Source organism: Macaca nemestrina, chromosome 4, assembly GCF_043159975.1.
Source record: "Macaca nemestrina isolate mMacNem1 chromosome 4, mMacNem.hap1, whole genome shotgun sequence".
In the NCBI taxonomy this organism is placed as follows: domain Eukaryota; kingdom Metazoa; phylum Chordata; class Mammalia; order Primates; family Cercopithecidae; genus Macaca; species Macaca nemestrina.
In genome coordinates this window covers 125726977-125857193 of record NC_092128.1, presented here as the reverse complement: position 1 = coordinate 125857193, position 130217 = coordinate 125726977, and the positions used below count along the sequence as shown (strand labels likewise).

The 130217-nt window shown below is 43.9% G+C and overlaps 1 protein-coding gene and 1 long non-coding RNA gene across 5 annotated transcripts; both read right to left on the bottom strand.

The window, feature by feature from the left end:
- Window positions 1-11403: 11403 nt before the first annotated feature.
- LOC105493059 (LanC like glutathione S-transferase 2) lies at window positions 11404-81465 on the bottom strand. 3 transcript variants are annotated; one of them, XM_011760491.3, is made up of 9 exons: window positions 80488-81465; window positions 53534-53651; window positions 47309-47516; window positions 45835-45982; window positions 42393-42539; window positions 33637-33819; window positions 19565-19741; window positions 16627-16699; window positions 11404-13889 (listed from the first exon to the last, which is right to left on the bottom strand). In XM_011760491.3, the coding sequence occupies exons 1-9, from the start codon at window positions 80689-80691 to the stop codon at window positions 13795-13797; spliced, it is 1353 nt and encodes a 450-aa protein (XP_011758793.1). In that variant the 5' UTR covers window positions 80692-81465; the 3' UTR covers window positions 11404-13794. The 3 variants fall into 3 exon arrangements, with proteins under 3 accessions (XP_011758793.1, XP_011758795.1, XP_011758794.2); XM_011760493.3 differs by lacking the exon at window positions 80488-81465 and adding an exon at window positions 66190-66331; XM_011760492.3 differs by lacking the exon at window positions 80488-81465 and adding an exon at window positions 55667-55693.
- Window positions 81466-87831: 6366 nt separating this feature from the next.
- Window positions 87832-111682, bottom strand: LOC139362875 (uncharacterized). 2 transcript variants are annotated; one of them, XR_011622390.1, is made up of 3 exons: window positions 111603-111682; window positions 103596-103654; window positions 87832-89970 (listed from the first exon to the last, which is right to left on the bottom strand). It is a non-coding gene; the product is annotated as an uncharacterized lncRNA (long non-coding RNA). The 2 variants fall into 2 exon arrangements; XR_011622389.1 differs by lacking the exon at window positions 87832-89970 and adding an exon at window positions 100035-102599.
- Between the last annotated feature and the right edge of the window lie 18535 nt (window positions 111683-130217).

Below are 130217 nucleotides of genomic sequence, written 5' to 3'. Positions count from 1 at the left end.
GGGCACTGCCCAATACATAGCCACTAGCTACATGTGAACACTGGGCACTCAAAATGAAGCTAGTGAGACTGATGAACTTAATTTTTAAATTTAAGTTAATCCTCATCAAATTTAAATTCATTAATAAATACCCATATGTGGCTAGTGGCTACCATATTGGACAGCACAGCTCTGAAGGGTAAACCTAACTTCCCATTTATGTGAAGTAGGAGATCACAGAACAAGTTAAATGACACCAGAGGGAAAGAAGCAGACAAACCCATAAGGGAGAAGCCCTATACAACAGTCCTGGAGTCCCAAGAAAGCGCCATTAGAAACAAAACAAAAACACAGCTTGAGGGGATTGTCCTAGGTTGACCAAGATGGAAGAAACATAAAATATGTATTTAGACTGGATCCTGATTGAAAAACAATACAGACCTCAAAGTCAATTGGGGGAACACTGAGTATGGCTTGGATGCAACATAATATTATAAAAATCATTGTTAGTTTTCTCAGGTGCAATACTGGTATTATGACTATGTGGCAGGTTATTATTTTGAGAAGAGGCATATGAAATGTGTAGGAGTAAGGGGTCCCAGTGTCTACAGCTTATTTTCACATGATGCAGCAGGTGTGTGTGTGTGTGTGTGTGTGTAGAGAGAGAAAGTGAGAAAGAGAGCAAAAGAAAGAGCACATGTGCTAAAGCAGATATGACAAAATGGTTTTCCCCCACTTCTGTTCTGTTATGCAAGATACATCTTCCAAGAGAGAAAATAGAAAATGTACCTAATAAACCCAGTGACTTATCAGGAAATTTCCAGGCAGAAGGTCAAAGATATTGTCTGGCTCCTCCTCTTTTTATATAAAGAGAAAGGAGAAATGTCAGAGAAAGAAGCCAAAGACAGGGCGATTAAACATAAAGGAGTCAGGCTGGCTTCAAAATTCTCAGACCTTCCAGATGGCAAATAATGCCAAATTTAAGAAATGGCTTCCAGGCAAAACCAAAACCCAGGGTCCTGTCAGAAAAATATGGTATAAAGAGAAAATCAAGGGTATAGCTTGTAAAATCTCTTGTTAAGAGTTTTGTTAAGAGAAAATTCTGGGGTCATGCCTCAGACAACTGTTTAGATTAACAAAAAAGAGCTTCTACAAAGCTGGCAGGCATTGTGCCCCAGCAACTGAGCAGAGCTGACGCCACAATGGGATGGACACATGGGGGTTGGGGAGGGCAGAGTGTATTTTTCAGGTGGAGGGATGTGAGTCCTGTATCCAGTTTCCAGAGTGGCCCTCAATCCTCTCTGCCTCCTGATATTTGTGCCCTTGTGCAGTCAATTCTACATGGAATACAATGCAGTGGAGGTGATGGTGTGTGACTTCTGATAAAGCAAGTTGCAATTTCTGGCTTGGACTCTCTTGGATCCTTGCCATGTCACAGGGACTCAAGCAGCCATGTGAACAGACACACATGAAGAATGTATTGGGTTGGGCAGTGTCTCCTCAAAATTCATGTCCTTCCTGGACTCTTAGAATGTGACCTTATTTGCAAATAGGTCATTGCAGATGTAACTAGTCAAGGTGAGGTCATACTGGAATAAGGTGGGCCCATAATCCAACATGACTCTTGTCTGATGATCTCTAACTTAAGCTGATGACATGGGACAAGCCTCCAAACCATCATCAAAGCTCTAGACTACAGTAGATAAATTATAAAATAAAGAAGTTACGGCTGTGGGGTGATTTATCACACAGCAATAGATAAAGGGCCAGTCTTGTTTGTGGATCTACACTCCTTCTGGCCCTTCCCTGCATTATGTTGAAGCAAATCCCGAACATTTCATCTATAAATATTTCAGCAGGCACATATCAATCTGAATTAAAAATGACAATAGGCCAGGCACAGTGACTCACACATGTAATCCCAGCACTTTGGGAGGTCGAGGTGGGCGATCACCTGAGGTCAGGAGTTTGAGACCAGCCTGGCCAACATGGTGAAACCCTGTCTCTGTGAAAAATACAAAACTTAGCTGAGTGTGGTGATGTGTGCCTATAATCCCAGCTACTCGGGGGGCTGAGGCAGGAGAATCGCTTGAACCTGGGAGGCGGAGGTTGCAGTGAGCCAAGATTGTGTCACTGCACTCCAGCTTGGGTGATAAGAGCAAAACTCCACCTAAAAAAAAAAAAAGTGACAATAATTCCTTCATATCTTTACAGATCCAACCAGAATTTACATTTATGTTTTTAAAAAATTGCTTGTATCTGATCTAAATAAGGTTCACAGCATGAAATTTCTATCTTTTTGAACCTAAATTCTCTGTCTTTGTCCCTTTTTACATCCATTTGCTTTTTATGTTTTAAAGAAACCAGGTCGTTTGTCTTGCGGCTTCACACACTGTCTGGGTCTAGCCTCTTACATCCGTCCTCATGGTATTTTCCAGTGAGTTCCTCTGCCCTCTGCCTTCTGCCACTGTATTTCTTATAAATTGGTAGATAGAGAAGCTTGATCAGATTTAGGGGTGTTTTATTTTTTAGGTCTACTTCAGAAGTAGTGTGTATTTCCATTAGAAGGTACGCATGTCTGCCTGTCTCCAGAGCACCACCAACGATCACTGCCTAGACTCATTAACTGATTGGGTACAAAGCAGTACCAGTTGCATTCTCTTATTCCTTCAGATCCTTGTCAGGTTGAGGCACTGACGAGCCGCTTGTGTGAACAGGCTGTAAGACACGAATGTATAGCTTGTGTACACAATTTAATGCTTTGACTTCAGCATGTCTTCTGGCGTTACTTTGCTGTCTCTGTCCACGGAGCTCTTGATGCTGTGATGTCACTCTCCAGTCCAATCTCATAGCCCGTCTTCCTCCACCCTTCTGAGAATGTAGATTAGTTTCCAGTTTTTATGCTTGACTTTGAAAGGTCTGGATGCTACTCTCATAAATTAAGGTCTGATGGAACCTCTGCCCCACAACTCACTGGCTGTGTGACCCTGGGCAATTCTACCCACCCTCAGCTGCCTCGCATGTCACAAACTGTGCCTGAGAAGCCTATGTACAGGCTTATAACAGGGCCAAACAGGCTAATTGAATGCAATGATGCTTATCAAGGGCTTTGCACAGCTCAATAATGGTCAATATTATTATTATACATTAGAAATGAAATGCACTCAAGCGATTAAACCCATTAAATGTATCAGAGCTTAGAATAAAGAGAATGAAGAATCCCTGTTGCCATATCCCTTGAGTAGGCCACTGGGAACATTACTGATGACTCAAAATGTGGTAATTTTAGATTAAGTTCCACATCTCCCCAGAAGAGCCAGCCATGTGTGAGGTGTGTGTGTGCTGAAGCTGCTTCATCTGAATGGGAAGTGCAGTTCCTGAAGGGAGGGGCTGCTATTCCCAGAAGAACCAAGGAAGTGGGGCAGGTCTGGCAGAAAGAAACAATGACCTGGGGGGTGAGGGTGGGGCTGCGTTACTGCTCCCTGATGGGGCACAGCTGCAGAAGCAACTAGTTCCATGATTAACTTTTTTTCCCTAGAAAACTGTCTGATGTCCATTACTTAATCCTTAATTTAAAAGTGGCAGGTATTGAACATTTCTACCGTGCTAGGTGCGTTACTCAAATTATTTAATCCTCCCAATAACCCTGTAAGGCAGTATTGAAGGTGGCAAAGCCCAGATTGGAACACAGAGAGTCTAACGCCAGAGACCACTCTTGCGAGTGAACCACACCCTCACCAGCCCAGGCACCTGAACTGTGCGCTTGTCTCTGGATGTGGAATACAGGAGTTTCAGGCATCAGCAGATGATGTCTGTGAGGCCTCACACTTTTCAAGTTGGGGGAGGTAAGTCAGGGAGAGGGGCAAGGCTTTTTGGGTTTGTAGTTGTATCACAGGCCATGGCAATTCCCACTTCCTCCCCCTTCCCTCCTCCCTGGCCACCTCCTTCTGATGCGGGCAGCCCTTGAGGGCTGTTCTTCCAGGAGGGCTGCGGAGACACAGCCATCTGCAGAGCGGGCAAGCAGCCTACAGGCCGGCGGTCTTAGAAACAGAAAATGGTCTGTGAACTTTGCCATCTGACAAGATTGAATGTAGGCTTTCCATATAGGATAGAATCACAAAATGAAGCTATTAGCAAAATAATTCCATGTGAGAAAATTTCAGAAATGCAGAGTCATCTGGGTGTGTTCCGTGCCCCTCTCTGGTCCCTGAACATGGTTTTGGCACAGGACATCCGTGTGATGACTGTGCTAGCGGCATGTACTCAGTACTGCCCAGTAAGAGTCCCAGGAAAAGTACTGAGATGCAAACCCTCATGGGCTTAAATACATCTGGCCTGTCTCTGGTCCCCAAACCCAGCAGGCTTCGGGGGCAGCGGGTCTGTGTGTGGGCCCAAGGACAGCCTGCGCTGGGCACATGCTTGGGCTCCCTCCCAGGGTCCATGAGACCAGGCAGGCCTGCCGGCGTACCCCACAGACAGCTCAGGGTGAGAGGGCAGGAGACACCCGCCCAACTGGGGAAGCCGAAAAGCAGAGGAAGCAAGTGGTGACCAACAGCTGAGCAGAGAGGTTGTGGGAGGACAGAGGAGCAGGTGAGCCCTGAGCCCAGCCGCTATCAGTCACTGGACGCGTGGCCCCAGGTCTCAGGCCTCTGGCTGGCAGTGAGGAGGCTGGCTTAAAGGCAGGCTAGACGTCAGCCAGCCCCCAGATGCCCTTTGCTTGAAAAAGTAAAATGGACGGTCTCTTGCCTAGAGTGAAGGTCAGAGTGCCACTGTGAAGGGCAGGTGGCTGGCAGCCTGCTCAGCAGGAGCTGCCAACCCCAAAAACTGATGCCAGGGCCCCTCTAAAAGGTCCAGCCAGATCATGCCTCACAGACATGAGCCACCCCGGCCAGCATTTCCACTCAGCGTTTGTCCCCACTCACGACTGTTCTGCAGCATGTCACTATGTGTATGCTCGAGGACAGCTGATGAGCCCCCATGCAGGAAAAAGCAGGTGGGATACACTAAATGGCAGGCTGAATGCCTGGCAAGGAACGCACAAACGTGCCACCCGCTCTCCCCAGTGGTGACCACAGGAGCCCCTGAGGCTACCATGCAACCCGCCTCCAGACCAGTGTCATCTCAAAGTGTGGGGTCCCCACCCAGCGGCATTAGTGTCATCCTGGAACTTGTTAGAAATACACGTTCTCGAGCCCCACCCAGACCTACTGAATCAGATTCCTGCCCAGCAGTCTGTGTTTGGCAGATCCACTCGGTGCTCTCTGGCAGGCTGCAGCTGGAGAACAGCTCATTCATTCTCCTCCTGGGCGCTTTCACACTTTCTCTTCTGCCTTCAATACCAGCACCTCCGCCTCCTCTATCCTCAGGCAGCAGATGCCGCTGCACTGGCGCCTACTTCACTGAGAACTGAAGCTCGGAGGCAGCGCCCACCACTCCCACCCCGCCCCTGCGCCCACCACTCCCACCCCGCCCCTGCGCCCACCGGTGACTGTTCACCCACAGTGGTGTGGGCGCTGCTGTCGGATCCCTAGTCCTGGGGCACCGGCCGCCAGGCCTTGCCTTCTTGGAGAGTCACTCCAGCACTCCCACTGTGTCCTGTGTTACATCACCTCTTCTTTCCAACTGACCATTATATCGTTCCCATCAAATTACGAACATCCTGTTGTTTTTCTGAACTTAAAGTTTTTCTTGACCCTATTTCACTCACCAGCTGTGACTCTCTTTGTCCTACCTTTTGCAATGAAACTCCTGTCAAGTGCTGCCTGTGCTGCTGAGGAGTTCACCACAGACCTCCACACTGACTCCGATGGCCAGTGCTTGGCCTTCGTCTCATGCATCAGAAGCCTCGGACACAGGTGACCCCTCCCTTCTCCTACGCACGGCTTCCAGGGAAACAGACTCTTGCCTCCCCACCTCAGTGACTGCTCCTTCTCCTCTTCTCTGCAGCTGTGGCCCAGGGCTGCATCCTGGTTCCCTTCCCTCTCTCGTCCCCCTCACTTCCCTGGTAACCTCATCAGGTCTCCTGCCTTTAAATAATATCGATAAGCAAACAACTCCAAAGTGACACCTTCATCAAAGACTTCCCTCCAAACTCCAGACTCGCCGGCCTCTAATAAACCACCTCCAACTCAATGTGCCTACAGCCGGGTTCCATCTCAGCCCGTCCCTCCCAGCCCAGCCTCCAGCGCCTCAGCCTCTGGCGCCCTGCCAGATGTCTGGCCACTGTGCCCAAGCCACAGCTGACAACTCTCTTACTCTGCCCCTGACTGCCAGGAAGTCCTGCTGGCTCCAGCTCAAGATCCTTCTAGATTCCGACTCCGCTCACCACCCGCACCTGCGGAGCCACGGCCATTTCCCTCCTGGACCCCCTGCCTGGGTCCCTGCTCCTGCCCGTGTTCCTACAGTGATCCCTTTACAACATGGGCCAGATAATGCCTTCCTTTGCTCACAGCCCTCCAGAGCTTTCTGTTTCACCCATGGTCAGAGCCCAACTCCTAAGAATGGCCTTCAAGGCCTCTGTGCCTTCTCCAAGGCCTGCGATTCTGCAGCGAGTGAGAAGTACTTCCCTGGGGCCTCTGCCTGGCCTGCTCTGTGTGAGGCTCCCTGTCCACACTTATTCACCTGCCAGCCTCTTCACTTTCTCTGAGTGTTGACTTCAGGGTCACAGTTACCGTTCTGTTTGAAAGAGCCTTCTGTGTACCTCCCACCATCAGTCTCTCTGATCCTGCTTACTTTATCTTTCTTCCGTATCGTTTATTACCTTATAACATATAAGAAAATGTGCACACTTCTGTGTACTGTCTGTCTCCCACTGCTAGACTGCAGACCCATTCAGGTGAGGGCCTTCGCCTGTTTTCTTCACTGATGGATTCCAAGTGCCCCCATAGTGTCTGGTGCTGAGTAAACACTTACTCAGTTGGATACATTAACTAGTTGGATAAATTAACATCCTCAGAGAGGTAAGACACCAAAACCAAGAAATACAAATCAGGGCCAGGTGCGGTGGTTCACACCTGTAATCCCAGCACTTTGGGAGGCCGAGGTGGGCGGATCACCTGAGTTCAAGATCAGCCTGGCCAACATGGTGAAACCCTGTCTCTACTAAAAATACAAAAAATTAGCTGGGTGAGGTTGGGGGCACCTGTAATCCCAGCTACTTGGGCGGCTGAGGCATAAGAATCACTTGAACCTGGGAGGCAGAGGCTACAGTGAGCTGAGATCACGCCATTCCACTGCATTCCAGCCTGGACAACAAGGTAGAAAGCCCATCTCCAAAAAAAAGAAAAAAAAAAAAGAAAAAGAAATACAAACAGGATAATATATAAAAGATACACTGAAATGAAAAATAAATTCCAGAAAAGAAAAAAGAAATGAAACATTCGATAGAAGTACTGGAAGATAAAGTTGAAATCTCTCAGAAAGTAAAGTAAAAAGACAAAACGGTGTAAAACAGAAGAAAGAAAATCAGGAATTATATTAAGAGGTTTAACATCCAAATAACAGATGTTCAAGTAAAAGAGACAAGGACAGAGGATGGGAGCATTAAAGAAATAACTCAAGAAAATTTCCTAGAATTGAAAGACATGAATTTACAGATTGGAAGGGCCCATGAAGAACCAGGACTAGGCCTATTATCAGATGAAGAAAATCCTACAACCTGCAAAGCAAGATCAAATACAAAGAAACAAGAATCCCAATGGCTATGAAATCCCCACAGGCAGCAATGGGAGGTTTAGGACAGCAGAGCAACGCCTTGAGATATCAGTAGGAAAGTGATAACCCGTCAAGAATCCTATAAGCAGTCAGACCATGACTTCAGTGTCAGAGCAGGTGAAAGACGTCTTTCTGGCACACAAGGACTCAAGATAAGTTCCTCAGCTGCCGTGAGGGAGCAGGCACTGCAGATGCTCGTGGCCCTCCTTACAGCTACCAGGCGGCCTCCGTGAGGGCTCCTCGGGAGCCAGGCCACCTCTGGCTTGTCAAGAGGGTGTGTGTAGGTCACCCTCTCTTGTCCTGGGGATCACACCTAGTTTCCAGAAGCCAAGCACAGTGTTTAGTAACTTCCTTGCCACCTTCATTAGGAATGGTCTGAAAGCCTGGCCTTGTCAGTTCTTGGAACTTTAGGAATGCTTATACACTTACAGGTGAATGTGAGATTATGCCGCTTGGGACACATTTTTTTCTCCTATGGGCAATACCCTAAGAATGGGGTAAGATCCTCATCAACATGTGAGCAGCAGCGCATCTGCTGGATGATCCTATGAAAGACACAAGTTTCTCTTGTACAGTAATGAGGAGGGTGGAGAGGGCCACAGAACCAGGGAAAGCTCCCTGGGGCGCCCAAGAAAACACCAGAGCAGCTGAGACCCTGGTCTCTCTGAATTCCTGGATTTTGAATAAGCCTGAAACTGTGGCTTCGGACATCTTTGCTCCTGCAGCATCTTTTCCTCTTGAAGGACCCTGGGGCAGTTACCAGCGCACCTATGCATGCACACACACGCACACGCAAACACATGCACGCGCACACGCACACGCAAACACATGCACGCGCACACGCATGCACAACTGTCTGAAAGCCCGGGGCTGCCAGGCAGAGCACTGACATGGGGTTGTGATGAGGCATGAGACTTTGAAGCAGGACATATCTGTTTCCCTCCACGACGCAGGCAGGCGAGCCTACTTCCTCACATGAAAGCCAGTCGCCAGCACCTTCACCTGCCCCATCAGAGCACTTGCGTGGGCTACAGGCTTTTCCCATTTATCATTTTATTTAAATCCTCCCACCAACCAAGTAAGATAGATATTACCATTGTCCCGATTTTATAAAGAAACGGAGGCTCAAGAAATCACTTGCCCAAGTTCCCACAGGGAGCAGGTAAGCTCAGAGGTGAACACAAGCTCCCAGGCTCCAGAGTCTCTGCTCTTCACACACACCAGGCTTGGCTGTAAAATGTAAATATATATTTATTACTTTCTTTGTAGACCATATACTCCTTGACAACAGGGACTACCACCTTCACCTTCATGCCCACCAGGTGTCACACTGCAAGGCCGAGCTGACCCCCACTTTCCTTTGGTCCGCCTCCTGCTGTTATCTGGAAGAGGCGTACAACATCCTTCACCCAGAAGCTAGCTGTCCTCACCTCACTGCAGAGGAACGCTCCGGGGTTCTTCTGAGGGAGGCACCCTGAGTCTGAGCTCAGCTCGCGGCTTCTACCGTGCCGCAGAGGTTCCTCAGGCCTGATGTGACGCTGACTGAGCGCAGGAGCCAGGGTGGTTTTTCATCGTTCCACTCGCAGCACTCAGCACGATGCCTGGCACAGTGCTGCTGCTCCGTAAGCATTTGCTGAGTGGAAGAAAATCGCGCCTCCCACCTCCAGACGAGAGGGAGCTGGGGACAGTGAGATTTGTGAAGCTGACTGATCTCAGGATAGCCCCAGGCATCTGAGTCCCTACGCCTTGGCCTGCGGGGAGCTGCAGTCTGGGTAAAACAGGATCATACAGGAGCCCAGCCTCTGACAGGAGACAATGGATGGAATAGCCTTCCAGAAGCCCACCGGCCGGTTCACTCAGGGCTGCATGCTGTGCTGCGTGGACCACCACTTCCCATGCCCACAGCCGTGTCCGGGAAGCAGAGAAGAGGCTGACAGGCACCAGGGCCTTGGTCACGATGGACTTGACACTGATGTGGAAAAGTCAGGACCTGCTGGCAGCATCTTCCACTACAGGAGGGGTCTTCCTAAATGCGACGGCACCTCCTGATCCAATCCTGTGGCCATGTCCACCTCCCACAGCACCCCCGGCTCCATGCTTTGAAGCCCGGCTGGCCCACACACATTCTTTACCTCCCAACCTGACACTTCAACTTTTTCAGGTCACACACTGCTTTGAAGCGCTAATGAAAACTGGGAACTGTCTCTCCAGGTCAGTAATCATGTGCACACAGAATTCTGCGTGCAATGTAGTGGGCCTGTGCCTCCTGAGGACCACCAACGGTCCCATCCACATCACACATCCAGCCTCTCACCAAACTATGAGGCTCACGAAAGGTAGGGCCATAGAAGCCGCAGCACAGAGCCTGGGTGGGAGTGGAGATGGTTTGTAAAGATGTCTTAGGGAACCTGGACTTTAAACTTGGACTATTGTGTTTGTAAATTTAGCAAATGAAGCAACAGATGTGAAAACTGCCTAGTAATACTAAGTTAAAAAGCAGTTTCAATTCCGACAAATGGCTGTAGGGTCCCTCCCCACCTAGAAGGCCGCGGGGGAGGAGACATGACAGGGCCAGAGGAAGCAGCCCTACGTGGTCCGCCCTGCTTTTCTGTTCACTAGCCATGTGCTCATGGGCACGTGGCAGAGCCCTCCGGGGTTTCCGTGGCTTTCCTCCTGCATCAAGCACCGAGGGAAGAGGGAGTGGCGCACCATGAGCAGCACCTGGGTCTGACCCGACTGTCCCACGCATGGGCTGTGAGACGCTGGGCAAGTCCGGCACTGTCTCGACTGTGAGAAAGTGGTATTTACAACAGTCCCCTTCCCAGAGCTGCTGTGAAAACAAAGGGCCCATCATAAGGAGGGAGCTCGATAGATGCGGCTCTTCTCACCCAGGGTTCCAAAGGTCTTGTTGGAATCAAAAAGAATGCACGTATAGACACCTGCAACTAGGGCCGGGCACAGTTGCTGACACCTGTAATCCCAGCACTTTGGGAGGCTGAGGCGGGTGGATCGCCTGAGGTCAGGAGTTTGAGGCCAGCCTGACCGATATAGTGAAACCCCATCTCTACTAAACATACAAAATTAGCCAGGCATGGTGGCTTGCGCCTGTAATCCCAGCGACTCGGGAAGCTGAGGCAGGAGAATAGCTTGAACCTGGGAGGTGGAGGTTGCAGCGAGCCGAGATCACACCATTGCACTCCAGCCTGGGCAACAAGAGCGAAACTCAGTCTCGAAAAAAAAAGAAAGAAGAAGAGACCTGCAACTAGAACATTGTAACGCAAGCAACTGCCTTTTTGTTTTGTTTTTTGTGTTTTTGAAACGGAGTCTCATTCTGTCTCCAGGCTGGAGTGCAGTGGTGTGATCTCAGCTCAGTGCAACCTCCAACCTCCACTTCCTGGGTTCATGTGATTCTCCTGCCTCAGCCTCTCCAGTAGCTGAGACTACAGTGGCTGCCACCACGCCCAGCTAATTTTTATGTTTTTAGTAGAGACAGGTTTCACCATGTTGGCCAGGATGGTCTCGATCTCTTGACCTCGTGATCTGCCCACCTCGGCCTCCCAAAGTGCTGACATTACAGACGTGAGCAATCAGGCCCAGCCACAACTGTCACATTTTTAAGTGAAGCATCCAACCTTCGGAACAGATGCCATTGCTCCTAACCCATGCCACTCTCAAACACGGAGAAATGAAAATGAATGATGATTCCATAGGTCAACACCACAGAACTGGCTTTTACTAACAAAACCAAAGAACCTCAAACACTTTTTGTGGACATCAAATTCCTTCCTTCATATTTTAAAATGACATTATGCATGTACATATTTTTAAAATTTAGACACATTTTAGAGAACACAATTGTGAACACAAATCCAAGAAATGAATGAGATGTACTAAAGTCTGATTCAAACACTTCCCTTAAACTGACTTCTGTCAATCCTCTGTCCTGTGAAGTCCCGTTTCTCCTTTGCCTGCAGGGACTGAGCTGGAATTACTGTCACACAGCAGCACATGTGACAGACATGAGGCAGGGGTTAATGCAGAGTCACAGAACAGCACCTCTGTTGACATCTAGTGGGTAAGGAGGAAGGTGTCAACCCACGTGGCTTTTTAAAAAATCTGTAAATCAAATCTCCTCCTTTATTCCACAGATTTTTAAAAATCTTTCCCTCAGTATATTAGAAAGACTAATAGTATTTTTTAAATGTGTGTGTGGATGGACTCACCTGGGAGACACCTGGATCCTAGGCCACCTTCGTGGCTGCTCTGCAGACGCCTGTCTGCACCAGCTGCCTCCTCCTCTGAGAGGGGCCGCCCTGGAGAGCACCGTGCTGGCTGTGTTGCCTACTTGCTTTCCTTGGGAAACGGGGAGGCAGGACCTCTACCGAGTGCTGCGATGTGTTATGTTTTGATGAGGTGGGTGGGGAGGATGGGAACAATGTTATTTGGATGTGATTGGACATTGTGTGAGCTCTTCTGCAAAGCAGCTGCCCTCAGCTCGTTGATGACAGCATCCTGCCTGCAAAGCCCATCAGCGGGTCCAGGAGGTCAGGTAAAATAGGATCAGGATGAGTTCTATTCACAGAAGTCGTCAATCTAACATGAAAGAAAATAATCATGACTCAGGAGCAAGGGTGTCTGCAGCAAAGAGACTCTCCAGGCATCGTTTAGAAGCTGAATGTCACACATTTAGGGTGCCAGCTCCACACATAATCACACAAGTAAAAAGGAGGCTTTTCTCCTAAACTGACATTCTTTTTTCTCCTTTCTGAGAGGTGTGGACACTGGGGCTGGGAAATGCTCAGGCTGCCCCCTGCAGACGAAGACTGGGCTGTTAAGAGAGTCCACTTGTCTTTCATGACACAAGCCTTAGCTCACAAGATGAGAAGTCCTTAGTCCCAGACCACCTGTTCCAGGATGACAGAAACCCTTCTAAAAACTGAAATCTATGTGACAGAATGAATGAAGGTAGGCTAACCCAAATTACTGCTCACATTTTTTTAAATAAAAGTCACACAAATACCATAATGATGCTGGTTAGAACATTATGTTTCTCGTATCTATAAATGAGGGCTAGTACTTATCACCCAAAAGTAGACAAAAAATATGAAATGCATTCATTCCAAATTTAGACTTCGATAACTTTCCAAAAGGTTGAAATAAGTTTAATTGCAGGGACATGAGTCCAGCTGAGTGACTTTCTGTTCATCTGTAATAACCCATCTGGAACTGTATTTACTCTTCTTAGAACAGTAACTTATAACGCTGATAAACTGAGGTGGAGCCTGTTTTAGTAACATACAGCTGGGTAAATGTTCTGGCACTGCCAGTGCTTAGTCACTGCTGCCTACAGTGTGGCCACCAAAGGCTTCTTGGGAAAGCTCCCTTTGGGTCCAGAAGTCTCACCCTCCAAGCTCCGGCTGCCCTGGACCCTACACAAAGCACCTGAAGCCTCTGCTGGGAATGGGGCCCTGACAGGGCCACAGTGCACCCTGAGGCTTCTTTAAAACACGAAGGTGAGTGCAAAATCCAAACAGGAAGCGTTCAGCTGTGCCCTCCCAAACCACCCCAGCACGCCCCTGCGGAACTGCTGCTCCCGTCCATCCTTGGAGTGGTGGTTCCCTCATACTCATCTGGAAGGTGCCACAGAAAAGGCTGACAATGTATTATTACTAGGATAGACCCTAGATAATCTTTCTGATATACCAGATAGATATCACCTGTTCCCTCGTTTGTCAATATGGAAGAAACCCCACTTTATACATTTTATACAGAAAAGTGGACACTGCCATACATTCATGCGTGGTCAGCTCTGAGCCCCCAGGAATAGAAGGGCCTTCCATTTAAAACAACTTACACCTGGATACCACAAACACCAAGAAACATGCAAACACTACAGAGAATCTGTATGTGAAGAAGTCATATTTTATACTGATGAGGGTGCCGTTAATGTTGATGGATGGCTTCGATCACTCATGCTCTAACAGAGGGGCCTGTGACAGTGTCTGCTTCTCTTTCAGGATTCCCAGTTGTTTCTGTGTCAGGCACTAAGCAATCTGGTGGCTTTTATTCCAAACGGGTATTTTAGTTGTCTTTTTGCACCTTTTAATCCCTCTTCGAAGAGTCAAGTTCAAATGCTGGAAACCGTGACGTCTCTGGTCCCAGGACATCGGAGAGAAAGTGAATAGCGCCAGCCATGCCTGCAACGTAAAATGAGGAGCCTCTTACGAATGGCACAAGGGTAGTGTCTAAGACAGTGACTTTTAATCATTTCCCTTACCAGGGGCTGCAAGCATGTGGGAAAGGTGCTGAGGACTCTAAAGATGACTTCATTAAAAAACAAAGATATCCTTATATTTAGCACCCAGCAGGTAATATAATAATACCAGCTTTCCTCACGGTCTTATATTTTAAAAATTGGTTACTGGGCTTTAATCTTATATCTTGAAACTTTAAGGTGACATCATAGAATCGCTATGGAACTTATGGATGCTGCTAATTACGATACTCCTACACATGGAGCTTCCCCTCAAGAACCTGTATATGCTCAAAGTTGCTTTTACATCTTCTTGATATTTGGTCAAAATCCCCACCCCAAATCACTGCAATAATTAAGCAGCGGGTTTTCAACTAGACTCACAGCAGCATAGGAAGGGTATGGGATGGGGAAGGCGCTAGTAGCCCACCAAGGCCTCCAGGTCTCCTGTCCCCACTCAAATCAGAACAATTCCTCCCTTATAGGGTTTTTGTTTACAGTTTTTCTTTTGATATAAAATTCACGTACAATGAAACACACAAATCCAAAGTGTACTTCTCTGAGGGTTTGTCAAATGCATATACACCTGTGCAAAAGAAACGCGATTAAGACCTGGAATATTTCCATCACCCCACAAGTTCCAAGTGCCCCTCTCCAGTCCCTCCAGCCCCTGTGGTCCCCCCAGGGGTAACCGGCAGCCTGGTCTTGGTCCACCAGGGATTACTTCTGCCTGCTTTGGCACTCTTAGGAGCATGGCCACAGTGTACAGCCCTTGCATCTGGTTCCTTTGTCAGGGTTCCTGCAGTTCACTCATGTTCTGTGCGTGTCCATAGTTGGCCCCGTCATACTGCTGAACAGTACACTGCAGACCGTTTCCCCATTTTGCCTACTGAAGGTCATCTGGGGTGTTCCCAGCCTTCTCTGTAAGTTTGTTTAAAGAAAGGGTTCCAGAAACTTATTTAAAAAATCAGAAAACCACTGACCTAGGAGTGCCCATGAGAAGTAAACAGGGACCCATAACGAGCATAGGAGGCCCCACAGCAGGCCCTGCGGGGACGAGCCTGGCTTTCCTGCTCAGGTGTGTGGGCAGCAGATCCACTGGGCGGCGCGCTCCAGCAGGAGTGAACTCCTCCAGAAGAGGCGCCAGGTGCCAGGGAGCCCTCCCAGTGGCTCTTCCAGCCAGCCAGTTTGCCACAATGGCCTGCGTTGCTAGGCACATGGACTAATGATCCCTCCATCCCGACGGGAATTTGGTGAGAGTCCCCCACAGTTCTGTCTGCCAGGCACTGGCGAGGCACAGGGGAAGGAGGTGACCTATGAATTTCCTGCCTTTAGGGTCCAAAGCTTTCGACCCACTGGGGCTCTGGAGGTGCTATTATCAACTAGATAAACTCCATTTAGAGTGCCGGCATTAACTCTGTTATATCTGATGCAAATGCATTGCACTTTTATGACATCGAGGACTAAAACTTTTATTCTAATAAGTACTTTTTCCTTATGAGTTCTTTGAATATTAAAAAGATCATCTTCTGCAAAAGATGTGACACATGCTCTATTTTCTGCTCATATTTCTAAAAAGTGATTTAAAAATATTACCAGTATAAAAACTAAAACAGGACATACCACTACAGATGATGTAGACAGAGGATGATAAGGGGATACTACCAATAGCGTACACATATGAATTTCACCACATGCACACAATTAACCGATTTCCCCAAAATTACAAACTATGACAGCTCACCCAATATGAAACTTGAACAGCCCTATAACTATTTTAAAAATTGAATTTCTTTTAAAAGTCTAGAAAAATAAATCTCCAGACCTAGAAGTTTGTACTAGAGAATTCTACTAAACATTTAAGTTACATTAATACCAATTCTTCCACCAATTAACACACAGTCCGTCCCAGAAAACAGAAGAGAAGAAGACACTTCTCAACACAGTTTGTTAGGTCAGTATGACCCTGATACCAACACCAGAGAGAGAAAGCACAGAACAGGAAAACTACAGGCCAGTACCCTTCATGAATAGAGATGCAAAAACCTTTACCAAAATATTAGCAAACAGAAAGCACGCCCACACCCACATATAAATCTAATGAATATCCGGGCCTGTTTGTGGGGCTTCTCTGTTTGGGCTCCAGTCTTCCCTCCCCTGTGCCCTTGGTGGACTTGGAATCCTTGCTGCTTTCACTGACTGCCTATCGGTGCTCTTCTTTTCAGAACCTTCTTCAATATTCACTTTTGCTATTTTTCTAATTACCAATATTTCTAATTGCCAATATTAATTATTCATACTTCTTTATATAATATTAAATATATATTAAGTAATTAGTAAAGCTTCCCATGAATACACCAATATTAAGTACGCAACATTACAGATGAAACACAGAGGAGTAAACTATTTCTTCCATTGCTAAAAGCAAGCCGCCTACGTTCTGTCTGCAGAGACACCTCACAAAAAACCTAACAGCACTTGGAAGACATTCACAGGAGCAAAAAACATAGGTAAGGTGAGGAGATTCAACATAATTTTCAGCAATAAGCTAATTTGCTGACTTATTTTACAGTTTGGAAGTATTACTTGAGCCAGGTCAAATGTGAACAGTGCCAGTCCACAGGGGCAGGAGAACCAATTTCACCCAAACATTTAAACCATAGCATTTTTCTCACTCTTACCTTCAAAGAGTGAATAGGGTCTGTCAGGAATGCGGCACCCGTGTGCTCCATAATCTAGACACCACTCTGCAAACTGAAAAGAAAGGGATTCCTTTTTAAGACTGGAGTTTCTACTTGGTGAAAAGGTAATAAATGAGAATGCAATGTCTTCACAGGAATTAGGGAAGTGGACCCCCAGCTGTAGGGCATTCAGTGTGGGCTCCACGGGCTCCTGCGCCCCCTCTTCCAGGGGCAAGGCCTAGCAAGTCTTGTCACCTCTGCTTGTGGCTGCCTCAGCTGTAGAGTGGGGTCTGCCTTACGGCTGCTGGGAAGTCTGAGGTGAAAACTGAACAGCTCAATGACACTCTGTTCTCCCTGGCACCTTCCTCCTGCCGCTTCAGCTGACGATTCTAGAAGCAACTCGAAACGCCTGCTCTATCCTGAACAAAAAACCCTGGGTCTAAAACGGCCCTCAGCAGCACCTGCCAGCTCCCCCGGCCCCAGCTGGGAAACAGCTTCAGCCCTGCCCGGGGCGCCGCCTCTCACCGCAGCCCCTCCACAGCTGCTGCTTGGCAGTCTCTCCACCTTCACAGCCCCTGGCTCTCAGCCCTTCCTGTGGTCTCCTCTGAGCTCCTTGACCCTTTTTTCTTAGACCTCTTCAATGGGTATTTCCATATCGTTTTAATAAACTTCCCTTTTGTGCCTAAGCTAACATAATTTGAAGAGTCATTTGTACACTAAGAATCATAAGTAATAAACATGAGGAGTATCAAGTTCAGCACACGTAAAAAGAAACTCACTCTGCTTTTACCCTCCCAATCTGCTCACTCTTAGCTTGTCTGATGGCCCATCTACCCAGTTTTCCGAGTCAGACAACAGAAAGACATTCAGATATTTCCATCTTCTCCACATTTAAAAACATGCATTAAATTCTGTGGGCTTTACATCATACGTGTTTCTAAATGTCTCATTTTTTATCCCAACCTATGCTTTGGTTTATAACTCAACATTTCTTGCATTAATTACTAAACCGCTATTTAGGGAAACCCAAGTTCGCCTCATTCTTCCTACTGGGACCACAGCGATCTTTCTAAAAGAGGAGTCTGAACATGGATTCCAAACCCTTCCATGAGCCCCCATCTTCCAAATCGGTATCCAATGCTAGCTGATTACTAAAATTACTGGGGGAGCTTGAAAAATATTAGTGCTGGGGGTTCCTCATTTAACTGGTCTACAGTGAGGTCCAGTCATTATCTGAAAGCTTCCCAGTGGTACAAGGTTGAGAACTACTGGCTACAGGGAAGGACTAACTTTCTCCGGCCTCCACCCACCTGTCTGACTTCACCTTTCCTTCCTCACACCTTTCCTCACACATTTCCTTCCCTTTGCACCCTAAAGGCTGAAGTGCTTATGGAGTCAGGAACACACTGAGCTGGTTCCTGCTCTGCAGCTCTGCCCAGGCTATTCTCCTTATCAGAACTGCATTCCACCTCTGCAGGCCACCCCTGCCTGGCCCACCTGAAAAACCCCTCATCTTTAAAAAACCGGCGGCATCTCAACCCTCCTGCATTGTCCATATTTGCATAATCATCTACCATCATCACATCATCAAGGCTGGCCCAGGACTGCGGAATCTAGCTGCTCCCCGCTTGCTGGCTCCTGTTCTGCCCCATCCCCCGTGCTCCAGCCATAGTGTCTGGGCGCTCACACCTCCGGGACTTCGGAACAGCAGTTTCTTCTGCTGACCTGCCATGCCAAATTGGGCCCTGCCCTCTTTGCTTCCACAGCCTCCTGCATGCTTCCATCAGTGGGGGAGCCACAGATGTGCGTGCATTTTCCGGCGCACCAACAAGGTGGGGCCCATTCCATTTGGGTTGAGAAAAGGCTTCATAAAGTAACAGATATTCAAAAAGTATAAAGAACACATCAGCCGCAATGCCTCCATCTAACAAGGGTCACTGTACACACTTTAGTGTATTTTCTTCCAATCTTTTTTCTGTGTGCACACAACTACATTCTGTGAAATGTGTACATAATAAGAATACTAGCAAACATTTACTGAGTCTTGCTCTGTGCCATTCATCTTCACATGTCCAGTGCATGTTTACTGAGTTTCTACTAGGAGATATACACTGCTCCAAGTACTAGTGTAGAATAGTGACCCAGACAAACAAGATCAAGAAGCTTATGTTCTACCAGCCTACATACTCAAGAAACACGCAAAAACATACAATGAGCAACTGAGTGATCATCCACTTGGGGGTCTCAAAGGTCCTTCTTAGAATGTCACAGTTCAGATCAGCATGGCAAGGAGCCACCATCCACATGCTGAAGGAAGAGTGCTCCTGAAGGGAAGAGTTAACGACAGGTCCAGCGGAAACAAGAGTGACACACTCCGTTCTTAGGGCGGCATGGCTGTATTACGGCAGGCTAGAGGGCAGGGTACGGTGAGGAGACTAGGCAGAGACACAGAGGGGGCCAAGGTGCACAGGGCTCTGTCAACCTGGCGGAGGAGTGCAGGCTCCATCTACAGTCGATGGGAAGCCGCTGGAGGGTCTGGCAGGATGATTACAGACGATCTGCACATTAGCTCAGTTCTGCTTGCAACATCCTTAGGAGGTGGGTAGTATTTTTTTTCTATCTGTACAAATGAGGAAACTGAGGCTAGAAGAAGAGACACATTCAAACTCATGAAGCCAATAAATGGCACAGGTGGTAATTCTCATCAGGTAGTGACTCCAGGACACATATTCTTCAGAAGCCATTGACATTTGTGCTCCCCATTCTATAGACAGGGACACTGTGGCCCAGAGAAGCCACAGACAAAGCTGTGTCAGAAGAAAAAGAGGAAGCTACAGAGTTGGGAGAAACAGATTAAAAGAAGGAACAGGAGTTGTACTTCTGGACTCTGTGCACACTCAGGGTTGTTCGGAAGCAGTTCCAACAGAGCCACCCTCACCTTGCAAGCTCGGTAGAGGTACTTCTTATCCTGCGTGAGACGGTAAAGGGACAGGAAGGAGTAGCCGTTGCCAGCAGTCCCATGGCAGATCCCGTAGCCCTTCCGCAGCAAACCTCGCTGCCAAATCACATCGCTACACTCCATGGCCTCTTTCAAGTACTTCTCCTCCTTAAAGACCTTGGCAAATTAAAAACAAAGCAGTGTTAAAAAGACAGTTTCAATGACGAGCTGGCAAAATACTTTCCCTTTCTGGTTAGGACATGGCATGATATTAGGAAAACTGAAATGGTACTGGGGGTGAAAAACAGACAAACAAACAAACAAAAAACAGCAGCAACATCGTACATAGAATCTCACAATCTCAATTCATTAGCCCAGTGGTCTCCAACCTTTCTGGCACCAGGAACTGGTTTTGTGGAACCATTTTTCCACAGCCAGGAAGGGGAGGTGGGGATGGTTTTGGGATGAAACTGTTCCACCTCAGATCATCAGGCATTAGTTAGATTCTCATAAGGAGCACGCAACCTAGATCCCTCGCATAAGCAGTTCACGATACGGTTCGCTCTCCCACGAGAATCTAACGTGGCCGCTGATCTGACAGGTGGCAGAGCTCAGACAGTAATGTGAGTGATAGGCAGCGACTACAAACACAGTTGAAGCTTCGCTTGCTCGCTGCCGCTCACCTCCTGCCGGGCAGCCCGGTCCCTAACAGGCCACAGACCAGTACCAATTCACAGCCTGGGGGCTGGGCTGGGGACCCCCGCATCAGCCTATTCCCCTTGTCCTCCTTCTGTTTTACAGTTTTACTAAAATAATTCTAAAATTTAGTCTTTAAAATTAAAATTAAAGCTGCCATATCTTTTTGGTAAGATGTTTTTCTTGTTTCTTGGCACGTACATCCCATAGCTCTAAAATTTCTGCTCTTGTAGAAGGCAATCGAGAGAGTGAGGCCCTGTTAGCAGGGCAAGAATGTCCAACACACTGGTCAGTACACCTCAACAGGACCTGAGGACCCTGCCCCACCAGGCTGGCAAGATCCATCTTCACCCATCCCAAGGAAGCTGGCACACAGCTTTCTGGGGTCCAGGAGCAAGCATCACCTCCCTGAGTTGTTTATATGGTCAGCTGCAGAGACAGGCAGGCTCAGTGAAGGCAAGAGACGGCAAGAAGCAGCTGTGGGTTTTCACCTCCTGAGATTCCCTTGTACATTTTCTTCTTTCTCCTCACATGCCATATACTGTTTTCCTGATCCTTTCCTCAGAATCTGTTCTTAGTTATGTCTACCTGCTAACTCATCCCATTCCAGTGCAAATGGGTTTTGGACAATGGATCAGAGGCACAAAGGTCATCACTACTTGGGTGGCAGGTCAGGTCCCTCTACTTGTGACTGATTAGCTGGGCACTCAGTCGAGAAGGGCTCTGAGGTCGCAGGAAAAAGGCGGAGGTGGGGGGACTGGGCACGAACTGCGACCAGTGTCTACAGAGGGCAGAGTGGGAAACAAAGGCACAGCAAATCACCAGGGAGATTAAATGTTCCCAAAGTTAGGCTGTTAGGGAATCAGAAGCAGGACCCCCTCTATCAGTCACAAAGGCAGCTAAGATGTGGGCTCCGGGGTCAGACAGCCTGACCTGAGTCCCTACTGTCACCCTTTAACTGTGTGACCTTGGCTAAGTCACTGAAAAGTCTATGTCTTAGTTTTCTCAACTATAAAAGGATGACCGTCCTTCACCTCAGTGGCTTGCTATGAAGATTAAGATGTGATCACATCCTTGGAGCTTCTGGAACAGTGCCTGGCACATGGGAAGTGCTAGCTATTTCTTGGCTATGATTAACCATTACTCTTTCTATGGTATCGTGCCAGCACACATACTTCATCCTGTCACTTGCATCTTAAGCCTCTGAAAATGAACTGTAAAGGAAAACATGTTTTCCCATCCTAAGGAAATATTTGGTCAAAGCTAATGGGTGAGAAGATATTGTTTGAGAGGTTGTGTCCTGAAATCACACAGAGTGAGGACAGCCCTAAATTAGTGAGCCAGAGCTGCCCCTGCTGGTGGGAACCCGGGTGACTGAGGGTCCACATGGAAACCGAACAGGGTTCCTTCATGCCGTCCCTGTGCCTGCGAGGCTGAGGCTGCTAGAGTCATGCCCACAATGCAGCCTGCACTGCTGCTTCTCAGCACCAGCAGCCTACCATGTCTGCTCCTGCCACCACATACACTCATGCTCTAAGCAAACAGCTACTTCTAACAGCGAGACATCCGAGAATTCAGAACTACAGAAAAGAGCTCCTGGACTAAATCACAGATTCATCTTCTCCACATTGTATTACAGCAATCATACATGGGCTACAAAATCCATGTACTTATCCACATTACCTCCCCCAAATGGTAAGTTTCCCTGGGCAGTACAGGACAGAAAGTGCAGAAAGACAGCACAATGCGAAGGAAAACCCGAGGGCTCTGGAGTCAGTCAGACACAGGGCTAGAGTCCCTGTTCCACCACGGCAGGCTGTGACTTCAGGTCAGCTGCCGCACCCGACCTGGGCCTGTGCGCCCATGCTACAAAACGGATGGATCCCAAGGTGACTCAAACATCAGAAATAGAGACAAGGGTTTTAGGCAGTTATTAGAAATATCTTCAAAGATGAAAAGGGGACTATAATCATCATTAGTGAACCCTCAGAAGAGAAAGGCAGAATAAGACAGAAACAAAGGGATATTCTGGACCTAGAAAAACATCAATAGCTAAAATTACAAAACTCGCTGGGTGGGTTTACGAGCAGGCTGGACATAACAGAAGAAATCATTAGTGAATACAAAACCAGGGAAATAGCAATCATCTAATCCTAATTACAGAGAAGAACAAGAAATCTAGAAAACAAAAGCCTCAGGAACCTGCAGGAAAAGAGAAGCCAGTCACCCAGTGTACTAAAAGATACACGTTTACAAGTTCAAGTTCAAAGGATCTTAAGCACGATAAATACAAATACATCTAGGCATGTGACAGTTAAACTACTAAAAACCAAAAATTAAGAGGAAACCGTGAAAGCCTCTAGAGAAAAAGCACACGTTCTATACAAGAGAACAGTGCAGAGAATGACTTGGAAACAACAGAGGTGGATGATGACGGAACAATGCCTTTAAAGCACCAAAAAGAAAAAAAGTCAACCTAGAATTCCCCATCCAGCAAAAATGTATTTAAGAATAAAGGTGAAATAAAAACAAATTTAAGACAAATGAAAATCAATTTGTTGTCACCAAACCTATGCTAAGTAAAATTCTACAGGATGAAAGAAATAATACTGGATAGAAATCAGGATCTTCAGGAAGAAACAAAGACCACTAAAAATGGGCACTACATAAATAAATAACAAAACTATCTTTTTTGCTTGTATCAATTAAGATAAAATATGCAGGGCTATTTAAAGCAAAATTTCTGGCCAGCCATGGTAGTTCACACCTGTAATCCCAGCACTTTAGGAGGCTGAAACAGAAGGATCACTTCAGCCCAGGAGTTCGAGACTAGCCTGGGCAACACAGTGAGGACCCTGTCTCTTCAAAAAGAATTTTTTAAATTAAAAATAAAGCAAAAATTCTAACATTATATCAGTGGTTTACAACATTCGTAGATTTTATAAATATGGCAGATAGAGTGCAAAGCTCTGGAGTAAGCAGAACCACCTGCCTATGAGTTTCTTACAGTTTATGTGAAGTGGCTCAGTGTTAACTCTAAGGAGGTTATGAAAAGCTAAGGACATATATTGCAACCCCTGTAGCACTAGTAGAAAAAATATGCAAATAGATACAGTTAAAGAGTTAACAGAGCCCCAGGCACGGTGGCGCTCACACCTGTAATCTCAGCACTTAGGAAGGCCGAGGTGGGCGGATTACCTGAGGTCAGGAGTTTGAGACCAGCCTGGCCAACACGGTAAAATCTCGTCCCTACCAAAAATACAAAAATTAGCCAGCTGGGCATGGTGGCACGTGCCTGTAGTCCCAGCTACTCAGGAGGCTGAGGCAGGAGAATCGCTTGAACCTGGGAGGTGGAGGTTGTGGTGAGCTGAGATCTCACCACTGCACTCCAGCCTGGGTGACAAAGTGAGACTCCATCTCAAAAAAAAAAAAAAAAAAAAGTCAACAGAAAAATTAAAACAGAATCCTAAAAAATTTCCAACTAATCTCTCTACCTCCCTAAAAAAAAAAAAAAAAAAGAAAAAAGAAAAAAAGAAAAAAGCAGGAAAGAAAAAACAGAGGGAGGAAAAACACAAAATGTCATTAAAAAAAATTTTAAATGGCAGAGCTGAATCCAACCGCATCAATAATTATATTAAATATATATGAACTAATACCAATTAAAACACTGAGATTATTAGACTAGCTATAACACAAGTCCCATACAGGCTGAAAGCAAAAAGATGTGTCATGCAAACAGTAATTATAAAATGCTGGAGCAGCTGCATTAATATCAGACAAAGTAGATTTCAAGACAAAGAATATTACCAGAGATAAAAGGAACACTCCATGATGATAAAAGAGTCAATTCATTAGGAAAACATAACCATCATAAACATGTATTAGGACAGAGCCTCAAAATGCATGAAGCAAACAGTAAAAAAATTAAAGAGAAGAAAATAAACAGTTGGGAGACTGTAAAACTCCTCCTCCCATGACTAAGTAAACAAACAGCTGAAACAAATATGTAAGACAAATCCGTGAGGGTCAGCACACTGCAAGCCCACACAGTCTGATCTGTAAATTAAGTTCCCTGGAGTGTGGTCATGATGGTTCATTCACACACTGGCTGTGGCTGCTTTTGTGTTACAATGATAGAACTGAGTGGTTGCAGAGATTGCATGGACCGCAAGCCTAAAATATTTACTGTCCGGGTCATTACAGGAAGTTCGCTGACCTCTGTAAAATTGAAGATCTGAACGATACATCCAACCACTGGCCTAACTGACATTTCTAGCACGCTATGCCTGACAACTAGAGAATACACATTCCATGCAAATGCACGTGGGACATTCATCAAGACAGACTAAATACTGAGCCATAAAATACATCTAAGTAAATTTTAAAACGTTAAATCGTATATAATATGTTTTGTAACAATGGAATTAAATCAGAAATCAATGAAAATATCTATACAATTCTCAAATATCTGAAAAATACACAACCCACTCCTAAATAACCCATGAATCAAAAGAGAAATCATAAGGGTAATTAGGGACTATCTAAAACTAAATGAATATGAAAACAAGACATAAAATATTTGGGAATGGAGCTAAAATAGTGCTTAGAGGAAAATGTAAAGCTTTAAATGCTTGTATTAGAAAAAAAGAAAGGTACAAGACCTAAGATTCCACTTTAAAAAGTTAGAAAACGGCAAAGTAAATCTAAAGTCCATAGAAATAAATTTTATTTATTTTTATTTTTTATGTTTTTTAAGACAGGGTCTTACTCTGTCGCCTAGGCTAGAGTGCAGTGGCACCACCATGGCCAGATAATTTTGGATTTTTTGTAGAGATGAGGTCTATGTTGCCCAGGTTGGTCTTGAACTTGTGGCCTCAAGCTATCCTTCACCTTGGCCTCCAAAATTGCTGGAATTGAGGGGCGGAGCAAGATGGCCGAATAGGAACAGTTCCAGTCTCCAACTCCCGGCGTGAGCGACACAGAAGACAGTATTTCAACTGAGATACTGGGTTTATCTCACTAGGGAGTGCCTGACAATCAGTGCTGGTCAGCTTCTGCAGCCCGACCAGCGAAAGCTGAAGCAGGGGGAGGCATCGCCTCACCTGGGAAGCGCAAGGGGGAAGGGAATTCCTTTTCCTAGCCAGGGAACTGAGACACACAACACCTGGAAAATCGGGTAACTCCCACCCCAATACTGCGCTCTACCAAGGATCTTAGCAAACGGGCACACCAGGAGACCATATCCCACACCTGGCCGGAAGGGTCCCACGCCCAGGGAGCCTCCCACATTGCTAGCACAGCAGTCTGCCATCTGGCGGCAAGGCAGCAGCGAGGCTGGGGGCTTAAGTAGATAAACAAAGCAGCTGGGAAGCTCGAACTGGGTGGAGCTCACAGCAGCTCAAGGAGTCCTGCCTGTCTCTGTAGACTCCACCTCTGGGGACAGGGCACAGCTAAACAACAACAACAACAACAACAAAAAGCAGCTTGCAGACGCAAATGACTCTGTCTGACAGCTTTGAAGTGAGCATTGGATCTCCCAACATGGAGGTTGAGATCTGAGAAGGGACAGACTACCTGCTCAAGTGGGTCCCTGACCCCTGAGCAGCCTAACTGGGAGACATCCCCCACTAGGGGCAGACCGACACCCCACACCTCACACGGTGGAGTACACCCCTGAGAGGAAGCTTCCATAGCAAGAATCAGACAGGTACACTCGCTGTTCAGCAATATTGTATCTTCTGCAGCCTCTGCTGCTGACACCCAGGCAAACAGGGTCTGGAGTGGACCTCAAGCAATCTTCAACAGACCTACAGCTGAGGGTCCTGACTGTTAGAAGGAAAACAAACAAACAGGAAGGACACCCACACCAAAACCCCATCAGTACGTCACCATCATCAAAGACCAGAGGCAGATAAAACCACAAAGATGGGGAAAAAGCAGGGCAGAAAAGCTGGAAATTCAAAAAATAAGAGCGCATCACCCCCTGCAAAGGAACGCAGCTCATCGCCAGCAACAGATCAAAGCTGGACGGAGAATGACTTTGACGAGATGAGAGAAGAAGGCTCCAGTCCATCAAACTTCTCAGAGCTAAAGGAGGAACTACATAACCAGCGCAAAGAAACTAAAAATTTTGAAAAAAAAGTGGAAGAATTGATAACTAGAATAATTAATGCAGAGAAGGCCAAAATTGCTGGAATTACAGGAGTGAGCCACTGGGCCCAGACCCATAGAAGGAAGTTTTAAAAAGAAAAGAAAAAAGCCGGGCGCGGTGGCTCAAGCCTGTAATCCCAGCACTTTGGGAGGCCGAGACGGGCGGATCACTAGGTCAGGAGATCGAGACCATCCTGGTTAACACGGTGAAACCCCGTCTCTACTAAAAAATACAAAAAATTAGCCGGGCGCGGTGGTGGGCGCCTGTAGTCCCAGCTACTCGGGAGGCTGAGGCAGGAGAATGGCGTGAACCCGGGAGGCGGAGCTTGCAGTGAGCTGAGATCCGGCCACTGCACTCCAGCCCGGGCGACAGAGCGAGACTCTGTCTTAAAAAAAAAAAAAAAAAAAAAAGAAAAGAAAAATCAATGAAATAGGAAATAAAGCTAAAATTTATAAGTTTATTTCTTTAAAAGATCAATAAAACTTTGAGAAAGCTGCTATCTAGACTGAGGAAAGAGAGAGAAAACATAAATTACTAATATCAAGAATAAATGGGAGGCCAGCGTGGTGGCTCACGCCTGTAATCCCAGCACTGTGGGAGGCCGAAGCAGGTGGATCACCTCAGGTCAGGAGTTGCAGACCAGCCTGGCCTACATGGTGAAACCCTGTCTCTACCAAAAACACAAAAATTAGTCAGGCGTGGTAGCTCGTGTCTAGAATCACAACTACATGGAAGGCTGCAGCAGGAGAATTGCTTGAACCCAGGAGGCGGAGGTTTCAGGGAGCCAAGATCATGCCACTGCACTCCAGCCTGGCAGGAATGGCGAGATTCTATCTCAAAAAAAAAAAAAAAAAAAAAAAAGGAAAAGAATAAAAGACTTCGGACAGTATTAAACATTAAAAAAATGAGATATGAATAACATGCCAATACATTTGACAACTTAGATAAAATGAGAAAACATATTGAAAAACACAGTTTACAAAGTTGATGCAAAATGATTCTATTAATGAAATTGAATTCATAATAAAAAATTTTCCCACACACATTTAAGCAAGTAATAACACCAATTGTACACAAAATCTTTCTGAAAATAAGAGAAAACACTTTCCCCTCATGTATGTGACCAGCATAATCCTGATACCCTGTTCCTAATAAAAACAAAGATTTTACAGAAAAAGAAAATATGCACTAATAGAGACATAAAAATCTTTAAATATTAGCAAATCAAATCTAGGAATATTAATAAAAAGAAAAGGATAAAAATCATGTCCAAGTGAGGTTTATACTAGGAATGCAAGGTTGACTCAACTTTTAAAAACCAATCAATGTAAAATCACCATATTAATAAAACAAAAGAGGAAAACCATAGGAGCATTTGAATAAATCTAGGGAAAAAAATGACAAAATTCAACACCCCTTCATGATACCCAGTAATAAAAGGAAACTTCTTCAATCTGATAAAAGGCATCTAAGAAAAACAGTTAAAAGTATACTTGATAGGGAAATATTTAATTTTTTTTCTATGACTGTGAATAAAGCAAAGATGTCCACTCTGACCACTTCTATTCAATATTCTACTATAGATCCTAACCAATGTAATAAGAGCGGTAAAGGAAATACAAGGCACAGAGGTTGAAAAGGATGAAAACTCACAGATACAATATGTGTACACAGAAAATCCCAAGTAAGCTATAAAAAAGCTACTAGAACTGATACATGAATTTAGCACAGAATATAAAGTCAATATACAAAAAGCAGCTGTGGCCAGTTACAGTGGCTTAAGCCTATAATCCCAGCACTTTGGGAGACTGAGGTGGGCAGATCCCTTGCTTGAGCTTGGGAGTTTGAGACCAGCCTGGGCAATATGATGAAATCCCATCTCTACAAAAAATACAAAAATTAGCCAGGCATGGTGGTGCATGACTGTAGTCCCAGGTCCAACAGGCTCCATTTTTAGAAGCTGACCAATGGACTCTAAAACTTATATGAAAATACAAAGGACCTGGAACATTCAAAGTGATTCTGAAAAAGAATAAAGTTAGAGGTCTTAAGTTACCTGATCTCAAAACTTACAATAAATGCAGAATAAGAAAAATAACATGGTAATATCATGTAGGTAAACAGGCCAAAGTAACTGAATACAGTCCAGAAACAGACCCAGGCTTATTAGGTCATTTGATTTTTGACAGAGGAACCAAAATCAATCAAACAGGAAAAATAAATGTCTTTTCCACAAAAGGTATGGGAACAATCAGATATCCCTATGATTAAAAGAAAAAACCACCTCGTTTGTTACCTCATGTAATATCCAAAACTTAATTTGAGATAGATGACAGGCCTAAAGGTAAAATCTAAAACAATAAAGATTAAAGGAGAGTATTATCTATATAACCTGAGGGTAGGTAAGGTTCCTTAGACAAAACACAGAAAGTAATTATCATAAAAGAAAACACTGAAAAATAGAATTCATCAAAATTTAAAACTCTATTAATCAAAAGATACCATAAAGAATATGATTAGGCAAACTACAGACAGGGAGAAATTATTTGTAAGATATATATCTGACAGAGGGGACTTTAACCAGAACATATACAGAATTCTTACAAAAATAGCAAAAAGACAAAAATAAAACAAAACAATGTAGGTAAAACACATGAAGAGACAAGCTGGGCACAGTGGCTCACACCTATAATTCCAGCACTTTGGGAGGCCAAGGCAGGAAGATTGCTTGAGTCCAGGAGTTCAAAACCAGCCCGGGCAACAAAGCAAGACTCCTACAAAACATAAAAAGATTTAGCCAGGTGTGGTGGCACGTGCCTGTAGTCCCAGCTACTTGGGAGGCTGAAGTGGGAGGATCACCTGAGCCCCAAAGGTCGAGGCTGCAGTGAGCCAAGATGCACGACTGCACTCCAGCCTGGGTGACAGTGTAAGGCCCTGTCTCAAAAAATAATAATAATAATAAGAAGAAGATATGAAGAGACACTCAACAAAAGAAGATACACAATTGACCCACGAGCACATGCAAAAATTAATCAACCCTGGTCAATCAGGAAGATACAAATAAACCACAATGAAAACCTACCAAAATAATTAAAATTAAAAAGACTTTCAACGCCAAGTGCTGGCAGATGCAGAACAACCAGAACTTGTGGGGAAAGTCTGGCAATTTCTAAAGCTAAACATACACCTACCCTCCGATCCAGTGATTCTACTCCTAGATATTAACCCAGAAGAAATGAAGACATGTGTCTCCAGACAGACCTGTGCAAGAATGTTCATAGTAGCTTGTTCCTAACAGCCAAAACCTGGAAACTAATGAAAAACAATGATAAACTGGCCAGACGCAGTGGCTCATACCTGTAATCCCAGAAGTTTGGGAGGCCAAGGCAGGCAGATCACCTAAGGTCAGGAGTTCAAGACTAGCCTGGGCAACATGGTGAAACCCTGTCTCTACTAAAAGTACAAAAAATTAGCCAGGCATGGTGACGTGTACCTCTAATCCCAGCTACTCGGGAGGCTAATGCACGAGAACCGCTTGAACCCAGAAGGCAAAGGTTGCAGTGAGCCAAGATTGCGCCACTGCACTCCAACCTGGGGAAAGAGTGAGACTGTGTCTCAAATAAAAAAAAAAAGAAAGAAAAACAATGATAAACTATGGTACATTTATTTAAGTGATGCTTAAAATTAGGAAGGTATCAGAATCTTGAGTAAGGGGGAAAAAAGTATAGTTCAGAAAAATATTTTCAAGTAATTCTGATACCCGTTGAAAAACTTTCCATGTTTCAAATAAGCACCTTGCAAACAAGCTTCAAGAACAGAATTTGTATGAAAGCATTTTCTGACATATATACAATAGTTGGTCACCAGGGGGCACTCTCAATGCAGTTCTATCTGGGGCTTCCCAGGGCAGGCGTGTGGGCGTAAACAGTGATGCTGTGGCTGCTGCCAAATTCAGTTCAGCATCTAAGGACTGCACTGGTGTCACTCTGGTGGGGGTGTTACATGCTTTTTTTGGACATCACATTTATCTTTCCAAATACAATCTCATTTAACAAATGTATTTGTTTACAGTGGCTAAACCCACACAAATTGCTAATGCCCTAGGGCTCAAAACGTGAACAGAAGGAAGAATTTGCCACCGTTACCCATGATTTTTTTGGTCAGATAATCAAGAGCTGGCTGTAACTACTCATCAAAATAGCTTCCAGTTGTAACTGGATGTACACAGATGTAATTTGTTAGAAAATCATTCACAATTAATACAATTCCTAATACAATGTAGAATATTGTTAAAATCTTGCCCTTTTCTTTTTTTTTTTTTTGAGGCAGGGTCTTGCTGTGTCACCCAGGCTGGAGTGCAGTGGCATGATCATAGCTCACTGCAACCTCTGCCTCCCAGGCTCAAACCATCCTTCCACCTCAGCCTCCCAGGTACCTGGGACCACAGGTACGTGCCACCGCACACAGGTAAGTTTTGTATTTTTTTTTTTTAAGTAGGGACATGGTTTCGCCATGTTGCCCAGGCTGGTCTCCAACTCCTGGGCTCAAGCAACCCTCCCGCCTTGGCCTCCCAAAGTGCTGGGATGGCAGGTGTGAGTCATGGCGCCTGGCCAAACTTTTACATTTTAAGGCCATCTAAAATACCATATAACTTTAAATTAACAAGTAATACACGTTCCTACATAGAAGAGTATACCCTACTAAATACTAACACATGATGAGCATCTACCGGGAGGGAAAACAAATTTTGTGAGTCTGGACTGAACTTACAGTTTTCTTTGTAAAGGATAATTAATAATATTTTTTCAAGTACTTGAACACTTTACACCTTCATCAGCACACCTGAACAACTCAGGACTTCATATGCCAGGAGAAGAAAATATTAGCACTTGTTATTACAAAAAACTTGAACATTTCCTACCTAATTTTAAGAGACAGCTTTAATAAATGGAGGCTCTCTCAATGTAACTGTAACTTGAGAGAAAACAGTGTGGAGCTGTGCTTCCCTAGCTTTGCCTCCCCCACCGCACCCACCCTGCCTTGGTCAAACACAAACCCCACCCTCCACTCAGGGATGCAAACAGATGTGCGGACTCCGCAGCACATGGTCTGTTTCCCCGCTGGCAGAGACCTTCAGTCTACACTTATTTTCTGTAGTTTATACTATGAAGAGGATATACTTTTACCCCCAATTGTAAGACCATATTACACATGCTTTTTCCTTTTTAAATTTGTCGTTGATATATAATAATTGTACATATTTATGGGTGCATGTGGTATACATGCACATAATGTGTAATGATCAAGTCAGGGTATTCAGGATGTCCATTAGCTTGAGCATTTATCATTTATTTATCCTGGGAACATTTCAAATCTTCTCTTCTAGCTATTTTGAAATATAAAATATATATGCTTTTTCAAATTACCACTGATGCCTTCCTACCCCCAGAAGATTCTGATATTCCTCCTTGTTCCTCATGTTCAAGAATCTTAATGTAGAGGACACAATTACATTTTAAAGACTAAGTATGGGATCTTGACATCTTTGGCTCTATGCTTTCTGGAGGAGAGAAATTTGTTTCGGAACCAACAGGGCAAGGCAAGGTGTTTGAATGGTATTTTGTGCAGAAGCCCTGCCAGGAGGAGCTGGCCGCAGCCACCTGCAGCCTGTCAGTGGCAGAGCCGTGCTGGCTTGCTCCCAAGTGGCCAGCAGTGGTGAAAACAGATGGTGGCCACTGTCAGCAGAACTCATGAAAATGAAACGGCCCAGGAGGAAGGGTCCTCACAGGATAGCCTGGTTCCTGGCACCTGCTTGCTCTCCACAGGGCTCTGTTGAAACAGACTGGAAAGGTACACCCGGCAGCAGAGATCAGCCACCAAGAACAACCAGCTGTGTCGGCTGAGCCTCTTTCACGTGAAGGGAAAAGGAGTTTGACAAAAAGGAGCCTCCACGTTTTAGCAGTTATACATCTGTTTTAAGTATCAGAGGGCCCCTGTCTGTACAGTCAATATTGTGCTCACACCTTATTGTTGGACATATTACAGATGTTTCTCTATGACACTGAAGTTACAACTGCTCCAAAACTCTAAAAAAGGGAGGCAGTGATTTGAACAGAATTATGTTTTAATGTAAAAGTGAGGGTACTGTTAGGAAGATACATGTTATTTTCAAAAAATACATTTCATCGTGTTTCACTCTGACCAAACGTCATAACTTTCTGAGTTGTTGTCTTGAATGCTCATATCTTATATATGATTTGAATATTTTTGGTGTTGTTGTAGGAGGACTAAAAATTTCTGACAAATTAGCCTAAATCATGAGAGATAATTCCCCATAATTTTTCTGAGTAATTTATTATGGTGGCCGTAAAGAAAAAATAAAATTGACTCAGGTATCAGTTCTTATTATTTCCAGGTAGAGATATGAGTTCTGCTCCATTAATTCCATCTATGTATCCTAAACAAAGAGAACTGGCCAAAATACTGTGTTGAACAGAGCAATCATTGTGTTACAGTTGTATACTCTGATGTATGAGCAACAATCTCCAACATCAATTATTACAAATACAGATGTATTAAATAAAAATAAAATTACAAAAGAAGCATCACTGGTTTTTAACTTATATGATAAATCTTAGTCCAGGAAGAAATCAATAGCGTTCTTAATATTATGCCCAAACATATTTAAAGCCTATTAGAATTAATCAGTGAAGGTTCAGCCTATTTTCCTATAGTATCCCAGATGTATACAAATTTGAGTACCACCTATGTCTTGAGAATAATATAACAATTTTAAACTCAAAAGCTCTTAGACAATCATTATTATTATTAATAATCCAGCAATAAAGGCTTATTCAAGCAAGAAAATGAAATGATGTGAAAATGAACAAAAAAGCACTTTGGTTATAATCCTATCCACTACTTTACTGGATACCCATACTCATTAGAACGAAAATCATCTCATCACTGCTCTGTCATCTACGTTTTCTTTTACACATGAATAGAAACCCTGTTAACACACACAATCACATACGTACACACAGACTTGTAGCACTAATGGCAGTGGTGATGAGTGGTAAAATACAAAGACTTTATTTTGTAAAAACATTCATTCTAAAAGGTTTTTAGTGTACAGTCAAATGGCCTTACCAAAGCAAGACCAAAAACCTGACAGGGAAACCTGGCTCCCCACACAGGGGATGGCCGTGACAGTGGAAGCACTGACCTTGTACGCTTGCATAAGCATGTGGATGACCCCTGGGGCACCGTGGCACCAGTGAACCAGCCGGTCTGTTTCATTGCTTAACGATGATGGGTAATTCCCAGACCGGAATTTTTTGTGGCGCACGTAATCAATACTGGGTTTCACCATTTCTGTCAAAGTTTCTTGGTCCACTTTTGCTGCTGGCTTTAAACAAACAAAAATAAAACACAAATTATTTTTTCTGAAGTTATTTCTTTTACATTGTATCACGGCTAACAAAATAAAACATCAATTACATGGAAAATGAAAGAGCACATAAAATTAGAATTAATTCAACTATCTGGTTATTTAAGACTTAGGCAGAACTTGTTTCAAGTTTTTGAAATCTCAGTGTTATAATGTATTTTGTCTCCTCTTTGGTGGATGAGTAGTAAAGGAAATGATTAAATGGCAAGTGAACCTAGGAGTAGGTAGGTTTTGTTTTGTTGCTTTGCTTTGTTAAAATACGAATACTTGATATCCTTCCATGGGGCTCACACCTTCTAGAAAGCCAGGTACCCCCTTCTCCCAAATCTATATACTGGCTTTGTTACTCAGCCAAATTATTTAACCTCAGTCTCTTTATCTCTAAAATAGAATAATCATAGTACTCAACACCTAAGACGTTTGTAAGGAACAAAGGAGAAGAAAATGCATGCCTCACTCCTTCATCCAACAATTTGTGGTGATACTGGCTTTTACTAACTGAAGGCACTCATTAAATGTTACCTACTAGAATTCATTATTGAATTTGTGTTTAAGTTTCACTACAGGGACTAAGTATTTGGAAAACGTATTTGGAAAATATTTGCAAATTTTGAGGCATTGTTTTTTTAAAAGGACTTAAAACATTCAAATAGTCTCAAGTTACTGTACAGATTCCCACGAAGAAACCTGGTGAGAAGAGTCAGATGGCAAGGCTGAGCTAAGTGAGCGTCTTAGGGTGGCATGCCAGCCCACACGGCATCTTAGGGTGACATGTTAGTGTCACACAATGTCTTTAGGGTGACATGTTAATGCCACAAAATGACTTTAGGGTGACATGTTAATGCCACACAATGCCTTCAGACTGACATGTTAATATCACACAACGTCTCAGGGTGACATGTCACCACATGACATCCTTAGAATGACAGCGCCACACAACATCTTAGGGTGACATGTTAACACCTCACGTCTTTAGGGTGACATGTTAGCACCACATGACATCCTTAGAGTGACAAGTTAATGCCACACAATCTCTTTAGGGTGACACATTAGCGACACATGACATCTTTAGAGTGACGGGTTAGCACCACACAAACGTCTTAGGGTGACATATTAGCGCTACAGAACGTCTTAGGATGACATGTTAACACCACACAATATCTTTAAAGTGACATGTTAGCACCACATAAATCCGCATATTGGTGAAGTCTGAGATAGAGAACCTGTCTCTGGCCACTGATTTTTCATTTGGCTTTGGTGGCAAATGTCGGGGTGATGTAAAGTACTCTCAAAACTGAAATAAAATATTGCATTGCTTTAAATTCTCATCATTCCATAAGCACCAAAGTTTACAACATGACATCTTCTCCTACAGAATAAAAAACCTCATTTCTTCAACAAAAAGTTAATTTTATTAAAAATAAAGGAAAGATAATTTAAGGAATATCAATACTTCTAAATTTCATTGAAATAAAACTATATTTAGTAGAAAATCTTTAGGTGTTTTTCCTGATACACACTTAGAGACTGTATTAGCTTTTTAAAAACTATAGGTCATGAAGTTTATTTCCAAAAGGCTACATGATACTTTTAAAATTACTTTCGTACAGGTAATAAATACTGAACCACTTTAAAAAGTCAAAAAATATTGAGGAGCTTAATTCAAAGACCAACAGACCATGTCCTTCCTAGGACACAACTGAGTTCCTTTCTGTTGTGGTGGTTGTTAGCTGCTTATTCACATTACCACGGTATTTCTAAACAATCCATGCACGGCTGTGCCCTGAGTCACTGATTCTAGGCTTCCCCTTGTGGCAGATGAGGGACACTTTCCTTCCTCTAATCTTCCCAAGAGAATTTCACTCTGCTCACCATCCATAATCCTGTGTTCTTTACAGACTATGCTATGCAAATACTATTTGCTCCTGAAACAGTAAATATACTGAATTAGATATTCTTTTACACCTTTTAGTTTTTCTTGGAGTAACTTTCTAACATTTTATTTGCTTAGTTTTCTTTAAACCAGTACCTAAGCTCTTTCATACCCACCAACAGTTCCGTAAAAAGTCTCTCGGTAAGATTTTCCACATGGTCAAATCTACTATGACTTTGTTTTCCCTGGAGGCGACTCTCCATTATCAGCTGCTTTCCAGGTCTTCTGTGCCACTGCTGTCCTGGGACTTGCACCTGTCAACTTCCTGGGGATTCTGCTCCCTCTCTTGTTTGGGTAGCCCCTCTTCCCTGGATCTGATCCTCTTTCTTAGAGCACTCCCTTGTTGTGGTAGACACCACACTCTGGTAGCTTCCTGAGATGGAGTACAGGGGAACGGGATGTTTTAAACAGTCTTTGCTCTACTCCACATTTAATTGGTAACTTTCTGGGCAGAATGCAATGTTGGAAATCATTTTTACTCAAAACTTGGAAGTCACTTCCATTTATCTTTTAGCTTCAGTGAAACTGTTGCAAAGTCCAATGCCATTTTTGGACTTTGTACATAACCTTTTTCTCTCTAAAGTTTTTTTTTCTTTTTTCTTTTTTTGAGACGGAGTCTCACTGTCACCCAGGCTGGAGTGCAGTGGCATGATCTCGGCTCACTGCAACCTCTGCCTCCCAGGTTCAAGCAATTCTCCTGCCTCAGCCTCCCAAGTAGCTGGGACTACAGGTGCACGCCGCTACACGTGGCTATTTCTTGTCTAACGTTTTAAGCACTGTCTCTTTATCCCTTTATCTTAAGCTTTCACAATGACGGGCATGATGTGGATTTGTCTGTCTCCATTCATTGTGTAGGAACCTGGTAGGTCTTTCCAATATGCAACTATGTCCCTCATTTCTTTCTTTTTTTTTTTTTTTTTTTGGAGATGGGGTCTCGCACTGTTGCCCAGGCTGGAGTGCAGTGGTGTGATCTCGGCTCACTGCAACCTCTGCCTCCTGGGTTCGAGCGATTCTTCTGCCTCAGCCTCCCAAGTAGCTGGGATTATGGGTGCCCACTACCATGCCCAGCTAATTTTTTGTATGTTTTTAGTAGAGATGGGGTTTCACTGTGTTGGCCAGGCTGGTCTCAAACTCCTGACCTCAGTGATCTGCCCACCTTGGCCTCCCAAAGTGCTGGGATTATAGGCACGAGCCACAGCACCCAGCCTATGTCCCTCATTTCTAGAGCATATTCTTGTGTTATTTTCCTCCCTCCTATTGTGTGTTCTCCCTCACTAGGTCTCCCACCAGTCACATGCTGAACCTCCTGGATTAATCCTCTTGCTTTCTTACGTTTTCCTCTCCCATTGTCTTATTTCTGCCCGCTTTCTAAGATATGACTTTGATTCCCAAACATTTTCATGAATTTATTAAAAATTCAGCCATTATACTTTTTATTTTCAAGAGCTCTCTTTTTCCATCAAATGTTGCCTGTTTCTTGGATGCAACAGCATCTCTTATTTCCCTGAAGATATTAATTATGAATTATTATTTCTTCAAAGCTTTCTTCCACTTCCTGCTTTCTCTTTGTTTTTATTTCTACTTGTTCAGGTCTCCACCTTTCAAGTTGGGGCTTTTCTGCCGTGTCTGCTCATGGGCTACCGGTCTGTGCTCACACATAAGGCACAGCTCCTCGCTGCCCTCAGTGCACAGGAGGGGCTGCGGAATGGTGGGAATCACTGTGGAGTGGCTGGATGGGGGATTGCCGGGGTCTCCAAAGAAGTAGACCAACAGGATGTATAGAAGTAGAGAAAGAGATTCACTCCAAGGAACTGGCTGCAGAGGCTTCATGAGTCCACAAACTGCCTGGGGTGGCCAGCAAGCTGGAGACTCAGGAAGGACCTGCAGTTGGAGTCTGAAAGCAGAGTGCTGGAGAATCCTCTCTTGCCTAGGGGTCCAGCATTTTGTTCTAGTCAGACCTTCAACTGTCTGGACAAGGCCCACTCACATCCTATGGGGCAGCTGGCTTCACTCAAAGTCCACCAACTTAAATGTAAATCTCATTCAAAAACGCCCTCAAAGAAACATCCAGAATAATGTCTGACCACATGTCTGGGCACCAGGGATCAGCCAAGTTGACACATAAAATTAACCATCATGGATGGCAGACTAACGTTTTAATGGGGGTTTTCAAATACCTGTACTTATGAAACTTTTATCTGAGCTACTTGTTTCTCCAGAAGTGACTTCAAGTCCCGAGTGGGGTGGAGGTGGCGCTGCCCCTTGGGGTGAAGGAGAGGTGATGGTGCCTGAGGCTGGAGGTGTCAGAGAGGCAGTCTCACCCTAGACCATGGACACTCATTCTCTCCCCCCTATTTTTAGTTCTGTGCTTCACTCCAGCTCTCTTCTACATCTGGCTTTCCTGAATCGAAAAGAGCCTAGTCCGTTTTTCCAGACCTAGCTCCTTTTGTCTCCAGCACGAGTTGAAGGATAGGCAGTTCCCTCCCTGTGCTGGGTGTAGGTTCTCACAGAGGTCCAACCACTGCACATGCTCAAAGAAGCCTCTTGTGCCAGAGCGCCACCTAAGCCCATGTGTGGCACTGCCTACTGGGGACATGGCACTTTCCCCTCCTGAGTTCTGGGGTTCTGTGGAACAAACTGACTTGCTTCTTGCGGGCACCCTCCCCCTCGGGCACTGACACCATCTTTCATCCCAGAAGGTCAGCTGTCATTCCTTCATCTGCTTCAGTTTACAGGTTTGCAGCTGGAGCTCCAGATGTCCCCTAGCTTCATCAAAGAACTTTGGTTTCTCTTTTGTTGTTTTTCTGGCTGTTTTGAGATGATTTTCAAGAGAACTGTTTTTATTCTGTCATGAAAGTGGAGTTCCTTTTAAGCGATATTTTAAGAGTTTCTGCATATATTGTTCTGCTAGCCTTTCAACGACACCCTCCAGTTGAAACTACTACTTTTACATGACTAAACTACCAGACAATGAGAAATAAGAACCAAATTCTAAGCCCCCAACTCACTCAGCAGACCCTTTCTTGGCCGAGGAAGCCTGAGGCAACCTTGAAACTAAGCTACCAGTCATGACAGGCTAAGAGGTGGGGCTCACCCTGCTCTGCCCCTCCCGTGCTGACCGCATGAGACTTTCTGCCCTAAGGACTAAGCGGAAACCAGCCCTTTCAGCAGACTGCACTGGCAGTGACAACCACCTGACTGCTCCCCCATCTTCTGCGGCTTCAACAACCAAGCAGCCAGCACTTGCCCCTAAGAAGGCGCCAGGGAGGCTCAGGCCAGCCTATGGAGGACACGCAGGGAGGGGTTTTGTTCCTCTGCTTCACCTTTTGACTCAGAGGGCCGAAAACGCTACCCTCAGATCCTGCTCATGCCACCAGTTTCTGAACATGGGTCTCAAGGAGCATGAAGCCCAATTGTGCAGACACACACTTCTCTAGCAAATACTCCACGCCTCCTGCAGCTCACCGAACACATACATTCGGCCACCTGGCTTGGCATACGTTCCTGCTCCCTTTCCACTCCCTCAGAATATCTGTTTCTGGCTTCTAGCCCAAGGCTACCATTAGCCATCAGAATGGCCACCCTGCAGGCTGCAACCCAGTATGAGAAACAAAGCCCTCCTTTCCACATTTCTGAACCATCATTCTGCACTGACAACAGCCACGAACCATGCATCAGGGAAGAGATGCAGGCAGCTTCCCTGCAGGCTCCACCACACCACTGCCTAAGAATCTTGAAAGAAAACCTGGCTCAATCTCTAAGTCAAGTACTTACTACATAGTGTTCCACGTTCTTCACTTTAAAAACAGATCAATGGAAAATTTTATGATTTATATTCCTCCCAAGGAAGTCCCTAATATACAGCAAAATCGGCCTAAACACACGAACGACATTGGCGTGGTTCTTACATTACTATGTTCCCCTAAGGGAATTAGCATTAAAAAAAAAAGTTGCCGCCAGGCGTGATGGCGGACACCTGTAATCCCAGTTACTTGGGGGACTGAGGCAGGAGAATTGCTTGAACCTGGGAGATGCAATTTGCAGTGAGCTGAGATTGTGCCACTGCAATCTGAGACCCTGTCTCACCAAAAAAAAAAAAAGTTCCTGAACCACTGTTAAAACATTTTTCTGGGAAAATACAGAATACACTATGATAGTTAATTTTATGTGTCAAATTAAACATGGCGTCTGGGTGTGTCTCAAAGGGTGTTTCCAGATGAGATTAGCATTGAACAGTGGACTCAGTCAGGCAGATGGCCATCCCCAAAGTGGGTGCGCCTCATCCAGTCCATCCAAGGCCTGAAAGGACCAAAGGTAGAGAAAGAAAACATCTGCTCCTTCCTGCCTGCTGGCTTCAACCAGGGCAACAGTCTCCTCCTGCCCTTGGACTGGGATTTGGCTCCCCTGGGGCTCGGTCTTCTGACTTGGAGTGGAGTTACAGCCCCAGCATCCCCGGGTCTCAGGCCTGTAGATGACAGATCGTGGGGCTTCTGGGCCTCCATAGTTGCACGAGCCAATTCCTATAAGAAATCCCATCTCAAATATAGTATTTATCTCCTATTGGTTGTTTCTCTGGAGAACCCTAACACATATACAAAATCTAACTGTTCAAAATAACAGTGCCATTTTTAAATGAGATATGGAATTCTGGTTACTTTGAAAGCATGTACCTGCATCATGAAGAAAATTCGCATGCCTGTAATCCCAGCACTTTGGGAGGCTGAGGCGGATGGATCACCAGAGGCCAGGAGTTCAAGACCAGCCTGGCCAACATGCCGAAACCCCATCTCTACTAAAAATACAAACATTAGCCAGGTGTGGTGTTGCATGCCTGTAATCCCAGCTACTCAGGAGGCTAAGGCAGGAGAATGGCTTGAACCCAGGAGGCAGAGGTTGCAGTGAGCTGAGAAGGCGCCACTGCACTCCACCCTGGGCAACAAAGCAAGACTCCGTCTCAAAAAAAAAAAAAGAAAAAAAGGCCGGGCGTGGTGGCTCACGCCTGTAATTCCAGCACTTTGGGAGGCCGAGACGGGCGGATCACGAGGTCAGGAGATCGAGACCATCCTGGCTAACACGGTGAAACCCCGTCTCTACTAAAACTACAAAAAAAAAAAAAATTAGCCAGGCTTGGTGGCGGGCGCCTGTAGTCCCAGTTCCACGGGAGGCTGAGGCAGGAGAATGGCGTGAACCCAGGGGGCGGAGCTTGAAGTGAGCCAAGATCGCACCACTGCACTCCAGCCTGGGCGACAAAGCGAGACTCCATCTCAAAACAAAACAAAGTAAATTCAGAAAATGAACTATATGCATATATGCATGTTTTACTTTCTACAACAATAAAGAAAGACAAATAATACCTAGAAAAAGTTTTAATCCTGTGTAGACATGAATTTCCTAGTTTCCTTTAGTGAGTGAGGACATGATATAGTAGATTAGACATAAAAAGAATCTGAAGTAAAATTTAAAAAAGTAATATATAGGTTTTCCAGTCTAAGATATCTAAATTCTAATCCACATCCTTTGACTTACTAGTTTTGTAGAATAAAGAAAGCTTAATTTAAAAGAAGAAGAAAGGAGAAGGAGGGGAGGTGGAGGGAGAAGGTGGGGAGGGAACAGTGGGCAGGACAGAGGGTAGAGGAGGGAGGGGGGGGAGGAGGAGGAGGAGGAGGAGGAGGAGGAGGAGGAGGAGGAGGAGGAGGAGGTGGTGGTGGTGGCAGAGGCGGTTTTATGCCTTGCAGGGAAGAGAACATAGGCCACAGGCTAGGCTGAAGTCCTAGGCTTATGCTCAAGCCAAACACAGCCTGAAGCAATGTTTAGTGTGGGGTCTCTACTGGCCTGATAGAAGAGTCAGTACTTAATAGGTGTCAGGGATGACTGAGAGACAAAATCATAACCACAGCAACAAACTCATCAAAAATATAGAAGACAACTGACAGCAAGTGAGGTTATCAGGACGTGACAAAGTCACTGCCTCAGTTGGGTTCTGCAGGCCCTGTTGCTCCCTGAAGATTTTTCCCCATTAAGAGTTCCTACTGGAATCAGCAGGAGGACAAGCACAGAAGAAAAGGGTGGACAAGCCAGGCACGGTGGCTCATGCTTGTAATCCTAGCACTTTGGGAGGCCGAGGTGGGTGGATCACGAGGTCAGGAGTTCGAGACCAGCATGGCCAATATGGTGAAACCCTGTCTCTACTAAAAATACAAAAATTAGCTGGAGGTGGTGGTGTGCGCTTCTAGTCCCAGCTGCTTGGGAGGCTGAGGCAGGAGAATCGCTTGAACCCAGGAGATGGAGGTTGTAGTGAGCCGAGATCGCGCCTCTGCACTCCAGCCTGGGCGAGAGAGTGAGACTCCATCTCAAAAAAAAAAAAAAAAAGTGTGGGGAAGAGATAACTAATCTGCTCTAAGACTCCATACCAAATGTACTCAGGAACTCACTGGACTCTTAGAAATCCACTGCCTGTGGTTTATAAGGCAGCGTTACGCATCTGCGATTCAAAGTAGGGTATTTCAATCCAGCCTGCAGGATTGTTTGTATGCAGGATTCATTTCCCATTTCATGTTTGATCAAATATACTGTAGTGTGTAAGAGAATTCTTACCTACCTGCATTAACATGTAGTAGATTCCAGCCATGCCATGGGCTGCTCCAACGTACTGCTTCCGGTGCCACTGGTACAGCAGTGGGCAGCGCTCCGTTTTTCTTTCTTCCCTTGACAAAGTCTTACCCGACTCAATAATAGCATTGACTACCTACAGAGAGAACGAGACCAATATAAATCTAAAACTGTATATGTACCCTGCTGTAGTTCAATTAACAGTATGTCATATATATATATGACATATATATAGAGAGAGGCAGAAAACTTAACCTAAAAGTCTTTAAGTAGTTAGCAGCTAACATACTTATATTTCTTTTATAAATTAATAAATGCAGGCAGAAAGAAATCAGGAGCCAATGTTAGAGTAGGAAAAGATAGTAAGTCTAAGAAATAAAAAATTCTTTGTATAAAAAGTCAACCAAAAATCTAGAAAAACGTCTTATAAAAACTGTTTTGGATTTCTTAGTTGCTCCGTAGCTGCAGTGCTTTTCCCAAAAGAGCAGCACATACACCTATCAGAAAAGGCTGGAGGAACTGGCTTTATTTATGAAAGACTAATGATATGAGGTCTGCTCTGGCATGAAGGATTTCAGCTAGATCAAAAGCATAGCATGTCTGGAATGACGGTTTCCTCACGTCTATCTCCTCTCATCCTTTTTGGGAAAGTATTCCAAGTTTTAGCTGGGCATCTGGCCCCCTAGTTACAGACAGCTGAACACAGACACTTGATGAAGTTCTGGCACTGGGATGGGAGCAGAAGTAAAGTGGGCAACTTGGAAACCAAGTCCCTAACAAGGAAGCTGTGTCACCTCCACCTCCTCTTTCCCCTTCATAGGTTGAGGGGCTAAACTAGCTTTGGTCCTGCAAATAAGGGTATGCCCCTAGGATAAGGCAGAATGAGACATAAGAAGTTGGTCCCCACAGGCGGGGTTTGAGTTTGCCGAGTTCCTTTTACTTTTTTTAACCTTTCCTTGAGGCATGCCAGTGTTGGGTTAACAGTGAAGGTAGCACGGGCTTGTTTGTGTTTGCTGTGCCTGGCTGTTAGGTGTCGGTGAGGCTTTCGGTCCGATTTAGGCTTATGCGGTGGAGAAAGTATTCATGTTACTTATACTAGCATTATTGCTTCTATATGGTGATAGATTAATCCAATGTGATGTGAGGAGTTCAGTTATGTGATTGGTATTTTTGAGATCGTTAATGTTGAGCTTGAACGCTTTCTTAATTGATGGCTGCTTTTAAGCCAACTATGGCAGTTGGGGGGTTTTACTCTCTCCGTAAGGTTTTTTCCTAGTGTCTAAAGAGCTGTCCCTCTTTAGACTAGCAATTAAGCTTACAAGGGGATTAGGAAGTTCTGTGGGTAAGCTTAAGGTTGAACTAAGATTCTGTCTTGGATAACCAGCTATCACCAGGCTCGGTAGGCTTGTCACCTCTACCTAAAAATCTTCCCACTATTTTGCCACATAGATGGGTGCGCTCTTTTAGCTGTTTTTGGGTAGCTCGTCTGGTTTCGGGGAATTTGGCTTATAGTTCTCTTTGTAAAATTGTTTCTAGCTAATTCATTATGCGAAAGGTACAGGGGTTAGTCCTTGCTGTTTTGTGCTTGGGTAGTTTTCTATCTTTCCCTTGCGGTACTATATCTATAGCACCAGATTAAAATTTCTATCGCCTATACTTTGTATAGGTAAATGGTTTAGTGTATGTTGGTTTGTTATTAGTGTTGATTATGCTTGGGGCTAGTGTTGGCTCAAGGTAATCAAGTGGTATTGAGATTTTCTGGGTGTAAGCCAGGTGCTTTATATTAAGCTATACCTTGATTTATCCAAGTGCACCTTCCAGTACACTTACCATGTTACGACTTATCCCCTCTATATAAATATTGGGGTGTTTAGTTAAGATGTTCCTTAAATATATTTGAGGGGAGTGACGGGCGGTGTGTGCGCGCTTTATGGCCTGGTTCAATTAAGCACTCTATTCTTAATTTACTGCTAAATCCTCCTTGGACTCTCAAATTTCATAAGAGTTTTCGTGGAATTTTCTGATACAGAAAATGTAGCCCATTTTTTACCGTCTCATGGGCTACACCTTGACCTAACGTTTTTGCGGGGAGGCGTTTGCGCTCACTTTGTAACCTTTATCAGGGTTTGCTGAAGATGGCGGTATATAGGCTGAGCAAGAGAGGGTGGGGTGGATCGGGGTTTATCGATTATGGAACAGGCTCCTCTAGGGGGATGTAAAGCACCGTCAAGTCCTTTGAGTTTTAAGCTGTTGCTCGTAGTATTCTGGCGAGTAGTTTTGTTTAACTACTGAGGTTTAGGGCCAAGCATAGTGGGGTGTCTAATCCCAGTTTGGGTCCTGGCTATTGTGTGTTCAGAAGCTTTAAAGCCACTTTCGTAGTTTATTTTACATCAGCTAGGGTTTTACAGTTTAGATGGAGTTTAGCTTTATTGTGTCAGATCTTAAACACCCTCTACGCCGATCTCTATTAGCTAGGGTCAATCGTGTGACCGCGGTGGCTGGCACGAGATTGACCAACCCTAAATATAGCATGGCTTAGTTAAACTTTCGTTCATTGCTAAATATTTATCACTGCTGTCTCCCGTGGGGGTGTGGCTAGGCAAAGCATTTTGAGCTGCGTGTGCGTGCTTGATGCTTGCTCCTCTTGGTCATGATGGTTTGTAGGGCGTCTTCACCGGAGCGGGGATGCTTGCATGTGTAATCTTGCTAAAAGCCAATAGAAAGGCCAGGACCAAGCCTATTTGTTTATGGGGTGTGCAAATCCATCTAGGCATTTTCAGTGTCTTGCTTTGGGTGGGTTTAAGCTACATAAACGGAGGTGTTAGCACAATCGTGGGGTAATTTCTTTTGGGTTGTGTGGTGGGAGTTTGTTGAGGATTAGTGTTAAGAGTGTTTAGCGAAGTAAATATTTATTAATTGAGGGAATGGCAGTTGGAGTTGTGCACACCTAAAAGATGAAAATATAGGCTCCGATCGGATATATTAAGGCTCTTGTTTTTGGGGTTTGGCAAGAGTGGGTTTTGGGTGAAGATTGGAGATGGGGGTGGGGGGGGGGTTTGATGAATGAGACATAAGAAGTTGGTCCCCACTCGTACCAGCCTGAAATGCTTACCAGCTCAGACATCTCATGAAAGATAAATAAACATTCTAACTCTCTAAAGCCGCTGTTGTTTAGCTCCAGTAAAAACAGATGAATTAATAAAAGATGAAAGAGAGTAAGGTTTTTTTTGTTAATGTTCCTAGAAAAAAATAGGGGCTATTTCTTACTTTTGATGAGTACTTAAAAAAGTACTTCTTAAGAAATACTTCAGTATTTCTTACTTTAAAAAGTAATGCTACCTAGAAACAGAGTCCAGCTATTAATACGACTCAATACTAGCAAACAGGTTTGAATGGTAGAGATGCCCATAGTTGCCCATATCCCACAGTACCTCTTTAATAGCTGACTCACACACGGTGCCTGGACCTATCTCCGTGTTCAGGTACAGTAAAGCATACAGATAACCTGCCCGTCCATAAAGCAGCTCATCAGGAAGGTCTGATTCTTGGCAGACAACCGCTCTCTGGAGTTGCAAAAGTCTAACCAATAAGAAAAATTAATTTTTTCCCAGAGGAATTCTAAAGTACTTCTTCCTGAAACACTAAACCTGTTGCTTTAGGAATTACCTGTTATTTATTTTAAATTTAAAACTATGATTTTTAAAAATATTCCCAAATCCAGAACACAACAAAAATGTCTCCAGTTCACTAGTCTCCTTTTGAATGTCAAAATTAAAAATAAAACATCTTTCTGTTAATCTCTCCATCTATTTTAAACCATAAAATTTTATTTTGAAATCCAGAAGTAAAAGAAAGTGATTTAAAATTTAAATAAAAATGGTACTGCAAGCCAGGCGCGGAGGCTCATGCCTATAATCCCAGCACTTTGGGAGGCTGAGGCAGGTGGATCACCTGAGGTCAGGAGTTCAAGACCAGCCTGACTAACATGGTGAAATCCCATCTCTACTAAAAATACAAAATTAGCTGGGTGTGGTGGCACATGCCTGTAATCCCAGCTACTTTGGTGGCTGAGGCAGGAGAATCCCTTGAACCCAGGAGGCAGAGGTTGCAGTGAGCTGAGATCGCACCATTGCATTCTAGCCTGGGCAACAAGATTGAAATTCCATCTCAAAAAAAAAAAAAAAAAAAAAATGGTACTGCAATGTCACCAATGCTTGGGAATTAGATTGTCGTTCTCTCTTTATTTTTTTCTTTCTTTTTCTTTAGAGACAGGGTCTTGCTCTGTTGCCCAGGCTGGTGTACAGTGGCAGGATGGTGGCTCACCGCAGCCTTGAACTCCTGAGCTCAAGTGATCCTCCTGCCTCAGCCTCCCAAGTTAATGGAACTACAAGCGCATGCCGCCATACCCAGCGTCACCCTGTCTTTCAACAAACATTAACTGACTAGCACGTGCCAGATACTCTACCAGACCCTAGGAATGAGCCGTGATTTCTGCTTCTTCAAGAAAGACTATAAACCAATAGGTGCAATAAAAGCTTACATTCCCTAATTGTTCCATCATTAGCATATCTAATCAGTTACTTAAGGGTTGAACCTAAGATCGGTTTAGTTATTATGGTGAATCTAAAGCATGTAAGCTAATTTTCATGCATTGAAGAAAACTAAAAATTGCTTAGGAAAGATGGTTAAAATCAAGAAATATATTTATTTTTCCCAAAATTAAGGCACACACATGCTTGCATAAAAAGAGGGCATACGATCCCACCACTATGCTCAAGATTAACAGTTTGGCACGATCTGTTTACAGCAATGGATGAAATTAAAAACAGTTTCCCTTTTGAATCTTTCTACAGCAAGAGCTTTCACTGGGAATTGGGAGAAAATGTTTCCAGCTCTAAAACTCACTTTGTGATGCATTCCTGGGATTCACAGTCACTTCTGAGTTTGTGGTAAATCACAGCTCCAACAGCCAGAGGCCCGGCATCCCCACAGAGGAAGGTGACCCTCCGGCCATTCAGATTCCGAAGTGTTCTTTTTACATAATCCAGGGATCGGAGCAGGTAGGTTTGGTCACATGTGACCCGGTACAACTGCAGGTACAAAAGGGCTATGCCTGGAATAATTTCCCACCCCAAAAGAAAAGCATTATTATCTTTTCCTTTTATCTTCAGGACATTATTTGTAATTACATGAAATACCTTCTACATAAATCTATGTTTCCAAAGGGGTGACACCAAAACAATACATATCATACATTTCTTTTGTTTGTTTGTTTGTTTGTTTTTTGTTTGTTTGAGACAGAGTCTTGCTCTGTCACCCAGGCTGGAGTGCAGTGGTGCAATCTCGGCTCACTGTAAGCTCCGCCTTCCGGGTTCACGCCATTCTCCTGACTCAGCCTCCTGAGTAGCCAGGACTACAGGTGCCCGCCACCACGTCTGGCCAATTTTTTTGTACTTTTAGTAGAGACGGGGTTTCACTGTGTTAGCCAGGATGGTCTCAATCTCTTGACCTCATGATCTGCCCGCCTTGGCCTCCCAAAGTGCTGGGATTACAGGCATGAGCCACTGCACCCGGCCCCCATATCATACATTTCTGTAAGATGAATAAACAAAACAAAACCAAGACAGAGAAATTAGGGAGGAAAGAACAGAAACCAAGTTTGTACATGTTAGCTTGGTGCTTGTCCTGGCATAGTGATGTAATACCTCTTATTCACAGACAAGAGAAGATACATCACTTCCTACTCATCCTCAGTTAATTTTCATTCATTCCAAAGTTGCATTCATTCTTCCTTGTAGATCCTAACATGGATCCTCTTCTTTTTACTTCTCATAAAATCATTTCTCTTATGTTATCCCAAATGATTGCTTTTCTGAACTTTATACTCTCTTCTTCCTTTTTTTTCCTATTGTTCCCAATTTTTCTTTCTTTTTTTTTTTTTTCCTGAGACGGAGTCTCGTTCTGTCCCCCAGGCTGGAGTACAGTGGCCTGATCTCCGCTCACTGCAAGCTCCGCCTCCCAGGTTCACGCCATTCTCCCGCCTCAGCCTCCTGAATAGCTGGGACTACAGGCGCCCACCACCACGCCCGGCTAGTTTTTTGTAATTTTAGTAGAGATGGGATTTTACTGTGTTAGCCAGGATGGTCTCAATCTCCTAACCTCGTGATCCGCCGGCCTCAGCCTCCCAAAGTGCTGGGATTACAGGCGTAAGCCACAGTGCCCGGCCTATTTTCCCCAGTTTTTCAATGTTCTTTAGTGAACAACCCTACAACTGACCAACCAACTGGTGAGTGAACTCGCCATTTCTGGAGCAGCCACACAGTACAGAGTAAGGCGACCAGTACAAAGGGCGTGTGTGTTCATCACCCACCAACCTTTCCATTTTGGATAAAGAACAGACTCAGATCTTCAAATGAATCCGAGAATCTCCAGAGAACGGCCTATATGGCTTCTTAAAGAAGCATGTTCGTATATCTGGGTTTGAGAAGACAATATGACAGCTAAGTTAAAAAAAAAAAAAGAATCAGCATAAATATGTATTTACTAAAGTCTTTTATAGGAACAAGTATTGGCAGACATGACATGCTGGTGAAAAGGCCAAATGAAACATTTCTTTCATGTTTAAGTTGAGGTTCTTCAATATTCTAGTCTTTGTCTAATATCCTACTCTGATTTTTATTATTTTTCATTTTGCTTTTTTTTTTTTTTTTGAGACACAGTCTCACTCTGTTGCCCAGGCTGGAGTGCCTTCCCCTGAACCTACAAGAAGCATGAGGGGAGTTTTCCCTGATGTTCACCATGAAGATCTGGTGGAGCTCCTAGAGGTAAAGTTCACAAAAGTGTGAGAGCCCGCTATGACTGGGTGCCCATCGAGTTTTTAAGTCTCTCTGGCTGGTCCACACTTAGCCCCCGTAATTCATCATCAAAGTTTCGGTCAACAACAAACTGTATACGCACAGTCCCATAAGATCATAATCATAATACCATATTTTTACAGTACCTTTTCTATATCTAGCTATGTTTAGATACAAAAACACCATTGTGTTACAATTGCTACAGTATTCAGTGCAGCAATGCTGTCCAGCTTTGCGGCCTAGGAGCAACAGGCTATATCATAGAGCATAGAGGTGTAGTTGGCTACACAATCTAGGTATGTGTGAGCACCTCTATGATGTCTGCACAATGAAACCGCCCAGTGATGTGTTTCTCAGAACTCATCCATGATGTGAAGCGATGCACAACTGTAGTTCTCGGCATTCACCTGTTTCGCCAGTTTTTGGTGCAGCTGTTTGCCCCTTTGACCTCACTTCTCTGATGGAGCTAAGAAGAGCTGCTGAGTTTTCACTCTGTTAAGCTTTTTACTTGCTAGGATGCATTGGTGACTTGTAAACTCCTTAAACGCTAGACTGGAAAACTGAAGTGTCTCTTTAATTTATCTTGCTTTTCCTTTGCATTTTTTCCTTGATAGTTTCATTTAGTCACTTATTTATTAAGCAAACATTTATTACACCCTTCCTAGACACGAGGACACTTTGCCCCCATGCTCTCTGTGGGGTCAGCTCTTTCTTTGGCTCCTTGCGCTTTGGTCTCATTTCTGAAATGATTTTTTATCTTTTCCTTAAATTTCTTTTCTTGGTCTGTCAATTCTTATTTCACGTGCTCTTACCGTCTAGCCATCTCTGCTCTGAGTGTCTTTACCTCTGCGTTGTGAACTCACTGCTTAACTAAGTTACAAAATGAATGCTGAAAGTACCACCAATTTTTCTCCACTTTGTAGTGACATCTTCCTGGTGTGGTTTTCTCCCTCCATTGAGAAATTTTTATTTTATTTTTCTTCCTTATATTATGGATAAAATAATTATATTTTTTTCTTAAAATTTAATTTTTCTATATCAACTATTAATAGGACAAATCCCTGGAAGGGGAAAATGGTTAGGGTAGCTTTCCCAACTTTTATCCCAATGGTGTCCTCTTGCTAAGTGATGAACAGTGTATGGAATACACGAGGAGTCTGGTGGCCAGATCTCCTGACTCTCAAACCCTTCCTTGTATCAGGAGTGCCCATTGCTGCTGCTTCCTTCCTTCTCTACACCATCAGCGGGGGCCAGCAAGAATGCCGCTCCACCTTGCAAGCTAAACCTGCTTCTCTGCAAGCCATGCCTGTTCTACAGCTCTCCAACCCCATTCCCTGTGCACTTTCCACACATTTATTCCCAGCTTCTCCTGGCACTGTCTTCCCACTTTGCACTCGGATGTGCCCACAGAAGTTCCCACTGAGGCTGTGGCCCACCCTGCCTGGAATAGCTATTTGTTGTTTCTGGGAGGGTGGGTGGGGTCGGGGTGATTCGGCCATGCCTGGACCCTGGGCTTTCTCGCCTGCACACCATGGCTCTCCACACTCATTCTGGATGCTGCTTGTTTTTACCCAACATGACTTGTGTATTTTCTGTCTCAAAGTTTTGCTAAAGGGATAAGTTGTGGGTGCTTCATTCATTCTTCTTCTTCTTTTGTTGAGACAGGGTCTCACTCTGTCACCCAGGCTGGAGTGCAGCAGTGCACTCATGGCTCACTGCAGCCTCGACCTCCTGGGCTTGAGCCATCCTCCTGCCTCAGCCTCCTGAGTAGTTGGGACTACGGGTGTTTACCACTGTGCCCAGCTAATTTTAGAGATGGGGTCTTGTTATGTTGCCCAGGCTAGTCTCAAACTCCTGGCCTCAAACCATCCACCCACCTCCATCTCCCAAAGTGCTGGGATTACAGGTGTTTGTCACTGTGCCCAGCCGCCTTCTTATATTGTACACACAATTTAGGGAGGTATGGGTCTAGGTGGATTCCATACATCTACCTGAACCTCTAAACCCTATTAATTTAAATCACTGAAACAAAATAGTTCCATGATGATTCCCAAAGACAGCAACAGCTAGGGATTTTTTAAGCAATACTGATTTCTGGAACCCACCTCTAGAGTTCCTAATGTAACTGTTCTGGGCTGGAGGCTGAGAACTGTAGTTTCTTACAAAGCTCTCTTGGTAATTGTGATGCACGGCCAGTTTAGAACCTAACAATCAGGGGTTTAGAAACCCTTTTTCAACAAGCAAAAAAGTTGTAAGTAAAAGATTTTTAGGGGAAACCTGTGCGACTAATAGCTATGCTATTTTCCTTCCAAAATATCCTTATTCTTTGTATTTTACTTCAGGTTAACCACAATTATCTAATTTTATTACATTTAAGACATCTTTGGCCCTGTAAGTGAACTGGCTCCATGTCTGTCTGGGTTCATAAGTTTGAAGTTTGACATATGTAATGTCACTATGTAAATGCTGCATGCATAACAGGCAAATAAGCATCACAAAAATGAATGCAAATATAAATACAAAAACAATGTTCATAAAAATGAATGTAAATATAAACACAAACACAATATTATCAGGGCCCCATGTTTGGTTCATGGTGGCTCTAATATGTATACCTCTGTCTATGCTGGGTTTTTTTTTTTTTGGTTTTTTGTTTGTTTGTTTCTTTCTTTTTGAGACAGGGTCTCACTCCTATTGCCCAGATGTGTAATGATGTGATCTCAGCTCACTACAACCTCCACCTCTGTGCTCAAACAATTCTACTGCTTCAGCCTTCCCAATAGCTGGGACTATAGGCACATGCCACCACGCCCAGCTAATTTTTGTATTTTTAGTAGAGACAGCTTTTGCCATGTTGCCCAGGCTAGTCTCAAACTCCTGACCTCAAGTGATCTGCCATCTTTGGTCTCCCAAAGTGCTTTGGATTACAGGCTTGAGCCACTGCAGCTGGCCTATGCTGTTTATTAATTAAGCTATAAGAATTCAGCAAGAAATCACTCTAAATGTGTATATAAATTGTCATTAGGAATTTAGTCAGACTTCAGTCTAATCCCTGAGAACAAGGTCATCTTTTATATCCTTCATATTCTTTGTATTCCCTAAATAATTATTAGAATGTTCTGAATACCGGGTAAAATAACAAGAATGCAAAGATTAGTTAAGGCAAGTTAATTTTTTAATTACATTTTTTGATGTGAAGTATATTATTGGTTGTTTAACTGTTATCATTAAAATAAAAATAAAACATTTATGTGCACAAATGAGTCAAATAAGTACAGGCAGTAGGGTAGATAGTTTATATCACAGAACAGAGAGACCACTCACCACAGCCTGTCACAATGACCAGAGCAGCAAAGAATCCTTTAAAACCGACCCTAGGGCAAGTTTGCTCTTAATAATTACACATTTTCATAGACAGCTATATATTAGGTTAAATAAATGATGTTATTAAAAAAAGACACACTAGATATTAAAGTTCAAATTTCAGGGAGAAAGCATTTCTTTAGAAATAAAATTCCAAATCATCTCATCATTGAAGACATAGAGCAAGACTTCAATTAAAAGGTATAAAATCAGCCAAGCATGGTGGCTCACACCTGTAATCCCAGCACTTTGGGAGGCTGAGGCAGGAGGGTCACTTGAGCCCAGGAATTTGAGACCAGCCTCGGCAACATAGTGAGACTCTGTCTTTACAAAATAATAAAAAAATTAGCCAGGTGTGGTGGCACGTGCCTGTGGTCCCAGCTACATGGGAGGCTGAGGCAGGAGGATAGTTTGAGCCCAGGAGGTCAAGGCTGAAGAGAGCTGTGATTGTACCACTGTACTCTAGCCCGGGCAACAGAGCGAGACTCTGTCTCAAAAAAAAAAAAAAAGTATAAAATCTTTATAATTTTATTTTCTTTTGTTTTTGAGACGGAGTCTCACTCTGTGGCCCAGGCTAGAGTGCACTGGCACGATCTTGGCTCACTGCAACCTCCGCTTCCCGGGTTCAAGCAATTCTCCTGCCTCAGCCTCCCAAGTAGCTGGGATTACAGGCGCCCGACACCACACCCGGCTAATTTTTGTATTTTTAGTAGAGACGGGGTTTCACCATGTTGGTCAAGCTAGTCTCGAACTCCTGACCTCAGGTGATCCACCTGCCTCGGCTTCCCAAAGTTCTGAGATTACAGGCACCAGCCACTGTGCCTGGCCAAATCTTTACCATTTTAAAAGAGAAGAAAATTTCAAAGTCAAGTCTTACATCTCATAATCTAAGAATAAAATGTATCAGTCTCACCTGTCCAGCCAGTATAAGCAGAGCAGTCATGGGGATCAGCTGTCTTCAGCCCTTCTTCCATTTGCTGCAGAAGATCTTTAATTTTGGTCTGGATCCGTCTTATTAAATTATGAATGATCTGAGATCCAAAAGAAGAGATAACTTTAACTGCACAAGAATGGGACAATGTTGTGATAAACACTTTAAAGTCTAAATTGTACAAATATAACAGACAGCAGTTACTTTCCTTGGACCATCTCAGTGTATCGTTGGTTGGAGTCCATCTTGGTTTTTATAAGGTTACGTTTTTTATAATGAGATAATACCCTATTTAGACTATAACTCATAAGTAGAATCACAAAAAACAACTAGCAGAAATCAAAGAATTTAAAAAAAAACAGAAAAGAAAAAAATGGATGGATTTAACTACACAAACATTTCAACTTCTGTAAGATAAAGAACAAAAGAAAGATGGTTTAAAAGTTAATGACAAAGGGGAAATACATGGAATATAAGATATAAATCAATAATAAACATAATACATAACTAGACCCCAAATTATTAACATCCTCATACAAAAGAAAAAACAAATGATAAGCATACATAAAACAAGTTCGATCACTCAGTGATTAATGAAATGCAAATAAAAACAAGTACTATGGATTTATCAGATTAAAAAATAGTATTATATAAAAAGAATTAAGTCCCAAGACTAAGAGCAAACAAAACAGGTATTCTTATTCACTGCTGGCAGTCTTTCCCAAGAGAAATATGCAATATTCTTCAATAATGTAGCTGACAGTGTTGTTAAGATCTTTCCTACCTTTGCTGTTTTTTTTTTTTTTTTGCACGACAGTTTCGCTCTGTCACTCAGGCTGGAGTGCAGTGGTGTGATCTCAGCTCACTGCAACCTCCGCCTCCTGGGTTCAAGCGATTCTTCTGCCTCAGCCTCTTAAGTAGCTGGGACTATAGGCGCTTGCCACCACGCCTGGCTAATTTTTGTATTTTTAGGAGAGATGGGGTGAGACAGAGTTTCGCTCGTCGCTCAGCCTGGAGTGCAATGGTAAGATCTTGGCTCACTGCAATCTCTGCCTCCTGGGTTCAAGTGATTCTCCTGCCTCGGCCACCTGAGTAGCTGGGATTACAAGCACCCGTCACCACACCCGACTAATTTTTGTATTTTTAGTAGAGATGGGGTTTTACCATGTTGGCCAGGCTGGTCTTAAACACCTGACCTCAAGTGATCCACCCACCTCCCAAAGTGCTGGGATTATAGGAATGAGCCACCGTGCCTGGCCCACCTCTGCTGATTTTTAAAAATCTACTTGCTCTATCAATTAGTCAGAAACCTCCCATTATGACCATGGAATTGTTTATTTCTCCCTTTAACTCTCTCTCTCTTTTTGCTTTCATACATTTTGAAGTTCTGTTATTAGGCATAGACAAATTAATGACTAGTATGTCTTCCTGACAAACTGACTCATTTTCATAATGAAATGTCCTTCTGTGAGATTGTAAAGAAAATACTTGTGGGTTCTGCACAATTAAGGCTTTGAGGGCAAATTCTACTGAAATTTGGTATTCTGGACTAAAAGTAAACCTTAGGAACTAAGGTGTGCAGAGAGTGAACCCCAGAGAGGTTTCCTCAACCCTGGATGTGCGTGTTTACATTTCAAAGTGCATGAGGCCCCAAAACCAGGAGACATTTCTGACTTGTAAAACTGAAGACAATGGGCTCATCTTTTCCATACAGATATTTATGTACATTCTGAAAAGATTAAAGAAAGATGCTGCTAATGAGACTCTCAGAAAGGGAAGGGGAGACAATTGCCTTTTCCCCTTTTATAAAAAGCACAGAAAATTTACTTTCCTTCTTTCCTTATCTACAATACAGGCTTTGCCAATGAAGGCCATCATACCCTACCTGCACTGCATTGTACCACAGATAAGAACTGGGACTTGGGAACTGCCCACTGGTTATTTGTGGTCAGGTAAATAGGAAGAAATTCCTGATTCAAAAACCTTTTGCTATAGTCAGGACAAAATTAATTAACATAAGTATCAAAACCCTCTTTACCTGCTCGACCTAAGAGCTATTTTATGGGACATTTTACACATAGTCACTAAGTTTTCAGATGCCCACTGCTTGCTTACTTGGTCATCCATTCACTTTCAACTTTTGTCTTGATATTTAAAGTCGATCTCATGTGTAGCACACAGTTAGGTTTTCGTTAATTTATCCTGATAGTCTTAGAGTCCCTCAGCGGACATGAGCAGAACCCTCTTCATTGGCAGGATGCCCTAAGAGAAAGTGCGGTTCAGTCAGCCCTGGGTGGCACCTTTTCCAGTCCCACTGTGGGACAAACCCCATCTGTTCCTGCAGACTCACCTCTAGGCTGTATTTTTTAAAAACTAGAACGAATTCAACCCCCAGATCCTCAAAAACAAACATCTAACTTTCTTGTGTAACACAGCATGGCTCCTATGCAGAAAAACATAAAATTTGCTTCCTTAGTCTTTTATAAGCAAAAGCAGAATAAGGAGGACAAGGCGAAAAAAAAAAAAAAAAAAAAAAAAAAGAAAGAGAGAAAGAATAGAAAAGAAAGACAAAGAAAAACAGAAACAAGAGGCAGAGGCAGAGGCAGGCTCAACTGTTGGCTGTTGTAAAGCCCCCAGCCCCCTCCAGGTTTCCCTAAGGATACTCCTCCAAATGACTGCTACCAGTGGAGACGGCCAAGCTACCCCAAGGCAAACTGCCCCCAGTGAGATACATGGGAAAAGCCCCACCCAACTTGTGCCCTCTGCTATCAGGGGAACCCACCCCCAATATTTCAATGTAGGTTCTATTTTCCCTAAGTGTTGGCCAGTCTGAGAAATAAAGAGAAAGAGTACAAAGAGAGGAATTTTACAGCTGGGCCTCCGGGGATGACATCACATATCTGTAGGACTGTGATGCCCACCTGAGCTGCAAAAACAGCAGGTTTTTATTAAGGACTTCAAAAGGGGAGGGGGTGGACGAACAGGGAGTAGGTAACAAAGATCACATGCTTCAAAGGGCAAAAAAGGAGAACAAAGATCACATGCTTCTGAGGCCCTTCATAAGGCAAAGGGCAAAGCAAAGATCACAAGGCAAAGGGCGAAATCAAAAACTCCTGAGAAGGGTCTATGTTCAGTTGTGCACGTATTATCTTGATAAACATCTTAAACAACAGAAAACAGGGTTTGAGAGCAGAGTACTGGTCTGACCTCAAATTCACCAGGGTGAGGTTTTTTTCTCCCACCTGATAAGCCTGAGGGTACTGCAGGAGACCAGGGCATATTTCAGTCCTTATCTCAACCACATACGACAGACACTCCCAGAGCGGCCGTTTATAGATGAAGGTCTTAATTATTAATATTCCTTGCTAGGAAAAGAATTCAGTGATATCTTCCCTATTTGCATGTCCGTTTATAGGCTCTCAGCAAGAGGAAAGAGGAAAAATATGGCTCTATTCTGCCCGACCCTGCAGGCAGTCAGACCTTATGGTTGTCTTCCCTTGTTCCCTGAAAATTGCTATTATTCTGTTCTTTTTCAAGGGGCACTGATTTCATATTGTTCAAATACACATTTTACAATCAATTTGTACAATAGTGGTCCTGAGGTGACGTACATTCTCAGCTTATGAAGATAACAGGATTAAGAGATTAAAGACAGGCATAAGAAATTATAAGAGTATTATTTGGGAACTGATAAATATCCATGAAATCTTCACAATTTATGTTCTTCTGCCCCAGCTCCAGCTGGTCCCTCCGTTTGGGGCCCCTGACTTCTGTCAGAAGCTCAGCCACTGGAAATGAGGCCTGAGGACCAAAGGGCTCCCAGGACGGAATTCCAGCCCCTGAAAGTCTTGAGCTGAAGGGGCTCCCTGCTCCAGTTGAAAATAGCTCACCTTAAGTGGTGACTTGAGAAGGTGGGAAAAATTCGTCTCATACCATGTAGGTCCAGGGTGTCAAGGCTCTCCCTGACTGATGGAGATAAAGGATAAACCAAAGTAGTAAAGGGGCTGGCCCCACACCTTGCAATAACTGGCTGGCTCACAAGCCCTCCTGTAAAGCTTAACTCCTCTCCATTCCTTTTTTTTTTTTTTTTTTAAACACAGTCTCTCTCTCTTGCCCAGGCTGGAATGCAGTGGCACCATCTTGGCTCACTGCAGCCTCTGCCTCACTGCAGCCTCTGCCTCCAGGGTTCAAGCTATTCTCGTGCCTCAGCCTCCCTAGTAGCTGGGATTACAGGCATGTACCACCACACCTAGCTAATTTTTGTATTTTTAGTAGAGACAGGATTTTACCATGTTTGCCAGCCTGGTCTCAAACTCATGGCCTCAAGTGATCCACCTGCCTCTGCCTCCCAAAGTGCTAGGATTACAAATATGAACCACAGTGCCCAGCCCATTCCTTTCTTCTCTTTTCCTCTTTTTCTGTTCAATCCAGCAGTCCAACCTTAAAATGGAAAAAGTCTCTAACATCCTAACCCCTGATTTTGTCATTTTCTTTAAAACTCCAGCTGATTACATATTATGGCCCATTTTTGTGAACATTTTAAACTAATGGGCAAGCTACAAGAGAAATTCTGAGCTCAAATGGTTAACCTGCAATGTAGAGTTATGTAAAGTCTTCTAAAGCTCTCTTCCTCTCTTCTTTCCTAACTACTTTAAATCTGCTGTTACTAAGTTGCTGGTGCTAAGACTCATTATTTATGGTGTCACTAATATGTAAACACTGAAAACTCATTTAAAGTTAAAAAGAAAAGGAAAAGAGGTATTTTTAGTAAGGAAGGGTATAAAAAGAAATTTTATAGAAGAAAAAATCTTGTATGATAAATTACTATCTTAAAGTAAGGTTATAAAAAGGATGTTTAGAACAAGTCAAAGTCCAATATGTCGTAAATGGTCTGTGTAAGTCATGAAAAGGTTAATGAAGGAGAATTTATGAAAGGAAATTTGCATGTAATTAAGTTGGTATAATTTGAAAAAATTATTTAGTATAGTCTTTCTAACATTAATTCTCTATGTCAAAACAAGGTTTTTTTAAGGTGTTACTCTGCTCTTAATAAAACTGCACAAAGTTTTACTCAGAATTTTATAAAAGTTTCTTTAAAAAAAAAAAAATCCTCAGAAGCATATCTCAGAAGTTCAACGTTTGCTGCGTCCCAGTTTGCTGTGTTCCACTGCATTCAGCTTTTTCTCCCCTGGAGGAGGCGTAGGATAGTAACTCTCTTCTGCAGTCTTTGTCAGCTTCTGTAACTTTTTCTTCCAGTTCTGTTATTGTGGCCTAACGCTAAAATGTTTCATCTTGAAGGTCAACATTAACCAATGTTTTCCTCTAACATAATTTAATTCTGTACTCCTGGATTTTCTTGATATTTATCTAAATTCTCAAAGTAATAAAAAATGTCTCACACTGTTCCTATGAGTCATGTGTTCCCAGGCTATACTCATAGCCTCCTAACCCTAAACACACTCTTCCTATGTCTAATTAAATTCAAACATGTTTTCATCAAGGTTAACTTCCAGGTTAACTAAATGGACACCCATCAGAAAAGTCACACTGTAAAAGGTTTTTCTTTGCCTTTTTGGTAACTGGTTTTAAAAAGTACCCAAACTTTTATCTTCTAGAGTTCATGAGTTTCACCTTCAAATGATGCTGCAAATGGCATAGCAATCTCTCCCCAATAATGCCTGCTACCTTTACGAATTTCCCTGGGATTCAGATGAACACCAGTTTCACCCTAACATAATCCCCCTCTCTAACAAGTCCCTTCCTCCAGCAAGGTCCAATATCCCACGTTCCACAACCCAAAACAATAACCCGCATAACTTCTCGACCAACTAACAATCCTAGGTAGGGCCAGCTCTATGACCTGGTCAGCAGGAAGCAGTTGGAAGATGATACCTTCACCCACATGCCAAAGACCTGTCATTGTTGCTCTGTCGTGGGGGAAATGTGGAGTCCTAGTTGGGGAAAAGAAATCAGACACTGGTGGGAGCAGTGGGAAGCAAAAAGAACCAGATAAGCTAAAGTCTGTTTTTCTTCAGGGTCCAGAACATGTAGCCCTCCTGTGCCCAACTTATGACCAGACACCTACAAGTTAGCTCACTGCAGCCTTGGTGTTATTGGTACTGCACAAAGCTCTCCAGCACACATCACAGCACCATTCTATAAATTCAATCTCCAGCAAGTCTTTGTTTCCTTACAGTCAGCTTCTCTTCCACTGGCCTGCCTGTTGCCTCCTTGCAACATCTTTTCCTTCTTTCTCTAATAAATCTGCCTTTCTGTACTCACAACTGTCTTGGTAAATTCTTGCACCCCCACACCACCAGCCCAGACAGTCGCCACTCACCCATGACAGTTTCCATCAGGTATCACCTCTGTTGCTTTTTTTTCAGATGGGGTTTCACTCCTGTCACCCAGGCTGGAGTGCAATGGCATGATCCTGGCTCACTGCAACCTCTGCCTCACAGGGTCAAGCGATTCTCCTGCCTCAGCCTCCCAAGTAACTGGGACTACAGGTGTGCACCATTACGCCTGGCTAAGTTTTGTATTTTTTGTAGAGACAGGGTTTTGCTATAGTGCCCAGGCTGGTCTCAAACTCCTCGGTTCAAGAAATCCTCCCACCTCTGCCCCGCAAAGTGCTGGGATTACAGGCGTGAGTCATCGTGCCCAGCCTGCCGTAACAAACTATTTTACGTGGTGGTGGTGATGGTGGTAAGTGTTTTAATCTTAAAATGTCTTAATTTGCCTTCATTCTTGAAGGATATTTTCACTGAAAAAAAAAAATTCTGGATAATGGTTTCTTTCAGGACTTTCATGTTATTTCATTCTCCTCTGTCTCCATGATTTCTTTTTTTTTTTTTTTTTTTTTTTTTTTTTTGAGACGGAGTCTCGCTCTGTCACCCAGGCTGGAGTGCAGTGGCCAGATCTCAGCTCACTGCAAGCTCCGCCTCCCGGGTTCCCGCCATTCTCCTGCCTCAGCCTCCCGAGTAGCTGGGACCACAGGCGCCGCCACCTCGCCCGGCTAATTTTTTGTGTTTTTAGTAGAGACGGGGTTTCGCCGTGTTAGCTAGGATGGTCTCGATCTCCTGACCTAGTGATCCGCCCGTCTCGGCCTCCCAAAGTGCTGGGATTACAGGCTTGAGCCACCGCGCCCGGCCTGTCTCCATGATTTCTAATGAGAAATCAGCCGTCAGTGAAATTCCCTGTATATAATGTGTTGTTTTCCTCTGCTCCTATCAAGATGTGCTCTTTACCTTTGTCTTGATTTGGCCTTCTTTGTGTTTATTCCTCTCGGTGTTTTGAGGCGCATCCTACATCTACAAATTTCTATCTTTCATTGAATGTGTAAAATCCTAAACCATTATTTCTTCAAATACTTTTTCTGTCCCACTCTTCCTCTGCTTCCCTTCTACGATTCCAATTACCAACAGCTGGACGGTTTGATGTAATTTAACAGGTCCGTAAAACTCTGCCTTTCTTTTTCCCTTCATTCTTTTTTTTTCTATTTTGCACACTGGATAATTTCTATTGATCTATTTTCAAGTTTACAAATTACTAATTCTCTTTCCTCTGTCTTGAAACCACCCCCTGCAAAAATTGTAACAGTGAGAAAATCATGACAGTGAAAGAGATCTGACCTAAGAGACTCTATCTTGCTTCTAACCTCCAAGCTGTCCTTGTTCATTCCTGGGTGTTGGCTGAACTAACTTTGAGAGGAATTTATTTTATTTTATATATGTGTATACACACACACACACACACACATATATATATATATATATATAGAGAGAGAGAGAGAGAGAGAGAGAGAGATGGAGTCTCACTCTCTTGCCCAGGACAGAGTGCAATGGCACTATCTGGGCTCACTGTAAACTCTGCCTCCCAGGTTCAAGTGATTCTCCTGCCTCAGCCTCCCCAGTAGCTGGAATTACAGGCATGTGCCACTATTATAGGAGTTATTAAGAAATTATTAGGCTGGGCACGGTGGCTCATGCCTGTAATCCCAGCACTTTGGGAGGCCGAGGTGGGCGGATCAGGAGGTCAAGAGATCGAGACCACGCTGGCCAACATGGTGAAACCCCGTCTCTACTAAAAATACAAAAAGTAGCTGGGCGTGGTGGTGGGTGCCTGTAGTCCCAGCTACTCAGGAGGCTGAGGCAGGAGAATGGTGGGAACCCAGGAGGCAGAGGTTGCAATGAGCCGTGATTGCGCCACTGCACTCCAGCCTGGGTGACAGAGTAAGACTCCGTCTCAAAAAAAAAAAAAAAAAAAAAAAAAGAAAGAAATTATTTTAGGCAGATAGAGAGCATAAAAGGTCCTTGGTAAAGTTTTTTTTTCTTGTAATAAAAGCAACTCCAGAAACGTTTCTTTTCTAGCAGAAAAACAGCTTGAAGGGCCAGGCTGGCAAGTATTGATATGATAACGTGGATTAAAACTAGGTCTGCCCAACCTGGCCACTCCCAGGTATCTCCACCTGTGCAGGACATCATAGTGGCTCACACTGCATATTAAAATGCTAGGATGGGAGGGTCAATTATTTCGAGGGCTACGTGAATGACATACCTAGTCAAATCAATCCCCTGGGCCCTAAGTAAATCAGACACTGCCTCCTTTAGCCTCCCAATATAACTGACCATTCCTCCTCACCCACCACACATGGGGTTTCCTCTCTCTGCTTGCAGCCCCCCTCCCTCTGTCTCTGTAAGGAAGAGCGTCTTCCTTCTTTCTTGCCTATTAAACTCTCTACTCCTTAAAACCACTCCACATGTGTCCGTGTCATTTTATCTAAATCAGCGAGAAATAAAGGACCCTGGTGTTCCTCCAGTCATCAGAGCTGTATCACCACCATGTCCCACTAATTTTTTGTATTTTTAGTAGAGACAGGGTTTTGCCATGTTGGCCAGGCTGGTCTGGAATTCCCGACCTCAAGTGATCCGCCCACCTCGGCCTCCCAAAGTGCTGGGATTACAGGCATCAGCCACTGTGCTGGCCAAGAGGAATTTAATTTACGGTTTAACTTTGAAACAAAGATAACAGCCCTTTCCCAAAACAAACTCCCTTCTTGCCTGGGGACCAGAATGCCTTTGTAAAACTAACAAATTAGCCACAACATTAGAAATTATGGTGTCGGAGTCATGAACCAGAGGCCACAAGATTCCAAACCTCCCCAATTGCTCCTCAGGATAACATCACTACTGTAAAACCTAAGAATGGTGCTCAAGATATATTTTCAGACCCTGCATTCTGCATTCTGATGCACCAGCTGGTGCCATCCAGACTGGTAATCGGGCTCAACCGGTTCTGTGATCCCACCCAGGAACAGAAGACAAGAAGAAGAACCCACTGTGACCCCCTAAGATTTCATCTAGGATCCGACCAATCAGCACTCCCACTCCCTTGCCCCCACCCACCAAATTATCCTTTAAAAACCCCAGTCCAGGTTTTCAGGGAGACTGGCTTGAGTAAAAAACTCCGGTCACCAGTTCAGCTGGCTTTGTGTGAATTACACTTTGCGTTGTGATTCCCGTCTTGATAAGGCAGCTCTGTGTGGGCAGCGGGCAAGCAGAACTCACAGGGCACTGACAGTCTTCTCATTCCCCTGCTAAGGCCATGCAGTAACTTTTAACTGTCATACACTGTATTTATCAGTTCTAAAATACCCATGAGACTCTTTTTTAATGGTTTTTACTTCCCTACTGAGATTTCCTCATTTTTCATGAATTGAAAGCATATTTTGTTTTATTTCATGGAGGAGAGTTACAGTAGTCAGTTTAAAATCGTTGCATACTAGTTTCACAACCTGGTTCTTTTCAGGATTGGACCCAGTTAATGTTCTTTTCTTTTGAAAATGTGTCTTTTATGTAGAAAAGCAGAATATGCCACCTCGAAATCATGCATTTTTGACATAAGGATGAATTTGAGTTGAAGACAACTGAGAAGTAGACATCAGAATAGCTCTCTCCCCTCCCCCACCTGCCTAAAAGCAGGACTTAAAAACTGTGTCCCTCCTTCGCTCCCAACCAGGGAAGAAATCTTTGGAAGGCATCAGCCTGAAGAAGGCACCACAGAATTCTACATTACAAACCCCATTTGTTTGCCATTCTATGATTTGCATCCCAGACACTAAAAGTCCCTGTCCTTTGTCTTGTCACTGCTCTAAAAACGCACTGCTCTTCGCTGAAGATGAGATATAAGCTGGGTTTCTAAGCCATCTCTGTGAGATTCACTCATTCCCTGGGTACGTCCTACGTGCATATGAAATACACACATTAAAACACTCATTTGTTTTTCTCTTCTTAATTTGTCTTTTATTACAGGGGTCTGTCCCAGCTAAGAACTCCGAGGGGTAAGAGGAAAAACAATTTTTCTCTCTTACACTACGATCCTGGTTCTACAGAGAGCAGGTAACTTTGCCCTGCATCTGGAATATTAATTTGTACACTGTTTTCTTGCTTGTATTGAATTGCAAATTATGTTTCTGGGGCAGCAGCTCTCCTCTCAATTCTTAGCTTTAGTCTTTAGCTAAGCTTCTTTGTGTCTGTTCCAGACATGGGTTGTTCAGAATTTGATTGGATATATACACAGACAAGATTTTGGGATCCCTCCTCTGGCTCATTCCCTTTCCCCATTATCTTATCAGCCAGTTATCCCATCTTAGATTTCTGGTTCCCTCAAAATGTGTTTTTCCCACAGGCACACCCTGCCACCACTGAGTGCACCACGTAAATGAAACTTGGCTCCAGGATAAAAGACATGGACACAGAAATTTCTTTCACAGGGAATGCACTATAATATAACCTATAGAGGTCAGGCATGGTGGCTCACACCTGTAATCCCAGCACTTAGGGAGGCCGAGGCGGACGGATCACGAGGTCAGGAGATCGAGACCATCCTGGCTAACACAGTGAAACCCTGTCTCTATTAAAAATACAAAAACAAAATTAGCCGGGCGTAGTGGCAGGCGCCTGTAGTCCCAGCTACTCAGGAGGCTGAGGCAGGAGAATGGCGTGAACCCAGGAGGCGGAGCTTGCAGTGAGCCGAGATCCAGCCACTGCACTCCAGCCTGGGCGACAGAGTGAGACTCCGTCTAAAAACAAAAAACAAAAATCAAATCAAAACAAAACAAAACAAAAACATGCCCTATAGAAATTCACTCTTCCGCCAGGGCATGGTGGCTCATGCCTGTAATCTCAGCACTTTGGGAGTCCGAGGTGGGTGGATCACCTGAGCTCAGGAGTTCAGGAACAGCCTGGCCAACATGGTGAAACCCCATCTCTACTAAAAATACAAAATTAGCCGGGCATGGTGGCACACACCTGTAATCCCAGCTACTCAGGAAGCTGAGGCAGAAGAATCACTTGCACCCGGAAGGCAGAGGTTGCAGTGAGCCAAGATGGCGCCACTGCACTCCAACCTGGGCAAAAAAGAGTGAAACACCATCTCAAAAAAAAAAAACAAAAAAAGAAATTCACTCCTCCAATCATGTACTGTAACATACTCTATAGAACCTCCCTCCTCCTCCAATCATGCACTGTAACATATTCTATAGAACCTGGACATAATACAAAAAGGCAATTACACTGTGGTCTGCTTATTCTCCAGTGCCTTTGAGCAGCTGCTTTTTATATTATATCCCAGTCTTATACTTGTTTTATACAGGGCATCCTCCGGCAGGGTCTTAGCCCATCATTAAAGTATAAATCCCCTAAAACACTTTTTAAGTTAAAAAAAACACCCCAGTATACATACTTTCTTTTGTTACACTCCAGCTGCATATTATATACCATAAAACCCCCATCCGTGTCCACATTTTTTTTTTTTTTTTTTTTTTTTTTGAGACGGAGTCTCGCTCTGCCGCCCAGGCTGGAGTGCAGTGGCCGGATCTCAGCTCACTGCAAGCTCCGCCTCCCGGGTTCACGCCATTCTCCTGCCTCCGCCTCCCGAGTAGCTGGGACTACAGGCGCCCGCCACCGCGCCCGGCTAGTTTTTTGTATTTTTTAGTAGAGACGGGGTTTCACCGTGTTAGCCAGGATGGTCTCGATCTCCTGACCTCGTGATCCGCCCGTCTCGGCCTCCCAAAGTGCTGGGATTACAGGCTTGAGCCACCGCGCCCGGCCTCCGTGTCCACATTTTTAAGTCACTGAAAGTAATAGCTGAGCATTCAGAGATGGGAAAATCTATTTTGAGACTAACCAATTGTGCCCAAGAGGATTTAAACATGCATAATTACAAGTATATATTTTTGCTATAATATAGGTACTGAATACGACTTTCCCCTTTGACATTATATTTATTAGTTGCCAAAGACTAAAATAGGTAGGCAAGACAACAAATTCTATTAAGTGACTAAAATATAGCATTAGCTTTCAAAATTGTATCTTTTCATTAAATGTTATTCAAAGTAATAAGTAAATTACAATAATTTCTACTCATCCATGGTGGTAAAATACCTTCCCTTATAGTGAAAGCTGAGTTAGAAATCTAAGGCCAAGGAGAGCTTCATGAAAATCTTTATAATTATGCTCACCTAAATAAATTTGATAAAGATGGCACACCAAAAAACACAGTATCAATATTTCACCCACTTTAAAGGTGATATTATGAGTTAACTAGACAAACACATGCACTTAACAATCTTTACTTACTAGCAATGCTTTCTGGATTTGCCATTCCCTATGGTTTTGGTGATGTTTTTGTAAATGTATTTAACTTTGCTTCTGTTAATGAATGCACCAAAAAGAGTAATCGTATGGTTTTCCATCCAACTTCTTAAAAACTTTTTGACTCCAGGTTAGTAACTTACACCTCCTGTGTCTTGACCTTTGGTTTCTACTGTAATCAAAGAGATGCAGAATCATTTGCATAAGAAGGAATAAATGGGGATACCTCTTTAATAACTGCGGTAGCAGAACCCATAAGATAGTTCCTGGCCCATATCTAGTCCCCATACCCTTCCTGCCTGTTAACAGAAATCTGATTATATTCAGAACAGCAGGGCATCCAGCCCCAGAAGAGACGCTTGATTTTCCAGGCCCTGTTATGCACAAGGGTGGCCACATGACACAGTTCTGACCAATGAGACCTAAATGAAAGTCTTCTAGGAGGTCCTGGGAGGTTCTTATTTTTCATGATAAAAAAGAAAGAACTCCCCTAACTTTTCTCCCCTTCTGCCTGCTGATTAAAGTACCTCTAAGTTGAATTTTCCAGGCCTAATGCACACTCATATGCAGTCTTAGCTCTATCATGATAACCTAATTCCAAAGCATATACTACTAACCCTTCACTCCTCATAAATGCTACTGGAGTATATTTTTAAGACTTATGATTGCTTTCTCCAATTCCCTTTAATATTTGCCAAAATTTCATTGCAAAAACCATTAATTTCTCTGCCCTTTGCCATAAGGTACTTTTTCTGGTTCCCCTTTTCCTATTTCTCATAAAAGAGGCTTCTAATTTGTTTATACTGGAACAAAATTCTCATGTACAAAAAACATTTATTATGCTCTAATTCTATTCACATTTGATGGAGATTACTGTACCAGGAGAAATTTTAACTGGTTTGTCTCATTTAATAATGGTATTTTATTTATATACACACACACACACACATATACACATGTGAATATATATATATGCGCACACACTTCTTTTTTCCTTTCTTTTTTTGAGGCTGAGTCTCACTCTGTCACCCAGGCTAGAGTGCAGTGGCGCGATCTCAGCTCACTGCAACCTCCTACCTCCTGGGTTCAAGTGATTCTTGTGCCTCAGCCTCCTGGTAGCTAGGATTATAGGCATGCACCAGCACATTCGGCTAATTTTTGTATTTTCAGTAGGGACAGGGTTTCCCCATGTTGGGCAGGATGGTCTTGAACTCCCGGCCTCAAGTGATCCACCCACCTTGGCCTCTCAAAGTGCTAGGATTACAGGAGTGAGCCATTGCACCTGGCAATAATGGTATTATAAAGATAACTAACAATTATTGAGCACTTACTATGTACTTGGCACTAAGTGCTTTACATATTCCAAATAATCTTCACATCATTCCATTTTTTAGGTAAGAAAACCGAGGCTTACTTGAGGTCTCATGACAATGAGAGACAAAGCTCTTGAAACTCTGACTAGACTGTCTACTTCTAAAGTTCCTGGGCTGCGCATTCTCTGCTTATTGTGAAATTTTTTGCTTGATTCTATATTTACATTTTACCTTTGGATATGCAGGACTTACAGCCTTCACTCATTCATACTATATGAATAGAAATATGTACCTGCCACATAGCCCAGAAACAGCAGGAGCAGTTAAAGAACTTTGGAGGTTTTACCTCTTGACTCTGAAATTGATTTTTAGCAATTACACTGCAATTGGGAAGAAAATGTTCTTTTCCTACATGGTGGGTAGACAATTTTCCCAAACAAGAATGCCCAAGTGTATTATAAAGCAGAAATATATTGGAGTAGATATTAATCACTGGTTGTAAAACGCCTTGTGAGGTGTCACTGCATCTATTATTCCAAATGACGCACAACGCACATTTATGGCAAGATTTATTTCTCTTCCTCACATGTTTTCATGGTAATAAATCTTAGAATCAAATAAAAAAGCTTTTTTCCTGGGGAGGGTAGGGTGGGAAGAAGAGACAGAAGAGGAGGGGGAAGGGAGAATAGGGGAAGGAGAGAGAAAGAGGAAGGGAAAGATAAACAGATGGCAGACAGACACTGGGTGATACTGAAGCATACAAATTACACCAGTTATATTCTTGAAAAACGTTTCAAGAAATTAACTTTCTTTGTATTCGTGATGTTTTTTCAATGTACATCACAGGAACAATTGAGGGGAATAATTTATTTCCTAATTTGTCATTTGCTAGAACATATTCACATATTCTGTACCTCTCTGCCTCAACTCTAGATTTTAGAGAAGGTAAGGGTTCAGATCAGTATATTCATAAGCTACATTTTATATTGCATATAAAAAAAAGGTAGATTTTACAAATTTTTACAATTTTACAAATATTTTAGATAATATCAACACTAACAACCGTTACTGAAGATAAAGGATAAAATTTTCTTTATCTCGGCATAAAGCAGAGCAAACATAATTGGCATATTAACAAATTCATATATGATAAAATACCCAGCACTATATATATTTTTCTAACTTTCAGATACCTTTGAAATAGGTGAGGAAGAAATAAAATGTAGATGATTAGCAAATCTTGAGTATAATATTAGTTATTCTTTTGAAAAACAAATAGTTAATGCTTTTCATGTACCAGGCACTGTTACTGGGACACAAAGCTGAATAAGATTGGGTACTCCCCAAAATGTCCCTCGCCTAATGAGCCAAATGTAAAAATAATTATGATTCCATATAATAAATGCCTGACTAGCAATATGCAATATAGTATATTCAAGAAAATATATAAATGTATACAGACTGATATCTGAAGACAATCTTACTTCACCCTTGTGTAAGGCATTCAGTTTACTGGGATTGTTACCAGATGCCCGCTCACAAAGGCAGGCAAGTGTGTAGCTGGGGCATTCAGGAGGGTGGAGACGAGATGGAAAGGCATCGACAATCACTGTGAGTCCGTTAGGGGGCTTCCCGGTGGACCCAAGAGACCCGTTCTTTGATTAGGGAGTATCATCAGTGGGGCACTGTGTGGATTAGAAGGCCCTGAAAGCTTGCTCCTCAATGGGCTAAAAGCTGAGGAGCTTGCTTTGCAGGGCTGTCCATGTGGAGTCTGGCGGATCCTGAGCCCCATGAAAGGAATGCATTGACTCTGTCTAAGACTGTTGTTGCCCTTCACTGCTATCATAAAAACTCTATGGTGAAGCTACAACTATTAACCCCATTTACATATGAGAACTATGAGAACTATGAAGCACAGGAGAGAGGTAAAGTAACTTACCAAAAGTGATATCAACAGTAAGGGGCAGACTGGAGTTTGGACCCACGCAGCCACTCCAGACTACAAGCACTAGGAACCTTTATGGTAGGCAGGATGGCCCCCAAAGATGTCCTGGAACCTGAAACAGGTCACAGACCACAAAACAGGGAGAGGATGCTGGATTATCCAAGCAGCGCTCATCTAATCCCATGAGCCCATAAAAGCAGAGAACCTTCTCCTACTGAAGTCAGAAATATAGGGCAGAGGTGAAATCAGAGAGATGTGAAGTGTGAGAGAGACTTGATCTGCAGGTGCTGGAAGGACCATGTGGAAAGCATGGGCAGGGCTCAGGCGGCACCGAGGAGCAAAGGCCAGCCAGCAGGGAAGTGGGCAACACTCCTGCAGCCACAATGAATTGGATTTGGCCAACAGCCTCAACGAGCCGGGAAGCAGATACACCCTCAGGGACCAGGAGAGAAGGCAACCTTGAAGACACCTTGACTTTGGCCCTATGAAATTCTAAGCAGAGGAGCCAGTAGAGCCAGACTGTACCTGGACTTCTGACTTCATTTTAAAGATGATAAATAAATAGGTGCTGATTTAAACTGCAAAATTGGTGGTATTCATGGCAGCAATGGAAAAAGAATACAACTTTCTTAGCTAATCCTTTGAGTGGCTTTGGAATGGCCAAGCAACAGAGTCTGCCTGGGCAACTCTGAGAAAGACCCTGGAGGAAGAAGCCTCTCACAGGTGTGTCACAGAAAGACAGGAGCTCGCTGTATGAAAAGCAGGGGGGCATTCTGTGCTGAGGGACAGAGATGATATTTAAAATGCATTTAGGAGAAAGCCATGGGCATTCCTGAAGAAACAAGCCATTCCATCTTAAAAATATGGAATATGCAATCATTCTCTTTCTAAAATACTTGTGTTCTTCTGTATTTTTTATGATAAATTTAGTGCTAGTTTGAGGAAATAAAACTGCTATACATAAAAATACAGAAAACTTAAAAAAGATTGACAATTAACTTGTAAAAAATTATGATCTTAACTACAAATAGAGGAGAGTGAAAAGTCTAAAAACAAGAGTTCAACATGTACATAATAACTAACTCCTAAAAAGATAAAGGTATATTTTGAATAGTTATGCATAAATTGAACATTTAGGCATGAGTAATACTTGAAATGCACCAGGAGAGCTTAATTAAAAAAAAAAAAAAAGATAGTTTTATTATTACTACACTCCTAATAAATGGGGTATTTGAGACACTTAATCTAATTTAATCCTCTTGATAATCCTCTTGATAATCCTAATTTAATCCTCTTGATAATCCTAAAACAACATTATCATCATGGTATGCATGCAGAAACTGAAGCTAAGAGAAAATAACTTGCCTACATTTTAAAGACGATAAAAATAGTTGTTTGACTCACATTTTACATATGTGATGATGTGCAAACTTTGCAAACTGTATACCATAAAGTAATTCTTTTCTTAGGAAAGATTTTAATAAACCTTTCTGCTAAGGGGTATGGGTGGGAGAAGTGCATTTCCTAATTCAGCTCTCCTAGGCTAATGATCGCTTGTAATGTTAGATATATGAAGATATGATGTGATGTTATACCTAGCAAGAGTGTGGGCTTGCTTTGTAACACTCCATTTTGCAAACAAAATGAATAAAACAAAAGTCCCCCAATCCCTACCTCAAAGCTAATTACTACATGGGAAAAGTAGGCAGGAGTAGAGAAGCTGTATCTTCTGACAGTAAAGAATTAGATGGTAGTGAAAACATCTACCTTTAATAGTGGTATTTTCAATAACAGGTCCTTACCTAAACTGATCCTATCAAGATAATGCTATTTTGCAGAGTTGTTTGAAAATAGTTCATTCTGCTAAAAATAGTCATAGAGGCCGGGCGCGGTGGCTCAAGCCTGTAATCCCAGCACTTTGGGAGGCCGAGACGGGCGGATCACAAGGTCAGGAGATCGAGACCATCCTGGCTAACACGGTGAAACCCCGTCTCTACTAAAAAAATACAAAAAAAACTAGCCGGGCGAGGTGGCGGGCGCCTGTAGTCCCAGCTACTCCGGAGGCTGAGGCAGGAGAATGGCATGAACCCGGGAGGCGGAGCTAGCAGTGAGCTGAAATCCGGCCACTGCACTCCAGCCTGGGTGACAGAGCGAGACTCCGTCTCAAAAAAAAAAAAAAAAAAAAAAGTCATAGATTTAAATAATCTGGTCTGCTTCTGTTTTCTTATTTCAAACTCAGTAATATAACAGAAAAATATTCTAGATTACATATCCTAAGCACACACACCTCAATCCAATTTTGATGTGTATCATAAAAATTCATCTGCCGTCTATGCTCTGTAGGGGATATATGGCATAACCACAAGGAAGTCTACAATTGCAATAAAGAACCAAGGACAAACTGCTAAGTGACAATATATTAATAAACTGCACACAAGGGCTCAAAACATACATAATTACAGTTCAAGGGACAAGGAACCCATGGAGATAGTGGGACTTTGTGGTCAAATTATATTTAATTATGGAAAGCTCTCAGTGAAAAGTTAGGTTTCATTTTGATTAAACAATTGCTGCATGGTACTAACTAAAATCTATAAAACACAGGAACGTTTTCTGAAAAACTCAGTTTGTTACATGCAATTCCGTTCACGCAAAATTTGCTCAAAACCTAGTCTGGCCTTAGTCAACTGCTAGTTGCCCTTACAGAGCACACTCCTCACCCAGAACTCCCAAAGCATATTACACAGTTCTTGACTTACAGTAGCCTGGAATGTCATCCAGGAGTCCAAGATGTAACATTCTAGATACAGAATAGCTTTTAAAATACAAAATTATATCAATAATATGCAAAAAATGATTCTCATAAAAAATAACAATTTTTAAAATTTCAATAGATTTATTCATTCTACAAACATTTACTACCTACTGTATTCCTATTTCAGTATCAAGCAGTAAGGATGTTTAAAAATAACTCCCTGGGTGTGATGGCTTACACCTGTAATCCCAACACTTTGGGAAGCTGAGGCAGGAGAGAATTGCTTGGGCCCAGGAGTTCAGGACTATCCTGGGCAACATGGCAGGACACCACCTCTACAAAAACAATTTTAAAAATTAGCTGGGTGTGGTGGAATACACCTATAGTCCCAGCTACTTGGGAGGCTGAGGTGGGAGGATCTCTTGAACTTGGGAGGTCAAGGCTGCAGTGAGCTATGATTGTGCCACTGCACTCCAGTCTGGGAAACAGAATAAGACCCTGTCTCAAATTATTGAGACATGTCTCAAATAAATAAATAAATATTAAAAAAATTTAAAAATGATAACTCAAGTACACTCAAGAAAAAATTCCTGTTCTCAGAAAGGAATAAAGTGGGGAAAAAGAAATAGAAATGTATTACAGTAAGCCCTTGGTAATCATGAATTAAGTGTTCAGAGCTTCTGTTTGAAGTTTCAAGCATAAACTTATGAATCTGGAGACCCAGGCTATGATAGATGACAATTTTCAATCTTGCTGAGGCCCAGAGGGTGCACAGCATGAGCTGGTAGGTTCTACTGTGGGTAGAATTCCCAACCTCCACATTTCCAAATGGTTTGGTTATTCCTTATCATCTCACCACATCATCAGGAGTTCCCACCCCCTTTCAGAGATGATGAGAGTGAAGAATGTATGTGTATGGAATTCAGAAATCCAGAAACTGTTGGCAGTCTGAGGATATATCCATGTGAATATTGTACACCTAACCATATTTTCCTTAGAAAGAAAAGGAGACAAGAATAAACATTTATTTAAGGAGCAAAAACAGGCATGTATTTTTTTTCTGCATTCCACTGAAAATATAAAATGTACAGAAATTTTTCATTATCACATTTTATACTCTAATACAAATAAGTTACATCTATAATAATGTTAATAGCTATCACTAACTGAACTCTTACTACTCACCTATGTATCAGTAACTATGTGTACCTAGGTACTAACTGTACTCAGCACCGTTCTGAATGTTTTAAATGTATTAACCTAATTAGCCATTACAACAACCCAGTGAGGAGGGGGTGGTTATATTACATCTACATTATTAAAAGTTTTAGCAAATACGTTATATTACAACTATGTTATATTAAGAACCTCAGTTAGCCTTTCAATTTAACCATTTACATCAAGTTGATGAGGTAAGAAAAGCAAGGTTCAGCGTGTGATTAAATAACTTGCTCAAAGTCTACAAGTCATAAATGGCAGAAAAGTAGGAGTCAAACACAAGACTATTAAAGCTCTTACCTGCTCTATAATACAATTTATTTCCAAAAGATGGAAAATGTTCATGTATGATATCTTCTTAGTCTCCTCTCCATAATCTTGCCATTACCCTTCTATATCAATATCTTTCCACATCAGGAATTGAAAACCGGCTGGAGGTTAAGTTCATATTAAAAGAAAATTTAATAAAGCTATATGTAGAACAGTTTTCCTCAATGCTTCTCAAATGTATGAGTACTCTGGCACGAGAATCTTGTTAAAATGCAGACTGCGGTTCCTTGGGTCTGGAGTGGGATCCGCATTTCTAACAATCTTTGAGGAACTGCTGATGATTTTGATCCACAAACCTCACTTTGAGAAGTTGTAGAGTATATTCCCCCACCTTCCACCTGACACACACACACACACACACACACACACACAATTTAGTTCATTTTGAATAAAGAGAAAAAAATTACATTTCTCTGGGTATTAGGGTAGTACTGATTTCCTTATGCTTCCATTATATATTATGATGTTAAACAAATTTTAAAGTTTCAAAACAAAAATTAAATAATCATAAACTAAAGCATTTCCAACAGCTCAAGATTGTGTAAAATTATAGACAAGTTTTCCTGATTTTTATTCTGTGGAAAAAGTTGTAAAGTCCTTTGGATTGACCAGAAACTATAAAACTCCTAGAAGAGAACACGGGGAAAAGCTCCTGGACACTGGCCATAGCAATAATTTTTTGGTATCACACCAAAAGCTCATGGCACAAAAGTAGAAATAAACAAATATTACTATATCAAATGTAAAAGCTTCTGCACTGCAAAGAAACAATTCTTAAAATGAAGTAGCAGTGTATGAGCTGAGAAAAATTCCTTGAGCCCAGGAGTTTGAGACCAGCCTGGGCAACATGGCAAAACCGTGTTTCTACAAAAAATACAAAAATTAGCTGGGCATGGTGGTACCCGCCTGTGGTCCCAGCAACTCAGGCAGCTGTGGTGGGAGGATAACTCGAGCTCGGGAGGGAGCCACAATCATGCCACTACATTCTAGCCTGCAAACACCCAAAACTATACATAGAGAACAAAACAGTGGTTACTAGAGGCAGTGAGTTGGAAGAAGGAGAGGATATAGTCAAAGGATACAAAATGGCAGATATGTAGGACAAACAGGTCTAGAGTTCTAATGTACAACATGAGGACTACAGGTAATAAAAATGCACTGGATGTGGGATTCATGCTAAGTGAATAGACTTCAGCTGCTCTGGCCACAGAAACAAAAAACAGTGGGTAATTATGTGACATTGGGAATATATTAATTTGCCTCTCTACAGAAACCATTTTACTAACTATATGTATCACATAACATCATGTGGTATACCTTTTTTTTTTTTTTTTTTTTTTTTTTTTGAGGCAGAGTCTGCACTCTGTCGCCCAGCCTGGAGTGCAGTGGCGCGATCTCGGCTCACTGCAAGCTCCGCCTCCCGGGTTCGTGCTATTCTCCTGCCTCAGCCTCCTGAGTAGCTGGGACTACAGGCACCCGCCACCGCGCCCGGCTAATTTTTTGTATTTTAGTAGAGACGGGGTTTCACCGTGTTAGCCAGGATGGTCTGGATCTCCTGATCTCGTGATCCGCCTGCCTCGGCCTCCCAAAGTGCAGGGATTACAGGCGTGAGCCACCGCGCCTGGCCTATACCTTAAATATATAATTTTAAATCTCATTTTAAAAGAATCCTTTTAATCCATCAAGTCCTTCAGCATCAACTCCAATCACCCTCTTCAGCCTTATTACCCCCAGTGCCATTCACGTTCCCACTTCTCCAGTCATGCTGTACTCCTCGATATTCTCATAATGTGGTATCCCTTAAGTCCTTGCTCATGGAGTTCCCTACCTGAGCCTGGAAAACCCCCACTTAATCTTTCAAGGACCATGTAAGTATCATTTTAATGTAAAACGCCTTCCCTGATGCGAACGGGCAGAATTAACATGTCTTCTTTCTTCTCGTGTGTCCCCAAGATATTCTTTATATATGGTCACTTACTGTAACACTCATTGCAGGAGGCTACACTTCTATTTCTAGCAATGGTGCAGTATCACAGCAATTTCTCTGCCAGCGAATGAGGTATGGCCATGCCCTCTCTAACGAGTTCAAGATTTCAGCCCTGGCTGAGCACTCTACAGTTCATGGTATTTACGCTCCTGTATAATCCCTCCACTTGAGCGTGGGCTGGATTTCCTGTCTTGCTTCTAATATGATATAATATGGCAGGCGTGATGGTATGTCACTTCTGAGATTACATAATAAATACAATGACTGCAGCTTCCATCTTGGGTGCTCTTGCACACTTTTCGATCACTCAGTCTCGGGGAAGCCAGCCACCATGCCATGAGGCAGCCCTAAGGAGTGGCCCATGTGGTTAGACACTGAAGCCTCCAGAAAACACCTAGCAAGGCCGACTAACAACCATGTGAATGAGCTTGGCGCAGATTCTCCTGCCCCAGTTAAGCCTTAAAAGGACAGCAGCCCTGGCTAAGCTTGAGTGCAGCTTCTCCAGAGACCATGAGCCAGAACCACCCAGCTAACCTGCAGCTGGATTCCTGACTCTCAGACACTACATGAGACCATAAGTGTTTATACAGATGCTAAGTGTTGGGATAATTATTACACAGCAACACAGCTAATTACAGGGGCCTTTACTCGAGTGCCCTCTCAGCCCTAGGGGTGGGGCTGCTCCTTCTGTCTGCTATTCCTATACTCTTCAGAGTTCTCTTTCCTTCTCATGAGACAATCTCACATTACTCCAGTCTCACAGTTCATAACAATTATTTATGTTAAACTTTTCCTATTAAAGTCTGCATGGTATCCATCTCCTGGATGGACTTGAACATTGGATAAAGCTGCTGCTGCTCCGGTCAAAGAATCACACTTTGAGAATCACTGGCAGAGATTAATCATGATTCAGCTCCTGGAGCTGGGCTCAATTCCCCTTAAGTCCACAGTCACAACAAAATCAAGTAAAAAGGAGGAAACGGCTTTAGATGAGTAACTAAGAGTGTCTGCTTCAGAGGCCTTCCATAATTGAAAACAACTGCTACTATATTGGTTCGCTGCTTTTCATAATATTTGGCTCAATAATGTAAAAAATGTTATAAATACCAATGTATGGAAATATGGCTCAGAGAAGCAGACTTGAGTGGTTTTCAGAATCAGAGGCTAATTTTATTGACTGATCACACCACACACCTAGGCAGCCAATCTAAAATGAGGTAGAGTAAATGACTTAAAGAATACTTAGTAATAAAATGTTATTGTGTTGGTAGATTTTTGTAATCCTTACTGGGTAACATCATGGAGAGAAAATTATTCAATGCTTAACTTACATATTAACAAGTTACCCTAGGGGTACCACAAAGTTCAACAAACTAGGTGGCTTAAAACCACATAAATTTATTTTCTCATAGTTCTGGAGTCTACAATTCCAAATCAGCATATCAACAGGGCCATGCTCCTCATCAAACGTACAGAGGAGAATCCTTCCTTGCCTCTTCTAGTTTCTGGTGTTGACTGGCAATTTCAATCTCTGCCTCCATCATCACATGGCCATCTTCTTTCTCCCTATGTCTCTTTCTTCTAAAATTGTTTTTTAAAAAAGAGACACAGTCTCACCATGTTGCCCAGGTTAGTCTCGCACTCCTGTTCTCAAGTGATCCTCCTACCTCGACCTCCCAAAGTGCTGGTATTACAGGCATGAGCCATCACACCCGGCTCTCTTCGTATAAGAACATCAGTCACATTGGATTAAGGGCCCATCATATTCCAGTATAACCTCATTTTAACTAATTACATCTGCCATAACCTTATTTCCAAATGTCACATTCTGAGGTTCCAATGGGTTAGGACTTCAACCTTCAATACCTGTTTTTCTGGTGGGGGACACAATTCAACCCATAACATTCTCATTTTCTTGAAATTTCATGTCTACAAAAACAAGGCATAGTTTGACATCCTCAAATTGCATTCTTATTTTTAAAATCAAAATTTTAATCTGTCAATCATAAAAATATTAATAGGGAGGACAGTGGCTCATATTCATTTTATCTGATGACTTTCCAATTATCAAGAGGCAGTCTTTCACTATCCCTCTCATTTTCACATTCAACAACAATATGATGTCCATTTCATCCTTTCTTTAGCATATACTCATAACCACTGGCATAGGTCCCCACCCCAACTTAACATTTCATTGCAGAGATATCACAAGCCCCATTAGTTACCTGTAGTCTAATTTTCTATTCAACATAAATCAGGTATATAGCTGAGGTCAAAAATCACATTTAGGCCGGGCGCGGTGGCTCAAGCCTGTAATCCCAGCACTTTGGGAGGCCGAGATGGGCGGATCACGAGGTCAGGAGATCGAGACCATCCTGGCTAACACGGTGAAACCCCGTCTCTACTAAAAAATACAAAAAACTAGCCGGGCGAGGTGGCGGGCGCCTGTAGTCCCAGCTACTCGGGAGGCTGAGGCAGGAGAATGGCGTGAACCCGGGAGGCGGAGCTTGCAGTGAGCCGAGATCGTGCCACTGCACTCCAGCCTGGGTGACAGAGCCAGACTCCGTCTCAAAAAAAAAAAAAAAAAAAAAAAAAAAAAAAAAAAATCACATTTATCCAGATATAAAGGGTAAAAAGAAAAATACGCAATTTCAGAACTTTGAGTTCAATTAGTGTTTATCTCCTGTGAAGTTGCAAATGAAACTCACCTGATTCCCATGTCTCTATCATTATTATTATTCTCATGTCAGGAGTTCATTTCATTCATCTTTCACTAAACATTTGCTGTAACCTACTTACTCTAAGGATAGTATTGAGATGGCAACTGGTAACAAGAATGAATGATGCAGTTTCTTCAATGCTTGCCAGATTTTTATTTTAGTTATTAAAAAATGAAACACTAAGTCACAAATGAAACACACATTTGTATGTAAAAATAGAAGAAATCTAGAGAAAAACCAATATTGAATATGAATTGGAAACTATGTAACTTAAATCATCAGGGGGAAGAGGTTAACATTTATTGAGGCCCTACTTAAGGTACCACATCAGGCAATTTATATGCTTTATATCAGGCAATTTATATGCTTATATAAATTGCTAGGCAATTTATATGCTTCATCTAATTCAGACACATCCCCATGAGTTAGGACTTGTTCCCACAGGTTTCCTTGCTTTTGTTTTTGAGACTGCGTCTAGCTTCTGTCACCCAGGCTGGAATGCAATGGCGAGATCTCGACTCACTGCAACCTCGACCTCCCAGGCTCAAGCGATTCTCATACCTCGGCCACCCGAGTAGCTGGAACAACAGGCGTCCACCACCACGCTCAGCTAATTTTTGTATTTTTTTTTTTTTTTTTTTTTTTTTTGTAGAGACGGGGTTTCGCCACGTTGGCCAGGCTGGTCTCGAACTGACGGGCTCAAGCAACCAGCCCGCTTCGACCTTCCAAAGTGCTGGGACTACCGGCGTGAGCCACTGCGACCGGCCTGTTTCCAGTTTTTAACCACATTCAAGAAGAAAGAGGTTTACAGAAGTCACTTGCCTTAGATTCCATATTCAGACCAATAGCTCTTTCAAAATTACCTTCTTAGTTTTAGCCAACTTGTCGCCTTTACAAATATGTAAATATGGGGATCCAGGGAGGTGAAGTGGGCATTGGAACACGTACCTCAGTGGAAAAAGAAAACCTGGTAAAGGTACGGTTTTACCAAGCATGAAAACAGTTGTGCTGATACTCAATCTTCTATTTCATTTCCACTTTTTGCCTCCTACCTTAGATTTTGTTCAGACAGCCCGTGAAGGCTGACAGGGTATGCCACCCCAAAAATATGTCTCTGGCATAAGCATTATTTTAAGCTAAAAGCACTTGAAAAACCAGAAGAGTGTTCTAAATTGCCCCCTTTTCTTCCTAAAAGGAGATAAAGCTGTAAAAGATGGCCTCCCTACGCCAGGGACAAAGAAACACTCGGCACCGCAGCCGGGAAAAGCGGAGATTTCTACCCAGACGTGGTTCAGTTCCATCTTCGGTTACCCTCTCCGCACACTTTACTCTCCCACAGCTGCCGCTCTTGGTTCTGCCTAGCATGAAAGTATTTGGGTTTTGCCACTTCTTTGTATCTTTTTCACGTGTAACACGTTCAAGAGATGTGTATGTTTTTCTCCTGTTAATCTGTTTTATGTCAATGTAACGCTGTGGCCCACCTCGCGAGCCTAAGAAAGTGAAGTTTGGCCTCCCCTTACATCCACTTCCCATTCCTGGGCACACAGACAGTAATAAATCTACATGGACAATGCTTCTTTGTCAGCGGGAGCCCAGGGACCAGACATGGCCAAGAAAAGCCGGCCTCCAAGCCAGGTGTGAGGAGCAGGTCGCCGGCAGAGCGCTCCGCCGAGTGGTGGGAGGTGTCCGCGGGCCTCACCGGTGCACAATCCCGCACCGCCAACCGCCGCTCGGACCAAAAAGGAAAGCACACTGTACGCGCATTTCAACGGCGCGCGGGACCAGGAGGGCCGAACTGCTGGAACGTGGCTTACGCAGCTGAAAACCCACGAACCCTACGCGCCGCTCACCGCGAAGGCCCGGAGCCAGGGGCCAACGGCTACCATCCGGCGCCCTCCCGCCCGAGGCCCTCCCAAGCGCGGCGCGCGCCTGTGACGTCACGCCTGGCGGAGGGTGGACGCTACCACCGCCGCGCTCCCCCTCCGGCGCCGGCTGCGGCCAGGCTGCCGACTCACCTTCCCGTCCTGATGAAACGGGAGGCCGGGCTCATCCGTGGTGGCCGGGGGACGAACACAGCCTGTCTCTTCGGCCGCTCCGGCGGCGAGCAGCGCCCCGGTGGCGGCCTCGTAGTCCGGGAAGGGGTTGGCGAACGCCCGTTCCTCCATTTCTGCCTCCCCTCCCAGGTGGAGCTTCAGCCTCTTTGACATGGTCTCGCCCATCTCCGCCGCGGTACGGCGCGCGGGCGGGGACAAACCTCCTGCCTCGGTGCTGCGGCTCGCCCAGCCACCGCCTCCTCACGGGGCCCGCGCAGAGAGCGTCCTCTAGGAGGAGCGAGGCCGCGCGCTGGCAGCAGGAGCGGGGCCTCTGCGCTGGGACTGCCTCGTCGCGGGCTGCTGGCACATCAGGCGGCCGCGGAGGCGGTGGGCGCGGTGCCTCTGCCCTGCTCCCGGCGCCTCTGCCCTGCTCCAGGCGGGGAGGAGCGGGCACGCGGGAGCGCCCGGCGGCTCACAGCCTGCTCGCGCCTCCCTGCACCTTCCCCGTGGCCCGCAGAGCCCGTCCGCGGCGACGCGCACGGCCGGGGCTGGAGTCCCCGGGTCGGGATCGCTGCGCCCGGCTAGCCGTTTTGGCGATTTCCAGAGAAAACCGAACGCCCGCAAGGGCCACGCTCCCGCGGGGAAAACCTGTAGAGAAGAAGTCGCTGTCACTCAAGGTGTGTGCGCGTCGCCGACCGGGGCGAGCACAGCCCCTGGCGCGCGGTCGTCAGCCTGCATTTCACCGGCCCCTGCTGCGCCAGCCCAAAGGAATAGCAGCAGTTCTTTGATATTAAGAAGAAAAAAAAAATCTCCTCTAAAGAACAGAATTTCAAAACAGCCTAAAACACTGCAAGGCTAGTCTCCGAGGGAGGGGGAGGGAGACAGTCCCTCCTATTCATCACTGTTGGAGGGGGGTGTCTGGGAGGAGGAGCCACAGGCCTTTTTTTTTTTTCTTTTTATGTTTTATGTTCAGTCCCTTTGTTTTGAATAAATGGACTTCTTTGGTACCGGGACATAAAATGAAAGCATACTTAATTATCTAACTATTTTATCGACCAGAAAGAGTCCTCCAGTGTTAATTAGCAAAGAGCATAGTATGTATTATAAAAAGGACACAACCAACCAGATCTTTGCATTTGTATAATCGTGATGTGGTTTACTTCAGTCTTCATTGGTTCTCTTTATTTTTGTTGTTTGTTTAGAACCAAATACGTGTAATGATTTCTGCTCCTTGAGGAAAATGTCTTATTTCCGTTGTCTTCGCTCAGTAAACATTGAGCACCAAATGGTACTAGGTGATGAAGAAATAAGAGATTAAAAAGATAGTTTTGGCTCTCTGGGGATTCCCAGTTATTGGGTGAGAAAAGCAAGGATTACAGCATAGCTGATGTAGGTGCTTTTCTGGAAGCAAGCAGAGATACACGTTAATGTAATGTAAAAAGTGACATGATGAAGAAAAACACAGTGCCGAGCACAGGGAGGGCTCGGTCCCTCCTGCCTAGGTGGCCTCAGTGGAGTGATGTGGGAAAGTCTGGCTTCCCACTACCTCTTCTAGTGTTCCCCCCAACCCCACAGGGCTGGACATGTGAAACACACCCCACCAAGAACGTGACCATGGGAAGGTACAGTGTAGAAGAAAATCATTTTAAAGGGGGTATTCAGCATAAGTATCTTCAAAGTTCAGGGAAGCAGAACGGATACGACAGGATGACTGTTATAGCAGCATCCCTTAGCTCCACTTTCTTGCTTTCCCCTTTCCTGGGGTCTTTTCTCCCATCAAATTTTCATAGCTACACGGTGTAGGAAAATCCACTCCAGGAACTACTGATGCCGACATGCCTTAGGAGCCATCCTTATCGCACCACAGGGATTCAACTAGACGAAATAACCCACAGTAGATGTTGCCCAAAGCCTGGGGAACTATCACGCCTTGGACAGGTACAGCAGAAACGTCCACTGCGGGCTTTGTTAGGTTAAGCCTAGTGAACTCTGAGCTCTCCCTACCCAGAAGGGAAGTGAAGATGGTCTCTTCTTCCTGCAGTCTGCTGGGGGATAACTGGTAACTGTTGGCAAGTACACAAACCTGTCCTAAAGAAGACCAATATTTTCAAAAGCTGAAAAATCGAAACCCAATTTAAGGAATCGGTATATTTTCCTAAATGCTGTCTGATCGGCAGATCCTCTGCTCTCCTGGACAGCTCTCTGACACTATTTTATGGAGAAGTGGCAGGTTCCCTTTCTTCAGCCTCCTGTCCCCTGGGGGCTTTTTAATGCAGAACACATGGGATCCCTTCTGCGGCCCTTTCGCACCCAGGGCTATCTTCCCCCGTGGCCACTCTTGAGCTCTTCAGTAGTACAGAGACCTTGGTCAGTTCCTTGAAATTACAACTTTATTTTCCTTAGGACAAGTCAAATTCTTAGGACACCCTCCCACTCTTCTGTGTAAGAGAAGGGCAAGAGGACATACATTCCGGCCCAAAGCACACCCAAGGAGTTGTGAGGACCCCTGGCAACCGACGTTTCTCTCGAAGACAGAGTCAAAGGACACGATGTGGGACAGGGCAGCATTGTGGCACTACGCTGAGATCTGGGGCGCCGTTCAGGCTGCGGGCATTGGGCGGAGCAGCACTTGGGGAAGCCGCCGGGTGCGGTGCCTGGGTCACGGCCCTCCAGGGAGGCCACCGGGCGGGGTGCGGGGCAAGGCCCTATGGGGTGGCCGGCGGGTGCGGAAATGGTTATCAGGGGAGGGTGTGTTCATCCTTGAAAATCTGAGTCAAAATAAGCGGTGTCATCCTCTTCCATTTCCCAGTACCTAAAGTAGATGCCCCAAATGCCGCTGAGCTTGAGCTCCCTTCTAAAGCCACAGCAGGCAGCAAGGTGGAGAGGAACCCCAGAGGTGGGAGGTCACTGGGGAGCGGGAAGGGGGGTTTCGGGGCACAGAGCAGCGGTGACTGCCCGCAGGGGCAAGCCTGAGCTCCCCGCCTGCGGCGCTCCCCACCAAGTGGGGCCTGAGACAGGAGGAGCTGAGGTGGGGGCGCCTCCCTGAGAAACGCCACCCCTCAGGATAGCTTCATCTGGAGCGCCCCAAACATGAGAGACAGGAAAAGTGATGGAAAACCTGGGCCACGAGGGCTCTCACTGTGGGGTTCAGCCATCGCTGAGCCCTGGGGCCCCGCATACAGCCCCGGCTCTCCTCTGGTCAGGTACCACCCCCTGGCCCGGGAACCAAGCCTCAGGTGCTTGCAGGGCTAGAATATATGGTTCTGAGAACTGCGTGGCGCTGGGTCAGAACCACGTGGGGCCTGTATTATGTATTTCAAAACTTCATGCTTCCCTGCAGCCTCAAAACCGAAAACAGGCAGTGAGCCCCCCATCCCCCACCCCGCCCAGGTGGCCAGATGCCCGAGCGTGGTGAGCTGGCCCTGCCACAGTTCCCCTTCCTGCCCTCCCGCACTGTGACCTAGTGACAGAGATTCTTTGCGTTACCATACTAGTCAGGCTCCTGAATCTCCTCCAAGGCCCATCTGCACACTTCCTTATAAAATCCAGCTTTAGCAAAGAGCCTTGCTAAGTCACTTTAGCAAGAACCACTCCCTAATATGTGATCACCCCCATTATTTGACCAGGTTCCCCATCCCTCACCATCCCCTAGGTGATGTTGGATCATCCTGGCCTGTGTTCAGCAAGAAGCCTATTAGGTAAGATTAGTCAGTACCCACCTTACCCCTCATGTTATCTCTTAGTAATTTTCCATCCAGTCACCCCCACCTTGCTTCTTGGCTATCCATTTCCACTTGTATTGGGAATTAAGCTCAATCTTTCTCCCCTCACTGCAGAATCTCATCGTGGTAGTCCCCATACCATTAAGGTCCTCAATAAAGTCAGCCGTGTGCTGTGAATGGTGTGAATGTTTTTCCTCTCTCAAAGGCATGTTGAGACTTAATCCCCAGTGTGACAGGAATCCATTCATGGATGAATGGATTAGTGGGTTGTCTCAGAGTGGGGCTGTAGCTCTATATAAAGAAGAGAGACCTAAGCTGGCACACTCAACCCCTTGCCATGGGGTGCTCTGTGCTGCCTCCAGACTCTGCAGAGACTCTCCACCAGCAAGAAGGCCCTGGCCAGGTGTGGCCCCTTGACCTTGGACTTTTCCAACTCCAAAACTGTAAAAAATAAATTCCCTTTCTTTATAAATTACCTAGTTTCAGGTATTATGTTATAAGCAACAGAAAACAAGACCCTGTGCTTTAACAGTTGACATTGAATAATTTTCCTGTAATATTAGAGACGCTCAACACACCGATGAAGCCCCACCTGCTTTTTGCTTGTGTCCACCCTGACCCCCAGTGATAGCACTGTCTCACAGGTCCCCACTCCCTCTGCTCCCCTCTCACGTGGTGGAGCCCCTCCCTTTGCAGGGTGGCCCCTTCATGGTGCACAGTGACTGCCTTTCTGGGACCTGGAAGCACAGTCAACTGATTTCTGTGCCTCCCCTGTGTCCCCGTTGTGGCCGCACCTGACTGATCATGAAAGAATAGAAAACAGGGTCTCTGTCCACAGTACCACCTGTGGAAGGGTGATAGGAAAAGAGAAGGTAGTCATGCTGAGTGAAGGAACTGCTCTGCCAATAACGGTGCATTTTCCTCACCTCACAGCAGACCACCACACAGCAGACCACATGGGGACTCTGAGGGGTCTGGTGCTGCGGCCATCATACCTGTCAGCATGACAGAGACAGTATGGCACCCTGAAGAACAGTGGCAGCACTCAGGGAGTAGACTTGTTCATGAACATAAGACACATAAGACACCAGGACGACTCTTGTTAAGATTTGGGAGGAGACTGGTTTGCAGGCAATGAGCCATTGAAATTCGTAGGTTAGTGGGATCCGCTTTACCTGGCACAAAGAGCAGCTGCAGAGGTCAGATCTTTTCTCTAAAACATACAAAAGTATTTTCCTTAACAAGTGCTATAAGGTACCATCTCAGGTCTCAGGTTGCTGCTTCTGCCTTTATCTACATGATTATTTTCTTTCTTCTTCTCCATGCAAAGAAATAGGCTTCTTTTGACACAACCTGGACTACATTTGATGCAGCTTCTCCTTTTATAAAGAATGTGCTGGCCAGCTCCTTCACTAGTGTCCCAAACAGATAATAGCACGGAAACCACCCCCTCTCTGCTATGTGTCCATCTCTCATGGGATGTCGGGCTTAGTGTGAGGCATTTTGACATTGTTGAGACTATGGGTAAGGCTGCCCTCTAAGAATGGGTGAGACTTCCCCTTAAGTGAGTGGATGTCAGTCTTGCTCATCTTCCAGCTGGACCATATAGACAGGAATCGGGACTCCTGCCCCACTCAGAGCCCCAATCTCTTGGTCCAGGCATGGAGGGATCCAGTTGTGTCTGGGGGGACATCCAAGTGATGAGACCCCTGTTTAAGGGGAATACATTGTGCATTTTAAACCACATTATTATGTATGTGCTATCTTGATCTGTTCCCATTTTTCTTTGGAGCCTGATAGAGTTTGGATCCATGTCCCTGCCCAAATCTCATATTGAAATGTGGTCCCCATTGTTGGAAGTGGGACCTGGTGGAAGGTCATTGGATCATGGGAGTGGATTTCTCATGAACGGTTTAGCACCATTTCATTGGTGATATCCTCATTATAGTGAGTGATTTCATGAGATTTGGTTGTTCAAAAGTGTGCAGCACCCCACCCCCAACTTCACTATCTTCTCCTCCGGCCATATCTCATGCCTGCTCCCCCTCTGCCTTCTGCCATGGTTGTAAGCTTCCCAGGGCCTCCCCAGAAGCCGAGCAGATCATCGTGCTTCCTGTACAACCTGCAGAACTGAGAACCAATTAAAACCTCTTTTCTTCATAAATTACCCAATCTCAGGTATTTCTCTGTAGCATATGAATACAGACTAATACAAGCCTTACTAAAGTCTTGTTTTAACAATTTCAGTTTGCGCTCACTCATATCACAGGAATGGAGCCCATTTGGGGTCAGAGCATCAAAGGGAGGGAGCTGTGCCCAGTCTGCCATCAGCAGGGGACAGCCATGGAAGTTAAGAAAACTAGGCCGGGCGCGGTGGCTCAAGCCTGTAATCCCAGCACTTTGGGAGGCCGAGGCGGGTGGATCACGAGGTCAGGAGATCGAGACCATCCTGGCTAACATGGTGAAACCCCGTCTCTACTAAAAATACAAAAAACTAGCCGGGCGTGGTGGCGGGCGCCTGTAGTCCCAGCTACTCGGGAGGCTGAGGCAGGAGAATGGCGTAAACCCGGGAGGCGGAGCTTGCAGTGAGCCGAGATCGCGCCACTGCACTGCTGGGTAACACAGCGAGACTCCGTCTCAAAAAAAAAAAAAAAAAAAAAAAAAAAAGAAAACCCAAGAGGGTGTAAATCTTGGGGAACAGGAGTTGGAGACACAAGATCCAGTTACCCTCCCCATGTGGTGTTTCTCCATTTATTTTCATGTTTGGAGGATCTGTCGTGGTTATTTCAAGGATACAGTGTGTTCCTTAAACTTCCTAAGAAGCTGTCCTGTGAGTGTAGGTCCTAAATTGTTCCATTCTCATAAGGACCCACTAAGCCACCTAGGAGAATATAAAAGGTAGAGGCTCCATGTTTGGGTATATGCCCAAGATAAATTAAAACATAAGTCAACGGGAAGACTTGTACATGAATGTTCATGGCAGCATTACTAATAGCAGCCAAAAAGGGTAAACAGTACACACATTCCTCAATTGACGAATGGAAAAATAAAATGTGACACTGTATGTCTCTACAAGAGAATATTATTCAACACTGAAAAGGAATGAAGTATTGATACTTGCTATGACATGGATGAATGTTGAAAACATACTAGACAAGGAAGCCAGTCAGAAAATGGTAAATATCGTCTGATCCTATTTATATGAAATGTCCAGAATAAGCAAATTCATAGCAACAGAAAGCAGCTTAGGAGTTACCAGGGGCTGGGAGAGGGAAGAGATGGGGAGTGACTTATTAACGAGTCAGGATTTTCCTTTAGGAATGATAATGTTCTGGAACTAGGTAATAGTGACTGCTGCACAACATTGTGAACAAAATGCTACTGAATTGTACACCATAAAATATTTAAAATGGTGGATTTTATGTTATGTTTATTTTATCACATAAAAGGGAATGCAGTATTGATACATGTGATAACATCGATGAACCTTGAAAACACTGTGTTAAGTGAAAGAAGCCAGTCACGGAAGATCACACATTGCATGATTCCATTTCTATGAAATGTCCAGAATAGGCTAATCTATTAAGACAGAAAAACAGTCAATATCAGGAGCTGATGGGAGGAGGTTGGGAACCGAAGGCTAGGAGGTATGGGGTTTCTTTTTGTAGTGATGAAAATTATCTACAATGGATTATGGTGAGAGTTGCACAACTCTGTGAATACACTGGAAGCCACTGAATTTGTGCACTGTAAAGGAATGAAGTATATGGTATGTGAATTATATCTCATTAAAGCTGTTACACATACACTTGAATCAAGGGACTGATGACCAGTACCTAGATAGCAGGGTGCCATGATCTGCCTATCAAACAATACAGGGAGAAAAAATGAATGATCTAGCTTGTATAATACCACATGAGGTGGAGAGACTCAAAACACCTGGGCTCCACACTGGGACATAAATTTTTTACTAATTAGAGGACACAAAAGAAGGCTTTGGATGTGAGCATTGGATGCTTCCCTCAAATGTGCTGTGACTTGTCCCCATGAGACTTAGTGTGCTGGGCAAAGGAAGAAAGAGAGAAGGATAAAGAGAAACAGACATGGATGGCATAATGTCACTCTAGGCTCTTCCTCAACAATGTCCAAGTTCTTCTCCCATCCCTGGGATTGGCCAGGTCTGGCAATGTCAACTGGATGGGGTGCCCCAAGCCCTATGGGACATACAAGGGTTCATTCCCAATTCTTCCCTTTGGAGAACTCTCCAACCCTCTACATTCTAGCCTACAGATACCCCAGGAGCTCTAGGACTTGTATCTCTGGAGTTTTTCTGGGGTATCTGTGGCTGGAACTTGTGGGGTTTTCCAGGAGAGTGCCCCAGAGAGAGATTAAGCCACAAGAATGGTGCTGTCACAATGACTTGGGGTGATTCAAATTGTTTATGTAAATAGCCACCCTGCGAAACATTATTTGTACCAGGCCCTACACAGCCCAGGGTTTGCTTTTCCCGACTTCAGAAATAATGCCGGTGGGGAAGGAAGAAGAGCATGTTTACCCCAGTTGCTCTGTCACAGTCAAAGCCCTGCTGGTTCTAAACCCCTCAGTAACTGTCTCCCTCCCTCCTATGTGATGCCTGGCATTAGGAGCATCAAAAGCGCTTACTGTGTGGGAGTTCATGGGTCCCAGCGGTGATGAGGAGGCTTCGAGGGGAAGCAGCAAGTGGGCAGCCACAGCTGTGCTTTAAATCAGGTGGATTTAATTATTTTCAGCAAGTCAAATTAAACATTTGCTTGCTTGCCTACTGCTTATTTATATTTTTCCTGATTATAAGTGTTTATGTGTTTATAAAGAAGTATTTGAAAAAGATAGAAAGGCACAAGAAGCAAATAGAAGACATCCGTAATTCTACCAATTTGACACAACCTCCTGTTGATATTGGATGTTCAGACGATTCACAATATCAAGGAGAATTCCTACTGGAAAAAGGCCACCGAAAATAAATTCAGTTATATTGGGATGGAAATCTCATCATCAATTGTTTGATAGAGACTGTATCATAAAAAGTTAAACTAAAAATTGTGAAAAATACATTGTTTATGTTATATTTCACATAAGATGTTAGTAAGTGCAGCTACATTCTAATTCCTAGAATGAATAAAGATGAGCTCAGTGTGTTCTTTGGCATAATTGTATGGCAGCATAAGACGTCTTTGACTTCACACTTGAGCTGCACATTTTAAGACTATTGTGCAAAGTATATGAGGCCTTTAAAAGTTTTTCTAAAGCCCTCTCAATTCTTTGATATTAAATTTTTTTTCTTTTGCTGCCTATTTTTTTTTGTTATCCTATTTAATTTATTTTCTCTTCTTCAGGCAAAGGCTTCAGTTTGTGTCACTATTTGCATTTCCATCAGTGAGCACAATTTTTTAGGCAGTTCAAAACCAGGAGTAGACACCTGGGGGCTTGTAACAATTTCAGGAGTGAGGGTCAACATAAGGGCCCGGTGCAAGGCATGCAGTCATGGTGGCTGGGTACCGTGACGATCCTGGGTTCTGAGGGATACTTGGACTCCACTTGACAGCACTGAAGTTGCTGGAAGCAAGCCTCCTTTATAAACTGCTTACCAGAGCTGCATGCTGCATCTCCTGGATAGAGTTTCCCTTTCAACTGTTCCCTCTCAGGCTTCGATTCCCATGTGGGCTGCTCCTTCCTCAGACAAACTTGTCTGAGAATACAGATCAACCTGCAAAACAGCAGATTCCCAAGACATCTCTCCTGAGCAAGCCTTTGCTGATTTTTCTTCTTGCCAGCAACATTTTGCACCTTATGCATACGAACAATCTTGGCTTTTTTTTTTTTTTTTTTTTTTTGAGATGGAGTTTCACTCTTGTTGCCCAGGCTGGAGTGCAATGGCACAATCTCAGCTCACTGCAACCTGTGCCTCCCAGGTTCAAGTGATTCTCTTGCCTCAGCCTCTCAAGTGGCTGGGATTACAGGCATGTGCCACCATGCCTGGCTAGTTTTTTTTTAGAAACGGGGTTTCACCATGTTGGTCAGGCTGGCCTTGAACTCCTGACCTCAGGTAATCCACCCGCCTTGGCCTCCCAAAGTGCTGAGGTTACAGGCGTGAGCCACCGTGCCCGGCCTGAATAGTTCTTCTCTTGAGACACAGGGTATAAGAAAAATATTTTTATCTTTTTTCACCTAGATAAAAGTTCTTCAGACATGAGTCTATGAATACATGAAATTTTGTCATATTTGCACAGTCACTACAGACTTTGATTTTGTATTCTGGTGGAGAGCCTGGGAAAAATTTCTTTCCATCCTGTTTGAGAACTACTTTGTATGAGCATTTGTTTAATAAGACCTCTGCCTTCCACTAAATGTAACCATTTGTCTTCCAAATAAAAAACACCATGCTACTCTTAAAAAAAAAAAAACTAAACTAAAATTTATACAGAACCCAAAAGGACCTCAAGTTACCAAAGCAATCCTGAGGGAGAAAAAAAAGTCAAAAGCATCACACTACCTGACTTCAAAATGTACTACAAAGTGTAGTAACCAAAACAGCATGTTCTGGCATAAAAAGAGATACCTAGACCAACGGGATAGAATAGAGAAACTAGAAATAAATCCACACATTTACAGTCAACTGATTTTTGACAAAGGCACGAAGAACACTCACTGGGGAAAGGACAGTCTCTCCAATAAATAATGCTGGAAAAAGTGAATAGCTACTGCAGAAGAATGAAACTAGACCCCTACCTCTTGACATATACAAAAATAAATTCAAAATAGATTGAAGACTTAAATATGAGACCTGAAACTGTGAAACTACCAGAAGAAAACATAGGGGAAACACTTCAGAACATTGGTCTTGGTGGAGATTTATGGAAAAGACCTCAAAAGCATAGGCAAAAAACGACCAACCAAGCAAAGAGACAACCAGCAGAGTAGGGGAAAATATTTGCAAACTATTCATCTGACAGGAGATTTATATCCAGAATATATGTTGAACTCAACAGCCAAAGACAACATAATCCAATTTTAAGATGGATAAAAGATCTGGATAGACATTTTTCAAAAGAAGACATGCAAATGGCCAACTGGTATATGAAAAAATGCTCAACATCACTAATCATCAGGGAAATGCAAATCAAAACCTCAGTGAGATACAATCTCACTCCAGTTAGAATAGCTATTACCAAAAAGTAAAAGAAAATAGCATGCTGGTGAGGATGCAGAGAAAAGGGAGCTTTTATAAGTGTATACATCGTTGGTGAGAATGTAAGTTGGTACAGCCATTATGGAAAACAGTATGGAGATTCCTCAAAAAACTAAAAATATACCTACCATGTGATCCAGCAATCCCACTACTGGGTATATATTTAAAGAAAATGAAATCAGAATGTCAGAGACATCTGCACTTCCATGTTTGTTGGAGCACTATTTACAATAGCCAAGATACGGCCCCACACTCTGTCTATCAACAAATAGATAAAGAAAATATGGTACATATACACAATGAAATACTATTCAGCCGCCAAAAAAAGATCAAAATCCTGTCATTCAGGATGGACAAGCATGGACAAGTTTTGTGGACGCTGTGTTAAGTAAACTATCCAGGCACAGAAAGACAAATACTGCATTTTCTCACTTCTATGTGGAAGCTAAAAAAGTTGATCTCAGGAGGATGGAGAGTAAAATAGTGGTTACCAGAGGCTGAGAAGTGTGGAGGAGATGGGAAGAAGTTTGTTAACAGATATAAAATTACAGCTGGATGGGAGAAATAAGTTCTAGTGGTCTATACAGAACTGTAGGATGACTCTACTTGACAACAATTTAGTGCACATTTGCAAACAGTTTGAAGAGCAGATTTTGAATGTTCCCAACACAAAGAAATGATAAATGTTTGAGGTGATGAATATGTGAATTACACTGATTTGATCATTATACATTGTATATACATGTGTCAAAATATAACACTGTACTTGTTAAGTATACGTTATTATATGTCAATTTAAAAATTTTGAAAACTAAAAGCAATAAACAAATCATAACTAAAACGAAAATAAAACAGGGTAGCTGTTTCTTCACTGGAGTATGTGTTTCTTTAACTCCATGTCCTTCATGCTATTTTCTCCTGGTACAAGCAGGATTCATTCACATTAAATTTTTGTTTTGAATTAAGTCTACCATATTTTACTTGTATTTTGAATTCCATAGGAAATATTTCAGCCGGGCGCAGTAGCTCACACCTGTAATCCCAGCACTTTGGGAGGCTAAGGTGGGCAGATCCCGAGGTCGGGAGATTGAGACCATCCTGGCTAACACGGTGAAACCCCGTTTCTACTAAAAATACAAAAACTTAGCCAGGCATAGTGGCGCACGCCTGTAGTCCCAGCTACTCAGGAGGCTGAGGCAGGAGAATAGCTTGAATCCGGGGGACAGAGGTCGCAGTGAGCCAATATTGCACCACTGCACTCCAGCCTGGGCGACAGAGCGAGACTCCACCTCAAAAAAAAAAAAAAAAAGGAATATTTCGGTAACTTCTGCCAGTGGATCTCTAGACTGTGAAGATGTTGGGGACAGAAGATGGGGACAGAAGCTCAGGTGGGAGGGAAGAGTGAGTGCAAACCAATTTCAAATATACTCAGTTTATTAATTTTTTCCCACATTGTGATTATCTTTACTTCCCTGCAAATATGGGGCTCTTAATAAATTTATGTACTTCTTTTTCAATATTTTTTCTGTTCATGTATATTTGCAAATTTGTGGTCATAGTATATACACATACACATAGTATATATGTATATACTATGACCTACACATAGTATAGATACACATATATAATATGACCCCAAATTTGCAAATATACATGTACAGGAAAAATATTGGAAAAGAAATACATAATAAATAAATAAGAAGTACATACAATAGCATATATATGCTATTAAAAGTTACATTTGTTATATCTTCCCAATGTATTGATGCTTGCATCATTGTGAAATGTCTCTAGAAATATTGCTTGACTCAAAGTCTATTTTGTCTGATATTGTGACTGCCACTTCAGCTTTCTAATGTTTTCTACATAGCCTGTCTTTTTTCACCTTTGACTTTCAATCATTGTGTCCTTTGCATTTAAAGTGTGTCTTGGCTGGGCGTGGTGGCTTACGCCTGTAATCCCAGCACTTTGGGAGGCCGAGGTGGGCGGATCATGAGGTTAGGAATTTGAGACCAGCCTGACCAATATGGTGAAACCCCATCTCTAAAAAAAATACAAAAATTAGCCGGGCGTGGTGGTGTGCTCCTGTAATCCCAGCTACTCAGGAGGCTGAGGCAGGATAATCGCTTGAACCTGGGAGGCAGAGGTTGCAGTGAGCCGAGATGCACTGCCACTGCACTCTAGCGTGGGCGACAGAGCAAGACTCCATCTTAAATAAATAAAGAAATAAAAATAAAGTATGTCTCTTGTAAGACTTGAGTTCTAGTTCTGGTTTCTTTGCCTACTTTGGGACAATTCTTTGACTTCTCAATCTATTTGTATTGCCGTATATAAATAAAGGATATTGGACTAGATCAATTCAATCACATATTGTCAAACAACTGCTCTGTCCTTGGTACTGTGCAAAATGTGCTAGGGGCTATCACAGTGAATATACTCAATATACATATAGTGTATACTCAGTATACATATAGCTCAATGCCTTTAACTAGTTGCAATTAGAAAACAAACATTTAGTAGAGCTCTTTGCTAGACTTCTATTTAATTAAATTGCCAGATCCACTGTTGTTTCCCATTATCTTTGTAAACATACTGAAAATAAGTGGTGGGCAGATTATTAGGATCTAATATGGCATACCAAGAAGTTTGTACTTTATTATGTATTGTATGAAATAAACCACTGAAACTTATAAAAAAATAAAAGTGTGTCGCTTATATGCCTTGCTGTTGTATCCATTCTCAACCATTTAATTGGAATGTTTAGTCCATTTAGGTTTAGTATAATTATGGATATGAATGGATTTAGGTATAAAATTTTGTTGTTTTTGTCTTCTCTACTTTTTGTTATTCTGCTCCTCCTTTTCTGCCTTCTTTTGGGTTAACTGAATTTTTTTTTTTTTTTTTTTTTTTTGGTATTCCATTTTAATTTCCCCCATAGGCTTTTTAGCTATGCCTCTATGTGTTTTTTGTTAGCTTGTTTTTTGACAGAGTTTCTCACCTTGGCATCATTGACATTTTAAACTAGATAATTCCTTACTGTGAGGAGCTGTCCATGCCTTGTAGGATAGTTAGCAGCATTACTGGCTTTTACCCTCTAGATGCTGGTAACATGTCCTCCCCTCTAAATCCGCCACCCAACAGTTGTGACAATAAGAAAAAAAAAGTCTTCGGATATCTTTTGCCAAATGTTGCCCTGGAGAGAAAAATCACCATCAGATGAGAACCAATGCCTGAGGATTACAGCATGCATCTTTAGTTTAACATGGTCTACTCAAGTTAATGTTGTCCTCTTTCACATAAAATAAAGGCATATAGGCTGGGCACGGTGGCTCATGCCTGTAATCGCAGCACTTTGGGAGGTCAAGGCGGCTGGATCACAAGGTCAGGAGTTTGAGACCAGCCTGGCTGACATGGTGAAACCCTGTCTCTACTAAAAATACAAAAATTAGCTGGGCGTGGTGGCGGGTGCCTGTAATCCCAGCTACTTGGGAGGCTGAGGCAGGAGAATCACTTTAACCCAGGAGGTGGAGGTTGCAGTGAGCCAAGATTGCGCCACTGCGCTCTACCCCAGTTGACAGAGCAAGACTCCATCTCAAATAAATAAACAAATAAATAAATAAAATAAAGGCATATAGCTTAATATACACCTCCTATAAACTGCATTATTGTTAGCATATACATAACATCTACCTGTTATAAACATCACAGTGCACTGTTATAATCTTTAAACATGTCTTTTTTTTCTTTTTTTCTTTTCTTTTTTTTTTTTTTGAGACGGAGTCTCACGCTGTTGCCCAGGCTGGAGTGCAATGGAGCGATCTTGGCTCACTGCAACCTCCGCCTCCCGGGTTCAAGGAATTCTCCTGCCTCAGTCTCCTGAGTAGCTGGGATTACAGGCATGCACTACCATGCCTGGCTAATTTTTGTATTTTTAGTACAGACAGGGTTTCTCAATATTGGTCAGGCTGGTCTCAAACTCCCAAACTCAGGTGATCTGCCTGCCTTGGCCTCCCAAAGTACTGAGATTACAGGCATGCTGGGATTACCTCACCCAGCCTAAACATGTCTTCTAAAGAAATTAATAAAATAAAAAAGAATTCCAAACCTGGGTGTCCCCTTGACAGAGATCTTGTCTCTGCCCAAACTCTAGATAGGCTCCTCTCAGTTGTTTTTGGACTAAGACCTGTCCTTGGGCCTTGTCCTCAAGAGCTCAGTTGTAGCAAGAATCTCAAGTTAGTTTACTGTCACCTTCAATAGCTGATCAAATTCCTCATTCTCCACCAACTTCCTGGTGACCTCTGATCACCCTGGCCTGCCTTCAGTAGGAGTTCTGTTAGACCTCTGTAACCAGAACCCCCTTGCCCCTGATGTTTCTTCTTAATACTTTTCCACCCACTGACCTCCACCCTGCTCCTTGGCTCTGTAAACCAAAAGGTATCAGAGACAAGGCTCAATCAATTTAAAAGTTTATTCTGCTAAGTTTAAGGATATGCGTGTGACACAGCCTCAGGAGGTCCTGACAGTATGTGCCAAGGTGGTTTGGCTAATGCTTGGTTTGATACATTTTAGGGAGACATAAGACATCAGTCAATACATGGAAGATGTACACTTGTTCTGTCCGGAAAGGCAGGACAACTCAAAGTAGAGAAGGGGGTTGCTTCTAGGTTATAGGTGGATTCAAAGAAGATTTCCTGATTGGCAATTGGTTGAAACAGTTTATCTAAAGACCTGGAGTGTCTGGGTTAAGAGAAGGGATGTGGAGACCAAGGTTCTTATGCAGATGAAGGATCCTGGTAGCAGGCTTCAGAGACTAGATTACAAATGTTTCTTATCAGACTAAAAAAGCCGCCAGACTCTTTGTTAATTCTCTCCTGGATCAGGACGAAGACCTGGAAAGGGAAGGGGATTCCCTACAGAATGTAGATTTTTCCCTACAAGAGACAGCTTTGCAGGGCCATTTCAAGATATGTCGAAGAAATATATTTTACGGTAAAATACTTCAATATCTTTCATGGCTTGCTGTGGGTCAGCTGATGCTATACTAGAGACAGGCTGGGATTTGGTATCTTGTTGCTACAAAAAGTATTAAGATCTCTGTTTTAATGTTAATCCTGGTCAGTTGTGCCTGAATTCCAAAGGGAGGAAGGTAATAGGCACGTCAAATCCCCCCTTCCCTTCATGGCCTGAACTGCATTTTCAGGTTAACTTTGGAATGCCCTTGGCTAAGAAGAGGGGTTCATTCAGATAGTTGGGGGGCTTATAATTTTAATTTTTAGTTTACAGCTGTAAATTCACGCTTGTCTTTGCTGTATTCAGACTTGAGCCCAGTTCTATTCTGAGGCTCCTTTCCCCTATTGCAGTAGTTCCTGAATAAAATCTTTACTGCTTTTAACTACTGTCGAACTCTCGTTTCTCTTCAACAACCTGCAGTAGGAAGTAGATGAAATATCTGTTCTTTTAGTTTTCATTTGTTACTTTTTTGCTGACCCTACAGGGATCTTCCCTGTGTTTATGTAGAGAGGACTAAGTTCTGCATTTTTATCTTGCCCAAATTCCTATCTAAGGGGTCTAGGGAGTCATGCCCTATAAACCATAAATTCTCATCAGATGGGTTTTGCCCCTATATATTGTTACTTACTTTTCAGTCTGACTCTGGCATAACATCATGAAACAAGAAAAAAATATTTAACCCCAAAATATATTTTCTTGCCATACCTTAAAATTGCCCTGCAATGTCTCTTGTGGGAAAAATCCACATCCTATAGATAATCCCTTTTCCCCTTTGTTTTCCTTCCTTCCTTTCCAGATCCAGGAGATAATCAACTAAGAGCCAGGGACCCTTTTAGGTCCAATAAGAAATATTTTACAACCTGTTGTCTCTCTGAAATCTGCTATCTGAGAGATTTCTTTGTACTATAAAACTTGGTCTCCACAATCCTCTTTTTTTTTTTTTTTTTAGATGGAGTGTTACTCTGTCACCCAGGCTGGGGTGCAGTGATGCAATCGTGGCTCACTGCAACCCCTGCCTCCCGGGTTCAAGCAATTCTGCTTCAGCCTCCTGAGTAGCTGGGATTACAGGCATGTGCCACCATGCTCGGCTATTTTTTTTTTTTTTTTTTTTTTTTGAGACAGAGTCTTGCTCTGTCACCCAGGCTGGAGTGCAGCGGTGCAATCTCAGCTCACTCAACCTCCACCTCCCGGGTTCAAGCAATTCTCCTGCCTCAGCCTCCCGAGTAGCTGGGATTACAGGTGTACGCCACCACACATGGCTAATTATTGTATTTTTATTAGAGACAGGGTTTCACTGCCCAAGCTGGTCTCAAACTCCTGACCTCAGGTGATCTGCCTGCCTCGGTCTCCCAAAGTGCTGAGATTATAGGCATGAACCACTAAGCCTGGCCCACAATCCTGTATCTTTTTCTTTTTTTTTTTTTTGAGATGGAGTCTTGCTATGTCACCCAGGCTGGAGTGCAGTGGCACAATCTCGGCTCACTGCAAGCTCTGCCTCACGGGTTTACCCCATTCTCCTGCCTCAGCCTCCCGAGTAGCTGGGACTACAGGTGCCCACCACCACGCCTGGCTAATTTTTTGTATTTTTAGTAGAGACGGGGTTTCACTGTGTTAGCCAGGATGGTCTCGATCTCCTGAACTCGTGATCCGCCCGCCTCTTCCTCCCAAAGTGCTGGGATTACAGGCATGAGCCACCGTGCCCAGCCAGAACCAAACCGATGTATTTCTTAAATGTATTTGATTGATGTCTCATGCCTCCCTAAAACTGTAAAACCAAGCTGTACCCCGACCACCTTGGGCACATGATCTCAGGACCTCCTGAGGGCTGTGTCATGGGCCATGGTCACTCATATTTGGCCGGAATAAATCTCTTCAAATATTTTACAGAGTTTGACTCTTTTCGTTGACTGTAGTTTATCAAGTCAGCCCAGAATTTAGGTGGAGTTTATAATCAGATGTAAGGGTTTCTCCCCTCTGTGGTTTTCTCCTTTCCAGGATTTCTTCGTGACTTTCCAGCTGTTGTGCCAGTCTAAATTTTGTCATCTGACACATCAAGCCAGTAAGACTGAGGTTTCCAGCTGCACTGAGCTCTCTGTGAACTGGAGAGGACCTGCAGGCCAAATGCTGCGTATGGCAAATCTTACGCAGTGTGGTTCCTGATTCTCATGGCCTGATTCCACTCTAGTTACTGCCTGCTTTTGGTCATGCTCCAATGCCTGTAATCAACCTAAAATAATAATAATGATGATAATAATAAAAAGGTCAGACTCTTGTTTAAATCGAGTTTATTCAAGTGCAAAGATTGAGGACAGGCCATCCAGGAAGCCCAAATTTCAGAGAATGGAAGTCAGTGCTCCAGAGTGTAGAAGTTTGGGATCATTTACATGACAAAGCTTAGGGCGCTTTAACAGAATTTCAATATCTTTCTATGGAAGACTTAATGTGTAGTTAAAGTACAATGATATGATTAGTGTAGGTAGTATGTTTCTTTCAGGGAAAGGTATATTTAACATTCCACCCTGAAGATGTGACTGTCATGGGGTGTTGGGCGCCATCTGGTCTGAGTTAGGAACTGGACAATAAAGATAGTTAATCTATAACAAAGATCAGTGATTGGAAGGGGGAAAGTCTGGTCTCTGGTCTCTCCTAGGCATTTACAGGGCAACAGCAATGAGGAAGAGAGTTAAGCTATAATCTAAGAAGCAACATTGCAAACATGCTACTGTCTCCAGAGCTTAATCTCCTTCCTCGGCAAAACACATTTAGAAGGTCTTGAAATTTTATTTCACACTATACATTTTTTGTCTTTTGACCTATTATATTCAAATTTTGTCAGTGTTATCTAGCAATAAATCGTGAATGTTTTTCTGTCAGTAAATACTCTTTTGTAACATAATTTTATTGGCTTCATATGCCATTGTATGATCTACGAGAATTTATTTTACCTATTGTTAGACATATAAGTGTTTCTGTTTGTTTTAGTAAATAATGAAAAGCAAGAAGATCTCAATAGCTACCAGGTGGCTGCCAACTGCCCGTGTGGAGTAACACTGCCCTGCATGGCTGTGGGCAGCTGTTCACTCTGGACTGTGCAGGAGGCATTCCTGGGAGCACGGCTGAGGATGTGTGTGGTGCTCCCTGTGCTGCACCATCCTAGGCCATGGCTAGCAGCCCCTGGGACCCTATCAGGGAAAAAGAGGACATGAAGTGCTTGTGTGACCAGAAAGGGGTCCCAGTCCAGACCCCAAGGAGGGTTCTTGGATCTCCGCAATAAAGAATTCCAGGTGTGTCTATAGAGTAATGGGAAAGCAAGCTTATTAAGAAAGTAGAGGAATAAAACAATGGCTACTTCATAGGCAGAGCAGTCCCGAGGGCTTCTGGACTTTTTTTTTTTCTTTCTTTCTTTCTTTTATCCACAGTCTCACTCTGTTGCCCAGGCTGGAGTGCAGTGGTGCGATCTCGGCTCACTACAACTGCCGCCTCCTGGGTTCAAGCGATTCTTCCGCCTCAGTCACCTGAGTAGCTGGGACTACAGGCACGTGCCACCATGCCCAGCTGGTTAATTTTGTATTTTTAGTAGAGAAAGAGTTTCACCATGTTGGCCAGGCTGGTCTCGAACTCCTGACCTCAGGTGATCTGCCTGCCTTGGACTCCTGAAATGCTGGGATTACAGGCGTTATCCACTGAGCCTGGCCTGAATGGCCATTTTTATGGTTATTTTTTGGTTATATGCTAAACAAAGGGTGGATTATTCATGAGTTTTCCAGGAAAGGGGTGGGAAATTCCTGGAACTGAGGGCTCCTCCCCTTTTCAGACCATATAGGGTACCTTTCAGATGTTGCCATGGCATCTGTAAACTATCATGGCACCTGTAAACTTTCATGGCACTGAAGAGAGTGTCTTGTAGCATGCTAATGCATTATCATTAGCATGCAGTGAGCAGTGGGGAATGACCAGAAGTCACTCTTGGTTTTGGTGGGGTCTGGCTGGCTTCTTTACCACAACCTGTTTTATAAGCAAGGTCTTTGGGACCTGTATCTTGTGGCAACCTCCTGTCTCATCCTGTGACTTAGAATGCCTAACTTTCTGGGAATGCAGACCAAAAGGTCTCAGCCTTATTTCACCCAGCACTGTTCAAGATGGAGTCACTGTGTTTCAAACACCTCTGATACTTATAGGATCCCAGTGAAAACGTGAGTTGAAGACTCAGAACCAAATAATTTCTTGTTAACATGGAAATTATTAGTCATGCCCTAATTTTTTGTCACAAATAGTCTATCTAAACCTGGTGTTGCTGAGGGAAGCATGGATTACATGCATTTCTTTTTCTATTCATTTCTGCTTTGTGCCTAGGTGCTATTGATGAAAAGAGTCAAACTCTGTAAAATATTTTAAGAGATTTATTCTGAGACAAATATGAGGGACCATGGCCCACGACACAGCCCTCAGGAGGTCCTGAGAACAAGTGCCCAAGGTGGCCAGGGCACAGCTTGGTTTTATGTGTTTTAGGAAGGTGTGAGACATCAATCAGATACATTTAAGAAATACATTGGTTTGGTTTAGAAAGGTGGGACAAAAGCTAGGGCTCCCAGGCTATAGGTAAATTTAAACATTTTCTGGTTGACAATTGGTTGAGGTTGTCTGAAGACCTGCGATAGATAGAAAGGAATGTTCAGGTTAAAGATAAAGGATTGTGGAGACCAAGTTTTATTGTGCAGAGGAGGCTCTTACATAGCTGACTTTAGAGACAGAGGGTTGTAAATTGTTTTTTATGGAACTTAAAAGGGTGCCTGGCTCTTAGTTGATTATCTCCTGGATCTGGAAAGGAAGGAAGAAAAACAAAGGGGGAAGGGGCTTCTGCATAGAATGTGGATTCTTCCCACAAGACATTTTGCAGGGCAATTTTAAGGTATGGCAAGGAAATATATTTCGTGGTTAAATGTTTTTTTCCTTGTCTCATAATGTTATGCCAGAGTCAGACTGAAAAGTAAGTCACAATATATAGGGTCCAATAAAATCCATCTGATGAGAATTTATGGTTTGTAGGGCATGACTCCCTAGGCCCCTTAGGCAGGAATTTGGGCAAGATAAAAAATCAGAGCTTAGTGCTCAGTGCTTTTGTCCCTTTGATCCCTTTCCCATGTCCGATCATACTGGCCCCTTCTTCCTCCACTGCTCTCAGTACTTGCTGCAGTCAATTGGCAGACATTGTGTAAGCCTCCCTGCACAGAGACGGCAGCTTGGCAACAGGGTGTTTGCAAAAACTTGCCTAGAAGAGGAGAATATGCTTTACCGCTGATTTAAATTTAGGAAAACCCTCCCGCTGGGTAGAGCTCGTGTTAGAAGAGAAGGCATCTCCACAATAAATCACATAGTTACAGTTTCTTTGCTGACCTGGATATTTTAGAGATTCTTAGTTAGGTTGAAAACCCATTAGATATAACGAGACAAAAAAATTATTTACACTCCTTTCTAGGATAACATTTTGACTGAAATTTTATACATAGGATTAGAAAAATAAAAATAAAATCCTGTCTGTTGGAAGGAAAGAAATAAAGAGAAAGAAAGAAAACAAAACAGAAAGAGAAATAGAAAGAAAAGAGAGAAGGGAGGAAGGAATGAGGGGAAAGGAGAGGAAGAAAAGAAGGCCTGAAAAGAAGGGAAGGAAAAAACGAAGGGAGGGAAGTAACTCCCATGGACTCCTGGAGTTACTGAGCCCTGTCTTCTGGGTGGGGCCAGCTGGGGTCCCATAAGAAAAACCCTCCATGTGCTGCTGTCTTTTCGAATGAGTGTTGATATTGCATTCTTATGAGAGACCACAGTTTTAGAACGTTAATCCCTCATAGACACAGTTTTAGATCTTTTATCTCTCCATCTGTCAGCAAAAGAACTGGCAAGGGTAGTGGTGAGTCATACGATGATAATTTCTTCTAGTGTTGTGTCATTTCCCTGGCAATATGAACACCACAGACATTCTATCTGCTTGGGCAAAAAGTTTCTCTTTATGGCATTTTATTATTATTTTTAGTAAATGTTACATACCCAGAATGAGTTTTTAGGAAGAACTGAGGATTAACTGAGATTGACTTCATCTATACTGGGTCCTGTCAAATGTGGATTTACCCTCCTTCTAGTACCTGGGTAACAAAATCAAAGATAGTGAAATAGCTTGAAACAACCAATCAGATTAATAAAGTAACATGCAAAAGAAAAGTGATAGGTTGGCCACCATGGATCTCACATATGTAAAATTTATTGTGGCCGGGGGTGGTGGCTCACACCTGTAATCCCAATATTTTTGGAGGCTGAGGCGGGCAGATCACCTGTGATCAGGAGTTCGAGACCAGCCTGGCCAACGTGGTAAAACCCTGTCTCTACTAAACATACAAAAATTAGCTGGGCATGGTGGTGGGCACCTGTAATCCCAGCTACTTAGGAGGCTGAGGCAGAAGAATAGCTTGAACCTGGGAGGTGGAGGTTGCAGTGAGCCGAGATTGCACCACTGCACTCCAGCCTGGGTGACAAAGTGAGACTCCATCTCAAAAAAATAAATAAATAAAATTTATTGTTACCACCACCAAGAGGGTACCCATGGCTGTTTTGGGTTCACAGATTCTTCAGACATTTTACCATCTAACACCAACATAATACCTGCTGATATCACTGAAGTGGGTAGCACGGAGGAGCAAGGCTAGCTAAGGTTGTACATCATGACAAGGCATTATTTAAATCTGAAAAAATACTCCCATAAGTTTGCAAAACCTTTTCCCATCACCATAACAACCTACACCTTTGGACAAGCTGTGGGAACATAATTAAAAGACATGAAGATTGAGCTTACTAGTTTGATTTTGTCCTGATTCCTGAAATATTTATCCTTAGGAACTTCAGCCATAACTACTTCTTGCTATCTTTTGCATTTTGTGATATGTAGCACTGAGAAACATACCAGGGGCTCCTGGTATGTTTTCAAAAAGGCATCCTACATGCCCTCTTCAGGTCTAGTATCAGTCTATAAGTTAAATGCCCTCATTATATAAAATCCAATGCCTCCCATGGGGTCAGGTGGAGTCATTAAGAGTGTTGGCTCTGGAGTCAGACTGCCTGGTCTGCAGAGCAGCTCTGTCACTTACCAGTGGTGTGAATAACCTTGGGCAAGTTACTTCAACACTCCATACCTCAGTTTCTTTATCTGTAAAATAATAATATTAGTAATGGTTAAATGAGATAAGACATTTGAAACCCAGTAGGGTGCTCAGTATATCACAAATGCTCAATAAATTATAGTTAGTGATATTATTAGTATATTATGCAAACTGTTTCCTGCAACTTTTTTTTTTTTTTGCTACTTTCAGACATTAAAGCAATCCAAATCTTTTTTTTTTTTTTTTTTTTTTGAGGCAGAGTTTTGCTCTTGTTGCCTAGGCTGGAGTGCAATGACGCCATCTTGGATCACTGCAACCTCTGCCCCCCCAGTTCAAGCGATTCTCCTGCCTTAGCCTCCTGAGTAGCTGGGATTACAGGCACCCACCACCACGCTCGGCTAATTTTTTGTATTTTTAGTAGAGTCAGGGTTTGACATATTGGCCAGGCTGGTCTCGAACTCCTGACCTCAGGTGATCTGCCTGCCTTGGCCTCCCAAAAAGCAATCCAAATCTTAATGTAGTCCTATTACGGTTAGTGCTCTTTAACAATGAAGAATTGTTGCCTATCTCAAAGCCATAAAAATATTTTCACATGCTATCCTCAGGAAGCTTTATTATTTTACCTTTCACATTTACATCTATAACCTACCAGGAATTATTTATGTGCACAGCATGAAGAGGGGATAATTTTCATTTTTTCCAGTTGACTATCCAACTGGCCCAGCATTATTGCCTTTACTCATCATTCTGTACTGCCGACTTTTTCATAAGTCAAGTATGTGTACCCAGGGGAGTCTGTTTCTGTTCTGAATTGTTTCCTTTGGTCCATTTGTCTGCACTTACCCCAATACTGTTTCAACTGTTGTACTTTTACACTTAGTCTTGAAGTTGGGTGGAAAATTCCCACAACTTGGTTCTTTTCCTTCAAGATTATCTTGGCTATACTAGGTCATTTGCAATTCCACATACATGTCCAAATCCACTTGTCAGTTTCCAAAAAAAAGGGAGGAAAAAAAAAAAACCTTCTGGGATTCTGATTGGGATTGTTTTGACTCTACAGATCATTTTTGGGAAAACTGGCATTCTTATAATACTAAGTCTTCCAATTATATGTTTATTTAGAACTTTTAAGTTTTGTTTCAGTACTGCTTTGTGGCTTTCTGTGTAGCGGTTTTGCATATCATGCATTAAATTTACTCTCAGGCATTTGAATTTTTGAGGCTGTTTGTAATTGTTTGTTGCTAGTGAATAAAAATACAATTTGTTTATGGACTAAAAAAGACACCACTTCTGAGTGTAAAGGTGAGCCACAGGCTGGGAGGAGATATTGGCAGCACCTTATACTGACCAAGGCTTTTATCTAGAATGTATACAGCTCCTATTAAAGAGGAGAAAACAACACAGTGGAAAAAAATGGGGAAGAGTCCTGAAGTGATTCTAAGGGAGGAGACCACCCCTCATATTGTCTTATGCCCAATTTCTGCCTCCAAAGAAAGAATAAGTAAAAACTAAAAGGCAGAAATGAAATCCACAAGCAGACAGCTCAGGGCCACACCCTGGGCCTGGTAGTTAAAGATTGACCCCTGACCTAATCGGTTATTTGTATAAAATAGGCACTGTGAAGATCCCTGTCTGTTGTGGGAGGACAGGGACCCCGAACAGAGGGACCAGCTGCAGCTATGGCAGAAGAACATAATTTGTGAAGATTTCATGGGTATTTATTAGTTCCCCAAATTAATACTTTTATAATTTGTTACGCCTGTCTTTACTGCAATCTCTAAACATAAATTGTGAAGATTTCATGGACATTTATCACTTCCCCAATCAATACTCTTATAATTTCCTATGCCTGTCTTTAACCTCTTAATCCCATCATCTTTGTAAGCTGAGGACGTATGTTGCCTCAGGACCCTGTGGTGATTGCATTAACTGCACAAATTGTTCGTAAAGCGTGTGTGTTTGAACAATATGAAATCTGGGCACCTTGAAAAAAGAACGGGATAACAGTGATGTTCAGGGAACAAGGGAGATAACCATTAGGTCTGATTGCCTGGGAGCTGGGCAGGACAGAGTCATATTTCTCTTATTGCCAAAAAGTGGTAAGAGAAATATTGCTGAATTCTTTCTCCAGGAAGGAATATTAATAATCAACAGCCCTGGGAAAAGAATACATTCCCAGGGGCAGGCCTCTAAAATGGCTGCTCTGGGAGTGTCTGCCTCATGCAGACGTTGCATAAGTGTCTGAAGCGTCTTAGGCACTGGAGCGGAAGTGAGGGCCTGGCTGGAGCCTGGGGCTGGTGGAAGGGTCTCCAGGCTACTCTAAACGCTGGTCAGAGAAGGCAGAGGGCTGCAGGTTGTGGGACTGAGGGGCGGAGACGGCCTAGGGCTGCGGGGCTGGAGGCTGTGGAGCTGGGGGCGGGGACACATGCCAGAGGCCAGGGCAGGGTGCAGGCTGGGCTGGGCTGGGCGGGTCTGCTGGGCGTCACGTTCTCAGCTGCTCTGGGCTGCCTGGCGCCCTGGCCTAGTGGAGATGTATGGCGCTGTTTTGGAAGAGGCCTAGGGTGGGAGGAGAGGCGGGCAGGCAGGTAGGCAGGTGGACGGGTGCCAGTGCTTGGTCTTCTGGGACCTTCCAGATCGCCTGATGCACGCAGGCACCGTGCCCCCACGGGAGCTGTGCTGTACACGCAGCTCTGGGTGATGTGTCCCAGGTGGTCGACTGTGAGGCTCTCCAGGGAGCACTTGTAGGGGAGACCTAGGCACTGAGGAGAGCGGGGACTCATCCACCTGTCTGCTGCAGAAACCCTTTGAGGTCACAGGTCACTCTCCAGGCAGTGCGGGTGACAATGGTGTTGGTGCCGAGTGGAACACGTTCAGCGGGACGGCCTGCAGCTGACGCTAATGTCGGTGAGAAAGCCATGGGTCTTGACAAAGGTGTCGCGCACCATGTGCAAGGCTGTATGGCCATGGTTACCGGGCCAGCTCCAGGCCCTGGGTGGTGCAGGGCGTCCAACAGTCCAGGGCGTGGGTCCTAGTGGGGAGGTGTCCCCCAGAGCTTTCTCAAACCTCTTCACGAAGCCCTCCAGGCACTCTTCCCGCCAGCAGGTGAGCTCAGCGACCTGATGGTGCCACGCAGCCATGGGTCTCTCAGCCACCCCCAGTGGCAGCAACTCCTCGTCGTGGACATAGCGCTGGAGGAGGACACTCGGGACTCAGTGCCTCGGGACAGCAGGTTCCACAGGAGTCGTCCTTGGGCCTTGGGCCTTGAAGAAGACTGAGCAGTTGGTGTGGGATGGGGAGCCGTTCTGGAGCTGGGCCTGGGTTAGCATGAGCTCTTCCAAGGGCTGCACAGGGCGGCCCAGCTCAGGTTCCCTACCAGGGGCTGCTCCAGTACCTGCACGAGAAGCTGGCCCCGGGGGCCAGCCTGCCCACCAACTCCGCTTCCTGGGACACATCCTGCGGCTCCAGGGCTTCACAGGTGGCTGAGCTCGGGGAGGGTGTTCGTGGCAGTTTGGGTAGAGGTTCTCCCTGGGGTTGCTGGTCTGAGGTCATTGTTTCCTCATTCAGTGACTTCTCCACGGCCTCCTGGTTGGAGGTGCAGAACCTGAAACACTTCTGGGTGAACAGGTTGAGATGGCACTGGCGGATGACAGTGGCGACTTCACCCCTAAACTCTTCGGGGATAATGGGTCTCTTTACATTCTGTAAGGATAGACTGTGGGCGAGTCACTTAGGGGTGATGGTGGTGGTGGTCTTGGATGCCATCCTCAACCACCTGCGGGTCTCAAGCAGCTGGCTGAGGGGCTCGGGGCCTCATTGGGGGTCTGGCTGCCGCTCACCACGAGGGTCTTCTTGGCACCTGTAAGGGCTGCAGCCAAGCTGGTTTTGGGGCATGGATGATCCTCTTGGAGGGAGGAAGGCATCTCCGCCAGCCTGGGGGCAGCCAGCAGCCAGCTCACCTACTTCCCCTGTACCTGCTGGGCCCGCAGGTAACCAACTAAGTCCTGTGCCAGTGCACAGGTGGGGCACCACAGGACTCCTTGTCTAGGGCTCTGCCTCGGGCCTTCCTGGGAAAGATGAGATCATCCTCTTCTGAACAGAGTGGTCAGACCCGAAGTTCTCTTCCTTGGGGGGCTGAGGGCCAGTCAACCTTTGTCCTCCGTGTTGATGCTAGTGGACTCGTTGAAGATCCACAGGCACGCCACCAGGGGGTCCGAGTGAAGTCCACCTCATTCTCTAGGGCTGAGTAGTCCACATCCTGCCTGTGATGGAGGAGAAAGAGGAAGAGTAGGGTGGGCCAGGGAGTGGGGCAGGGAGTCCTTGAGCCACTGGGACAGTCCCTGAGCCTCCCCGAAGCCCAGGCTGGAGACTGAGTCTAAGAGCCAGCTGAGGCTGGCAGGGCAGGGGCCCACACCCTCAGCGCCACAGATTCTGGGGCCTCGTCCTCACTCTCGTCTCCAAGGAGATCATGGTGGCTCAAGACATGCTTCTTCAGCTTGGGGCATCTTTCGAGGCATCCAGCAAGCAGGCCTTCTACTCCACCAGCAGGGGCCTTCGTGCACTTCCTGTCTGGGAGGGTTGGGGGAGCAAATGGACTTCAGTGGCCGAAAATGGCTGCTTCTTGGTCCCTTCCCCCGCTCTACCTTGCGGCAGGGGCTGCTGGCCTGCAGGCCCTTCTTGTCCACACCGGGCATCTCCCGGGGCCGCCCTCAACCCTTGTCCTTGGTCTTGTCCTCCTTTTGGGCACCATCTTTACGACTGCAGTCCCGCTTTTCTTCCTCGGGTTTCCCTTCTTAAAGGCAGCCACCATCCTGCCAGGCCAGGCCTGGGGAATCGCGTGTGGGCGGGGACTCCCCAGCAGCCTGAGGTCCCCCACATGGAGCTGCAGGGCTGTCTCCTTGTTCTCCTGCAGGCCCTGTCCTCAGCCTCCAGATCCTCCCTGGAGGAAGGCTGCCTGGTGGCCTGGCTCTTGGGGCTGGCCCTGGCTTTGAGCAGGGCTGGCCATGGTGGGCTCCTTGGCGGCATTGCAGCCACCAGAGAGGTGGCAGGGCTTTTTGAGAGCAGAGTAGAGGGCTTACTGCCGGGGGAGCCCAGGGCCGCCTGGTGGCCCGTTGCTCCCGAGAGCTGGCCGGGCTGAGGTGCCAGGCCAAGTAGCTGGAGAGCGGCCCAGAGTTGTCTATCACCTAGATGCCACTGGGGACAGGGCAGCTGTGCTGTGGGGGCTGGCTCATGGCCTTGAGGACCCACTCCATGGCATCGCATCCCCTGTGCCTCTGCCTTGACCCCTGTTCAAGGAGGCCAGCAAGTGCTTGCTGCCAGGCTCGGCAGGGACTTACAGGCCACAGATGCCAGGGCTGTAGTCACAGGCCAGCAGGAAGGTGTCCTGACCCAGGCCCACTGTGTCACCAGCGTTCTTGCAGTTGTCTTCAGCAGCTCCCCTCACAGCGCATGGCCTCCATGGACCAGCCCCAGCCCCAGCCCCAGCCCCCGCCCCAGCCTCAGCCCCAGCTCCATCCCCAGCACTCAGCTCCAACCCCAGCCCCAGCTCCAGCTCCAACCCCAGTCCCAGCCCCGTCTCCAGCCCCAGCCCCATCTCCAGCTCCAGCCCCAGCTCCAGCCTCAGCTCCAGTCCAGGCTAGGGCCCTCCCCCAGGCCCAGGCTCCTTTCTCCCTCTGGGCGAGGTTGGGATGGGGCTTGGGCAGCTGGGGGTTATAGGGGTCATAACCCATGTCAGAAGTGGCTGTAGGACAGTGGGCAGGGTCCCCAGGAGCCCCAGAGCAGTAGGGACAGTTCATGGTCCAGAAGAAGCCAGTGGAGCAGAGGAGCGTGGTCTGTCCCACGGCCTCTCGGCGCCTCACACACCCATAATTTATTTTGTAAACTGTATGACAGTAGCTACTAGAGCTAAATTTACACGTATCTTATAATCCACAGTTCTATTTCTAAGTATGGATGCAGCAAAAATGCATGCACATACCAAAAAACACACGTGGGAATATTCACAGCATCATTATTTGTAAAGCCTCAAACTGAAAACACCAAAATATCCATCAATTTTAGGACAGTAAATAAACTGTAGTATAAACATGTGTGATGTAGCTGGAAAATGATTCCCACAAAGACATGAGGTCCTAATCCCTGTGATACAGGAGGTGGAAATAAATTATTTAGGTTGATAGGGTGAAAGAGTCCCTGACAAAAACTTACCTTTTAACAAAAAGCAGCTTAGAAATTACTTTCTTTTAAAAAACACACAGTTTAAAGAAATTGCTTTTTTTTTCTAACAAAGAGCAGTCTGGAAGATTGGGCTATAAAACATGAATAAGCACTTCGGCACAGAGCGGGAGCTTTGTGAGTAATCACCAAACTCCACATAAACACAATGAGTCCCAGTAAAAACAGTGGGCCTTAATGAGCATATTCCTTTCCCTATTTTGGGCACACTAAGCTAGGGAAGCTGAAAGCTTGCATGGATAAAGGCTAGCAGCTTGCCAATAGACTTGGGGCTTGGTGTGTTCAACATGGAGGCTCCATTTCCCCCCACCCTTTTTTTTGTTACCACAAAAACTAGGTTAACGGCCAGGCGCCGTGGCTCATGCCTGTAATCCCAGCACTTTGGGAGGCCGAGGCGGGTGAATCACCTGAGGTTGGGAGTTGAGACCAGCCTGCCCAACATGGAGAAAGCCCGTCTCTACTAAAAATACAAAATTAGCTGGGCGTGGTGGCACATGCCTGTAATCCCAGCTACTCAGGAGGCTGAGGCAGGAGAATCGCTTGAACCCGGGAGGTGGAGGTTGTGGTGAGCCTAGATCGTGCCATTACACTCCGTCGTGGGCACCAAGAGTGAAACTGTGTCTCAAAAAAGCAAAACAAAACAAAAACCAGGCAACATGGCACCAACCGTGTTAAAAAAAATCCATTGCATAATAAAATATTGGGGTGAGGCAGCCAGCTTCTTCCCACACTATGCAAATGGCACACCTGGTTCAACCAATCTTCCATGCCCTATGTAAATTAAACACCGCCTCCTCAAGCTCACCTATAAAATCATCTGCATTTCACCTTGGAAGTGGCAGGCCATTTCTCCAGGACCTCTCTCTCTGCAGCAGGGAGAGCTCTTTTTCCTTGGCCTGTTAAACTTTCACTCTAAATCTCAGTCATAGGGTCTTCACAGCTGTGACTGAGCTAAAGATCCTGAGAGAGGGAGATGATCCTGGATTATCCAGAGGGGCCCTGAATGCCCAAAATGCAATCACATGTGTCCTTATAAGAGGGAGCTGGAAGGAGATTTAATACAGAAGAGGAGATGGCAATGTGGCCAAGGAAGCAGAGATTGGCCACAAGACAAGGGCTGCTGGCAGCTCCCAGAAGCTCCTGGAAGTGAGGACTCTCTCTTAAAGCCCCTGGACAACTGTGGCCCTGCTGGGACCCTGGTTAGGGCCCAGTGATACTGACTTCACGTTTCTGCTCTCCAGAACTGTGAGAAAATAAATCTCCATTGTTTTAAGCAGCTGAGGTTGTAGTAATATGTTATAGTAAACATAGAAAACATACACCATGCAGTGGCGTGTAAATAATAAATAGGCCAGGCATGGTGGCTCACGCCTGTAACCCCAGCCCTTTGGGAGGCTGAGGTGGGTGGATCACCAGGTCAGGAGATTGAGACCATCCTGGCTAACATGGTGAAACCCCATCTCTACTAAAAATACAAAAAATTAGCCGGGCGTGGTGGCACACGCTTGTAGTCCCAGCTACTTGGGAGGCTGAGGCAGGAGAATCACTTGAACCCGGGAGGTGGAGGTTGCAGTGAGCCGAGATCGCACCACTGCACTCCAGCCTGGGTGACAGAGCGAAACTCCATCTCAAAAAAAAAATAAAAAATAAAAAAATAAAAATAAAAAATCAACTAAAAATAAATGAAGTACTCTACACACAGCGCAGATGAATCTGAAAACAGTCACATTGAATGAAAGAAAGGAGAGTCAAAAGAGAACCTACCATGTGATTCCAGTGACTCAAGGTTCGAAGTAGTCCAAACTCATCTTTGTGACTCAAGGTTCGAGGTAGTCCAAACTCATCTTTGTGACTCAAGGTTCGAGGTAGTCCAAACTCATCTTTGTGACTCAAGGTTCGAGGTAGTCCAAACTCATCTTTGTTATTAGAAGTCAGGATGGTGGTCACCTTCCAGAGAGGAGCAGCGACCGGGAGGGGCATGAGAGCTCTCTGGGGCTTTGGTAACGTTCAGTCATTTAGGTGCAGGGCTGTGCTCACTTTGTGATGGTTCGTTGGACTGTGGTCTTACCATTTGTGCACTTTCTGTGTTTTCCTTCAACAAAAATTTATTTAAAAAAAAAAAAGCCTGAAGGAAATCTGCTGCAGTCATATTTGATGCAATCTCTGGAGTGGGAACAGGGCTACCATCTGCTCCTTTATTACCCTCTGCCCTCCCCTTCTGGGCCTACTTGGCTTGGATTGTTTCAGTTTGGTGCTGGTTGGTGGCTTCTGTGTTTTGCTGTGTAAATGTAGATGGTGTATGTGTTTTGTGGGGAGGGACAGTGTTCAGCTTCCCCCCTAACCTACCCTTTATCACAGAATATCCCCTCAAAAAGGGGCTGCTGCGTCTCCCTTTAGGCACACAGTAATCCACATCTACAACATCTCTTCAGTGTGGGGCTTGCCCTGTCTGGCCCTGTGCCCTCCTCCAGCATCTGCTCTTCATACTGTGGTGGCTTATGCCCTCAGAGCTTCCAAGACCTGGGACAGATGAAGAAGCAAATCCCTCCTGCTCTTGGGCACACCCCACAGCGGACCCTTCTCATCATGCTGGCCTGGGTTCCTCTAGTGAACTTTCCCACTTGCAGAAAGGATCATCCAGGTAGAAAGAGGCCAGTCCTTCTTCCAGGCACCTGCAGTCTCCATAAATGATTCCTCTAGCTCCCCTCTCCTCTCTTGGCTTTGAGTAAGTGGGTGAGAGAAGCACCTCTTTCTTTTCCATAGAAGGAGAAGAGAGAAGCCTCTCACTACCAAACTGGGCAAAACCACAGGCTAACTCTGACCCCCCACCCCCACCCTTCCTCATTCCACTCCTTCTGGTAAGGCAGGTAGAGGGGTGTGGTTGAGCCTCTTTCTTCAATCCAAGGTTGTGGGACTGCTATCTTTCTCTATTTGTGGTGAGGGTACTGAGTGTTTTCCGTCCGCAGCTTTGGACTTTGTCACTAACTCTGGGACACATGGAAAAGCCCTGCTCAGTGATTAGTCATCCCAAGGTGCCTGCCCCAATCTCTGCAGACAGAAGAGTGCTGTAGAGATGGGCCCAAGCAAAGCATGCAGACAAGGGTCCCTGGTCTGAAGTATGCAAGGATGCCTGGCAGGTTGGCTCTAACTGCATTTTCTAAGCTTGTATAATTTTTTTTTTTTTTTGAGTCGGAGTCTCTCTGTTGCCCAGGCTGGAGTGCAGTGGTGCGATCTCGGCTCACTGAAACCTCCACCTCCCGGGTTCAAGTGATTCTCCTGCCTCAGCCTCCTGAGTAGCTGGGACTACAGGCATGCACCACCACACCCGGCTAATTTTTGTATTTTTAGTAGAGACGGGGTTTTGCCTCATTAGCCAGGCTGGTCTCGAACTCCTGACTTCAGATGACCCATCCGCCTTGGCCTCCCAAAGTGCTGGGATTACAGGTGTGGGTCACCACGCCCGGCCAGCTTGTATAGTTTTGTCTGGTTGGGCCCTACCGATAGTTTTGTAAGTGGAGGAAGAAACTATCTTTATATTTCCTTGATCCCTGGTAGTTTGCTTGTAATTGAAGACAATAAATACCCATTCTACCTGTCTTTATCCATATTCTTACCCTGAAAAGATGAAACTTTTTTCTCATATTTTTTGATCATTTGTAATTTTTTCTTCATGCAAAGGCAGTTCCTCCTCTCTAATAAGTGGGTGATATCCCGTCACCACCTGCTAGTTTGATATTTTGCTGCAAGCACTCACCCAACTCAGCAATCTGCCTAACAACGTGACTTGGCCCGAGGCATGCACAATCATCACAGAAGATAGCTGGATTTGTTCTCTCAACCTTCGTTGCATCCTGTTTATATTGGATATAGTTACAAAGCTCAGATTACATCCTTCGGACCCCTTGCTGGGTAGGAAGTGGCACGCGCTCTGGGCACGCGCTCTGGGTGGAGACAGCGAGGTGGAGACAGCGAGGTGGAGACAGCGAGGTGGAGGCAGTGAGGTGGAGGCCACTGTGTTTTCAGGTGCTGGTGGTCAGAGTTGGAAATGAGAGGCTTCCGTGCAGCACGCCCTGTGTCCCTTCTTCACCTGTGGGAAGGCAAAAGGCAGTGGCTGAATTGGCATTTTCTTGTCTTTTTTCTTTCTTTCTTTTTAAATTGACATGGAATTTACCTAGAGTGATACACACAAAGGTTAAAGAAGTTTTACGTACGTTCATACTCATGTAACCACCACCTAGCTCAAGTTACAGACATTTCCAGTACTGAGGAAATGGAATTGAAAACAAATTCTCCTGCTAACCCAGAAAGCCTCTCCACAAATTTAGAAGAGAAAGAAAACAGTTTCATCATTGAATACACACTAAACTCATGTGACACATATCACAGGCAATCCATGAAAGAGATTGCAAAGATAGAAAGAAATCAACCATGTATATAACCTGGCAGATACAACTCATCGCATACTTGTTCTCAAGAAAAATAACTAGTCCTTATGTAAGAGAACTTGGCAGCACCATTTGTCACATATAGTTCATACTACATTTGATATGGACAGGAGGCAGGGAAATACTGGGTAGAAGAGGGAGGTTCCCCAGCAAGGGCCCCATCCTCAGGCCTGGAAACTGAAAGCCCTAAATGGGAACAGGCATTCCTGTTTTCATGTCCAAATATTGCCTTTTGGCCTACCACACCCTCCTATCCTGTATCCATATAAACCCAAAACACCGGGCTCCATAAGCAGAAGAGCAGGGGAACAGAAGAGTGGTAGAGTTGCAGAGAAGGAGAGAAGAGAAGGAGCCTCTGAAGGTTGAGAGGAGTTCAGCTGGGGATGGTTGGAGAGGTCAGTTGCAGGATGGACGAACTCCAGGGGAAAATCAGCTTCCCACTTCATCCCCTTTCCAACTCCCCATTCATCCCACTGAGAGACACTTCCATCTGGCAACAAAATCCTCCTCATTTAGCATCCTTCAATTTGTCCGTGTGAACTGACTCTTTCTGGATGCCGGACAAGGACCTGGGTACCAAGAGGGCACTGAGCTGGTTAACATGTAAGCCGTCTGTGGACGGCAGAGCTAAAGTAGCACTGTCACATGCCCATTGGAACTTCGGGAGTTGCAGGCACCCACCCCTAGGCACTACCATGGGGCTGGAGCCCAAAAGTGCTCACCCTGGCTCCTGCACCTGCCTGTCTGTGGGCTCCCCCTCCTATAAGGGGTTTGAGGGTGTGGTAGCCTAACATATGAGCCACACCCCTGCTGCAGGTCCTGTGAGGGGGGTCAGGAAACTCTCCTGTTTCATATTCACCTGGTAATTGGAGTGGTCACTTGTGCTTGCTAATTGCCTTTATCCAAAAGAAAATAAAATGTGTAGCCAGGTGCCTGCTAAAGTTGGACTCCTGCCCTCCCCTGGACTCTGGGGATAGGGGGTTGGTTCTCTTCCTTGATGTTTACATTTCAAAGAGATGGCTCCCAGGTACTTGAGAAAAGCATCCCTGGATTGTAAGACTGGCAAAGATTTGCATAAATCTATCTGAAAAGGAGAGAGAAAGAACTTATGATGAGGCATTTTCTAAAATAAATCCTCTAAGCTGGAGGCCATTATTCTGAGAGAAGTAACTCAGGAATGGAAAACCAAATACCATATGTTCTCGCTTCCAAGTGGAAGCTAAGCTATGAAGACACAAATGAATACAGTGATATAATGGACTTTGGAGACTCAAGGAGGAAGGTGGGGGGTGAGCTTAAAACACTGCATATTGGGTACAGTGAATACAACTTGGTTGCCCTTTGCACTAAAATCTCAGATTTCACCACTACAGAATTCATTCATGTAACTGAAAGGAAAATATCTTGGGCCCCCAAAATCACTAAGGAAAACTCAAGCTGGAAACGACTTAGGGCAAACCTGCCTCCCATTCTACTCAAAGTCACCCCTCTGCTCACTGAGATAGATGCATATCTGATTTCCCCCTTTGGAAAGGCTAATCAGAAACTCAAAAGAATGTAACCGTTTGTGCATCACCTATCTGTGACCTGGAAGCTCCCTCCCTGCTTCCAGTCTTCCTACCTTTGCTTCAAGATGTCCCGCTTTTCCCGACAGAACCAGTGTACTTCTTACATGTATTGACTGATGCCTCATATCTCATATAGAGCTTTGCAACTATATCCAATATAAAACAATATCAAAACTAAGCTGTGCGCCAACCAGCTTGGGCACATGTCGTCAGGACTTTCTGAGGCTGTGTCACATGCATGTCCTCAACCTTCGCAAAATAAACTTTCTAAATTAACTGAGACTTGTCTCAGATTTTCTGGGTTCACATAACCGAAAACCACTTATACCCCAAAAGCTATTGAAGTAAAAAAATAAAAAAATTAAGTAAATCCTCTAAAGAAAGAAATAGGGGGGTCTCTTTTGTTTCTTGTACTGGAGAAAATTCAAGTTTTCTTTTTTTACATTTGTCGTTGCCCTTACACCAGAACCTGAGAAGGCTCCCACAGGCCCTTTTGTTTTGGGGTCCCATTCCTAGCTGGGTGCCTTGTTGAAGGCTTCAGCTGACCCAAGAGAAAGTTATATTGTTGGTTAAACTGGGTTGCAGCACAGCTTCCAGTGCAGGAAGACTAGGGAAGGCCAGCACAGGCTTCTAAACCCTCCCTCTGCTGCTTGCTCTCCAGAGGCAAACCACAGACACCTGTGTCCACCCAGGCACATCCACTTGAATCCTGCCGTCCAGAGTCCTCATAGGGAGCTAGTCGCATGGACACGAGCCTGCTGTGTGACAGGCTGTGATTGAAGTTGAGGATGTTAAGTCTTCATGTTTACGTGAGACACTGCTGACTGAACATTCTGCCCCCGCTGCTGTGGGACTAGTTATATTTCCCAGTAGTGCTCAAAACATAAATGTTCTGTAGCTAGCATTAAACATCTAAATAACAATTACCTAACTTCACCTGCTGTTAATATTTTACCACCTTTTCACTGGCAGAAAGTATGTATGTTTGTATGTATTGTTAACCCAAAATATCTGAGATAGGTCTCAGTTAATTTATAAAGTTTATTTTGCCATTGTTAAGGACCTGCGTGTGACACAGTCTCAGGAGGTCTGACAGCATATGCCCAAGGTGGTTGGGCCATAGCTTGGTTTTACATGTTTCAAGGTGACATGAGACATCAGTCAATATATGTAAGATATTGGTTCGGTCTGGAAAGGTGGGACAACTTGAAGCTGTGTTGGGGCTTCCAGAACACAGGTAGATAAGAGACTAATGCTTGCATTCTTTTGAGTGCATAGCCTTTCCAAAGGAAGCAATCAGATATGCATTTATCTCAGTATGCTGAGGGGTGACTTTGAAAGAATGAGAGGCAGATTTGCCCTAACCAGTTCCCATTTTAACTTTTCCCTTTGGCTTAGTGATTTGGGGGTCCCAAGATTTATTTTTATTTCAAAGTGTGTTTGTTTATATGCATATATGTGTCTATCTATATTATATGTTAAAAACTGCTGAACAATGTGTAGGTCATGTCACTTCACATGCTTCTCTTAAGAATGATGTTCTGTATAACCACAACACCGTATTCAGGTTCCCCAGTTGTCTCAAATATATCATTTAAAGCTTTAAAGAAAAAAATCCTGGATCTAATCATGTTCGTACATTGAAACTGGTTTAATGACTGTAAATCTCTTGAAATTTTTCCTCCTGTCTAACTGAAGCCTTATATCCTTGAACAGACATCTTTCCAGCCCATTCCCCTCAACCACCCAACCCCGGGTATCCATCATTCTATTTTTCACTTCTGTGAGTTCAACTTTTTAGATTCTACATATGAATGAGACCATGCAGTGTTTGTCTTTCTGGGCCAGGCTTATTTCACTTAATACAATGTCCTCCATGTTCATCTATGCTGTCTTGGGTGACAGGATTCCCTTATTTTTTTATATGTCAATTAGCTAGGTTTAGTTATTCCACAATGTATATATACTTCAAAATATCATGTTGTACACAAGAAATACATGCGGTTTAATGTGTCAATCTAAAAAGTAAAAAAAAAAAAACTTGTGTTGTTCGATGTGATGTTTACACTAATTTTTTAATGGTTTAAGTGAGACTTTTGTACGTCAGCTTTAAACATTTTTCAAGCTACAAAGCTTATGGTAGGACTTTGGGTTTTTTTCTCTTTTTATTTCTGTGTTTGAGCAGAAGCATAATTATATCTTGAGGAAAATCTTCTGGAAAAATGACTCAAGAGCCTTTTTTTTTTTTGAGACAGAGTTTTCCTCTTTTTGCCCAGGCTGGAGTGCACTGGTGTGATCTCGACTCACTGCAACCTCTGCTCACTGCAATCTCTGCCTCCCAGTTCAAGCGATTCTCCTGCTTCAGCCTCCTGAGTAGCTGGGATTACAGGTACCCACCACCATGCCCGGCTAATTTTTTGTATTTTTAGTAGAGACGGGATTTCACCATGTTGGGCAGGCTGATCTTCAACTCCTGACCTCAGGTGATCCACCCACCTCAGCCCCCCAAAGTGCTGGGATTACAGACATGAGCCACCATGCCTGGCTCAAGAGCCTTTAAAATTTCATGTTATTTGATCTACTGATTGTACTTATAGGAAGACTTACAGAGGAAAAATTAGACGGGAAAAGAGTTACAAATAATGTTTTCCAAGTTTTAGTAATAACACGAAAAGAGTCCAAAAACTGGGAATTACTTTTTATTTTTTATTTATTTTATTTTTTTGAGACTGAGTTTCACTCTTGTTGCCCAGGCTGGAGTGCAGTGGTGCCATCTTGGCTCACTGCAACCTCTGCCTCTCAGGTTCAAACGATTCTCCTGCCTCAGCCTCCCAGGGAGCTGGGATTACAGGCGTCTACCACCACACCCAGCTAAGTTTTGTATTTTTAGTAGAGATGGGGTTTCACCATGTTGGTTAGGCCGTTCTTGAACTCCTGACTTCAGGTGATCCGCCCACCTTGACCTCCCAAAGTGTTGGGATTACAGGCATGAACCACCGTGCCTGGCCCCAAAATTGGGAAATTATTCTGAAGTGTTTTCATTAGAAGGAATATGACACAATGACTAAAGTCACATTTTGGTAGACTATAGCCCAGCTTGGGAAAATGCTCATTGTGAAATGTTTATGAGTAAAAGTCAGGATATGCATCTATATTCATTTTTATAAAAGCAGATAATAGCTGCAAAACAATGGTAAAAGCTAAACATTTGATGAAGGGACAAAAGATTTGATGAAGCAAAAGCAAAAAGTAAGCATTTTGTCTCCTTGGGCTTTTTGGATAGATAATTAGAACATTGCCATATGTTGTAATAAGTTCTTTTAGAAGAGAAGAATATGTAAGAACTAAGCTAGCAAAACAATAGACCAAACATTAGTAATTGCAGTTCTGGAATTCCTGGGCAAAACCATGAACAATTTCTCATAGATTATTCAAGAAAAAAATACAAAGTATCAGTCTTAAATCCAAATTACAAATGTCACCAGCAGAAAAAATCAACAATTACTGGCAAATATTAAAACTGCACATAAAAAATGGTTGTTAGAGATTTTCTAGAACTGAGGGAGGGGGGAAGAAAAGAAAAAGAGATTTTCCAGAACTGATGGAAGAATTGGGATTTTTCTGTAAGTCTTGACTTTGTAGAAATTGGCAACAAAAGGTGAACTCTGAATTTCTAGATTTTGTCACAAAGACTCACTTTCTTTTAAAATGTGTCTTCAGTTTTCTGTTGATGTAAGAGAATACTACAAACTACAAAATTTATAAAGAACAGGAGTGTGTTTGACTCACGGTTCTGGAGGCTGAGAAGTCCAAGAGAATGGCACCGGCATCTGGCAAGAGTCTTGCCATGGTATAAGGGCATCCCACCGTGAGAGAGAGAGAAAACAGGGGCCAAGCTTATCCTTTTGTCAGGAGCCCTCCCCTGTGATAACAGCATTAGTCCATTAATGAGAATGGAGACTTCATGGCCTAATCACCCCTTAAAGGCCTTACCTCTTAATCCTGTTACAAGGGCAATTAAGTTTCCAAAACAGAAACTTCTGGGGGATGCATTTAAACAACAGCATGTGGGAAATAAACTTTTTCATGATCAGGTTTAAAAAAAGTTTATACCCCAAATAACTGAGAAGGATTAGTTTTATTTTATTTGTAGACCCTTAAATAGCAGGGCCAGTCTTCCAAGCCTTTTCTTTCCCTGAACGATGGGCAGGAGCTCAGAGGGGAGCATTCACAGGGTGCACATGGGGAGAATGGATGTGGGAGAGCTGTCAAGGTGCCCCACCTGAGCAAGAACTCCATAGCACCGGAGAAAGCAGAGGAAACGCCCACCTTCTCAGAGCCAGAGTGACGGGGGTAGACTGTAAACCAATGGGCTCTTCCGGAATGATCTGGGTCATTTGTGCTATCTGAGTAGAGGGGATGCTACCTGTGCTGGTGATACTCTGTTCTTCTCGACCCAACCCCTCAGTCCACTCTCCACCCTCTGTTTTTCTCCTCTGTGCTTCGGGATGCTGCCTCCTGCAGACATTGTCCCTCCTGCTCTCATGTCCTTGGGTTTCCCAAAGGGTTTGGCCAAGGGGAGGCACTGGCTAATAGGGGGTCAGAGAGTGGGAGGAGAGGGAAGTTGGGTATGTATTTTTCTTTCTTCCTGTTTAGGCATGGTTCTGGCAGGGAATGCACCCTCTATGGGTAGATTCTTCTAGAACTTTAGCTTTCACCCAGGGTCTGGTAACACCATTGCCTGGGATGATCAAGCTTCCCACGATACCATACCCTCTGTGTCCCTTAACTCTGCCCAGTCTATGTAATCATTCCCTTCATTTAAAAGCGTCTTCAAAAATCCCACATGAATGTGAATCACTGGCATAAACCCTGAGTGAAATCACTGGGTTCCACCTGAAGAGACTTCTAAAGGGCACGATCACATCACTCACAAGTGGATCAGCTTGCGTTGATGGCACCACTGCTATGCTAGAAAGAAACTTGGCCATTAAGGAAAAAATCTTCAAAGCGTGATTATTCTTTGTATGCTTGGCTGTTGTCTACCTGCCTTTACCTGCTTTAAAACTAAAGGATATTTTGGGAATCTGTGAGAGCTGTCATATCACAGGACTTCCTCTAAACCAATGATCCTTTGTGCTTTCTCTGTAGAAACTGGTACCAAGCAAGCAATCTTTCTTTCTCATGGAGAAGCAATGGAGCTTCTCCGTGCAGCAATGCTGCCTCTCGACTAAGCAAAAATGGAAATTATGTCTTCAAAACTAGGGCATTTATTCCTTCTCTACAGTATGCAGCACATTCATTTAGACACCTAAAATAAACTCAATGTATCTATGCAGAGCTAAGATGACCAGAGTGAAAAACAGAGAGAAGCTGTTTTTATTGGAAAACATTCTGATTTCTATGAAGCATATTGAAAAGAAATTTTATTAACTGTTTCTCTAGGAAAAATAAATGTTATTTCAGGAAAGGAAGGAATGAGAAACCAGCTGAATTGCAGTGGCATGATGTTTGGACCTCTGAATGCCTCTTTATGTAAGAACCCTAATTTAGCCAAAATTCCCACAAACAAAATTTTACCATTACTGTCAATGACAACAAATATTGGATGTATTTATTTAACCATGGATTCTCTAATGACAGTGATTTGATAAAAGGGTAGCTCACTGAATTATGAGCCAACAGTCAAATTTAAATGGAGTTTGAAATAACAAAACTTGAGATTTTTTTCATGTATTTAATTACACTTTTATTGACTATAAAGGAAAAGGCTAGAGATTTTGGTGACATTTGAGACAATAAAAAAGATTTTTCATCACCGTTATACTTTGAATGTGTACTCCGAAATTCAAGTGCTGGACACAATCCCCAATGAAATAGTGTTGAGAGGTGGGACCATTTAGAAATGATTAGGCCATGAGGGCCTTCCTGAAAGGATTAATGTTATTATCCAGGGAGTGGATTCACTATCTCCAGAGTGGGCTTGTGATGGATGTGAATTGAGCTTGTCATCACCCTCTCTTGCCCTTCTGCCTTCCACCATGGAATGACACAACAGGAAGGCCCTTGACAAATGCCAGCAGCATGCTCTTGGACTTCCCGACCTCCAGAACTGTAAACCAAATACGTATCTGTTCATCATAGATTACCCAGTCTGTGTGTTCTGTTATAGCCATCCAAAGAACTAAGACAATCACTTTTACATGTCAAAGCTCAGAAACTACTAAAATTCAAGTAATGACGTGTAACTTTAGTTTGTTTTGTGAATAATATATAATAAAATCCAAAGCAGCAATCTCTTAAGCAAAAAAGGAAAATATCTTGGCTGAGTAGGCAATGTGTGCCCTATCAGGACCCCAACTCATACAACCCTCAATTGGTACTTCCATTTTGGCTGCATGAGGCACTGAAGCAGATTAAATATGATGTACAGAAGAAAAACAAATGTACTATTCACAATAATCCATTCCAAATAAAATATTTTCCATGAAATAAAAATGAAAACAAAGAGATGGAAACATTTTATGTGTTAAATAAATTATCAATGAAATAGATCAATAGATTTTGCTTTGGTAAATGTTTTCTGAAGTAAAATTTATCAATAGTTCTATAATTTTCAATAAGATATTTGTGTTCATAATCACAGAGTCAAAAATCCATCAGGCTGGAAAATAGTGGTGTCAAAATGTCCTGTATCTATACAGAGGTTAACATAAATCCTTACTTTTCTGAACTCCATGCCATCCTACCATTTCTACCATTAGAAATGAGAATAAAACCAAGAGCAGCACATACAGAGATACTGGGCTCACCCAGTGTATTAGCCCATTTTGTGTTGCCATAAAGGAACACCTGAGGCTGGCTAATTTATAAAGAAAACAGGTTTATTTGGCTCACAGTTCTGCAGGTTGTACAAGAAGCATGGAAGGCCAGGCATGGTGGCTCCTGCCTGTAATCTCAGTGCTTTGGGAGGCCGGGGCAGGTGGATCACTTGAGGTAAAGAGTTTGAGGCCAGCCTGGCCAACATAGGTGAAACCCAGTCTCTGCTAAAAATACAAAAATAGCCGGGCATGGTGGCACGTGCCTGTAATTCCAGCTACTTGGGAGGCTGAGACACAAGAATTACTTAAACCTGGGAGGGGGAGGTTGCAGTGAGCTGAGATCAAGCTACTGCACCCTAGCCTAGGTGACAGAGTAAGGCTCTGTATCAAAAACAAACAGAAAAATAAAAACAACAACAACAAAAAACGAAGAAGCATGGCACCAGCATCTGCTTTTGGTGAGGCCTCAGGTAGCTTCCAGCCATGGGAGAAGGCAAATGAGGAGTAAGTATGTCACATGGTGAGGAGGGAGCAAGAGAGAGAGAGGAAGAGGTGCCAGGATCCTTTAAACAACCAGCTCTTGTGTGAACTAACAGAGCCCAAACTCACTTGTTATCATAGGGAGGGAGGGAGGTTACCAAGCCATTCATGAGAGATCTGCTCTCATGGCCCAAACACCTTCCACCAGGCGCCACCTCCAACATTGGGGATCATATTTCAATATGAGATTTGGAAGGGACAATTATCCAAACTATATCACCCAGTGATAAAGATTTTAGAATGGGCCACCATTAGTACACAAATAGGTACAGAATATGGAGGAAAAGATGAGCTATGTTGTACTAAGTTGAACTCTAATGTGGGCAAAGAGTGTAGCAAGGAGGTTGGTTAAGTATGTGTTAAGAAAATGTGTTAAAATGTATTTAAATTTTTACAAAATGTGTTAAGAGTGTTAACACTAAGTGGAAAACTTGGGTAGAAAATACTAGAAATAAAGTTGCATCTGTTTTATAGTGGCAAAGAAAGAAGGTTGCCCTGTCACATTAAAGACAAAGTGCCAGATTTGAGCAGTCTGAGGCTCTGTATACCAACCAGTTCATGCCCTGTCTGAGAAAGGCTATTCTTTGAGAGCCACAGGACCAGCTGATGAGGTCAGGGTGTATTTTGGCCTCCAGGACAGTCCTTCCAAAGCCTGGCTAGCAGTCCTTGGCCTGGCAATCAACGATGAGCCATGCCAATCTGATTATATCCCAGTAATGTTGAAATTCAGACTGAGAAACTCAGTTTCTTGAGGAAATGGGACTAAGATTCATTTATTCTGGGGGGCTGAAATGGTCATTTTTAGGCATTCGAAAGTGGAAGAAGCAGAGATAACTGGGGTGGAAGGCACAGAAAGCAGCAAGTAGAGGTGAGGAAATCCCTCAGGCAGTGGGGAGACAACGTGGTCCTGGTCTGCCTCCCTGGTTTTCCTTTCTACTCCTTGTATGTTCCATATGTATTTCCCTTTGTTTCCACCCACATATATGGATAGCCTGTTTATTAACTCCACCCACTTCCTCTACATGCTCAGTGTGAACGGGTCTCTGTCACTATCAGTAGCATTTTCAAATAAATCTATTGACTTGGATTGGATTCAAATCCGCTTGTGCATTATCTATGACATCCAGAGATCTAGGCATCATGGCAGGAACTTCTGCAGGATTGCTCATTAGCTTAGCAATATTCTCCCACACACCAGATTGAGATTTGTGCCTTGCAGGGGTGCAAGCTGGAGTTACCGAGGAAGAACTGAAATTGCAAATGTTTACCCCATGAATGCCAAGATTTCAGTGTGCATGTGTGCGTATGTATATTTATGTACATGTGTATTATACTTGGTGTTATAATACAGTAGGTTTCGCTGGTGGTAGGATTGTTGTCAATTTGAATTTTTTATTTCTTAAGCTTTTGATAATCAGCATGTATTATTATTATATTTTAAAGAACAACTGCTGCATTATTCAAGAAAAAAGGAGGTGAGCCTGAATTGGAAGATCTATACAATTAATGTATAGAGCCTGGGTTGATCAAGAAAATGTGCATCTGTAATTTATACAAGCTGTGCCAACAATTTTACCCTGAAGTCTGCATATAATGTCACATAATAGATCTGCTTGTCAATGCCTGTGTGTATGTTCTCCTGGGGAGAAATCGTGGGAGAGTAGAAATGGAAGAGAAGGCAACAGCAGGAGCCGACTTCTTGGAGGAGTCCTTCCCTCTAACTGTGGCGGAGCCAAATGTCGAGGGCCTGTGTCCGTGGAGGACAGGTGCTTGCTGGCTCACTTTCCTCTAGTGAGCGCCTTGTTTTAGACTTATGTTGGAATGCTATGCATCAGAGTTAGCATAAAATAATGAAAATTACCATCACGGTGAATGCTCCCTGATCTTGGGGACCAGGAACTCCCCTGTACGAGCTTCACATTTAAAATAACATAACCTCCCCCTACTCCAGGTTGTTTATCCTGGAAAAACTCCCTCTTCCCCAGCTTGTGTTATACTTTGTAAATCAGGTCCAGAGGAAAATAATATTTGGAAATATTTTATTCTCAGATCTGACTTTCTTGGCTCACACTCAGTGGCAGACCCAGAACAGATGTCCTGTGGGCCCTTGGCCAATGGCTTCATGGCTGCCCGTCTGTGAGCCCTTACATCTTGGCTGAGGTGACGGCCACCTGATGTTTGTTTTAGCGGGACAGTTTGGCATGAAGGAAAACTCACTAACTACTGTTTCACGTTAAATTTTCAAACAACTTGAAGTTTCATATGTGACTATTGTTTCTTGGCCACCAGTCTAAGAAAAGACAATAACGAAAAGAGGAATGAATTGCTTTTCTTAGTGACAAAGCCAATCACTATTGGAAGCCCAGGTCACCCTCCTCCTTCCACTTTGTTTCCTGGTAAAGTGAGAGGAGAGGGATCTGGGTTTGTGGGTACAGGACCCACAAACTATTCTTGTTGCTCAAAGAGTGCCTTAGCAGCCTTAGATGCCTACTGATCACGGGTCTCTGGAATTTGCTGCCAATACTGTGGGGAGCCAGAGTCTGCATCCTGCTGTGGGTGCTGAATTCCTGCCACTGCCCCCAAGTAGTGCCCTGTGTGTACCTCCTACTCTGGCAAGACCACCGGCCTTAGCAAAACACCAGGCCAGGATGCTCCTGCTGCATTTCCCTGCGGCGTCTCTTGACTGGAGCTCTGTTCAGCAACTGCATAAAGGCTGAGTCAGCTTGCCCCGTTTCCCTCAGAAATAGCTCATACTTTGGAATTCTGGAGAGTACAGTATCACAGTCGCTAATATGGCAGAGTTGGATGTGTCCCAGGGGCCAGACAGGGCCAAGTAAGTGTGGTTTCCTCAGCTTGCCAAGTGCCATCCAATCTGTTTACTCCATTCCTGTGCTCCTGCTTTCTGCCAATCAAGGCAGAAAATAGTATGTTCTGCTGGCAGTTTTGATCCACACTGGCCGGCAGAAAGCACTGCAGTGATGTTGCCAAAGGTACTACAGGGTGAAAATGCTGGGGCGACTTGAAATGCAGGGTTTGTGACATCTGAACAAGTTGATGTAAAATCAGAAATTTGGATGACTAGAAGTCCTTTAACATTTGAGAGGGATTCTTATCCATCATTCAACCGGCAGAGTGACCATCAATTGGTGGATGTAAATGGAAAGAGCAGCGGGGATGTGCCTCACCGCTGCAGGGATCTGATGCAAAGGAGATGTACCTGTGTTCTCGTGACTGAGGGGGCTCCTATTTCCGAGTCATGAGGCCTCTCACTCCCAGCAGAAAAGCTCTTGGCCCTAATGGACAGTACCAGCACTCATAGCATGGCCCCTGTTCTGAAACTCCAGCTCTGCCACATGTCACCTCTCCCTGCTGCCCACCTGGGCGCAGGCGAGCGCCGTCTCCTTGAGCATGGTCAGCCCCGGCAGTCTTCTCAGGGACTCTTTAGACCAGTAGCTCTCCTCCCTTTCTTCCTCTCTTCCTTTCACACTCCATACTCCATAACAAGATTTTTAAATGCTCTTGAATACCGTCAAGTTGCCACTTAATATTTTTAAATTTAGGTTTAAATAGGTACTATAAAGGAGGGAATATCTTACAGAGTACAGATATTGGCATTATGATCCATGGTCTCTAATCCATGAGTCAAATAAATGTATTATTCATCTTCCAATGTGGTATTATTTTATTATTTTGCGGCATAATTTTATTTATTTATTTTAGATTTATTTGTATTTTTGTCAAATAATGTGAACAATATAATAATCCTTTGAATGTTGTTGGAATTTGCTTTCTGGCTTTTATTTCTTTTACATTTAAAGAAACAGACTTAGTTTACATTTTCTCAAATGTTACAAATGTGCTTAAAAAGAATGTATTTTTCAGGCAAATCCATAGAAACAGAAAGTATTAATAGATCGGTGATTGCCAGGGGCGGGGTGCAGGTGGGGTGAGAAGGGAACAAAGAATGACTGCTAATGGATATGGATTTCTTTTAGGAGTGACAAAATGTTCTGGAATTGGAGAGCACAACTTTCTGAGTACATAAAAAACATTTTTAAAAGCATGAATTTTATGGTATGTGAATTATTTTTCAATTAAAAATATATTTTCTTCAATTATTGATGCAAGCTTGTTATTTTTTTTCTTCTGTCCCCAGAAACAGGAGAAAATGTTAATTAAGTTTAAAGTATTCTATATCTTTCTAATTTTATGTCTCCTTCATCTATTAAATATGTTTAAATTGATGGTCTTGACAACATTGAAAAAGAAACTGGCTGGGTGCGGTGGCTCACCCCTGTAATCCCAGCACTTCGGGAGGCAGAGGCAGGCAGATCACCTGAGGTCAGGAGTTGGATAGCAGACTGGCCAACATGGTGAAACCCCATCTCTACTAAAAACAAAACAAACAAACAAACAAAAACGCCAAGCATGGTGGTGGGTGCCTGTAATCCCAGCTACTCGGGAGGTTGAGGCAGGAGAATCGCTTGAACCCAGGAGGCGGAGGTTGCAGTGAGCTGAGATCACAAGATTCTGTCTCAAAAAACAAACAAACAAACAAAAACTTAATTACTATTGGAGAATGCTAGTGAATAAACTCATTATTTTGAAAAGTGGCACATTAAAAAGCGTTACATAAATGAAAGAATCAAACCTTTGGCTGGGCGCGGTGGCTCACACCTGTAATCCCACCACTCTGGGAGGCTGAGGCGGGTGGATCACGAGGTCAGGGGATCGAGACCATCTTGGCTAACACAGTGAAACTCTGTCTCTACTAAAAATACCAAAAAGTAGCTGGGCGTGGTGGCGAGCGCCTGTAGTCCCAGCTACCTGGGATGCTGAGTCAGGAGAATGGTGTGAACCCAGGAGATGGAGCTTGCAGTTAGCCGAGATAGCGCCACTGCAGTCCAGCCTGGGCAACAGAGAGAGACTCCGTCTTAAAAAAAAAAAAAAAAGAATCAAATAATCAAATCTTTAACTTACCTTCTTTCTGTGTACTACAGCAATGGGCAACCCAGACAGCAAAAGAGAACATTTTCTTTTTGTGGATGTATGTCAGCTAATAGATGAAAAATGAGACCAGGCACGGTGGCTCATTCCTGTGATCCCAACACTTTGGGAGGCTGAGGTAGGTGGATCACTTGAGGTCAGGAGTTCCAGACCAGCCTGGGCAACACGGTGAAACCCCGCCCCTACAAAAAATACAAAAATTAGCTGGGAGTGGTGGCACATGCCTGTAATCCCTACCTACTTGGGAGGCTGAGGTGGGAGAATGGCCTGAACCTGGGAGGCAGAGTTTGCAGTGAGCTGAGGTTGGGCCACTGCACTCCAGCCTGGGTGACAGAGAAAGAAAAAGGAAAGACTGAATTAGAATGTTACCTTTTCATGACCAGTAATGCCAGTAATGAATTAAGATAGTTAGGCTTTGCATATTAATGGAAGATAACTTCATACATATATATATATAGAGAGAGAGAGAGAGAGAGAAAGAGAGAGAGAGAGAGAGCCCTACATTATATCTTCCTCCTGGAAGTACACAGCACGACCTATGAAGAAGTTTGCAAAAGAGTGGATCAAGCCTTCAATTACCAATTTGCAGGAAATAACAGAAGAGAGAGAAATATATTAAATGACACCTCAGTGATTGAATCAGATAAATCCATACTAAGGTGAACATGACAACATGAAAGACTTGGTTTCTTCAATAAGTAAATGTCAAAGAAAAACAATATGAAGGGAAACCTTATAGATTTAAAAGACATATTAATCAATCTGAACATTTGAACCTTATTTGGATCCTAATTCAAACAAATTTAAACATGTTTATCACATTTGTGAGATAATTGGACATTTAAATACTGATTGGATATTTGATGCTACTGAAGAAATTAATTCTTTCTAAGGTATGACATTGGTAACATGACTACATTATAAAAAATGTGCCCTTTTTATTTATTTTTTAATGCTTTAAAAATTTATTTACTTATTTATTGTAAGTTCAGGGGTACATGTGTAGGATATGCAAGTTTGTACATAGGTAAACATGTGCCATGGTGGTTTGCTGCACAGATCATCCCATCGCCTAGGTGTTAAGCCTAGCATCCATTAGCTATTCTTCTGATGCTCTCCCTCCTCCCACTCCCCACTCTCCAACAGGCCTCAGTGTGTGTTTTTCCTCTCCGTGTATCCATGTATTATCACCATTCAGCTCCCACTTATAAGTGAGAACATGGGGTATTTGATTTTCTGTTCCTGCGTTAGTTTGCTGAGGATAATGGCCTCCAGCTCCAACCATATCCCTGCCAAGGACATGATCTCATTCCTTTTAGTGGCTGCATAGTATTCCATGGTATATATGTACCACATTTTTTTTATATTCAGTCTATCATTGATGGGCATTTGGGTTGATTCCATGTCTTTGCTATTGTGAATAGTGCTGCAATGAACATACATGTGCATGTGTCTTTATAATAGAATGATTTATATTCCTTTGGGTATATACCCAGTAATGGGATTATTGGGTCAAATGGTATTTCTGTCTTTAGGTCTTTGAGGAATCACCACACTGTCTTCCACATTGGTTGAAATAGTTTACATGCCACCAACAGTGTAAAAGCATCCCTTTTTCTCTACAACCTTGTCAGTATCTGTTTTTTTTGTTTGTTTGTTTGTTTTTTGTTTTGACTTCTTAATAGCCATTCTGACTGGTGTGAGATGGTATCTCGTGGTTTTGATTTTCATTTCTCGAATCATCAGTGATGTTGAACTTTTTTTATGTTTGTTGGCCACATGAATGTCTTCTTTTGAGAAGTGTCTGTTCATGTCCTTTGCCCACTTTTTTTTTTTTTTTTTTTTTTGAGACGGAGTCTCGCTCTGCCGCCCAGGCTGGAGTGCAATGGCCGGATCTCAGCTCACTGCAAGCTCCGCCTCCCGGGTTCACGCCATTCTCCTGCCTCAGCCTCCCGAGTAGTTGGGACTACAGGCGCCCGCCACCGCGCCTGGCTAGTT

Excerpts from the sequence above, each read along its gene's own strand:
- LOC105493059 (XM_011760491.3), bottom strand. The coding sequence starts at position 80,691 with ATGGGCGAGACCATGTCAAAGAGGCTGAAGCTCCACCTGGGAGGGGAG. Across the intron at positions 53,652-80,487 it reads CGTTTCATCAGGACGGGAAG|ATCATTCATAATTTAATAAG; the intron begins GTGAGTCGGCAG and ends TTTGGATCTCAG. Across the intron at positions 47,517-53,533 it reads TGCTTATACTGGCTGGACAG|GCATAGCCCTTTTGTACCTG; the intron begins GTGAGACTGATA and ends AAATTATTCCAG.